At 33.5% G+C, this 135754-nt stretch overlaps 3 protein-coding genes, 2 long non-coding RNA genes and 2 pseudogenes across 7 annotated transcripts; 1 reads left to right on the top strand and 6 right to left on the bottom strand.

Annotated features, from left to right (window-relative positions):
- Positions 1–17744: 17744 nt before the first annotated feature.
- On the bottom strand, positions 17745–23612 carry LOC142633283 (uncharacterized). The gene is made up of 6 exons (XM_075807499.1): positions 23044–23612; positions 22714–22863; positions 22480–22557; positions 20932–20976; positions 18846–19426; positions 17745–18479 (listed from the first exon to the last, which is right to left on the bottom strand). Exons 1-6 carry the CDS (start codon positions 23600–23602, stop codon positions 17838–17840), a joined length of 2055 nt encoding a protein of 684 aa, XP_075663614.1. The 5' UTR covers positions 23603–23612; the 3' UTR covers positions 17745–17837.
- A 7778-nt stretch (positions 23613–31390) lies between these two features.
- On the top strand, positions 31391–33675 carry LOC142633604 (uncharacterized). Its single transcript, XR_012843941.1, has 3 exons — positions 31391–31468; positions 31897–31927; positions 33545–33675. It is a non-coding gene; the product is annotated as an uncharacterized LOC142633604 (long non-coding RNA).
- A 9377-nt stretch (positions 33676–43052) lies between these two features.
- Positions 43053–122143, bottom strand: LOC142636780 (uncharacterized). 3 transcript variants are annotated; one of them, XM_075811078.1, is made up of 6 exons: positions 121565–122143; positions 121279–121437; positions 50658–50723; positions 50529–50576; positions 45001–45581; positions 43053–43951 (listed from the first exon to the last, which is right to left on the bottom strand). In XM_075811078.1, exons 1-6 carry the CDS (start codon positions 122130–122132, stop codon positions 43295–43297), a joined length of 2079 nt encoding a protein of 692 aa, XP_075667193.1. In that variant the 5' UTR covers positions 122133–122143; the 3' UTR covers positions 43053–43294. The 3 variants fall into 3 exon arrangements, with proteins under 3 accessions (XP_075667193.1, XP_075667191.1, XP_075667190.1); XM_075811076.1 differs by lacking the exons at positions 121279–121437; positions 121565–122143 and adding exons at positions 50848–51033; positions 51161–51730; XM_075811075.1 differs by lacking the exons at positions 50529–50576; positions 50658–50723 and adding an exon at positions 120999–121154.
- On the bottom strand, positions 55197–58476 carry LOC142637081 (uncharacterized; annotated as a pseudogene).
- LOC142636781 (uncharacterized) lies at positions 108152–111029 on the bottom strand. Its single transcript, XM_075811079.1, has 2 exons — positions 110209–111029; positions 108152–108962 (listed from the first exon to the last, which is right to left on the bottom strand). The coding sequence occupies exons 1-2, from the start codon at positions 110803–110805 to the stop codon at positions 108306–108308; spliced, it is 1254 nt and encodes a 417-aa protein (XP_075667194.1). The 5' UTR covers positions 110806–111029; the 3' UTR covers positions 108152–108305.
- On the bottom strand, positions 114934–120056 carry LOC142636782 (uncharacterized). The gene is made up of 2 exons (XR_012844387.1): positions 119687–120056; positions 114934–115429 (listed from the first exon to the last, which is right to left on the bottom strand). It is a non-coding gene; the product is annotated as an uncharacterized LOC142636782 (long non-coding RNA).
- Positions 122144–125631: 3488 nt separating the features above from the next.
- On the bottom strand, positions 125632–133243 carry LOC142633864 (uncharacterized; annotated as a pseudogene).
- Positions 133244–135754: the final 2511 nt, after the last annotated feature.

Raw genomic sequence — 135754 nt, 5'->3', positions numbered from 1 at the left:
GGGAAAGGTGGTTATCAGCTTTTCATTGGCGTCAGCTTTCTTTTTGGTCCTCCTCCAACTTGAGGTCAATATTTGCATAATATAACAATATTACAAACTAACCAACAATTAGGTATCAATTGTGAAAAATATATGGATTTTATAGCTAAAATTTCATTAAGAAAAAATGAACCGTGTGATCAAATCTGAGTGAATGTTGAAAATGATGAGTTTTTTTATTTTTTGTTGAGAAGAAGAATGATGAGGTTGTTTATGGTTTAATTATTTGGTTTATTAAATAGTATTAGTGTCTATAATGGTCTTTTTTCTTTTTTTTTTGAGAGGGTTAGTCTATAATGGTCTTGTTGAGTATGTATCATTCTGTCAATGTGTTACACTGTTACCTAATCTTCCTGTGGGTTGGTGGGCGCGTGAAAATCAACGCAAAAAAGTATATTCGGATAATCTGCTCCCAAAGGTGCTATTGTTTTTTTTTTTTTGCTGAATGCTATTGGATCAGTCTTAACCAGTGCCGCTCAAAACTTCAAATTAAGATTTAAGAGACCCATAATATGAGCAAATCAGTGGGTATGGTTCTTGCCTATCTACTCCCTAAAACGACATTGTGTTTTGTGATACTGAATAGGGTAAACTTTCAATATTTTTACTTTTTATTTTGATTGAAAGTTTAAAGAAAAATTATTCAACGCTCGTTGAGGTTGTATTAGGAATTTAGGATCCACATAATTTATTTGTCCATTTATTAATGAACCTACCAGCATTTGTAATGGTGTTGTATTATATGTGGAACAAATCAAAATTTCTAGGTAGTCATTGCGCCTTGATAGTGAGATGAAGTGATGGCCTCGCCACTCCTCAGCTTGCTGTTGTCAAGTTTGTGGGGTACATACATGCTAACACTTGGGCTTGGATATATTTCTAAAAGTGATAATCTAATCAATCCCGTTAATAGGCATATAGGCAGCCCGGTATTGTCAAACATTGCAATCCTGATGCATGGGATTGCTCTTTACATATAACCCAAGGGCCTGGAGTCTTGGACAAACCCACAATTGCCAACCCGGTTGAAGGGGTTGCTCTTTATATATATAACCCAAGGGCCTGTAGACAAACCAACAATAGCCAACCCGCACCCAGCCTTAGCAATTCCACTCAAATTCAACCACTTGGCCCAATAAAATTGGAAGAAAAGGAAAAACATCTACTTGGCTTATTAGGAAGGCAAGATGGAGATAGAAAGGAAAGGGGTTGATAAGTGATAACATTAATTGCATGCATCCCGTGGCTTCAAGGGAACTGAAAGTTGACCTTATGCCAATTGATTCAAAACTTCTTTTCTTATCTTCCTCCTTTATTCTGATTCTAAAATCTAAATGACTATAATGGGTTATGATGTTGTATATTTCCTGGGAAGCATGAGTGCAACCTTTTGGTCGCCGCACCTGTGTTGGACATGTTGGGATGTGATGTGCAGCCTGGACGTGGTTGCACACGCGTCCCAAACAAATTTTTTTTTCTGACTCAACTCGATACATCGGGATGCTGCCCGATATACAGTCTAATACGTCGGGACACAAGTTCAAAATCTGAACAAAAACAACAATGGCATACAAGTTTATCTTGGAGCTGATTAGAGAGAGAGAGAGACACACCAGTAGAAGACTACTAGATCTAGAAATACCAAAGAGAGAGAACTAAAAATAAAATATGTGGGAATATTGGGATTTGGTAGAGCCAAGACTTAAGAGAAAAAGGAGGATAAGAGAGCACGTAAGAGAGAATAATTTTTTCTTTTTTTCTTTTTTAAACCACAGTTTTCAGCCCAATCCGAAATTACTTTTGGGCAATTTACTAGTTAATTATAAGTGAAAATAATAATATATTATTAGGTGAATTCCATTATATTTATGAGTAACGTTACCGCCACAAAGTATTTTATAATAATTTTACAAATCATTGATATAACCAACTTTTTTTATAATAATTTTATAATACTTGAACCCTAGCCCTTGCCTCTTACATCCCACACCCCACAAGTACTTATACTTGTGGAGTGACCATCGCATCAAGGATATGCGATGGTGATATAACCAACTTTTTATTGGTGTTCATTTAGGTCCATCATTAATATCACTTTTTCACTTATCAATAATCATTCACCACATTAGCAATTTGTAAAAAAGTTTATATCTCTAAAATTACTCTATATTTATTTAGATATAGGCATAGTTGACTTTATGGAGGCAGGCATCCTATGAAGTGTCCAACCGAAAAAGCATTTAATACTGACATTAAGTAATATAAATGGGTTGTTAATAATTAAGGGTTTCAAGAGGCGTTATTTCCAGTATTCTAATTTGAGGGGAATACATGTCAAGGTTGGATATCAATTGCCATCGTTGATCCCATTGCTATCACTGGTATGAAACCAAAATCAAACACGTATGTCTAAATAATTTTCTTTGTACAATTTACCACCAAAAAAAAAAAAATTCTTTGTATATGTTCCTAGCCTAAGCCAATTACTAACGCCAATTAGCCCATGATATTGCACATTTATATTTCAATTTTTTGTTGGCATACAAAATGGGCAATATTTTGGAGTCCATGTTAAAGTTAAATGGCCAAATTGGATCTGTATCCATTTAGGAGTTGATGGGCAAAGTCGGTAAGGGATATGAGATGGACCTAATTGAAGTATTTGAGGGACACGTGATGATCCTAATTACATTATTTTGTGTTGGGAATTGTTGGCTCTCAAATTATTATTTTTTTGGGGGGAAATTTAGATGAAATCAATAGAAATACAAGGAATGGAAGTAGGTTTAGAGGCATGAATGAATTATTTTCCTTAATATGATTTTTGCCCCCCAATTGATTGAGTTTGCTAACAAGTTGCAAGCAAATCATTTACCGAATAAAATTAGGCATGGATTTTTTTTTTTTTAATACAAGATATAATTTCTACTCTAGCCTAATCTAAGTGTATATGTGTGTGAAGCCCCCTTCTGGAGACTTGAATCTCGACCCTTGCCCCTCACACTCCACAAGCATTTATACCTGTGGAGTGACCATCGCACCAAGGGTGTGCGGTGGTAATTAGGCATGGATTATACAAGAAGCAATTTTGAAAAATCTTGTGAGTTTCTTTGTATGGTGTATCAAATCTGTAAATCTATTATATCATTGTCAAAAGTTGTAGATAACTTAATGTGGATGATGAAATAAAACCAACTAATAGTTGCCAATGAGAAAGATTTTTTAAAAGATGAATTATGTTAAGACAAATACTCTAAAATGTTGTCACAACTATTACTACTGATAAAGGATTCATAAGAACCATTTTCCTTGTTTCTTTACAAAATTCTGCATGCATACAACACATTTTCTGCAATTATCCATATTCCATACTTTCTTTACCATTGGAGTAGGCCTAATAGTCTTAATTCTGACTTCGGAGTATTATAACATAGCTAAATTCAAAAACGATTTTTATACTCTCAAAATCTTTTTGGTGGATTGTATTAGAGTTTTGATTGTGGCTACTCTTAACATTTCTCTGCATTAATTTGACTCTAGGCAAGTAAGCCTTTAGAGTTATTCATTTTTATCATGCAATCAATTACTTTAGTTTTTGTTTTGTCAAATTGTCTTAAATGTGGCATAGTTGAATCATTTTAGTAAGCTTTTTCATTGGAATACAGGTTGTCAAAGTCTCTCTCTTGCCATGAACTCTCTTCTTGCAAAGTTTTTCAAGAGTTTGTATTAGGATAGGACTTTATTGTATTCAATAAGTGAGTATGAGTTGAGTGATTTATGACTTCTCTCATATATTCATTTGTTTGTTGTGGTTTTGTCATGAATTGCCAAAGGGGGAGATTGTTAAGACATGTGTGATTCATGTTAGGAACATATGTCATTTAAAATTGACTAATCCTTTGACAAAACGCACTTTACTTGTAATTGGGTAGATCTAGAATGTGTTTAATACTTCAAGGAATAAGAGTTCAAGTTCAAGTGTTAAAGCTATGCAAATTTGTCTAAAAAACAAGTGAAGAAGTGCTCAATTTTAAAACTCGACAGTTAGCTCTACAGATAGCGTCTATCGAGGTTTAAAAGGCTTATTTAGCCCGATACTCTACAGCTGCTCGATAGATAACCTATCTATCGAGATTTATGAAAATTAGTTTTTCAGATCTGATTTCACTTCAATTCGTGTGTACATGTTTAGGTTTTCTTTTCTCACAACCCAAAACATATATAAGGATTATTTTAAGGGCCTTTAAAGGTTGCGCGAGTGTGAAGTAAAGTTTTTTTCATGCAAATTGTGACTGGAGACAGAATTTCCCCTAGTTCATCTTTTTATTGAAAAAGCTACTGCGTTTGTACGCCATTGGGTTTTGTAACCAAGGAACTTTGTGATCTTCATTGTGTTGATGAATTAAAGAATTTTGCAGCCAACATCTTTCTCAAGTTGGTGAGGAAGTCGTGTACTGGGATCCGTGCATCGATTAGTTAGTCACGTACTGGGAGTTGTGCATTGAAAATGAGAGATTGTCACTACAGAACAAATTCAATCGTTGATTATACCTCCTTTATTTGATGGTATTAACTATGCATACTAGAAATACGCATGAGAGCTTTCTTGCAGTCTTTAGATGAAAAGGTATGGCAAGCTATGAAGATAGGCTAGACCAAGCCAAAAGAAGCACTGACCGATTGGAATGATGCTAAAATCAAGGCAGCTAACTGCAACAACAGGGCATTGAATGCTCTATTCAGTGTGGTCACGAATGAGGAGTTTAGGAAAATATCCTCTACTGAAACTGCCAAGGAAGCATGGATCATCCTCTAGACAACCTATGAAGGAACCAATGCTGTCAAGGATTCAAAGTTTTAGAGGCTCACTATAATCTTCGAAGAGATCAAGATGGAGGAGGATGAGTCGTTTGATGAGTTCAATGCTAAGTTCAAGGACATAGTGAACTCAGCCTTTAATATTGGGGAAACCGTTCCCGAACCCAAAATTGTTAGAAAGGTGCTCATATCTCTACCCAAGAGATTTTATGCCAAGATCACTGCAATTGAGAAATCAAAGGACATTGACAAAATTCCAAGGACATTGACAAAATTCCTTTGACAGAGTTGGTTGGCAATTTGCAGACCTATTGAATTAGGTTTGACAAGAATCGAAAAATAGAGTAAGGGTAAGAGCATGGCATTAAAGGCTAAGAGTAGTGACACAGATGAGTCTTTTGACAATGAAGGTTCTAAAATGAAGTCTTACATCATAATGCAATTCAAAAAGTTCATGAAGAATGCCAATGGGAAGGGGTTCGAAAAGGACCATAGGTAATCTAGTTCCTCTCAGTTTAAGAGCTAAGACAAAAGGAAAAAGAATGCTAGGGATAGAGGTCAGTACACTGTTTCCTCAAGACCTAAGTGTTTTTGGTGTCAAGGTTTTGGACACATGAAATAGAGTACCCTATGTATCTCAAGACTATTGGGAAAAGCAAGGCACTTACTGCTATCTTGAGCGACACTGAACTTGAAGATGATTCAAAAAATGAGAATGATGGAATCTTGAATGCCTTCACTGCCACTGTAAATCTTACTAAGGGAATTGTTAAAAATGTGGATGAAGAAGAGGACTTGGTGGAATCTAAGTTTAAAAATATGGATGAACAAGATGATATCCACACAGCCTATGCAAAATTATACAAAGTCTCGGAAAAGTATGAGAAGTTGTATAGGTTGGCCACTAAGAAGCTCAATGATGTGGGGCTTGAATGAGAATAAATCTCCACAAAGTTTGACAAAGCTAATCAGACTATTGGATCACTGAGGTTTGAGAACAATTTCTTGGCTGAGAAGGCCAAGAAGTTTGAGGCAGAGTTATTCCAAGTCAAAACTCAGTTGTAGAGGACTTTAAGTGCAAAACTTGATGAGATGCTTAGCGCCCAAAAATCAGCTTCTGATCGAACTGGTTTAGGGTATGATTTCTCTTCTCTTAATATTGCTTCCTCTAGTACTACTATTTTTGTTTCTCCTGCTCATAATGTTGAATTTGAAAACATTGATGTTAAAACTGTTTTAGCTAGTGAGAACATAGATAAGGGTAAATCTATCTTAGGAGCACCATCTAAACTTGTTAAGAAAGAAACTAAAAGCCCTAAGGATAAGAAGGACGATACTCAAAAGTATAAATAGAAGAAGATCTTTGTCATCATTGTGGAGCAACCGGACATACTCGACCAAATTGCTATAAGTGGTTAGCCACTTAACAGAGTAACAATATGATCTCATCGGGAAACTAGAATCAGTTTCCATCCTCTCTTGCTTCTCTTTGAGATCTACTCAAAACCCTCATGTTCCTTTCGAAATTGAACAGTTTCAACCATTCCTCCTCACCACCGAATCAAGGGTTCGCTAAAAGGAAAAGTTCTTCCAAAGTGTGGAAGGAAAAAGGCTCTAAATGATTTAGTCACTTTTCTCTCTTTCTCTTCTTTTGACTATGCGTTACTTGTGTGTTTTGATTTCTTGTTTTGAGTCAGTTTAGTTTTATGCTTTACTTTGTTTAGCATGTTTCTGTTTGTTTGTTTTCAATTTTGCCTTATTTTGTTTTTCATAAAAATAAAAAATAGAAAAAAATCAGAAAAATACAAAAATAGTGTGTGTTTGTGTACATTGGTACTTGTGTACCTTGGATGACCATTGAAACAAAGTTTTCTAAACTTTGTATCTTTTATAGTTTAGATAAGCATCTATATGCACAACTAAGCAAGTGAGTTTTGTGGCTTGTGTTTGTGATAAGTTAAATTAAGTAATCACTTGTACTTAACACTCGTATCACTCTTTTTGACGGGAATGACTAGAAAATCCTAAAAAAAAGGCATAAATAACCATCTCATCACTGTTGCCTGCCAATCACGATATGACATCTGTATGTTTCGGCATAGCAAAAGTGCAATGTCAAAAGCTTAACATCACTGGGTATTTATTTTCTTCCTCTTATATGCCCATACATAATATGCTTAAAAGAAAAATATGCAAAGAAAAATAAAAATAAAAAGAATCAATATGCTTTATATATGATTACAAGCGTGTCTTCTAGGAGATGTGGGAGTTATAGGATGTACCTCGAAGGTGATAGTCCCCATCAAGCAGTTATGATCATGTGTGAGTTAAATTGATTTTCTCATATCTCAAATCGTCATAATGTGTAGACACTTGTACAATCTTGCGATATTTTTCACACAAAACACGCAATATTCTTTGCTACTTTTGATACATGTGCAGGTACAATATGACTTGGTCATCACAAGAAATACATGTGTTAATATATGCTCACTAAACTGTTTTGACTTGCTTTTAAAATATAAAATTTGTTAGACTTGTTTAGTGTGTGTCTGTGTCTTGGATCTATATGCTTGACATTTTTTTTTAGAGATGATTTTGAGGGTTTAAAATATTATTTAGATGTTTGGTTAAGTAGCATGTTTGATTGCATTTATATATGTGGTTTTCTCTTCTTGAAAAGCTGTTTTTAAGCAATCTTGACAGCTGCTGGACACCTCTCAATAGCTAGGCTATCTATCGAGCCTCTTGATCTTCCTTTCTTGATAGCTGTTATCTCAATTTTGATCCATCGAAGTGTTTGAGAATTTATCTCGATAGCTTCTCGACACCTCTCGATCCATTGAGAAAGTTTCTATATGCTTGATAGATGCTTAATAGCTTCTCGATCCATCTAGGTTTCTTTGCTGTGGACACCTCTCGATAGCTCCTCGATAACTATATCTGTTGAAATTTAAATTTTGACACCTCTTGATCCATCGAGCTTTTATGATTTCTATATATAGCCTTCAACGCGATTTTCTCTTATTTCTCTCCAATCTCTCTCGACAGAAAGTCTCTCTTCTCTCTCCCAGACACTTCCCACTCAACCTCTTCATATTCCCCACTCAATCCTTGATCTTAAGGGTGTTTTCTTCCTCTGGTATGATACTTTTCTCTCATTTTATCATGCATTTCATCTTTTGACCTAACTTTTGGGGTTTTGAAAGATTTTGGGATTTTTCAAAATTAATGAGGTTTTTGCAAAATTCTTTGGATGGGTTTTGTTCAAATGATCTTAAAAAGTTCATGCATTGCATCACATTTGCATTTTAACAATGTTTCGTGTATTTTACATGTGTGTTTACTTTGTTTCAATGATGTGTGTTGGCAGGTTTGGATTGGGCTGAGTCCATGATGTTTTTATTGTTGCATGTCACATGTTCATGCATTTTTCATACATACGTACCTTTCTTTTTCTATCTTTTGATATTAATTGTATTGGTACTTTTTTGCTTGTCTCTCTCTCTCTTGGTTAGTTGCTCTATGTCACCTAAACGAAAATCCATTCCATCCCGGAACCCTCTTCGTTCTGGGGCATCTACTTTTGCATCTACTTCTGATTCGATCCCTTGACACATTCGGTTCCGTGATGAGAAAGCCTGCAAGGACTTCTTGGAGAAATTTTTCTCGACGAGGCATTCATTCAGAACGCCAAGTCATCCTATTGGACTTTTTCGATACTGACCTTCCCACTATCATCTACAGTGGGGGTTGGGAGTCACTTTGTGACGTCCCGGTCACTTGTCCCTCCGTGATCATACAGGAGTTTTACTCCAATATACATAGATTCAACTATTCAGTACCTCTTTTTGTCACTCGCGTTCAAGGTACATGCATAGTAGTTACTCCGGATATTGTATTTGAGGTGCTACATGTCCTGAGGGTGGCGCATTCTGACTATCCTAGTTGTGATTGTCTTAGGACTGTGTCCAAAGACGAGCTCATGTCTCTGTTTTGTGAGACTCCTTCTTATTGGGGTGATCATCAGAACACCTGTTGTTCGCTCTTTACTAAAGGTCTGAGGTTTCTTAACATGGTAATAACATTCGTTTTCCATCCTTTGTCTCACTATAACTCTATCATAGAGCCTCGTGCTTGATTTTTGTTATCTCTCCTAGAGCACCTCACTATAGACTTCCCTTTTCACTTTATCCTCTCCTTCATAGATGTCTATAGGGATACGACGACTTGTAATAAGCTTATTTTTCCTTCAGCTATCATGAGGATCTTTCGCCATTTTTCGGTCTCCTATCTCGAGTCGGACCATTTCTTCATCATGTGTGCCAGATGCGACGACCGTTTGGAGTGAGGCCCAGCTTCGACTGAAGCAGCCACAGACCGAGACGGTGACTCCTCCGACTTCTTCAGCTCCATCCACATCCGCTTCTTCTTCTTCCGCGGATGGTGTGACCTTAGAGGCGATCATAGCGTAGCTTTAGTGCATAGATGCTCACCTTGACATTTTCAGATGAGTTGTGTCAGGTGAACACCCGTGTTGATTGTATTGCACGACAATAGGCTCGCCTTGGTGGCTTCATAGAGTCTCCCTTTCCTTATCTAGAGGCATTTGAGGATGAGGACGATGATGGTGACTCCGATGGTGGTGATGCTGATGAGGATGATGGTGCAAGCTCTTCTGGTGACGAGGAGATGATTGCTTCACGTGACTTACCTTTTGTCATTCGTGACCAAAAGGGGAAATAGTTTTAAGTATGAGAGTAGTCATGTATCTAGGGGGAAAGCAAATGACCTTTTTGTTAGGGGGAGTGTCTATACATTTTTGAGGGATGTAGTGAGAACTTATGTATTTTTTCTTTTCTTTATCTTTTAGATACTTTGTTCTTATACCTTTGGTCTTGTGATCACTTTGTGATAGCAAATCTTGTACTCATTATTGATATATATATTTGAGGTTGTTATTACAGTTTCACTTATCTCTTCATGTGTTGTTTATTTTCTCTCTTTATGTGCATGCTTCTTATTACTTGTATATAATCTTTTATTCATGTTTCATACTAAGATGCCGTGATGAGTTTTGTTTAAGGGTGGGTTTGGATAGAGAGGCCAGCGTCCACGATTTGGGTTTCACGTTTCAGACTTTTTTTTTTCTTGTGCACGGGTTTCAACAGGGGACAAGTGGTACTGTTCACCACTGTGCGGTTACTGTTCACGCACAGTGGCGCACTGTTCATGTACTGTTTCAGCCATTTTTTATTAAAAATGGGACCCACGACACTACTCACACATTTATAAATTATTTTGATACTGTGTTTTTAATTTTTAGCTGTATCCAAACGGACCCTAAGTGTTTCAGAAATATAAATTGTCAAAGTCTCTCTTGCCATGAACTCTCTTCTTGCAAAGTTTTTCAAGAGTTTGTGTTAGAATAAATTTTATCGTATTCAACAAGTGAGAATGAGTTGAGTGATTTATGATTTCTCTCACGTGTTCATTTGTTTGTTGTGATTTTGTCACAGATTGCCAAAGAGGAAGATTGTTAGGACATATGTGATTCATGTTAGGAACATAACATATGTCATTTAAAATTAGCTAATATTTTGACAAAACACACTTTATTTGTAATTGGGTAGATCTAGGATGTGTTTAATACTTCAAGGAACAAGAGTTCAAGTCCAAGTGTTAAAGTCATACAAATCTGTCTAAGAAACAAGTGAAAAGTGCTGGATTTTAAAGCTCGAGAGCTTGCTCGATAGATAGCATCTATTGAGGTTTAAAAGGCTTGTTTAGCCCGATGCTCGATAGCTGCTCAATAGATAATCTATCTATCGAGATTTATGAAAATCATTTTTTTTTAAATTTGATTTCACTCCAATCCTTGTGTACATGTTTAGACTTTCTTTTCTCACAACCCAAAACATATATAAGGATTATTTTAAGGGCCGTCAAATGTTTCGCGAGTGTGAAGCAAAGTTTTGTTCATGCAAATTGTGATCGGAGACAGAATTTTCCCTAGTTCATCTTTCTCTTGAAGAAGCTACTGCGTTTGAACGCCGTTGGGTTTTGTGACCAAGGAGTTTCGTGATCTTCATCGTGTTGATGAACTGAAGAACTTTGTAGCCAACATCTTTCTCAAGTTGGTGAGTAAGTCGCGTACTGGGATCCATGCATCAATTGGTTAGTCACGTACAGGGAGCCGTGCATTGAAAATAAGAGATTGTCACTACTGAACAAGTCCAATTGTATATTGAGATAAGGGTTCAACTGTAGATTGGTATAAGGTACTGAGATTCTTTTACTTGTAACAGTTTGTTGTGATAATTAATAGTGGATTCTTGGGAGTAGTGACCTTAAAATCACCTAGTGGGGTTTTTGCCTTGAAGGTTTTCCTTATTCGTAAACATGTCACCGTGTCAACTTTATTTTCTATTGCATATTAACTTAGTGGGTAATTTGTTTGTGCTACCACGCATTTTAATTGGATTAATTAATTAACTTGACTAATTAATTTGTTAATTCACCACATGGGATCAATACATTCTTGGCCTATCAATCTATGATGTCAATTTTTATTTTAGTATCGGACTATCATGTGATTAGCCTTTGTATTATTTTATCACCAAAGAGTTTGGCTTTACCTTTAAAAATGATCATTATAGAAACATGTGGCAGCGTGATTACTTAACAATTTGGTACAGGTAATCAATACCTTATATGAAATAAGAGAATGAGAATCATGTTTCATACATATCAGTTACTCATTATAACGGAGTGTAGAATCTGTAAAAGAGATTCTCACAACCATTGTATATCTTTGTAGGATTTTCTCCATGATTGGGTGAGGCAAACGGGATGCATTAAACTAGTGTATGAGAGAGATGCTTTCTCAATCAAAAGCAAAATAGAGTAGAATTGCAAGAATCTCTCCTTCATTCAATTCATTTAATCAACCAGAACTTATATAAAGAGAATTCTCTCAAAAAATTAATAAAACATATGCAGTAAAGTGTAATTAATACATGCTTTGTCTCTAAACCACCCACAACCCTCTTTTAATAAATATACCAAAATCATATTTGGACCCCATCTTTCAGTCAACGTAGTCCACCAATTATTATTATTATGTGTTTATCTAAGCAAATGTTAGATCAACTTTAGCCTCAAACCAAACTGCTTTTATGATTAATAATTTCTACTATTTAGATTTTGTTTGCTATTAAACATATGTGCTTTATTTACTATCTAGGCACAAATCATCTATGTCACATAAGGTGATTAAAATTTGTTCATTGCCTCCACTGGCTTGATTAGATTGAGTATTCACTTTAGCATTAGCTCGGAATCTATGTTTACCCTCATCCCAGGCTATCAGCACATCTTGATTCCGTCCTTTTTAAGTTCAACAAGTACACTGGAGCTGACACCCACAAATAATGCACGTGAAGCCAACCCAAGTTTTCTTTTGCCATACCTTTACTATTTTTTATTAGTATGCTACTATAGTCCTATTCAAAAGGCATCATGAACTAGTTACTTTCCATTTTAATCATACTTTCAAATGCATGCCACCTTACAAAACCCTATAGAGGAAATTATTAAGGGTCTACTTAAAACACTATAATCACTTGGCTCAATTAACAATACTAATGTTCCCCATTTGCCTTCCAACCTTCCAACTAACTTTTCTTTTAAATGTTCTAAACACAAGACATAATCATGATTACTGTGACCTACTTGCCAATTGTGCATAAATGATTATGCTTGAACAGGTTTTCCTTCAAAGCTTCCAGTTCATGTCTAAGAATGAAAGCATCCAGGCAATACAACAAGAAGCCCCAGCTTCAACAGAGAGGATGCAGGGCTTTGTGTTGCAGTTGCCGGCTTAGTGTGTCTTCGTCAGAGGAAGCAGAGAGCTCAAATTCCGATAGGTTTGCGTCAATTTCAAGCCTAGCGCACGCCATGGTGCAAGAGAGACTGGATCAAATGATTAGAGAAAGGCAGGAGGCAAGACAAGTGGAAAGAAGAAGGCAAAGCAGTGAAGGGACTAAGTTCATTGTAATGGTAGCCTTGGAAAAGTGCTCTTATGATCCAAGAGAAGATTTTAGAGAGTCCATGGTCGAGATGATCATGACTAATCGCATTCAAGACCCAAAAGATCTTCGTAGCCTCTTGAATTATTATGTTTCAATGAATTCGGATGAGTATCATGGAACTATACTTGAGGTTTTTCATGAGGTTTGCAGCAATTTATTTTTATCTTGTAAATGCCATTGATGAACAATAATGTGAATTTTTAGTGTAAGTCTGGATTAATGAGCATTCATAAAACGAATTGTGGTATGGTTTTGGAGTTTTGTTTTGTCGAAGCACGCTAATAATAATTATAAGAGCTTTTTTTTTTTTTTTGATAATCTGTAATGCATTCATTAAAAAGAAAGGACTGAGGGGCGGTCTACTACCATACAAACAGGCATCCGTCCTAACTCGCTATCAAACTATGATTCAGTAAATCCCATGGTAAGAGGTTATAAAATAGGTACAAGGTCATGTGTCAATTTATACTCATCCAAAGTATGCACACCACGTTTCATTGTAAAGTTTTATCTTAGAAAATATAAGGATATTAGTGTTCGTTTGGCATCCGCCCTTTTCAGTAACTTATTTATTAAATATGAGATAAAGATATAGTTTTTGGTAGAGTATTTGCTAAATGTGTGACAAAAATATAAAATATAGTTTATTTTCAAAAAGCTAATTTTGTTAATTAAAAAAAGAAGAGACAAATAAACAAGAAGTTTTTTTTTTCAAACTAACTACGCTGAGGATAGTAAATCTGTAATTCTGTTTAGCATAGTATATATAGTAGAAACTTGATAAAGTATCTCTCTAAAATGTTTACATTTAAGTGGTGTCTTTTATCTCTCTCTCTCAAAAAATTTTAAAAAAGTGGTGTTTAGTTAAGTACTGAAATCTCTGTTTCTCACCACACAAAAAAAGAAAAGAAAAAGGAAGAAGTGAAATCTTACATATTAGATTTGGAAGGTTGATACCTTACCAACTATCAAATGCTTTCTATGGATGTCTCTACATAGTATTATTCCTATGAAAGCCATTTTTAAAATGAGGGGTATGGGCTGTAACGCCATGTGCAGCATTCACTCGAGCCATGATCTGGAATCAATTATCCATTATTCCTCACCTAAATGCTTGTATTAAGCTGGCCTTTATCCAAACTTGAGGTTTGGTGTTTACTACAAGTGTTACAGCTGAGTTGTGGGCTGTTAGAGATGGTTTAAACTTATGCATTATCCAAACTTGACTAACTCTAATTTGTCTTCTTTGGTCAAATATTTGCGGAGAGCTTTTAAGTAGGATCCCCAAACTGAGGTTAAATATTTCTTCAGAGAAGCTAACAAGTAGGCTAGTGCACTAGCTAGAAGAAGGATTGACTTACGAAAGGGTTTTGTTATCTTTGATTCTCCTCCTTCTAACGTTTTATTGCTTTTGAATTTTGATATTATGGGCATGTACTATGATAAAAACTCTTGTAGTAATTCTAGTTAGGGTCTGTTTGGATAGAACTTATTGTTGAAAATTGAAAAAACTGTAGCAAAATAATTTTTAAATGTATAAAAAACACTGTTCATGCCAAAAATTACTGTTTATTGGCTTAAAATCACTGTTCATGGGCAATGAACAATGACACACGCGTGAAAAAAAAAAAAAAAAAACTCAGACGTGGTCACGCAATCCAAACGCCCTCTTAATTAAAGTTTCTTTTATACCAACAAAATGAAAAAAAAGGCCCACATCATATAATCACGATAAAAGTGGGTATTTAAATAACTAAATATAACATGTATGACATTAAACTCAACAATTTTAGGGTCTGTTTGGAAATGTTATATTAATAACGTTGTTTGTATTTTTTAAAAATACGTGTGGGTGAAAAAGTAATGTGTAAAAATATGTGTAATATTGTTTAAATATTGAAAACTGTTATTCAAAAAACACTACCAAACACTCCCTGAAGCTTTTGAGTTAAATGATATCATTATATGTTATATTAACTCATCATCTAATCTTGTGGCAAGTGACGACCCTCCAATTTCAAACTATTTTTAGCTCATTTAAAACTACTTCAAGTCTATTAAAAAAAACTTTATAAAAAAAATATTTAAAACTACTTCCAATCACCTATTTCAAATTAATCCAAAATTGTATGATGATTTTTTTAAAATGATTGTTTTATTTTTGATATATTTTTGTAAAAACTTCATTTTTTTAAACTTATTTGATAAATTTTAATAAATAAATAAATTAATTGCATCACTAGAACAAATGTTATGTTAGAATGAATATTTTGCATATTGTTTATCAAATATTATATTAGATTGTATTGAGCTTTTGAACGAAAGTTTAGGGTAGATTTAATTATGTTTATTTTTCAATTATATTTGTGTTGAAGCACCTAGTTAATGTTAAAAATTAATTGAATTATTAATTTATTTCTCTGGAGAAACCCCATAATTGTTGGAAATATTCATCTACCGATATGGGCTGTGTGTGTTGCAGGACTAATTAGAAAAACTAGGAACATAATTAACCATGCAATATCTAATCAGCGACTCTATCACCTCTCACATCGGCTTGCATGGGCCAACGAGCCTTGTATTAGGCTCCTTTCTTTAAACCCGAAGATAGAAAAACAAAACAAAAACAAAGAAAAAAAAGCCCTTCCTTCTAGCTTTTATGTTTCAAGTATGTTGCCTTCTCAGATGGAGTACATTTAAAAATAAGGGTCTCTTTGGTAATATTGTTTTAATAACGTTATTTGTATTTTTTGAAAACACGTGTGGGTGAAAAAGTGTGTGAAAATATGTGCGATGTTGTTTAAATATTGAAATTGTTATTCAAAATACACTACCAAACAGCCCTTAAAACTTACAAATTGATGTAATAAAAATATGGTTGATATTAATTAAATAATAAATGAAAATTGAACAAACTTTTTTTTTTTTTTTTGAGAGAGAGAGTTTCAACCTATGACGTCCGCTCCTGATAATAGCTTTTTATCATCAGGCCAAAACACTAATAAGTTGTTAGGAACCTGAAATTACTTGTAATATAGTATAGCTGATTGAATGGCATTGGGAGTAAGTGTGACTGATGTGATGATTAGTGAGCTGTGAGTGCAGTTAGTATGACAGTTAGTTTGTTAGAGCAGTGGGTTGTAATTGGTTAGTTAGTTGGTTTGTAATTGGTTAGTTGGCGGGTGGACTTGAGCTGTGTATAAAGATGAGGAATATTATGAGAAAGGACATGAATGGAATTACCTGAATCCTTTAGTCTAATTCTGTCTCTCATTGCCTCTCTAATTTCTCTGCTGGAGGTAGTTACCCTCGAAGTAACTCTCACTTTCCCAATTCTGCTTTTCCTTTCCTTTCTCTGTTTCTTATTCTTTCCTTCTTCTTTTTCCTGATTTGCCAAACACTTAACATCAGTTTTTGGTATAGATAGGGATTGAATATCAAATCTCTTATTCAACCATCACAGATTTTACTAGTTGAGCTAGCTAAAACTCACATTGGCAACAAAGTTAGTTATAACCTAAAACTACAACTCTAATTAATATATTTTTATTGATTGTGAATTTTGACAAATTCATCGTTGGATCTCACTTTCTTCTAATATCATTTATATTTGCAAAATTTCTATAAGATCAAAAATAAAAAGTTATGTCATCAATCAAAATTTTAAGTTTCAACTAATTACAATTTTATTTTAGGGTGGGTAGGAGGAAAAGAAGGAAATACTATAGAAATGAAGAAGATAAAACCTCTCTACTATCACGGTCAAGTATACTTAATTTTTTATCCTATTAAAAGCATTAACCCATATGTCTTCAAAACGTTGTAAGACCATGTATAGGGTTGATTCCTGCCTAGTGCATTAATGCCTGCCTAGTGCTGGAAGGTTAAAGAAGTTGGTGACTTGATATTAGGGGAGACGATGACCGAAGCCTTGACGAACGGTGGCCTTAACTATTCCGGTCCTTTTTCTTTTCAAATTTTTCAATCAACCCAACCATTGAAAGTTCAAATATACCCTAATGTTTAATTAACTATTGGAAGGGTCATCAAAATATTTGAAGTGACTTAAGGATATAAAACTTTAGGAAACCATTAATCTTAAAATAGAGTAGGCCAACTTCTAAAAATAAATAAGTCTAAAATCCCCATTGTTTTCTTCAAGTTTCTATCTTAACCCAACCAAGAAATTACACACACACACACACACACACACACACACACATATATATATATATTCCAAAAGCCCTCATAAATTATTTAGAGAACCTTGTCAAAATAAAATGTCATACAACTTTCTTTTAATAATAGATTATAGATTAATCAAAATAATGGTTTAGTAAATAATCCCCATAAATTAATCATGTAATCAGGGTTGGGATATTACACTATAAGCATGAGTGAAAGTCCTATATTAAATAATAATAATAGGAGTAAGTGATTAATATAAAATATTTGGAGCTAAACCTATAGGCTTATACATTTTGGATTAAATATTGTTTATATATGTTACATTAATCTCTTAATTAGAGTCTCTTCCAATGTGTTGTTTTCCTTTCAGTGAGGACCTCAATAATGCATGAAACAAAAATATAACATGCAGCACAAAATAGTTTTGAAAAAATTCAAAAAAGAAAAGAAAAAAAGAAGTTATAAGGAAGTTCTTTATCATTAATGAAGCTCACACAATGACGAGAAATATCTAATTTCCCGTTGTTTTATTATATATATATATTGATCAAGCCTATACAGTTATATGGAAATAATGGAATATGACAGTAGACCATCTTTGACATTTTTAGTTCATGATGGGAACTAAATAAACCTCATTACATAATGAAAATCCGAAAGTAAAAAAGTTTATTCTCAAGAGACCCCTCACATTAAATCTCAGTAAGTCTTGCTTTTACAGGTCCTCAAGTAACGAGGCATGAGTTTCTGGGGATTTACCACCATCACTATTTTCTTGAATGAGGTTTGCAAGGCTCTGAGGAATGAAGAATACAACGGGAATTGTGTAAGCGCAAACACAGACACAGGAAAGAATGCAGCGGAATAGATCAGAGTATTAGTCCAAGCTTTCTTTGCAAAATGAATGACGAGAAAAATAGTTGCTCCGAAAGAAATCATGGTCGTTATCACGGATACGAAGAGCAGCGAGAAACCTACCGCCAGCTTCCGCGGGAGAGATTTGCGGAAATCTTCATACTCAAAAGGAGATGAAAGGATCGAGAGGAACGTGACAACAGATGTCAAGGAGAACGCAAGGGCGATAACATCCATGACTGTGAAGAGCTTGAAGGCCACAGTGTTACGTTCACTTTCAAGATCTCCTGGGGGTTGGTAGGCAGCTGCATAAACGAGAGAGGCGACGAGTACAGAGACGGCAGAGCACGATTGAGAAGTCTCCTTAATCCACTTTTGCGCCCTCTTGAGAAGTTCAGCATGTTGATCTTTGAATAACTCGTCTGCAGTATTACCAGCATTGTTACGGTGCATGACATAATGACTGGGAATTATCTCCCGCACCCGCTGTGTGGAGAAGATGTATAAGAATAGACATTATTAGTACTAAACATAGGAAAAAGCTACAGGAATAGGAAACCTCACGTGAAGATTTTAATTATTAAGTGTTGGGTTAAACTTGTTACGCAAGCTATTTTACACAATTTTACATACATATTAAAAAAAAAATTAAATTGTAATTTCAAGTCAAGATTTTAATTGATTTTTGAGATGTCTGTAAACTATGTAAATTTTTTTATGTATGATAAACATGACTCGTGTTGATGGTTTGTACATAAATCGGAAAGTAATTACTAACCAATTTGGGTGTACGAAAACCGATAAAGCTAAATACGAGTGGTGTCAATAGAGTTAGCAAGGTTGCTAGCTTACCTCGAGCCAATTCATCTCCTCTTGCAATTGGAAACAAGGACCAGCTACGTCTCCTTGATAATACTTCATGTCTGCAGCTTGATGCAATAAGGTGTAGCCATTTATATTAATCCTTGAAACTAATCTACAGTTCCTTATCTTTATCATCAGCTCTAAGCGGTCAAAGATTTCTTTCTGTCGGTGAGCGACGGCAACATGCAGTATGTTTTCCTCATCTTTGTCGAGGTGCTCAATTGCCTGAGCGTGCGCTTGAATTATTTTGTCAAATATTTCTACTATGCCTTCGCTAGCTGCAGCAAGCAATGGGGTACGTATCTCATTTAGAGTGAAGTATTTTCTCTCTTTGGGTTTTGTCTCGATTTTGCCATCTCCTGCTACTTCAATTGTGAGTGATACTTTTTCTTTCCCTGTATTAAGTTTTACTCCTTCATCAATGTCACCTAAGGAAATTGTCTTTTCTTCTACTTTGTATTTATGGGTTTCATCCCACGTAGAATCCGCCTCTACCAGCAACTCGGTGAGTCTTGAAGCTAATGCATGCTTTATCTTCATTTCCCAAAGTTCCTTGATAACCTTCGAAACTATATATATATATTTTGTTCATGAGAGAGAGAGAGAGAGAGAGAGAGAGCCACGAAAACTAAAACAATATGGATTAGGACCCTAGTTTTTAGGAAAAGCACATTATGGAGTTCAAGTTTCGTATATTTTTGTATTAATTTAAATATATATGAAAATATGATAATAATTTAATTTAAATAAATGGTGTTTATAATTAATCTAATCCACCAACTTAAAATGAATAAATAAGATTATAGGAATTTTAACTTCATTGTTTCATTTTTAGCTTCTACAAATAGAGTCATGACAAGTGAAAATTTTGTGTAAAACAGAGTCATATATATAGGCACATATATATATATATACACATACATGTGCGTGTGAGAAAGCTTTTATTGATTTCTTCTAAAATTATCATATAAGTTTTTGAAAGTTCACATTTTTCTAAAGAGTTAGAAATTGTAACTCTATTTTCTGGAATGGATTAGGATCCTAGTTTTTTACGAAAATCACATTATGGACTTCAAGTTTTATATATTCATTTTTGGAATAAATGGCCGCAATTTTGCCATGCAGTAATTTAAAAAGATATTAAAATATGTTAATAGAAAAATTAAAAAATTTGTTGGTTTTTACAATCTAATCCATCCATTTAAAATAAATGAATAAGATTTTAGGAATTCTCCATAAAAAAGAAGAAAAAAAAGATTTTAGGAATTTTATAATGGAGTTATCTTAAAAATTCTAAAAAATGCAAATTGTACTGTAAAATGTTTATAGATTGATGTGGCAATTAATGCAATTGGTGAAATTAAAAAAAAAAAAAAGATGAATGTTTTAATTACTTTTTTTAAAAAGATTGAGAAAAAATTAATTTGAAAACTTTATATTGTAAAATTTGTCATATTCTTAGTATCACTCATAAATCTAAAGAATCTTAATCCAAAAAAAATTTCAACTTCATTGCTTCATTTTATCTTCTACAAACAGAGCCATGACAAGTAAAAACTTCGTGTAAAACATGTGTCCCATTTTTCTATATTATAATTATTTTTTCTTAAAAAAAATATTATTCGAGTTACAAATTTTGCAGAAACCAAGTTAGTTTAAACAAATTAGAACTCCCATTTTTTTTTTTAATTAAAACAGCCTAACGTTAGATAATTTTTTTTTTAATCAAATTAGGTTTGATATTTTCTAAAGACAATTAATTAATTAGACTAGTTCTTTTCTATTCTCTAACTTGATGTTATTTATTTATTAATACTTACTGATTAAACACGTATCATATATAAATATTTCTATCGAAACTTTCTATGCATTATATGGGTTAGTTGCTAGATTCAATTACTTAAGGGCTATGTATTAGGTTCCCCAATTAAATTCAGAGACATGATTGCATTGATCAATAAAAAGACAATATTAGCTTCTCCAAAATTCAATGTGTACAATTTATTGGGGAATATAATGTACTGCTCATAAAGAATTGTACTTAATTATATATATAAATAAAATAAGGTCACACCTTCAGCTATGTCCCTCCAGAAGGCATGATATGTGTTGGATATCTCTGCAATTTTACATAAAATACTTGGTCAAAAGCATATTCCAAATGACTAATGTTAGCGAAATTATTATTATTTTTTTATATAGTATTTTTCAAAACTTGTTAAAATGGAAACTCAAGTTACTTTAAATTCACGTGACTCCATGATTAACATAATTTTTATTATGCATTATTCCCAATCATGTCAATAATTATTTAAAAAATGGTGAAAATTCTGTTTCACTAGATGTTGATTTCTTTTTTTTATATTAAATTTTACTCATATTTTGATAGATATAATGGGAGGGTCGATTTGAATTTTTAATTGTCTTCATTGAAAATAATAAGAGGTGTTGATTTAGCAACAAGATCTGGGCACTAACATTGATTTTTAAAAGTATACAAATTAGGAATATGAGCAAGTTTTTGAAGGAAAACTATAACTAGTAAATCACTATATACTAAGAAAGGATAAAGCCTAGAGAATTGACATCCATCTTTTAAGCATTCTAGTTGTGAATCGATCTACATTGCACCCGTTAAATGTTTCCATTTTTTATTTTTAATAGAAACAGGACAAAACTTTCATTGATGTTGCACTCGTGGGTGTAATGCAGAGAATTTGGAATTCAACAAGTGATAATGTTTCTTTTTTGAATGTTTTGGACGATGTTTCGTTACTCTAAAAATAGGGTGTATTCTATTTTCATTTCTTATTTTCTGTGGGACTCGTCAGAGTAAAACTTAATTGGTTTGAATTTGTTTTTGTTTTGATTTTCAATTTCAATACCCAAAAAAATGTGAGAATAAAAAATAATATGAAAAAAAACTTTTTGAATTGGTGGAGTATGGAGTACGAAAGAGGATTTGTATATATATATATATATATACATGCTCGTGCCATGATTAAAAAAAATTATATGTAAATTAAAAAAATACTTTAATATAGGAGTAATTAAAATTGAATAATAAAATAAACAAAAAACAAAAAATACTTAAAGTTATATTTAAAACCAAGATTTTTATTTAAAAATATAATTATATTGATTAAAATAATAATGAAACCCTTTTTTATTTTTTATTTTGGTTAAATTACGATTCTAAATTTCTTGAAATTTTTTAATTGAGTTTTCCTAGAGTAAATTATGTTTGTAATTTTATGTATTTCTTTAGAAAGAGTTATTTGGAGCAAAACGAGTGTAGATTTGTGTTAAAGAAATAACAAGTAGTTAATACAAGTTACAACTACGACTTAACTTTTATTACATAATACATGATAAGTATGACTCATGGTTTTAAAAACCGGATTGGACCAATTAGTTCAACTGGGAACTGAATACTAGTCTGGTCCAATAAAACCAGTAAAAATTGGGAATCGAAGACAAATTCGGTTTTGCATCCGGTCTAATTTTGAAAACCATGGTATGACTACACTAACATGACATGTATGACTATACTAGTGATACCCTAATTGAGTTACTTGTGTGATTAGTAAATATTTGTAGCGAAAATTCCTTCTGTACATACTTTGTGAAAATGTTTTATGATCACAACCATTATCCACGTCATCATTGCTGTCTTTATCCTCCATCTGGCTCGGAAGCCCTGCAATAATAACATGCTTACATTAATTATTATTATTTTATTTTGTTTGTTCTAATGTTCTAAAGCATACTAAGAATATATGCTTAAATGGAGTCGCACATAAAAATATTTCTGCAGTCAAAGAACATGTAATGAAAATATTGGACAACGACATACAATAACAGAGGATTTTCTTCAGAATGCCAATGTGGGATGAACTCCGGAAAGCAGATGGCATTTTCGCTAGCAGGTGAAGACAAGTCAGGTTATTTGTTTCCAATTTTTTTGCAAGTTCCTTCTCTTTTCCTAGTAACCATATAGCGGTATCTGCATATTTCAAGATAGAGCAAAGTTATTTGATTTTTTTTTTCTTGAAAAAAAACAATAAAGCCTGCTATCTATGCAGCAATAAATTTTGTACATATTAAAGTTTATACATTTAGTAGAAAGTAATTGGAAACAGTACTAACGATAATATGTATATGAGACAGTGAGAGAGAGACAGACCAAAGTGTTGGCCAATGACAGCAATATGGAGAATAGACACTTGGTCATCTCTGTGAAAGTGATTACGTAAATTTGAATCCCCAATTTGTTTAGCCAAAAATTTGGCCATTTTTGTCTGACCGAAGGCAGCGGCCCTATATAGAGGGGTTTCACCAAGTTGGGTTCGTTCCTCGAGTAGTTCTTTTAGTCTGCTTCCACGGATTTCGTCTGCACCCGCCTGGAGTTTCTTAGCCAAGAATTCTGCTGTTTCAACTTCGTCAGTCGCGGCCAACTCGTGAAAAGTATTATTACCGTGTTTGTTCTTCTTGTTTAAGGCTTCGAACAAACTAAAGGTGGCTGGAAGTAGCTGAACCAAATGTTGAAGCAGTTCCTTTTCTTCACTGTATGCTGCAATATGAAAGGCAGTGTCCTTATCAATTGTCAAAGGAGAAAGGAGGTGCTCGGGATTATTGTCGAAGAAACGTTTCATGTAGTCCCAGTCTCCCCTCAAGGCAGCCAAATAGGGCTTCTTTAGTCCTGCAAACCTTTCCTCTTTCCCATTCTCTAAATCTCTCGCCATCTCTCTCTATCTCTTAATTAGCTGCGTGGATTAGTTGGGTCTCATATCATCATTGTGACCATGCTCTGTTTTATAGCCTGCTAGCAATTATCATTCTTCTAAGAGACTCTGAAAGAGTATCTACATTTTTTTTGGCTGGAATGGTATCTACTTTGCTTAGTTCATTAATGAAAGTCCGCAAACACTACAAGAATAATATAAAGCCTAGATTGATACACTTCTTCACAAAATAAATGTAAAATTGTAGCAGTGCCAGAAATTTAGGTCAGGGCCAAGATTAAAAGTAAAAAACTAATCTAAAAAAATTAATCAATATTAATAACAAAATAAATAAGCAACTAAATGCTAATATAATTGTCATATAGAATCTAACATAAAATATAAACTTTAATTTGTCTTTTCACACCTAGCTTAATTTATTCAATTGCTCTCAGTAATTTTTTATATTTTGAAACTGCTACATAATTTGTTTAAACTCAATACTCTTGAATATATCTTTTCTATTCTGTTTTGCCATAAGATTTTTTTAATCATTATTAGGTGGGTCCCATTCTCACATGATTTCCCATTTCCTTATAGTAGTAGGATTCCCACATGATTTCCTATGTCCTTATGGCAGTAGGATGAAGTTGTGTGATTCCTATTTCATTTTGCTGTAGATTATTCTTATTTTTTTTCTTTTTCTTTTTTTAAATCATTATTAGGTGGGTCACCCACGTGATTTCCTATAACAGTAGAATATAAAGCCTAGATTGATACACTTTTTCCCCCAAAAAAAAATGTACAATTGTAGCCATTGTTTGGGGATTTTTGTAATGAAAAACTGTAATGATTCTTTCTTGTAATGAAAGAAATGTACTATGTACCTAAATCTAGGATGGCCTTGCCAGTTGGTTCATGTTGTCAACAACACTTTAATATTCGTACTTGAGTTTTTACATGAAGTTTGCACCATATTTTTATCTTGCAAATGTCATCGATTACATTAATGTGAAATTTTAGTGCAAGTCTGGACTGATGAGCATCATTTTAAAGAATTGTAGTATGGTATTGGATTTTTCTTTTGTCAAAGCACTCTTATGTAATAGATCTCCATGATCGTGGGATGTGGGTGCATCCGTCGTAAATCGTTATCAAACAAAGATTCAATAAAACCCATTGTTGGAAGTTATAAAATAGGGAAGATATCTTCTTTCTATTTTTTTTTTTTTTTTGTTGAGAAATAGGGAAGAGGTCATGTGTTAATTACTCAGCCAAAAAAAAAAAGGTTCATCTATCAAAACTTATATTATTCTAAGTATGCACTTGACATTTGATTATAAAGTAAATCTTAGAAAATATGTTAATGTTTTTTATGGGACCCACCTCATATTTACAAGACTTGTCAAACAAGTTCCATTTGGGTTGGGTTAATTGGGTTTGAGTATAAAATGGGATTTCCTAAATGGGTTGTGAATAGATCTGGTCAATTGGGTTACTGGTTAACTTGTATTTTTAAACATGCAATAAAAAAAGATAGAAGATAAAATGATAAAAATAAAATAATAACAATTAAGATGATGATCAAATTATATGTGTCCTACTTTCAATACAATTAAGAATATAGTTTTCTCTCTTTCTTGCGAACCTCCATATCCATTCCTCACTCTTAAACCCTAAAGCCTTCCACTCCTCTTGTGGCGTTGATCGTTGCTCCAACCACCATGTAGTGTGTTTAAGGTTCCAAAATATCTTTTCCTCAATGTTCACCAACCTTAAACCTAGCTCCCACCATCGTTGTATGTTTGATCTGAACCTCTGTCCTCGCACGTGTACGAAGTAGTTAGTTGTTAAGGCAATCATTACTATGAAACTGAAAACTTGTTAATAAGAAGGTTGATTTTTTCTTTTGCGTTGGAATCTCTAGGTAAATGATAGGGTGTTGATCTTTTATAATGTGGATTGGATCTGAATTGTGCAATTTATATACCTAAATTTTCTAGACTCGTATGTAGAATGGATCTCAATTGTGCAATTTGTAGATCTAATTTTTTCTAAAATTTTGTATGATTACTAGTTACTACTTTAGTTTGTGTAATTTTGAGTCTCAATGAATACAGTTTTGGCCAATGAGTTCTGAAGTCAAATGGCATTTCCTTTGCTTGTTTGAAATTTTAAGACATGCTTTTTGCGCATTGAAAATGGAATGTAATATTTGGATGGTACAGTAATATAGGTACTTGGTGTACGTCAAAGGATAAAATTCGGGGTAGCTACTTTGGAAGGGTATCTACTTTGCTTAGTTTATTAATAGAAGTCTGCAAACACTACAAGCATAAAATAAAGGTTGAATTAGGTACTTTTTGTCACACAAAATGTAGAAATGAAAACTTTGTCCCGAGATTTTTGTAATGGAAGATTATTTTAGTTCTTTTCTTTGGATTTGGATTGGGTGGGGAATTGCTAGGGTATTGCACCTAGTGCAATTACTCCATCCTTACAAATTTTTTTCACAACTTTCACTTTTGTACTTTTTTTTCCCACTATTTTAATTCAATGGTTGACATTAAAAGTTGTTTTTTATTTTTTATTTTATTTTTTAACTCTCAGTCTTAGCTATTGAGAGCTATTGCATCATGTTGTACCCAAGTTATTGTACCCAATCTCACTCCCTTTTCTTTTATGAAAGAAATCTAGTACATAAATGTAGGATGGAGAATCGATTCTCTATTTGTTTCATGTTGTCAACAACACTTTAATATTCTCACTTGAGGTTTTGCCTGAGGTTTGCACCATATTTTTATCTTGTAATTGCCATCAAAGAACAATAATGTGAAAATTTTAGTGTAAGTCTGGATTGGTGAGCATCGATCATATGAAGAATTGTGGCATGGTTTTAGATTTTTGTTTTGTGGAAGCAGTCAAAGCACTCTTATGTGATAGATCTTTATGATCATTGGATGTGGGTGCATTTGTAGTAAATCGGTATCAAACTATCATTCAAGTTTGGTAATTTCCCTTTGGATTGGGTTAGGTTAACGAGTTTGGGTCCAATTTTTGCAGACTTACTTGCATATCTAGCTATTTAATATATTTTTAAGTAAAATAGAAACTCAATAAATAATGTGGTTGGCGTATTCAATTAGTTGATTAAGTAGTGAAATCACATTTTGAATTATAATGATAAGAATAAGTGATTATTAAATATAATATAATTGGGCACAAATCGATTTAAGCTTTTGGATTAAGAGAAATGCCTATATCCACAACATTTTTACAACACTTTTACAATAAATCTTAGGTGGTAAGTTGTTACTAGTTCTAATTTGAATTAGAAATTGAAATTACTTTAATGCTCACTAGTAACAATTAATAACAACTTGCCTCATAGTGTTTATTGTGAAAATATTACAAACATAGCATTTCTATTTGGGTTAAATGGTGCAATATATTTTGTGTTAAGTTTTGTATTAATCCAAAATTTCATACTAAAACTTATTATTAATTAACTATATTCTACAATGAAAAAGGTTATCATGTTTAAAAATTAGTTGTTTCGTTTTTAATATATTTTTGCAATAACTTCGTTAGGTATTTATTTAAAACATATAAAAATTAAATGAATTTATTGCATTGTCATAACAAAAATTCTCTTAAGAGGTAAAGAATAATTATATAAAGAGTTTAAAATTTTATTTCCCCCCTTTAAAATGGAGCAATCGAGAATGAAAAATATTCTTACAAGTTTTTTTTTTTTTTTTTGAGAGTTGACAAAAATTTAAAAACAAAATAAGTAGTATTCAAATTCAACATACAAAAGTTTTATAGGTAATTATGTATCTAATTGTGTTTATTTTTAAAAATACTCGAGTTTATGTACTGAGTTAAAGCTAGTTAAGGTCAAATTAAATTGAAATGAATTCATTTCTTTCTTTGGAGGATCCGCATCATTATGTGAAATATTCATCTAGCTTTGATGACATGGACTATGGACTAGAAATTAGAAACAACCACTACAACAAAAGTGGGCTATGGTGACAAAATCTAGTGAGGATAAAAAATTTCGTCACCAAATGATAATATTTAGTGAGGAAAAGAAGAATTCGTCACCAAATTTCATTATCTTCATATATTTTTCATAATTACAAAATTTCAAGGTGATCAAAGATTAATACTTATATCATCAATCAATTGTCTAGATTCAAGTTTTAGTAGTTTAAAATAATTCATAAAATATGAGTTTATAGATCAAATCGTAAATTACATCAAATTGGCATGAAAATTGGCATGCATGTTAAGACTATATAGAACATGTAATCCAATGGTTGGATTTTCAAAATATGAATTCAAAAATAGGTTATCGGGTGGTGTAACATTTTTTAGAGTTACATTAGGTGCAACTCGAACCCAACCATATATTAACTCGATGTGAATTTCAACAAATCTACCGTTAGATTACATTATCTTCACATATTTTTCATGCTTAAAAGATTTCAAGGCGATAAAATATTAATAACCATGTCATCAATCAATTTTCTAGATTAAAGTTTTAGAAGTTTAAAATAATTCATAAAATGAGTTTATAGATCAAATGATAGATTACATTTAATTGGCATGCATGTTAAGACCATAGAGAAAAATGTAATCCAACAGTTGGATTTTCAAAATATGAATTCAAAAATAAGTCATTAGGTGGTGTAACATTTTTTAAAGTCACGTCAGTAGTAACTCGAACCCAACCCTATATTTCTTAATTCGATGTGAATTTCGACAAATTTACCATTAGATTACATTATCATCATATATTTTCTATGCTTAAAAAATTTCAAGATGATAAAATATTGATAGTCATGTCATCAATCAATTGTCTAGATTCAAGTTTTAGTAGTTTAAAATAATGCATAAAAGATGAGTTTATAGATCAAATGATAAATTACATACGATTGGTATGGAAATTGGCATGCATATTAAGAACATATAGAGCATATGATCCAACGGTTGGATTTTCAAATTATGAATTAAATAATAAGTTATTGGGTGGTGTAATATTTTTTAGAGTTACGTCAGGTATAACTCAAACCCAACCCTATATTTCTTAATTCGATGTGAATTTTGACAAATCTACCGTTAGATTACATTATCTTCATATAATTTTCATGCTTAGAAAATTTCAAGGTGATCAGAGATTAATAGTCATGTCATCGATCAATTGTTTAGACTTATGTTTTAGTAGTTTAAAATAACACATAAAAGATAAGTTTATAGATCAAATGAAAAATTACATTTGATTGGCATGAAAATTGGCATGCACATTAAGGCCATATAGAACATATAATCCAATGGTCGGATTTTCAAATTATAAATTAAATAATAAATTATTTGGTGGTGTAACACTTTTTAGAGTTATGTCAGGTGTAACACGAACTCAACCATATATTTCTTAATTCGATGTGAATTTCGACAAATCTACCATTAGATTACATTATCTTCATATATTTTTTATGCTTACAAAATTTCATGGTGATCATAGATTAATAGTCATGTCATCAATCAATTGTCTAGATTCAAGTTTTAATAGTTTAAAATAATTCAAAAAATATGAGTTTATAGATCAAATGGTAAATTACATCAAATTGGCATGAAAATTGACATGAATGTTAAGACCATATAGAACATGTAATCCAACGGTTGAATTTTCAAAATATGAATTCAAAAATAAGTTATTCGGTGGTGGAACATTTTTTAGAGTTACGTCAGGTGTAATTGAACCCAACCATATATTTCTTAATTCGATGTGAATTTTGACAATTCTACCGTTAGATTACATTATCTTCATATATTGTCCATGCTTACAAAATTTCAAGGTGATCAAAGATTAATAGCCATGTCATCAATCAATTGTTTAGATTCAAGTTTTAGTTGTTTAAAATAATGCATAAAATATGAGTTTATAGATCAAATGGTAAATTACATCTGATTGGCATGAAAATTGGCATGCATATTAAGGCCATATATAAAATGTAATCCAACGGTTGGATTTGAAAATTATAAATTAAATAATAAATTATTTGGTGGTGTAACATTTTTTAGAGTTATGTCAGGTATAACTTGAACTCAACCCTATATTTCTTAATTCGATGTGAATTTTGACAAATCTACCGTTAGATTACATTATCTTCATATATTTTTCATGCTTACAAAATTTCAAGATGATCACAGATTAATAGTCATGTCATCAATCAATTGTCTAGATTCAAGTTTTAGTAGTTTAAAATAATTCAAAAAATATGAGTTTATAGATCAAATGGTAAATTACATCAAATTGGCATGAAAATTGACATGCATGTTAAGACCATATAGAACATGTAATCCAACGGTTGGATTTTCAAAATATGAATTCAAAAATAAGTTATTCGGTGGTGGAACATTTTTTAGAGTTACGTCAGGTGTAATTGAACCCAACCATATATTTCTTAATTTGATGTGAATTTTGACAATTCTACCATTAGATTACATTATCTTCATATATTGTCTATGCTTACAAAATTTCAAGGTGATCAAAGATCAATAGCCATGTCATCAATCAATTGTTTAGATTCAAGTTTTAGTAGTTTAAAATAATTCAAAAAATATGAGTTTATAGATCAAATGGTAAATTACATCAAATTGGCATGAAAATTGACATGCATGTTAAGACCATATAGAACATGTAATCCAACGGTTGGATTTTCAAAATATGAATTCAAAAAATAAGTTATTCGGTGGTGGAACATTTTTTAGAGTTACGTCAGGTGTAACTCGAACCCAACCCTATATTCCTAATTCATTGTGAATTTTGATGAGTCTACCGTTAGATTACATTATTTTCAAATATTTTTCATGCTTACAAAATTTCAAGGTAATCAAAGATTAATAGGTATGTCATCAATCAATTATTTGAATTCAAGTTTTTGTAGTTTGAAATAACACATAAAAGATGAGTTACAGATAAAATGGTAAATTACATTCGATTGGCATGAAAATTGGCATGCATATTAAGAACATATAGAACATGTTATCCAACGGTTGGATTTTCAAAATATGCATTAAATAATAATTTATTTGGTGGTGTAACATTTTTTAGAGTTAGATCAGTTGTAACTTGAACCCAACTTTATACTTTTTAATTCAATGTGAATTTTTAAAAATTTACCGTTAGATTATATTATCTTCATATATTTTTCACACTTAGAAAATTTCAAAGTGATTAAGGATTAATAGGCATGTCATCAAGTAATTAATTTTTCTTGAAATGGACAATCACTTGTATAATTGTAATCATAAAAATAAAAAGAATATTTTATATATAATGAATTAATTAATGCTATATAAAAATTAAGTAATTTTTTAAGTTTATTCACTTAATTAATTAAAATTACTATTTTTTTCTAACCATAATTATCACAAAAAGGAAAAGGAAAATAAAAAAAAATTCACATGACTTTTAACATAGAGTAGTATAATATAGTATATAATAATGCTTTTGAGGACAAAGAAGTTGTAATTGTACAATCTACAATGTACAGACCTTAAACTATGTCAAGTAAAACAAAAGCCCTTTCTAAAATAAATAAATAAATAAATAAATAAATAAAACAAATGCTAAAAGTAAAGTCATAGCATGTGGTTCTCGTTTATTCTAAATTAATAACTAAAAAAAAAGGGTGTGGCTCTCATTATTTCGTTGTGTATAGAGCACATAGGTTTTAAAGGTTCAGTTGTTTTGTAACTTTTGATTTGTTTGTCTCTCTCCGTATTTCTGTAGCAGAAGCTCATTTCAAGAAACTCAAGCAATACTGTGGTCATGCTTCGTCGTGGTCTCTTCTCTTCCAAATTCAAATAGAATTGGTATTTTCACAATATTTTTATAACAAATCTTAAGTGGTGGGTTGTTATTGGTTGTTATTGTTAGGGCAAAAAAGTAATTTTAGTGTTACATTAAAATTTAAACTAATAACAATTAACCACTTATAATTTGTTGTAAAATTATGATAAAAATATTGTGGAGATGACATCTCTCAAATTTTTTTATTTCTTTTTGCGCGGTGCCAAATTTTCAGGTGCGTTCTAAAATTTTTTTTCTTTATTTTTTATTTGTGTAAACAAAACACTGATACTCTCTTTCTCCTCCCACATACCAATTTTTATATCTTGTACCCGGCATATATGCCGGGTGTGAGACACAGGGGCGGGCCCCACAGTGTGTGGGGCCCGCCCCTGTGTGAGACACCCGGCATATATGCCGGGTGCAGGATATACCACCTCCCCACATACAGACCCACGCCTCTCAGCCTCCCAAAAAAACCGGTAAGCTCTCTCTCTCATCGATCCTCTCTCTCAGATATGTGATTTTTGTTGGTGGTTGGAAGTGCTGCATTAGATCTTTCAAACTGGGTAACTGTTTTTGTTACTTTGATCATAAGTAGAAATTAATTGGATATTCTGGAATGGATCTGGGTATTTTAAGTTTTTGTTGTTGGCCTTGAAAAATTTAACAAATAAAGCATAAATATTGGGGATTTGCCACTTTTTCGTTGTTTGAATTTTGATGTAGAATCATAGACTGCCTTCTTCTAGGTTAGTCTTTAGTCAAACATTTATGTCAATGAATAGTATAGTAGTATATTCTTTTATTCGTAAGCTTTTTTGGTAACTTGAATGCTTCTAGTTTGTACCACATAGCACTTGTGCATTTTCTTTTAGGAAAATGGGGGTAATTGATGCAATTTTTAGTAACTGGATTTGGGTTTAATGATTTTTATTCATTTCAATCTATCGTTTGTGATGATGGCTAATGGATCCCTTTGCTCATTTAGAATCTGCTAGTGTGTCGTGCTAGTAAATGAGCATGGGGCATATGAAACTTGTACATGAAGAGAATTATTGTCAAAATGCTTGGAGGTTTTGAGGAGTGTGAACGAACTATTATAGATCTAAAACTGTTGTTGGTTAGTTATTTGCTTATTGTGATGGCTGCGATTTTTGTTTATGGCAGTGACTGTGTTTTTTGTGTTAACGGTGGTGACTATGTTTTTTGTTTAATGGTGGTGGTGGGTTTTTTGTTTATGGTGATGATTGAATTTTTTGTTTAATGTTGGTGATGGGTTTTTTGTTTATGGCAGTGGCTGATTTTTTGTGTTAATGATGGTGGCTATGTTTTTTGTTTAATGGTGGTGGTGGGTTTTTTGTTTATGGTAGTGACTGGATTTTTGTGTTAATGGCGGTGATTGTGCTTTCTGTTTAATGGTGGTGGTTGGGTTTTCTGTTTATGGTAGTGGCTGGGTTTTTGTGTTAATAGTGGTGGCTTTGTTTTTTTTTTTATTTTTAAATAGTGGTGGTGGGTTTTTTGTTTATGGTGGTGGTTGAGTTTTTTGTTTATTGTGATGGCTGGGTTTTTTGTTTATGGTAGTGGCTGGGTTTTTGTGTTAATGGTGGTGGCTGAGTTTTTTGTTTAATGGTGGTAGTGAGTTTTTTGTTTATGGTGGTGGTTGTGGTTTTTGTTTAATGGTGGTGGCTAGTATTTTTTTTTTTTTAATAGTGTTGGCTAGATTTTTTATTTGTTGTGGTGATTGGGTTTGTGTTTATGATGGTGGCTGGATTTTTGTTTTGGATTTCTTTTTATTTGTTTTGTTTTAAATTGGGATTTTTCTGCATTCTTTATGATTTCTCCATGGTTTGTAATGTGGGTTGGGTTTTTATTTGATGAGAATGTTGTGGGTCTTCTTTCTTTGATAGTTTGGCTTCATATGATGTTGCATTATGATTATTTTGTCTAGTTTGTTATTGGGTATTCTGTGGACATTTTTTGCATTGTCTTACTAATAATAATCTTTTTTTTTTTTTTTTTGTTATAGTACATCTTATCAGGGATATAGGTTTGCAGTCTAGTTTGCTATTGATGTATTTTCCTTTATGCTTGTGCAGATATGAGATTGGTGGCAAAAAGATAGCTTTTGTGGGACTACTTGAACTCAAATAATTTTCTGTAAAGTTTGGAAGCTAAGACATCATTTGTATATAAATGGTTGTAATTATTTTGTGAACATCTTTATTGCTTTTTTAGATTTTATGGATGTTTTTTTTTATGGATTTGATTAGAAATGAATGAATTTTTTTTTTATATGGATTTGGTTAAAAATGAATAGGTTAATGTAATGACAAGTAAATGTAAAGAATATTAATAAAAAAGTAAAATTGGTGACGATAATTTTCGTCGCCATATCTGACTATAAACATAAATTGGTGATGAAATAATTCGTCACCCGATCTATTGAAAATAAAAATAAAAAAAAACAATTGGTGATGCAAAACTTCGTCACCTAATCTATTGAAATTGGGAAAAAAAATACATTTGGTGACGAAATATTCCGTCACTAAAAATAAGGTTTGGTGACGAAAATATTAGGTGACGAAAAGCTTTCGTCACCTATCATTTTTTATTGGTGACGAAAAAATTTCGTCACCTATCATTTTTTTATTGGTGACGAAACATTTTCGTCACCAATACATTTTGTGATGGAGCTTAGGTGACGAATGTTGTTTCGTCACCATACGTATTCAGTGACGAAATAAGGACATATTATGACGAAATGTTTCGTCACCATAGTCCGCTTTTGTTGTAGTGAACCAAAGAGAATTCACATCAGCTCGTGAAAAAATTCCATCTATTTTAGTATAAAAACTTACTTTTTCAATTTTACATAATTACTTTTCAAAATATCTCACATTAGATTATCTATTTTACATAATAGTACATTAAAATTTTGAATATTAATTATTTTTTTAAAATTGTTTCTTTCTCTTTACATACAATAACTATCATTCGCTCTCTTTCTTTAATCTTGGGATACATAAAGAAAGAATAAAAAATTATATGCAAGGTGAATTGTGTCAGTGTAAATTTACACAATTACTGTAGCAATTTTGCAAACTTACACATTTTTAACTTAACTAAGATAGGTGATTTTAGAAATTAAATATGTAAAATTGATATTTTTTTTCTATTTTGCATTGATTATTGATTAATGCAAATGCCCTTATGTACCAAGCAATATTCAAAATTACTTAAAGTTAGATTAAAACCAAGATTTTTATTTAAAAATATAATAATATTGATTAAAATATTAATAAAACTCTTTTTTAATTTTTTTTTTTGAAAATTTTTGTATTTAGTTTTAGTTAAAGTACTATTCTAAATTTCTTGAAAATTTTTAATTGAGTTTTCCTAGAGTACATTATGTTTGTAATTTTATGCATTTCTTTATAAATAGTTATTTGGAGCAAGACGAGTGTAGATTTGTGTTAAAGAAAGAACAAGTAGTTAATACAAGTTACAACTACAACTTAACTTTGATTACATAATACATGGTGAGTATGACTCATGGTTTTAAAAACCGGATTGGACTGGCCAGTTCAATTAGGAACTGAATACCAGTCTAGTCCGGTAAAACCAGAAAAAATCGGGAACCGGAGGCAAATTCAGTTTTGCCTCCAGTCCGATTTTTAAAACAGTGGTATTCCTACACTAACATGACATGTATGACTATACTAGTGATACCCTAATTGAGTTACTTGTGTGATTAGTAAATATTTGGAGCAAATTCCTTCTATACATACTTCGTGAAAATTTTTTATGATCACGACCATTATCCGTATCATCATCATCATCATCATCATCATCGCTGTCTTCATCCTCCATCTGGCTCGGAAGACTTGCAATAATGACACGCTTACATTAATTATTATTTTTGTATTATGTTTGTTCTAATGTTCTAAAGCATACTAAGAATATATGATTAAATGGAGTCGCACATAAAAATATTTCTGCAGTCAAAGAACATGTAATGAAAATATTGGACGACGACATACAATAACAGAGGATTTTCTTCAGAATGCCAATGTGGAATGAACTCCGGAAAGCAGATGGCATTTTCGCTAGCAGGTGAAGACACGTCAGATTATTTGTTTCCAAACCTTTTGCAAGTTCCTTGTCTTTTCCTAGTAACCATATAGCGTTATCTGCATATTTCAAGATAGAGCAAAGTTATTTGATTTTTTTTTTCTTGAAAAAAACGATAAAGCTTGGTATCTATGCAGCAATAAATTTTGTACATATTAAAGTTTATACATTTAGTAGAAAGTAATTGGAAACAGTACGAATGATAATATGTATATGAGAGAGTAAGAGAGAGACCAAAGTGTTGGCCAATGACAGCAATATGGAGAATAGACACTGGGTCATTTCTGCGAAAGTGATAACTTAAATTTGAATTCCCAATTTTTTTAGCAAGAAATTTGGCCATTTTTGTCTTTCCGAGGGCAGCGGCCCTATATAGAGGGGTTTCACCAAGTTGGTTTCGTTCCTCGAGTAGCTCTTTTAGTCTGCTGCTTCCACAGACTTCGTCTGCACCAGAAGCCGCCTGGAGTTTCTTAACCAAGAATTTTGCTGTGTCAACTCTGTCAGTCATGGCCACCTCGTGAAAAGTATTATTACCGTGTTTGTTCGTCTTGTTTAAGGCTTCGAACAAACTAGAGGATGAGGGTGGTAGTAGCTGAACCAAATGTTGAAGCAGTTCCTTTTCTCCACTGTATGCTGCAATATGAAACGCAGTGTCCTTATCAATTGTCAGAGGAGAACGGAGGTGCTCGGGATTATTGTCGAAGAAACATTTCATGGCGTCCCAGTCTTTCCCTCAAGGCAGCCAAATAGGGCTTCTTTAGCCCTGCAAACCTTTCCTCTTTCCCATTCTCTAAATCTCTCGCCATCTCTCTCTCTCTTAATTAGCTGCGTGGATTAGTTGGGTCTCATATCATCATTGTGACTATGCTCTGTTTTATAGCCTGCTAGCAATTATCATTCTTCTAAGAGACTCTGAAAGAGTATCTACATTTTTTTTGGCTGGAATGGTATCTACTTTGCTTAGTTTATTAATAAAAGTCCGCAAACACTACAAGAATTATATAAAGCCAAGATGATACACTTTTTCACAAAAACAAGTACAATTGTAGCCCTTGTTCGGGAAATCAATTATCATTCTTCCAAGAGACTGTGAAAGACTATCTACTTTTGTTTTTATACTGGAATGGTATCTACTTTGCTTAGTTTATTAGTAAAAGTCCGCAAACACTGCAAGAATAATATAAAGCCTAGAACGATACACTGTCACAAAAAAATGTACAATTGTAACCTTTGTTCGGGGATTTTTGTAATGAAAGACTGTTACAATTCTTTCTTGTAATGAAAGAAATGTACTATGTACCTAAATCTAGGATCGCTTTGCAAGTTGGTACATGTTGTCAATAAAACTTTAATATTCGTACTTGAGTCTTTGCATGAAGTTTGCACCATATTTTTATCTTGCAAATGTCATCGATTACAATAATATGAAATTTTAGTGCAAGTCTGGACTGATGAGCATCATAGTAAAGAATTGTGCTATGGTATTGGATTTTTGTTTTGTTAAAGCACTCTTATGTAATAGATCTCCATGATACTGGGATGTGGGTGCATCCGTTGTAAATCGTTATCAAACTAAGATTCAATAAAACCCATTGTTGGAAGTTATAAAATAGGGAAGATATCTTTTTTTTTTTTTTTTTTTTTTTTTTTGAGAAATAGGGAAGAGGTCATGTGTTAATTACTCTACCAACAATGAGTTCCAGTTAGCTCAACTAGTAAAGTCTTTGATGGTTGTATAAGAGATCTGGTTTTCAATCTCTGCTTACATCAAAAACTGATTGGTGTCTTGGTCTAATGATAAAGAGTTATCATCAGTAGCGGACGCCATAGGTTGAAATTCTCTAAAAAAAAAAAAAAAATTTACTCAGCTAACAAAAAAAATGGGGAAAATTACACTTTGTCCACCTGTGATTTGCTTAGAAAAACACTTTGCCTATCTGTGGTTTAAAAATTGACACTTTACCCACCCGAAGTTAGCTCCGTTTATCTCCTGTTACCCATCTTTGTTAAAAACAGAGGTAAAATTTTATTTTATTACCCTTTTATGTCTTTTTTCTCTCAAAACATAAAAAACTAAAAAACCAAGGGAGAAGAAGATCTAAAAGCTAGGTTTTGTAAAAATTAAAACCTAACTTTTACATCTTCTTTTCATGTATCAACTATTAAATCTAAAAGCAATGCACTTTACCCACTTGAACTTTCTATTGAATTTTCTCTAATTCACAGAATAGGTTAAGGTTAAGATGGAAGTAAAGTGTTAAAATAGAAGATCCAAGGCAATAGCGCTGCATAGCTTCTGCAGTTGCTAAGGCAGCCACATTCTTTCTGCATTCACAGCTGTCTAAATATCACTAAAATGCAACAACATGTATTCTCCATGCCTCGGGCTACCAAAGCATGTATTCAGTAAAAAGAAACAATAAAGAAATGCGAATATGTGGATGCTGATCCCATATGCATCAACATATGGGCCTAAACAACAACATATTGCGCATATGGATGGCTTTATTAAAGATGTAATTAAACGTATAATATTCCAACATAAGCAAGACGGTAAACTAGCTTAAACTCTAGCAAAATAAACAAAAATGGATGGCTTAGTCCAAATTTTGAATTTATCCAAATTAAAACAACTGCAATTCAATTGTTAGGCTGGACGTCATTAAAGCACCCAAAAAAAAGAAAAAGAAAACAGATAAATAATGTGATTGCTCCCATAATTTTGTAGGAAAGGGAGTCAACTATGCTCAAAATTTTATGAGTACAATCAGAAAGAACATAAATTCCCAGTACTTAAGTACCCGAGAAAAGAATCAAGCCTTATCTAGGGGACTCGACTAACTTGCATAGGAGTTGCAATAAACTAAGTAGCTCTTTAGATCAATATTGCACCTAACAATAGGTTAAATTTACCACTGAAATATGTGAACATAATAAAGTTTTGATAAAAAATTGATACATGAAAAAGAAGATGTAAAAGTTAGGTTTTAATTTTTATAAAACCTAGCTTTTAGATTTTCTTTTTCCTTGATTTTTTAGTTTTTTATGTTTTCAGAGGAAAGAGACATAAAAGGGTAACAAAAATACAAATTTACCCATGTTTTTAACAGAAGTGGATAACGGGAGACAAACGGAGCTAACCACAGGCGGGTGAAGTGCCAATTTTTAAACTACAGGTAGGCAAAGTGTTTTTTGAGAAAACCACAGGTGGGTAAAGTGTAATTTCCCAAAAAAAGGGTTCATTTGTCAAAACTTATATTATTCTAAGTATGCACTTGACATTTGATTATAAATTAAGTATTCTTAGAAAATATATTGGTGTTTTTTATGGGACCCACCTCATATTTACAAGACTTGTTAAACAAGTTCCATTTGGGTCAAGTTAATTGGGTTCGAGTAAAAAATGGGATTTCCTAAATGGGTTGTGAATGGATTAGATCAATTAGATTATTGGCAAACTTGTATTTTTAAACATGCAATAAAAAAAGATAGAAGATAAAATGATAAAAATAAAATAATAACAATTAAGATGATGATCAAATTATTTGTGTCCTACTTTCAATACAATTAAGAATATAAAAAAATTAAAAAATTCATAAATTCTATATTTTACACAATTCATAATTCACTAATGATATCATCGCCATAACATAAAAGAAAAATACTAAATGTCATGGATCATATTTTTTTTAGTATAATATATTGTCACCATAAATTATAAATGTTGTGGATCAATGCTAAAAGTTGAATTAGAGTTCGTTTGGATACAGCTAAAAATTGAAAACTGAAAATTGAAACTGAAAAACACTATAGCAAAATAATTTTTTAAGGGGTGAAAAACACTGTTCACGCCTAAAATTATTGTTCATTGACCTAAATTCACTGTTCATGGACAATGAACAGTGATCGTGCGCATCCCAGCAAAAAAAAAAAAAAGGGCTGAAATGCAGACATGTGCGTTTCAGCCCAATTCAAACCCTCTCTTAGAAGCGATTGTACGTAAATGATTGAATTAATTTTTGGTCAAAGTTAGAGAGTGCAATTTGCATTTTTCAATTTTTTAAAAATTTTCTCTCTTTCTTGCGAACCTTTTTTTTTTCTTTTTTTTTCTTTTTTCCTTCCTCCTCTGCCTCCATCTCCATTCATCACTCTCAAAACCTAAGCCTAGCTTCCACTCCTCTAGTGGCATTGATCGTTGCTCCAACCACTATGCAGTGTGTTTAAGGTTCCAAAGAATCTTTTCCTCGATGGTCACCAACCCTAAACCTAGCTCCCACCATCGCTGTATGTTTGATATGAACCTCTGTCCTCGAACGTGTAAAAAGTAGTTAGTTGTTAAGGCAATCATTACTATGAAACTGAAAACTTGTTAATAAGAAGGTTGATTTTTTTCATTTACGTGGGAATCTCTAGGTAAATGATAGGGTGTTGATCTTTTATAATGTGGATTGGATCTGAATTGTGCAATCTATAGACCTAAATTTTCTAGACTCGTATGTAGAATGGATCTCTATTGTGCAATTTGTAGATATAATTTTTCTAAACTTTTGTATGATTACTAGTTACTACTTTAGTTTGTGTAATTTTGAGTCTCAATGAATACAGTTTTGGCCAATGAGCTCTGAAGTAAAATGGCATTTCCTTTGCTTGTTTGAAATTTTAAGACATGCCTTTTGCGCATTGAAAATGGAATGTAATATTTGTATGGTACAGTAATATAGGTACTTGGTGTTAGAGGATAAAATTCGGGGTAGCTACTTTGGAAGGGTATCTACTTTGCTTAGTTTATTAATAGAATTCCGCAAACACTACAAGCATAAAATAAAGGTTGAATTAGATACTCTTTTTCACACAAAATGTAGAAATGAAAACTTTGTCCCGAGATTTTTGTAATGGAAGATTAATATAGTTCTTTTCTTTGGACTTGGTGTTAAAGGATAAAATTCGGGGTAGCTACTTTGGAAGGGTATCTTCTTTGCTTAGTTGCCACATCTTTAAAAGGAAAGAAAATAAATTTTCCTTCTTGTTAATTATTAGCTCTATTTTGAACACCCTAAAAGAAGTGTATTTTAGGAAATTTGACTTAAAAATGATTTAACTACACTTTCTTTTTATACTCTACTAAATTGTGGATGCATATTTAGAATTCTATTCTTAAATGATCACTAAACTAATGAATATCAATACTTATTACATTCCAACTTAATGTATTCCTTGTAATACTTATTCCTATTCCCATATAATAATTATTACAGTGTACCAAATGTATCCTTAAAGTAACTTTAGAAAAAAAATTTCTCATACAAAATTAGAGGAACTGCTGCCAGTGGCCATGAGGACCATGCAGTCAACAGGTCCTTTGAAAAGGATGGAGCCGTGGAGGAGGTGGTAAGATTAGGAATTAAAGAAAGAAGTTGTGGAATTTTGGAAAATGATTTTCAGCGGTAAGTTGTTATTAGTGGGGCAAAAAAGTAAATTTAGTAGTAGGATAAAAATAGAACCAATAACAACTAATCACTTATGATTTTTTTTTGAGAAATTAATTACTTATGATTTGTTGTGAAAATGTTGTGAAGATATTGTGGATGTAGTACTTCTCAAAAAACAATGTGTAGTGGAGGGAAAAAAGTCATTAAGAATATTTATGACATGATAATTAAGGAGTGCCTTTTTCACCTTTAGATATTGCCTTTTAAAATAGATATAACTCTTATAAAATTATATGTATCGTATGTGATTTGAACCAATCTCATATATTGAGAGTTAGGTTCAAGTTATGTCTAATTATTTAACTATAAGTTAAGTATTACAAATGATTGTTGCGCAAAATAGTTTTGACAAAGTTTAAAGTCAAAGCATTATAAGGTTGTTTTAAAATGCTCCTATTTTAAAGTCAAAGCATAATGAGTTGTGGGGGGTTGGCCCCTGGCTATTTTAAAATGCTACTTCCCTCTCCATTTTATTAAAATATAAGTGTCATTAGAGCATCAGCAGTGAGCTTGCAATATGCCAAATGTAAGGTACATTTGGCATTCAAGCCCAAAACACACCCAGCAACTGGAAGTCTAAAACTGAGAAAGACCAATTTTTTTTGGCATAGCGCTATAGTACCATCTTAAGTGCTACAGTACCATCTTAAAGGTGAGATGGTACTGTAGCGCTATGCCAAAACACAATAGTATATTTCAATCCGTTCAAGCCCCTCCCCCTCTCTCTCTCTCTCTCTCTCTCTCTCTCTCTCTCTCTATAGTACCGGGTTTTTGCTCTCTCGTCCCCTCTCTCTCTCGCCATTGTCAAGCTTCTCTCTTTATCTCCGAATCACCAAGCCTCTCTCTTTCTCTCCGAATCACTAAGCCATTGTCACCAAGCCTCTGCTAAATGCCAATTCACTCTCACCCATCTCCAAATCCCTTTACCGATTCACTCATCTCATAAACCCAACATACTAGATACCCATTTAACTTTTCACTCCATAACTCTCTCTTCAAATCGAGATTCTCAAGGGTTCTCAACGGTTTGTGGGTTTGGATTAAGATTTTGTTTGCAAAATCTGAAAACAAAGCTCCATCGGTCTCTCAAGTCAAATTAAAATCAAAATCAAAGCAATTTACTAGGTGGGTTTTGGTCAATGTATTTGATTTTTTGTGTTTGTGTTTCTTTTCTCTTTCTGCAAGAAAAAGGGGATTCAGCTTGTGTTTGTGTTTGGGTTTTGATCAAAGAATTGTTGTTGATGTTTGCAGTGGTGGGATTCAGCTTCATCACGAGGGGTTTTCGCTCTCTGTCGGATTAGCATCTTCAGAAAGTTTGCTCAGGTTCAACTTCAACTACCAAAGTCCCAATTTTATTAGATAATCGGTGTTCTTGTTTACTGATTTTTTCTTCAACAAATTAACATGTATGAAAAGGTTCTATCAATGGTTTTTGTTGTGTTCAACTCTATGGTTTTATTTGATTTCCATTTGTACATGTTGGCTATGTATGGGCTGTGTTTGCAAAATTATTATGCAGAGTAAATTTTGAGTTATATTTGTTGTGTATTCTATTAATATTAGGCTATGTAAAGGGCTAGTATTTCTGTAACAAAAAATTACAGTAGTATATATAGTCGAAATAGATTGATTAGGAGCTGTCAACATATATTGTTTTGATTAGGAGCTGTCAACATATATTGTAGGATGTTGCTAATACGTGAGAAGCTGCCACAGATACAAATAAGAATTGATTTGAGTTTTCAGCATACTTATAATATGTGAAGGCTTCAAACTCTTGTAGATTTGGTTAAGTTTGTATTTCTAATTGTAGTAATCACTTATCACAAAATACTTGAACTTTTGGACTGAAGGCTCTGAACTCTTGTAGGTTAGGTTTGTATTTCTAATTATATAAACAAAACAACAAGTTAACCATAGGGGCAAAATTGATTGTAATTAAATCAAAAATAAAAAGGACCAAATTGATTACTACAAAAATATAGAAATAAAAATAATAATTTGAGGTTTTTTTTTCTTGGTTTCGCTACTGTAAATGAAGTTTCTTTATCACTAATCAAAGCACACACTGTGAAGAGAAATATCTAACTTCTCGTTTTCTTATTACATATAGATTAATGTCAATACAGTGGTAAATTAAGAATTATGATAACAGGTCTTTGACATTTGGTGCATGATGGGAACAAAATGAACACCGCCATATAGTCAAAATCCAAAAGCCTATTCTCATGAGAGTTTATTGAGCTTCTTGGTCCTCAAGTAAGGAGGAAGGAATTTTTGGGGATATACCTCCTCTATCTTCTTGGTAATGGTGTGCAATAATTTGTTGAATGCAGCATACAACGGGAACTGCATAAGCGCAAACATAGAGACAGGAAAAAATGCAGTAGTATAAATCAGAGTTTGAGTCCAAGCTTTCTTTTGAAAATGGAGTAGGAGAAAAATAGTTGCAGCAAAAGAAAGCATGGTCGTTGTCACGGAGAAGAAGAGCAATGTGAAGCCTATTAATAGCTTCCGAGGGAGAGATATGTAGAAATTTTCATACTGAAATGGAGACGAGAGGATGGAGAGGAACATGACAACAGAAGTCAGGGAGCATGCAAGGGAAACAACATCCATGACGGTGAAGAGGACGAAGAATGGAGAGTCGATGAAATTAGGACGGCCTGAAGCGTCGTTACCTCCAGGGACGGTGTAGGCAGCAGCGAAAACTACAGTGGCAACAAGGACAGAAACTGTAGAGCACGATTGAGAGGTCTCCTTTATCCACTTTTGCGCCTGGTGGAGAAGGTCAGCATGTGTATCTTGAAATAACTCGTCTGCAGTCTTACCCTTAAAGTTACGGTGCATGATATAATGGGTGGGAATGATATCCCGCACATGCTGCGTGGAGACAATTAGTCAACAAAAATGAGCTTCATTTTACACTACCGGACTAGCATCATATATATACAACTCTAATAAAATTTTAATAATGAAAATCAAAACGACTAGAATTTATTTGGTACTAATACAATTTCAACAAAAAACAAATAAAATTAATCTTTATTATCTAATTTTATTTTTCATAATTTTCAAATAGTTTTCTAAGTTAAAAAAATACACAAACAAGTGATTTTTGTGTAACCAGATAGCATCATGGCACCCAAAACTCAAGTTTAACATGTTTGATGTTCACAAAAAGTCAAAATTCATAATTAAGACACATGCACACAAGGTTTCACTGTATAATCAGTAATCACATGAACAGATTAAGTGACCAATTTGTTTCTATAGTGTTCCTTGGACCAATTTTTTTATTTTTGATACCAATTTTGCATATAAATAAAATTTGGAGACCCTTCTTTTAATTGTTAGCTCCACCATCACCCGAAAATTTCAAATTACTAATAGTTTGTTTACAAATTGACATCATTTTTTGAAGTGGTTAACGTCTTAAAAATGGATGAACCACTTAAGTTTAACCTATTTAGGTATTTTTTTAACTTAAAAAAAAAGTTAAAGAAAGGGGCCATAAGTATGGGCTAACAACTCATTTTCATTTTTTAGATGTATTTGGGTCAATTTAATTTTTTTAAGGAAATTAGGTGATACTTTTGAAAATCTTAATCCTAAAATTGTAAATATATTTAATAGAAGAAAATGTAATTAAAGATGTGTTTCTCGACTTTTATATATATATATATATATATATATATATATATATATATATATATATATTTGTCTTAAAAAGATACTTTGATTTTTATAGTCTAGGACATGTTGAAAAGAAAAGTTTTTCATTTAGCATTGCGATTATTATGTTTCTATTATTTTATATCTTATATAATAAAACATATATTACTAATAGAGTACGTTGTAGAAAAATTGATTTTGTTCAAATCATGTCTTTTCCAATTATCCAAAATTAATACTCGATAGAGCTAGCTTACCTCAAGCCAACTCAATTCCTCTTGCAATTGGAAAGCAGGACCTGCAGCTTGTTCTTTTGACTCTCTTCCAAAATATTTCTTCCCATTTGCAACATGATGCAATAGGGTGTTGCCATTCTTATCAATCCGTGAAGCCAATCTACATTTCATTATCACTTCCATCTTCTCTACCCGATGAAATATATCCCACTGACGGTGGCCAATGGCCACATGCAATATGTTTTCCTCATCGATACTGATGTACTCAATTACCTGTGGATACGATTCAATCATCTTGTCAAATATTTCTAATATGCCATTGCTGGCTGCTTCAAGCAATGGGTTTTCGTAAGATTTCTGATCAATTCTTTCACTGGGTTGTCCCTTGGATGTGCCTTCTCCTCCCACTTCCTTTGTACCAGATGTTTGACCTTGTTTGTCAGAGGTGTCTACTTTCACTAAGGAAATCGTCTTGTCATCATTATATAATTCACGAGGAATTTCCTTCCACGTATCATCTGCCTCTACTAGCGACTCGGTGAGTTTTGAAGCTGATGAATGCATTCTCTTCATCTTCCAGAGTTTATCGATATCCGGCCATCCTATACAATATACATGATGTATCATATATTCATGAGAGAGAGAGGCCACAATGTTTCTTGACCAAAATAACATCAACTAAATTTTTTATAAATTTTTAAATAGTATCTCTTGTAACAAGTAGACCAAATTATCCATATAATAATTCAACATGTAGATATCACCATGTGAAAGATTGATGAGATTAATTTTGTTTTGATATAGGAGTATAAAATTGAATTATATACCATAAACTTATTGAGTTGTTACATGATTGATTTGATACGCTTTCATACATATTTTCTTTTTCTTTCATACATATTTTACATTCTTAAATACTACTTTATCTATTTTACCAACCCAATTAACAATACATCCAACATTTTAGTTTTTACAAATACAACCTAATAAAATAATATTAAATACCCCATCAACTCATTCTCTCTCTTTCTCTTCTATCTCTCTTTCTTCTTTTTTGTACTTTTATATTTATTTTTATGTTTAGCAACTATGAATAGTAGGTTGTATATATACAACCTTACTATTCATGATTGCTAAAAATTTTTAGCAACTCGCCCCTAGATGATGCTCAATTTGAGCGGGTGGGTTGCTAAAATAGCAACTTGGGGGGTTTTACACCCCCTCAATGCTAATGCTCACGAAGAGTACCAATCAGCACTATGGCTCCTACAACTGCAAGGGAATGAGCATATCGAAGGGATTGAATTGCAGAGGAGAAACTGAGAGATTAGTAATTGATAAAGGAGCAGCAGCGAATATCTTGGAAACGGAGGGAGAAGAAGCTTTGAGAAATGAGCAGGTCTTGGGGTGGCTAATTGGCATTACTGGGTAGGAGAGGCAAAGGGATAAAATAATTGGGGGAGTGTGGTGAATACATATAATTAAATGTTTCAAAGAATTAAAAAATTAATATTGTATTACCAAAGTGGTTATTGTATTTCAGAAAATATGATTTCTCAAAAAAGAAAAAAGCAGAAAATATTGACTTTATGAACCGTGATTTAGTCAAAGAACACAAAACCAGATGTAAATGAATTCATTAGCGCATTAGATAAATTAAACCAACTAAGCAATAAATGGACAAAAAAATAGATGGAAGAACTAAATCAGCAACAAAAAGAAAAAAGAAAAAAGAACTAAATTCTTTCTTTTCTTAAATTAGAAGATCTGAATTAACACAGGAAAAAAAATTGAGGATAAAAATTGTAAGTGCACAATTGCACCTGGACCCAAAAATATACATGGGCTCAGGCCCAATGAGCCTTAAATAATTCAATTTGTAGAGTGTGAGTTCGCAATCTAATTCGATGGTGCTCGAAACTTGATGAACGGGCTAAAATATTATAATATTTATAAACAATGGACAAATAGAGAAAAACGAAACTCCTCGGACGTAGGCCGAGGACCCTTTGTATATTATTTCTCTTTTTTCTTATAAAGGTTACAGCTTCTAGTCCTTCTTAAGTTATTTTCCAAAAGGCCTCCTCTTTTCTCTGCTACCCCCTTTTCCCCTTATACACTTCCTTTCCTTCTCCCTTTATCCACGTGTCACCCAAAATTTTTCTTCTACCACATTCTTGAAATCTTTAAATACTAGCCAGAAGGCTGAACTCCACTGTTCAGGGGTCACTTCCCCATTAATGCGGCTAGGGAGGTAGGTGCAGGGTCTTTAATGTGGAGGCAGCAGCCTTTTCCTGAGATATTTCTCTTACACCGAAATGTCTAGAGGGTATTTGGACTCCTTCTGTAACCTACAGTCTTTCCAGAACTCTGCCCTGATCTTTCTAGTGAACCTCCAAGTAGCCACTGGTTTGTCCGAAGAGTGACTCTTCCTCGGATGAATCCTCGGGCCCTCGGCTTGTGAGCCAACTCATGGTCCTAAAGGCCTTTAGTCAAGAACAAACTAGCGCCCATTGATAAAGCCCAAGGCCCAAATACCCACTTAGGTTCTTTCACTCCCCACAAAAATGAAACTGATTATATCTAAGAAATGAATAATATGGTTTATCCCAATTTAAAATTTAATTGTCAACAATTATCTCGATTTATACCTGTTCACATCAACTGATATAATATTAACTCGCTAACTTCTAAATTTTAATCCTCTTTCTCTCTTTATAGTTTTAAATTGAAGATCACATAAGTGACTACAGAATATCAAAATTTTGTATAATGAACACCCCATCCATATTTAGAATTTAGTATATTCATTCAATAACGATCGGGAGTCATGTAATACTGGGCCCATTATTTTATAGAAATAATAATTTTTTTCTCCTACATAATTAAAGGATAACTCCTAATCTATACTCTAAAGGAGGGAAGACAATTCGTGTTGGTTGATCATGTTCATATCGTATCGGAAAGTTGTGTGAAAGTAGGGATATTTTACTACATGAATGATGAATCTACCCTAATTCGACTAATTTGATAATTGTATCAAAACTCTTCACTACTCACATGACCCTTTTATAGTATGTGGGTTGACACGACACAATGTCCGTGTTTAATAAACACTATGTGTTGGAAACTAATACAATGTCCCAACTTGTTCAACAAATATATTGTATTAGTGAATGACTCGTTTCAACCCATCTAAAGAATATGGGGTTATTACTATTTGCCACTCTAAACTATACCTCAAATTACACTTTGCACAATAAACTTCCGAAATGCATGATTAACGCTTTAAACTATAAATCATGTTATAATTTGCACCTTGTCATTAATTCTACCATTATTTTGGATGGAAATCAAAGTTTAGGGTGCAAAGTGTAATTGAAAGTATAGTTTAGGGTAACAAAATGTAAATTCTATATTTGTTTTTAAGGGATTGAGAATAGGGGCATTATGGTCATTTTACGTGATGCCATCCAAGATAAGAGCATAATTAGGGTGTAAACCGTGCATTTTGAAAGTTTATAGTATAAAGTGTAATTTGGGGTATAATTTAAGGTGATAAAGTGTTTTATACAAGAATATGACACAAAACGGTTAATATGTTTTTATATATTATAAGCATATAAATTATAATAAATAAAAAGAAATATATTTTATACAAATTCTATTTCATAATAACATCAATTAAAGTACTTGTATAATACGACCTACAATTTTTATTTCAAATCAATGAAATTTCACTCAAATTTAGTTATAAAAAATTTAAGAAAGATAAAATTAAATAGGAGATTTTCTTTGTTTTGAGTAAAAAAGTTAGAGACTTTAGATTTTTAACAAATTATTCATTAATATTCTTAAGCATTTGCTTCAGTATTTACAATTCAAACTTATGTTGGATAAAAATAATATTATTGAGTTAAATGACTTCGTGTCAAAACGGTTTAACCCATATTGACATGAATAACGAATTAGATCATTTTGTGATTATTGCTAATAAAGTTGATTTTTAGATTTAGACCCTGAATAAACAATGTTTACCCAGTTTTAAGGTCAAGTTGCTAATTAGATCAATTTTTTTTTGAGAAATTAATTAGATCGATTATGAAAGCCTTAGGTTAAACAAACAAATATACTATCATGCAATTGTTAAAAATTAAATAAGATACGATATGATGACCTAGGAAATCTTACAAAACAACTTATTTCAAAGGAAAAATCCTAAGAGGACTTGGCCTAATCAATCCCAAGGTAATAGTTTCACTATAAGCTAGAGATTTACAATCAAGAATAATAATTCATAGTAAATCTAACTTTAATTACTGAATTGTGCTCTATATCCCACAAACTTCCTTTATAGTGAACTGCTTCAACATGAACCCCCAATCCACACACTTCAAAATCCTATTGAAGCTTTAGATCTCAAGTACACCTGATAGCTGAAAGTTAACAACTTGATTCCATTGGTTCAATGAGTATGTGTGTGATCTAATTTGTAATGGCTTGAAAGAGTAGAAGGTACAAAACCTCTTAGTTCTCAAAGGAGTGGCTCCCAAGTCTTAGAAAGCGTACATTAGGGTTTCACTTAAATACTAAGTGTAGTTGGACTGACTATCAAACCACTTACTAGGCTTAATGAGCTGAAATATAAATTCTAGAAATCGACTTTCGATAGGTTGAAAGTATTAAATTCTGATTCCTTGAATCTGCAGCTTCATGTTCTTGTATGCTGTCTTGGCAGTATCTTAAGTATTGTATAATCATCCCTATAGACACTATGATCTATAACTAGACAGGTTTATGTTCACGTGTTTGCCGATAAATCTATACCCATATATAGTACCTAACATATATCACAAAAAATTGACTTAATATTAATTGTGTTAAAGTGGCTTGCTTGCTCTCCGCCCCAAACCCATTTCTACAAAATATTAACCCACAAAAAATACGAATTGTATTTGTGGATTGTGTTAAATATTATTATTCCTCTCAAGTTCTACTTTTATACCAAAAAAAAAAAGTTTTATCCCGTTGTAGCGAAAATTTTCCAAATAGAGGAAGGGGCCTAAATCCAATCAATGGACTTTATAACAAACACTAGATTTCTCTTCCTTTCATGTTTTAATGAGAATAGTCTCTATTGGTTATAGGTATAGCCGTGTAAGTACGAAATACAAATCATCTGTACCATTTTTTGTATACCACTTTATATTCTATTAACCACACTTTGCTATGTGTATAATTTTTTTTTTCATTTTCAACTCCAATTATTTTATAAGAAAAGTAAAATCAATACATAACAAGTACGTTATTGGTGAGATATAGAGTGATACACAAAAAATAGTATAGGAGATTTACATTTGTAAGTATGTGCAAATAAATATTTTCTTTCTTATTTTTTGTATTTCATTCGATGCAGGATTGACACAAAAGATTTTTATTCTAAAGCTTAAAAAATTAAAAAGGACTTATGAAGTAAATTAAAGTGTATGCAGAACATGTGCCCGGTGAACTGTATATATACCCACAAAGTAAAATAATTAAGGTCGCACCTTTAGCTATGGCCCTCCACATAGCTCTGTATCTTTTAATTAAAATTGCTGCACTTAGAATAAAATACTTGGTTAGAAGCATAATAGCATACAAATGAAGGAATACAAAGAAAGTGGTTATTTGATCACCTGACGGTATTTGAGCTTCATTACCATCATCAGAAAAGTCATCATCCTCGAACTGACTAGGAAGGCCTGTATTAAGAACATATATATGATTAAATTAATTATGTTACTATGTTAGTTCTAAACCATAATATTAAGAATGCTTCCGGCTCTCAAAGTAAATGGAACAACACATAGAACCATAGAAACATACAACAATACAGAAATTTCTTCATTTTGCCCATGTGGGAAATTTTGGAATAACTACTGAAAACATGTGGCATTTTCGCTAGCAGTTGAAGACATGTCAGGCCATTTTGTTCCTTCTTTTTTGCAAGTTCATTTACTTTCCCTACTTTTGCAAGTTCCTTGTCCTTTCCCAGTAGCCATATAGCGGTGTCTGCATTTGAAAGATAGAGCATGTTAAAGCACGCTATTTATATATGTAGAAAAATGATGTGTACTAAAGTTTGTTATTTTAATGTTCAACAATTTGAAAGTAAGACAGTCAGAGAGATCAGAGAGACCAAAGTGTTGGCCTATGACAGCAATATGGAGAATCGACATATCGTCTTTTCCTCTTCGAAAGTGAGAACTTAAATCCCCAACTTTATCCGCCAAATATTTGGCCATTTTTGTCTGACCGTGGGCAACGGCCCTATATATCGGGGTTTCCCCCAGTTTGTTTGCAGCCGTGAGAAGATCTTCTAGTTTGCCTTCTTCTAGTTTGTTTTCAACCAAGAATTTTGCTGTTTCAACTCTGTCAGTCGCGGCCACCTCGTGAAAAGTATTATTACCATGTGTGTTCGTCGTGTATAAGGCTTCGAACAAACTAGAGGAGGGTCGTAGTAACTCAACCAAATGTTGAAGCAGTTCCTTTTCTTTACTGTATGCTGCAATATGAAACGCAGTGTCCTCTTCTGCTGTCATCGGAGAACAGAGTTGCGTGCGATTTTCGTTTTCCTTGAAGAATCTTTTCATGACGTCCCACTGTCTGCCCAAGGCTGCCAGATAAGGCTTCCTTAGACTTGAAATGGTTTGCAATTGTTTCTCTCTTCCTTCCTCCAAATCTCTCTCCATTTCTCGTGGATTAGTTGTGTCTCATACTATCATTGTGACTGCCTTCTGTTTTATAGATCATGGCTATCATACCATGTGCTTCTAAGAAAGTGGAAGGGGAATCAACTTTTTGGCTATTGATGCTCGGTTTGACGGTAAAGTTCGCAAACACTATTAGTATGGTATAAATACTAAATTCGATGCTCTTTTATATATGCATTTCTTTTCCGATTTTTGTAACAGAAGACTGTTACGAATCTTTGTTTGAAAGGTAAAAAACATTTCTCTAGTGTGGATGAAGTCATGTCTCATTCTCTCGTGACTCACGTTTACACTATTTATTAATTAAGTACGCTTCCGCTTGAAGGCTAATTGCATAATGAAGAATGGAGTCTACTTTGGAGCATCGCGAAGAAGGGCCTCCATGCCGCGAGGTCGGAGTTGTCATTAGTAAAATCTGTAAATGACACAACTTAGAAGTTAGAATGATTTTAAAAATAATAGTAGTTATGATATTGTGCATTTTTAAACGAATTATATATTGTGGCTAATTAAAAGTGTAAGACTATTTAAATAGCATTTTTTTTTTAAAAAAAGGGATTGAATGTACGGGTAAGTTCTTTGCTCTCCATGTCTCCCGCAAATCCCAATCTTGATACTTGAGTCTAACTAACGAAGGACGGTCTCATGAAAAAAATAAAAACTTATTACAGGATAAAAACTTTAAAATGTTAATTATAATTTTTTTTTTTGTAAGTACTATTTAATAATGACTTTTTCTTTTCTCTTATTTCTATCACTGAAAAAAATGAGCCACACCCAATAAATTAGGGCAAAGAATATGTTTTGTAAACTAAAAAACAACTCAATTCTTAACAAACTATTGTGAAGAGACTTATAGCTAAAGTGGCATCCCAATGCTCTTCACCTTCAACTTTCAAATTATTAGAAAAAGTAATAATAAAAATAAAAAATAAATCTTAGCTAGGCTATTTGTATTACTATTAGGCTATCCCACCTTTTGCATTTCAACGTGTGGAGCATCACAGTCGAAGCAAGAAAAAAGACCTGATAATTAGTGGAAGGGTATCTACTTTCCTAACTCAAACACTAAAATTTCTAGACAGTAATATGGAATAATATAAAGACTAAAATTTGATGCTCTTTTTCACATAAATTTAAGATTTAAATACACTTTTAGTCCCTACATTTTGATTTTTTTTTTCATTTTAGTCCCTACATTTTATTTTTACCATTTTTAGTTCCTAAACTAATTAACGTGGGACATTTAAGTCCTTGAACTTGAAACACCATTCCGTCAGTTAACTAACAGGAAAAGCTGACGTGGCTGATGTGGGTATTAAAATATTATTAAAAAAAATTATTTGACATTTTTAAAATGCCAAAAAAAAAATTAATTACTCAATTTTAATTAAAAAATAAAAAATAAAACAAACAAAAAAAATTATTTTCTTTCAAACAAAAATTTTACTTTCTTTTAATTAAAATGAATTTTTTTTATTCCAATCCTTATTTATTTTAGAAGAACATATTCATGTTCGTTATGTTCTTCCCTGTATATGATTCATATTCTTACCAAATTAATCCTTATTTTCTTATCATTTTCTTTTCATTTCTTGTACTTTCTTATTACTTTTTTTTCATAAGAACATGTTCATGTTCTTTATGTTCTTCCCTAGAATCAATCTCCAGCAAAAAGCAAACTCTAAACCCAGATCCTAACCAAGCCCCAAACCCATATCCCCGGTAAAGCAAACCTTAGCCTTCAAACCCATAAATTTTCTTGGCAAACAAAAAAAAAAAAAAAAAACCCCATTGGAAAAAAAAAAAAACTCCAAATCACCACCACCGAATCAAAGAACATGAAGATCAAACCCAAGCAAAAGAATAGAAACCCAGCAACCTGCAAAGCACCACCACTATCGAATCAAATCATCCACTACCACATCAGCGAAACCACTCCTAGAAAATACCTTGCAATCCAAAGCCCAAACCAACAACAAACCTAACCAATGATCACCGATCTGACCAACCAACCAACTACTCTTGCAATCTGAAACCCACATGAACAGATCAGACTACCAGTCTCCACCACTGTCACCGATCAGTCCATCAAGCCACTGCAACCCACACCAACGTCAAACCCATTCAACGATCCACCCCCACCGACCATCGAACCAACCACCACTTCGTAACCATTGATCCAAGAGAGAGCTTTAGAGATTTTTCCAAATACACGATTTGAGAGAGACTTTAGAGCTTTAGAAAGATGAAAGAGAGAGGGAGATTTTGGTCTGAGAAAGAGATCTTTAGAGATTTTCGTTTGGGTAAGCAAACCTAGATCTACAATCTCTTTCTTCTCAACCCAGCAACCCATCGACCAGCGGTTGTTGTTGTACACGGCCGTTTTATGGGTTTCGTTGTGTTTGTAAATGTCTTTGTGGGTTTCGTTTTATGGGTTTCGCTGTGTTTGTAATGTCTTTGTGGGTTTCGTTTTATGGGTTTCGTTGTGTTCGTAAATGTCTGTGGGCATGTCTTTGTGTTTGTAAATTTGACTGATTTTATGGGTTTCGTTGCTAAGGAAATACAAGAAAAGAACAAAAAAAATATTGATTTTTTTAAATTTAAAGGTAAGGTTTGCTGGGAAGAAAATGAAGAACATGATTAAAGGGGAAGAACACATGTTCTAGATTCTTCATGTTCTTCCCCAAAAAAAAAGAGAAAAAAAATTAATTTAATTCTTTTCTTTTCTTTTTAAAAAAATAAGAAGGTTAGAAATTGTATTATTATTGATCTGTCAGTTTCCCCGTTAGTTTGGTGAAATGTCCCGCGTTAATTGGTTTAGGGACTAAAAGTGGTAAAAATAAAATGTAGGGACTAAAATGAAAAAAAAGTAAAAATGTAGAGACTAAAAATGTATTTACGCCTAAATTCAATTCAAACTATTATTCTATGGTTTGTAATGAAATATTGTTGTTAAATCTTATTATGGGGATGGATTGGTGAATTAAAGAGCCCACAAGAGATGAGGTGATTGATGTTATGGTGATTCTTGTAGGCGGAGAGAAAATTTTTTGAAGGGGAAAAGGTTAAACATAACAAAATTCTTAAGTAAAAGAATTCATGACCCAAAACAAATATATATTATTATTACTTTTTTGTTTTTTTAAGCTTCTTTGTATTAAGTGCATTGCACTGGTTCTCAACTTGTTATTCAAACTATCCCAACTTTTCCCTTTGTGGGGTTTAAACCACTTAGATGTGAGAAAAAACTAGAGAAGAAAAGAGGTACAGACATTTATTCATGATAGTTTTGAGATACATTATGTCTGAGACACAAACATTTATTACATAGTTTTCTTGGTAGTATTTAACACATTTAAATATAAAATAAAATTAGAGTAGCTCATGTTGTGTCACTTTCATCAATAGGAAAATCCTACGAGCAACAAGTGATTCCAAAACCCTAACATCTTAGCTCTCTCAAATGGACATGGTGTATTGAGGGTTTGGGGAATTAGAGGTTAAAGTGACCCCTTTGGTTTCCCTTGATAAACAGTGACTCTGAGAAATTACTTGCCATGCCTTCTTGAGCAAGTACCTGTAGGTTTTTGATAGTGATTGATAAAGAGGGTTAATGAAAGTGCAAAGACCCCAACTGGAATGAAAGAGACTGCATATAGGATCACTTTTCTCCACCCTTCCCCATTGTGTATCATAAGGAGAACTGTTGCTGCAAATGCTATCTTCATGATGAGGACGGAAAAGAACAACAAAGTTAAGCCGTATGTCAACTTATTAGGAAGAGAATGTCTAAAGTCTGCAAATCGAATTGGTGATGCAGTGATTGTAAGAAATACAACCACTGATGTCAAAGCAAATGAAATTGATATTACGTCTGCCACTGTAAAAACCACAAAAAAAATGGTTGATTGAGGAGGACTGGGGCACTAGTCTGACCATTTGAGCCTTTAGGTATTGTGTAGGCTGCGGCAAAGGCAACAGTAGCAATAAGAACAGCCATAAGTGAACATCCTTCAACAGTGTGCTTTATCCATTCTATGGCTTTTTGCCGGAGTTCTTTATTTGTTTTATCAAATAATCCCTCTGCGGTCAACTTTTGATTGTTGCAGTGATCAAAGAAATGGGATGGCGTAACTTCCTTCACACACTGCATATGACAGCATAAAAAAAAAAGAATGAGATAACTATTTAAATTGAGAGGCAAGGACAAACCTAAATATAAAAGAAAATTATAAAATGACATTTTGGAGACCATGATACTCTTTTGACTTGGTAAAATTCTAGAAGCAAGATCAAAGCCATTAGAGATTCAGAATTGTGCATCAAGTGAACTACAACCACTATGAGAATATGTAGTCTACACTATACAATGTCATAAAGAATAGTGTGGATGTGTTTGTGTTTGAATATGTGGTAGCATGAACACCTAAAGCATATGAGAAAAAAGGGTGCTAGAAGTGTAATACCTCAAACCAAACCAACTCCTCTTGCAATTCAAGTGCAGGGCCTTGCATCTTCTCAGGCACATAATCCTTACTTTTTTCCTAACTGTGTATAGTATGGAATTCCCATCTCCATCAAGTTTTCATACTAGTCTCTTCAATGGTAACTCCTTTTTTTTTTTACAAGCTCCAAAATCTTTAATTGGCGGTACTTGATTGCTATATGCAATATGTTTCACCCTTTCTCATCAATATGCTCAACTGACTAGGGGTACAAGCTTAATATCTGTTCAACAATCTCTACACAGCCTGACTTAGTTGTTAGGAACAAAGGAGTTCTTTTTGCTGCATCTGGATTTTTTGTTCCCCCTTCCTCTACACCAAGAAAACTCATGGGGGTTCCCTCCGCAACTCTCTTCTCTTCTGTAGAACTACCACCGTACTTGTGGAGGGTAGGCATACTCTGGTCTATTCCAGGATAAGTAATCTCCCATGACATATCTCTTTCTATTAGGAAATTGGCAAGCTTCACAGCACATTGATATTTTTGCTTTTGTTTTTCCATTGCTTCTTGCTTGGTGGAACTACAATATAAGATGACTGTTCTTGAAATGGGTCAATATTTGTTGCATATAAAATTAATTGTACCATAAAACAGAATATTACACGAAGTTCATGTAAACTATCTAAGAATATAGCATAATGACTTTGACGAGAGGGAATTATTAAGAAATTTAGTCATAAACTTTTGTTTTTCATTTATTTTTATCTACTACATAATAAGTTCAATTATACTAACCGGAATTGAGTAATCCCTTTTCACCATCACGTTTAAAAGCTCCAGGGTTGCATGATAGAAGCTGAAGGCCAGTCATCCCATCCCCGTCTCGTTCCCCAACTACTTGTCCGAACTTAGTTGCAATGTCCAAGGCCAAATCTGTTTTCAAATTTTATAAAAGGGAAAGATGCCTATAAAATAGATTACTTAAAGATGAAATGAGTGCATAGTTACATGATTTTTATGAATCAAAGAGAACTAACCAAAATGCTGTGCAAGGATCGCAATGTGTAGAATTGTGGTTTTATCTCTCCTCTGGAGGAAGAGTTTCTGATTGGGCTCATCATAGTCAGCAATTTTTTTGGCAAGAAAGTTGAACATGATCTGCTTTCTCTAACACCTTCTTTGCCACATCAATTGAATGTTTGGATATGGCCGCCTCGTGGAGGATAGTGTTTCCAATATGGTTTTGGCGGGTCAGATTATCAAGATGGCGATTAGGTAATTCCTCTAGAAGTCTCAATACCAAGTCATGTTTCTTGGCATAACTGGCCACCTGGAGCACTGTGTCATCGTGTATAGTTAATATGTGCAGTCCGTGCTCATCAACTTCTTCACAAAGTTGTGCCACTATCCTCGTGTCTTCGCTCTGCAATGCTTTGTACAGTTTTTTATTTAATATTTGAGTTCTTGCCTTGGAACAACTTGATTGAGATGTGTTCACTTATGAAGCTGCGAATTTCTCAGTGAATCAACAATTGAAGTGAAAGCAAAGTGATGGAAGAATTTTTTAAGCAATCTAAATTAATAATAATAATAATAATAATAATAATAAAATGTTAACGTGTATAGTGTTATGGGCTTTAGGCCCAACTAGATTACTTGTATAGTACACATTCTTATACTACACTTTTACTTGTACTACACTCCTATGCCTCCTGTATAAAAGAACACATGTATATTCTTTAATTAAGAAATACAATACAATTATTCAGTTTTTCTAACATGGTATCAGAGCCATTACTTTGAATTTTTCTTAACAGTCTTGTCTTTATTGGTGTTATTCTATTCTCAACATCGTTTCTACCATCACAGCAGCCGCCGCAATTTTTCACCGTAGAATGTTTGATGTCTTCTAGTTGTTGTTCTTGGGTTCCGGACCTGCAGCTATCGTCGTTGAGGAGTCCCACACCACACACACCACTGCACTTTTTGTATCCACCATGCATCTTGCTTCGATAAGTATTTGTTAGGTATCAAAGTGATCGTCTCATCCCCCCCTAAGTGACGTCAGGTACAATCTTGTCAAGTATAATCTTGCCTTAGGTAACGTCATCAGTTGACATCAGCGTCCATTCGCCTGCTGATGTCACCTGCCACATCATCATTGACCAAACCGTTGACCAGACGTTGACTTGCATTGACTCAACCGTTGACCAGACTTTGACAGTTGACTTTTCTCCAGGGTTGACTTTTTGCAGTCTAGGTGCTCCTTACCTAGTTTTTCGGTAGATTTCATTTTTATAGTCCATTTTTGCATATTTTTCTTAAAATGAAGAATAAGGACAGGTATTCTTGTTGTTGCAATAATCGTCGCCGACAATCCAACAAACGTTTTTGCAATTTCTACAAATGTTTTGACCACAATATTAAGACTTGCTATCATCGCAACAAATCAGTTGTCTCAATTTCTGCTACTATGTTGTTAACACTGAGAGTGTCCAACCAATGGCTCTCGTCTCTGCATAGTCTAAGTCTTCAGGTCGCACTTTCACCATGTCCACAAATGACCTTAAAAACATCATCGCCAATGTCATTCATATGGTTGGTAATGCATCTTATTCCTTTTCTCTCTCAACTTTATTTGGTATGTCTCCTTCCTCTTGGCTTATGGATTCTGCTTGTTGCAATCACATGACACCTCACTCGTCCTTATTTTCTGAACTTAAACCTGCACCACACCATCTTAATATTCGCACAGCAAATGGTTCCACAATGTCTGGTCATAATATAGGTTTTGTTTCAACCTTCAACCTCTTAATTCCTAAGGTCTTTAATGTTCCTAACCTTTCTTACAATTTGTTTTATGTGGGACAATTAGTTGAGTTAGGTTATCGCATTATATTTGATTATTCTGGTGTATTGTACAGGATCCAAGGACAGGACAGGAGCTTGGAATCGGTCCTAGAGTTAGGCGTATGTTTCCTGTGGACAACCTTCGTCTTCCACTTGTTACTCCTGTTTCTATTGCTGTAGCTGCTACAGTTTCTTCTATTCCTTCTTTTGCACTTTGGCATGATCGATTTGGTAACGCATCTTCTTCACGGGTACAACAATTGGCTTCTAGAGGTTTGTTAGGTTCAATGTCTACAGAAAATTTTGATTGTGTTTCATGTTAGTTAGAAAAACAATCAGCTTTGCCTTTCAATACTAGTGAATTAATATCCACTGATATCTTTGACTTTATTCATTCTGATGTTTGAGGGCCTTCTTTTGTTTCTAGTATTGGTAGATCTTGATATTTTGTTATCTTTGTTGATGATTACTCTCGCTATAGCTAGATTTTTAATATAAAACATCGTTCCGAATTATTGCAAGTATATTCTAATTTTGCAAAAATGGTTGAAACTTGATTTTCCAAACGTATCAAATTTTTTTAATTTGATAATGCTCTTGAGTACATTCAATATGCTTTCCAAGCTTTTTTGCATTCCTATGGCATTATTAATCAACTAACTTGTCCAGGTACCTCTCAGCAAAATGGTAGAGCTGAACGAAAACTTCGTTATATTCTTGACACTATTTGTGCTCTCCTTCTCTCTAGCAAAGTTCGTGCTCCTTTTTGGGGCGAAGCTACTCTTCATGCTGTTCATGCTATTAATTGTATTTCTAGTCTTGTCATCCAAAATCAAACTCCATATGAGCACCTTTTTGGGTCACGTCCAAACTAGCACCACCTTCGCTCCTTCGGTTCGGCTTGTTTCATTCTTCTTCAACCATATGAGCATTACAAACTTGATCCTAGGTCAAGGCTTTGTTGCTTTCTTGGTTATGGTGAAACTCAAAAGGGGTATCGGTGTTATGATCCTGTTTCTCATCATTTTCGTATCTCCCGCAATGTTTTCTTTTGGGAACATTGTCTCTTTGTTTATCTCTTTCACTTCCGTGCTTCTCTATCTTCCTCCTTTGTCTTAGATCTATTTCTAGATGAGGCACATATTCCTTCTGTAGCTACTCCTGACCTTCTTGTGGCTGCTCCCAATTCTCCTGTAGACTTCTCTATCCAACCACTAGATTTCCTTGATCCCTTTCCTAGTTCTACCTTTAATGAACAGGTAGAAGATGAACAGGTCAAAGACGAGCTACCCATCCCTGAGCTTGGGTCCCCTGCTCCTGCTTCGCCTGAAGATCTTGCACAAGTCATTCCACCTCGTCACTCAACTTAGATAAGATCTATTCCTGCACATTTACTTAACTATCATTGTTACACTACCCTTGCTACACTGCACGAGCCTCATACCTATCGTTAGGCTTCCATTAACTCTTTATGGTAGATTGCAATGAAAGAGGAATTTGATGCATTATCTAAAAACCATACTTGGGACTTGGTCACTCTCCCCCTTGGAAAATCTGTGGTTGGTTGTAAGTGGATCTACAAAGACTAAGACTTGCTCTGATGGGCCTATTGAACGCTAAAAAGCTCGTCTTGTTGCCAACGGTTTTACATAAGAGTATGAGATTGATTATGAAGAGACCTTTGCTCCGGTTGCTCGTATCTCATCTGTTTATGCCCTCTTATCTGTTGCTATTGCCAGTAAATAGGACATTTTTCAGATGGATGTCAAAAATGCATTCCTTAATGGGAATTTAAGTGAAGAAGTTTATATGCAATCTCCTTTTGGTCTTTTTATTTAATCAAATAAGGTTTTTCACCTTCGACGTGCACTTTATGGTCTTAAACAAGTTTCACGAGCTTGGTTTGCCAAATTCAGCTCTACCATCTCTTGTTTGGGTTACATGGCCAGTCATTATGATTCTGCCTTATTTCTTCGTCATACTGACAAATGCACTATTTTACTTTTCCTGTATATAGATGATATGATCATAACTGGTGATGACCTCAGTGACAGTCAAGACCTCAAGGATTTTCTTAGTTAGCAGTTTGAGATGAAAGATCTTGGACATCTTAGTTACTTCTTGGGTCTTGAAATCACTCATTCTACAAATAGACTTTACATCACTCAAGCCAAATATGCCTTTGAACTCTTGTCTCGAGCTGGACTCATTGATAGCAAGACTGTTAACACTTTGGCTGAGCTTAATGCGCATCTGACTCTCTCAGGGGGGAAACCATTTTCTAATCCCTCTCTTTACAGACACTTAGTTGGTAGCTTTGTTTATCTCACTGTTACTCGTCCAGACATTTCCTATGATGTTCACCAGGTGAACCAATATTTGTTTGCTCCACGATCAACTCACTATGCTGTTGTTTTGCGCATTCTTCGGTACCTAAAGGATACTTTCTTCCATGGTTTTTTCCACTCTGCTCAGTCTCCTCTTATTCTCCGTGCATTTTCTGATGTTGATTGGGTAGGAGATCCTACTGATCGCAGGTCCTACTGGTTATTGCTTTCTTCTTGGTTCTTCTTTGATTTCTTGATGAAGCAAAAAACAAACTCATGTGACCTACTCCAACACTGAAGCAGAATATCGTGCCCTTGTTGATACCATATCTGAACTTCTTTGGATACGATGGCTTCTCAAAGAATTAGGTGTGTTTACATCCTATGCTACTTCTCTTTATTGTGACAACAAGAGTGTCATTCATATTACTCACAATGATGTCTTCCATAAACGGATTAAACACATCGAGATTGATTGTCATTTTACCCGTTATCATCTTGTCCATGGTGCTCTCAAGCTAATTTTAGTCTCTTCTATAGATCAACTTGCAAATATCTTCACCAAGTCACATCCTAAGGGACGCCTTCGTACTTTAGTTGACAACCTCAAGTTGGTCTCACATCCACCTTGAGTTTGAGGGGGGTTGTTAACGTGTATAGTGTTATGGGCTTTAGGCCCAACTATATTACTTGTATAACACGCATTCTTGTACTACACATTTACTTGTACTGCACTCATATGCCTCCTATATAAAGACACACATGTATATTCTTTAATTGAGAAATACAATATAATCATTCATTATTTCTAATAATAAGAAACTACACAAAAATTTTCATAAGTTGATAAAGTGGTAATTTTCTTTATGTATCAATTATATTTGAAATGACATCACTTTCATGTTAGTCTATCAACAGTTACAAAAATATTATGGAAATAAGGAAAAGAGAATAAGCCATAACTAGTCAAGATAGTGGAGTAAAATGACGGCTCCTTCCTGGAAAAGAAGTTCTCCATGATTGGTTTAAATTTCTTTATTAATCTCTTTGAACATGTAATTAATTTACAATTACAGAACTCTGTTTGTTTTTTAGAAACAGAGGACTCTGTTCTTAAGTTGAAACAGAGTCTGACAGAATGAAAAACAACCTAACAAACTCTTAACGGCTAGTACACGTGGACAACTGAATCTTACAATTACTAATCATATCGTAACACGTACAAAAATATGACTAGTAGGCAAAGCAGTGAGACTGGATCAAATGATTAGAGAAAGGCAGGAGGCAGGACAAGTGGAAAGAAGAAGGCAAAGCAGTGAAGGGACTAAGTTCATTGTAATGGTAGCCTTGGAAAAGTGCTCTTATGATCCAAGAGAAGATTTTAGAGAGTTCGTGGTGGAGATGATCATGACTAATTGCATTCAAGACCCTAAAGATCTTCGTAGCCACTTGAATTATTATGTTTCAATGAATTCGGATGAGTATCATGGAACTATACTTGAGGATTTTCATGAGGCTTGCAGCAATTTATTTTTATCTTGTAAATGCCATTGATGAACAATAATGAGAATTTTTAGTGTAAGTCTGGATCAATGAGCATTCATACAATGGAGTTTTGTTTTGTCAAAGCACACTCATAATAGTCATAAGTCTGGATTAATGAGCATTCATACAACGAATTGTGGTATGGTTTCGGAGTTTTGTTTTGTCAAAGCACACTCATAACAGTTATAAGAGCTTTTTTTTGTTTTTTGTTTTTTTTTGATAATATGTAATGCTTTCAATAAAAAGAAAGGACTGAGGGGCAGTCTACTACCATACAAACAGGCATCCGTCCTATTAAACTATGATTCAGCAAATCCCATGGTAAGAGGTTATAAAATAGGTACAAGGTCATGTGCCAATTTATACTCATCCAAAGTATGCACATGACATTTCATTGTAAAGTTTTTTCTTAGAAAATAGAATGATATTAGTGTCTATTTGGTATCCACTTGCACCGCCTTCGGCAACTTATTTATTAAATATGAGATAAAAGATATAGTTTTTGGTAGCATATTTGCTAAATGTGTAACAAAAAATATATAATATAATTTATTTCCAAAAAGCTAATTTTGTTAATTACAAAAAGAAGAGACAAATAAACAAGAAGTTTTTATTTTTTTTCCAAACTAACTACACTCAGTGTTTATTATTTGAACCACCTAGTATGATTTGTAATTCTGTTTAGCATAGTATATGTAGTAGAAACTTGATAAAGTATCTCACTAAAATGTTTACATTTAAGTGGTGTCTTTTATCTCTCTCTCTCTCTCAAAAAAAAAAAAGAAAAAAAGAAAGGGAAGAAGTGAAATCTTACATTAGATTTGGAAGGTGGATACCTTACCAAAAATCAAATGCTTTCTATGGATGTCTCTACATAGTATTATTCCTATGAATTAAAGCCACTTTTAAAATGAGGGGTATGGGCTGTAACGCCACGTTCAGCATTCACTCGAGCCATCTGGAATCAATTATGCATTGTTCCTCACCTAAATGCTTGTATTAAGTTGGCCTTTAAGTCCTCCCTTATTCCTTGAGGTTTGGTGTTTACTGCATGTGTTACAGCTGAGTTGTGGACTGTTAGAGATGGTTTAAATTTATGCATCCAAACTTGACTAACTCTAATCTGTCTTCTTTGGTCAATATTTTGCGGAGAGCTTTTAAGTAGGATCCCCAAACTAAGGTTAAACATCTCTTAAGAGAAGCTAACAAGTACACTAATGCACTGACTATAAGAAGGATTGACTTAGGACAGGGTTTTGTTATCTTTGATTCTCCTCCTAACGTTTTATTGCTTTTGAATTTTGATATTATAGGCATGTACTATGATAAAAACTCCTGGAGTACTTCTAGTTAAGACAAGAGATTCTTGAAACCCACGGCCCACTTAGAATAGTGGCTAGCTCCGCTCATCTATGACCCAAAATAAAGAATTTGTAGAGAGGGAACAACACAACAAAGTAATGGCCTAGTCTGATGGTTAGACAAAAAAGAAAAGGGCAGAATCTATATATTAGATAAACCAATCCCTTAATACAAGCCTTCCCGACGAGGTTATGGCTACAATTTCAACAATATTATTCACTCCAATTTCTCTCTCTTGTTCATCTCTTTTTCTTTTTCCCCTCCCTTAATTTCTCTGTCTCACATGCAGTCTCCCTTTCTCCTATATATACTCATTTCTTCCTTACATTTCAACCATCCATTTCCCACCTAACTAGTTTTCTCTTTTGACATTTGTCCCTTTCCACAGTTTGTAGAAAGTGGTGGAAAGAAACTGTCTAGCTGTGATTTGCATTGTTCAGGTCACTTCCCCATCAATACAGCTGATAAAGCTGTTTTCCACCATTTAATGTAGCTAAGTAGCTAGATGCAGGGCACTCAATGCGAAGCCTACAAGCTACCCTAAACCAAAAACCTCACTCCTTAGTCCTTGGCTCTCACTTGGCGGGCTGTAAAGTGCACCTGGACTTATCTCTACACCTTTCCGAGCAGCCCTCCTCCTCGGGCTCATGGCCCTCGGCCTTGTCATCCTGCTGTGACCCTTGAGCTTCATCCTCAGTCCTTGGGCCCCCGCACACATTGGCTCTCAAATCTCATCCTCAGTCCTCGGGCCCCCACAATTAGAGTTCCTTTAATTACGCAAAAAATGAAAAAGAAGGCCCACATTAGATAATAACGATAAGAGTGGGTATTTATATGCCTAAATATAATATGATATTAAAATCAATGACTTAAGCTCTTAAGTTAAGTGGTATTCTTATATATGTTATATTTACTCATTATCTAATCTTGCGGTAAGTGTTAACCCTCCAATTTCAAATTGTTTTTAGCTCATTTACAACTTCAAGTCTATTAAAAAAAAAAAAAAACTTTATAAAAAGGGTATTCAAAACTACTTCCAATCACCTATTTCAAATTAATCCAAAATTTTATGATGATTTAAAAAAAAAATTGATTGTTTACTTTTTGATATATTTTTGTAAAAACTTCATTTTTTAAATTTATTCGATATATTTAAAAATACAAAATAAATTAATTGCATCACTTGAACAAATGTTATGTTAGAATGAATATTTTGCATGTTTAACAAATATTATATTAGATTGTATTGAGCTTTTGAACCAAAGTTTAGGGTAGATTTAATTGTGTTTATTTTTCAATTACGTTTGTGTTGAAGCACCAAGTTAATGTTAAAAATTAATTAAATTATTAATTTATTTCTCTGGAGAAACCCCATCATTGTTGGAAATATTCATCTACCGATATGGGCTGTGTGTGTTGTAGCCTTGTAGGACTAGCTAGAAAAACCTAGGAACATAACCACGCAATATCTAATCAGCGATTCTGTCGCCTCTCACATCGGCTGGCATGGACCAACGGGCCTTGTATTAGGCTCCTTTCTTTAAACCCAAAGATAGAAAAACAAATCAAAAACAAAGGAAAAAAAAAAAAGCCTTCTAACTTCTAGCTTTTAAGTTTCAAGTATGTTGCCTTTGCAGATGGAGTAAATTTAAAAATAAAACCTACAAATTGACGTAATAAGAATATGGTTGATATGAATTAAATAATAAATGAAAATTGTAAAAAGTTTGGCAACAAACTTGGTTATAGCTTAAAACTACAACTCTAATCAATATATTTTTATTGGATGTAAATTTTGACAAATCTATCGTTGAATTATATTTTTTTTATTATATCATTCAAGTAGGGGTAATGGGCCTAGGAGTACATGTCTACGTATCTGTTGGGCCAGAGGTCTAATCCGAGGACATTAAGAAGTTCGAGAATGGGAAAATGTCTTCTCAGGATCCGGGTTGGAAAGTAAAAAGATAAAGTCTGTCCAAGATCGTCCAAGAAGATGATCCGAGGAGGAATACTTCCTCGGCGGAGTAAAGCAGAGGTTGGGAGGGGTGGTCTGTCACCCAAAAGCAACTTTTTAGGAGATCCTATTTGTAAGGATGTACATGGTAAGAGTGTAGAACAAGGAAATGCTGTGAAATATCTAAAGGGAAAGCTACTGTCATCACATTGAATACTTTGCAACTAACTCTCTAACCGCATTAATGAAGAAGTGATGCCTAAGTAGCAGTGTTCAATCTTACAGCTATCTTCAAAAGTTTCAGGAAGATGCTGAAAGGACAAGTATCCAGCCTGGCAATCTGATCCATACGTGGATGGTAGAGAGAGGAGAAATGGGAGTATAAAAGGAGGAGGAAAGCCCCAGGATAAGGGTATCGAAGGAGGAAGAAAGAAAACACTGTAGATATAAGAACAGTATTTGTAATCTATCCGTTAGAAAGAGAAATATAAGAAACAACCTCATCGGTTTGAGTTCGAGGACAATTTTTGTTATACAAATTATCTCATTTGTATCATATTGTGATCTAGCTCACAATCTTTGTTATCTAAACTCACTAGAACCTAGATTTCTAACCCACTCTCTGCAAATTCATTGTATTGAGCTTTTTGGGCATATTCCTTTCCTATTTTGGACTTAGGTCCAAATTCCGTCCTTACAATTCATATTTGCAAAATTTCTAGAAGATCAAAAATAAAAAGTTATGTCATCAATCAAAATTTTAAATTTCAATTTAAAAATTTTTATTTTAGGGTGAGCAGGAGGAAAAGAAAGAAATACTATGGAAGTGAAGAGGATAAAGCCTCTTTACTATCATGGTCAACTATACTTAATTTTTTATCCTATTAAAAGCATTAACCCACATGTCTTCAAAAAATTGTAAGACCATGTATAGGGTTGATGCTTGCTTAGTGCTAGAAGGTTAAGAAAGTTGGTGAAGGTAAAGGAAGTTGGTGACTTGATAACAGGGGAGACAACGACCGAAGCCTCAATGAATGGTGACCTTAACTATTATGGTCCTTTTTCTTTTCAAATTTTTCAATCAACCCAACCATTGGAAGTTCAAATATACCCTTATGTTTAATTAACTATTGGAAGGGTTATCAGAGTAATTGAAGTGACTTAAGGAGATAAAACTTTGAAAACCATTGATCTTAAAATAGAGGAGGCCAAATTCTAAAAATAAATAAGTCTAATATCACCATTGTTTTCTTCAAATTTCTATCTTAACCCAACCAAGAAATTACATACATACATATTCCAAAGGCCCTTGTAAATTATTTAGAGAACCTTGTCAAAATAAAATGTCATACAACTTTCTTTTAATAATAGATTATAGATTAATCAAAATAATGGTTTAGCAAATAATCCCCATAAATTAATCATGTAATTAGGGTTGGGATATTACACTATAAGTGCGAGTGAAAGTCCTATATTAAATAATAATGAAAATGGTAATTGATTAATATAAAATAGTTGGAGCTAGACTTATAGGCTTATACCTTTTAGATTAAATGTTGTTCATATATGTTATATTAATCTCTTAATTAGAATTTCTTCCATTGTGCTGTTTCCTCTCAGTGAAGACCTCAACAATGAAACAAAAACATAACATGCAGCACAAAATAGTTTTGACAAAATTCAAAAACAAAGCAAAATGAAGTTATAAGGAAGTTCCTTTATCATTAATGAAACTCACACAATAACGAGAAACATCTAATTTCTCGTTGTTTTATATATATATATATATATATATATATATATATATATATATATATATATATAGATCAAGCCAATACAATGATACGGAAATAATGGAATATGATAATAGACCATCTTTGACATTTTCAGTTCATGATGGGAACTAAATAAACCCCATTAGATAATGAAAATCCAAAAGTGAAAAAGTTTATTCTCAAGAGACCTCTCACATTAAATCTCAATTAGTCTTGCTTTTAGAGGTCCTCAAGTAACGAGGAATGAGTTTCCGGGGATCTACCACCTTCTCTATTTTCTTGAATAGAGTTTGCACTCTTTTATTTATACTGCTGCATTCTTTCCTGTGTCTGTGTGAGCGCAAACACAGACACAGGAAAGAATGCAGCAGTATAAATCAGAGTATTAGTCCAAGCTTTCATTTCAAAACGAATGACAAGAAAAATAGCTGCTCCGAAAGAAATCATGGTCGTTATCACGGATATGAAGAGCAACGAGAAACCTACTGCCAGCTTCCGCGGGAGAGATGTGTGGAAATCATCATACTCGAAAGGAGATGAGAGGATCGAGAGGAACGTGACAACAGATGTCAAGGAGCACGCAAGGGCGGTAACATCCGTGACGGTGAAGAGCTTGATGGCCAGAGTGTTACGTTCACTTTCAAGATCTCCTTAATCTTGAAAGTCGACAAGTACAGAGACGGCAGAGCACGATTGAGAAGTCTCCTTAATCCACCTTTATGCCCTCTTGAGAAGTTCAGCATGTTGCTCTTCGAAAAACTCGTCTGCAGTATCACCAGCATTGTCACGGTGCATGACATAATGAGTGGGAATTATCTTCCGCACCCGCTGTGGGGAGAAGATGTGTAATAATAGACATTATTAGTACTAAACATAGGAAAAGCTACAAGAATAGCAAACCTCACGTGCAAAAATGTTTTTTTATTTTTGTTTTCCGGGTATTCATGAAAAATGATAAAGGTACTAAGTTTTACCATATAAAATTAAAAAATTAATGTGTTAATTAAAGAGATTAGTGGCTTCATCACATTGGATTGTAAAACTTGTAGTACCTACAGCACTACTCATTTTATAATAATGTGAATGGTAACTATTAAGTGTTGGGTTAAACTTGATACATAAACTATTTACACAGTTTTACATACATCTAAAAAATTAAATTAAATTTTGATTTGAAGTTAAGATTTTAATTGATTTTAGGGATGTCTGTAAAACTACACAAAAATATTTATGTATAATAAACACTGCTTGCTTGTACAGGTAGCCATAAATCGGAAAGTAATTACTAACCAATTTGGGTGTACGAAAACCGATAACGCTAAATATGAGGGGGTGTCAATAGAGTTAGCAAGGTTGCTAGCTTACCTTGAGCCATTTCAACTCCTCTTGCGATTGGAAACAAGGACCAGCTTTGTCTCCGTGATAATACTTCATGTCTGCAACTTGATGTAATAAGGTGTAGCCATTTATATTAATCCTTGAAACTAATCTACAGTTCCTTATCACCATCATCTGCTTTAAGAGGTCAAAGATTTCTTTCTGTCAGCGAGCGACGGCCATATGCAGTATGTTTTCCTCATCTTTATCGAGGTGCTCAATTGCCTGAGGCTGCGCTTCAATTATCTTGTCAAATATTTCTACCATGCCTTCGCTAGCCGTAGTAAGCAATGGGGTACGTATCTCATTTAAATTTGGACATTTTAAAGACTCGATTTATAGCCCCAAAATCGAGTCTTTTAGACTCGAGATGCTAGTAAAAAATATAGTTTGTAAACCTTAACTACTAATTATATTGTTTGAAAATTAATGTTATTTTACTATTTTCTCCTACATGATGAGTATGATTCACGGTTTTAAAAAATCGAACTGGACTAGCCAGTTCAACTTAGAACCAAATTCCAATTAGGTCCAATAAAACCAGTAAAAATTGGGTACTAGAGGCAAATCCAATTTTGCCTCTAGTCCGATTTTTAAAACCATGGTATGACTACACTAACATGACATGTATGACTATACTAGTGATACCCTAATTGACTTACTCGTGTGATTAGTAAATATTTGGAGCAAAAATTCCTGCTATACATACTTTGTTAAAAAAATTTATGATCACGGCCATTATCTGCATCATCATCGCTGTCTTTATCCTCTATCTGGCTTGGAAGCCCTGCAATAATAACATGCTTACATTAATTATTATTTTTTTATTATGTTTGTTCTAATGTTCTAAAGCATACTAAGAATATATGCTTAAATGGAGTCGCACATAAAAATATTTCTGCAGTCAAAGGACATGTAATGAAAATATTGGACGACGACATACAATAACAGAGGATTTTCTTCAGAATACCAATGTGGGATGAACTCCGGAAAGCAGATGGCATTTTCGCTAGCAGGTGAAGACTGAAGACACGTCAGGTTATTTGTTTCCAAACCTTTTGCAAGTTCCTTGTCTTTTCCTAGTAACCATATAGCGGTATCTGCATATTTCAAGATAGAGCAAAGTTATTTGATTTTTTTTTTTTCTTGAAAAAATCGATAAAGCATGCTATCAATGCAGCAATAAATTGTGTATGAGAGAGAGAGAGAGAGACCATAGTGTTGGCCAATGACAGCAATATGGAGAATAGACATTCGGTCATTTCTGCGAAAGTGATAACATAAATTTGAATTCCGAATTTTTTTAGCAAAATATTTGGCCATTTTTGTCTGACCGAGGGCAGCGGCCCTGTATAGAGGGGTTTCACCAAATTGGTTTCGTTCCTCGAGTAGCTTTTTTAGTCTGCTTCCACGGACTTCGTCTGCGCCAGAAGCCGCCTGGAGTTTCTTAACCAAGAATTCTGCTGTGTCAACTCTGTTAGTCGTGGCCACCTCGTGAAAAGTATTATTACCGTGTTTGTTCGTCTTGTTTAAGGCTTCGAACAAACTAGAGGATGAGGGTGGTAGTAGCTGAACCAAATGTTGAAGCAGTTCCTTTTTTCCACTGTCTGCAATATGAAACGCAGTGTCCTCATCAATTGTCAAAGGAGAAAGGTGGTGCTTGGGTTTATTGTCGAAGAAACATTTAATATCGTCCCAGTCTTCCCTCAAGGCAGCCAAATAGGGCTCCTTTAGCCCTGCAAACCTTTCCTCTTTCCCATTCCCTAAATCTCTCGCCATCTCTTTCTCTCTCTCTCTCTCAATTAGCTGCGTGGATTTGTTGGGTATCATACCATCATTGTGACTATGCTCTGTTTTATAGCCTGCTATCAATTATCATTCTTCTAAGAGACTCCGGAAGAGTATCTACTTTTTTTCTAGCTGGAATGGTATCTACTTTGCTTTGTTTATTAATAAGAGTCCACAAACACTACAAGAATAATATAAAGCCTAGATTGATACTCTTTTTCACAAAAAAATGTACAGTTGTAGCCTTTGTTCGGGGATTTTTGTAATGAAAATCTGTTACGATTTTTTCTTGTAATGAAAGAAATGTACTATGTACCTAAATCTAGGATCGCTTTGCCAGTTGGTTCATGTTGTCAACAACACTTTAATATTCAACTTGAGTTTTCACATGATGTTTGCACCTTATTTTTATCTTGCAAATGTCATCGATGAACAATAATGTGAAATTTTCGTGCAAAGTCTGGACTGATGAGCATCATAGTAAAGAATAATGGAATGGTATTGGATTTTTGTTTTGTCAAAGCATTCTTATGTAATAGGTCTCCATGATCGTGGGATGTGGGTGCATCAGTCATAAATCGTTATCAAACTATGATTCAATAATACCCATGGTTGGAAGTTATAAAATAGGGAAGGTATCTTTTTTTTGAGAAATAGGGAAGAGGTCATGTGTTAATTACTAGGCCAAAAAAAAAAGTTCACCTGTCAAAACTTATATTATTCTAAGTATGCACTACGCTTGATTATAAAGTAAATCTTAGAAAATATATTAGTGTTTTTTATGGGACCCACCTCATATATATTTACAAGACTTGTAAAACATGTTCCATCCAGGTCATGTTAACTGGGTTCGAGTGAAAAATGAGTTTTGCTAAATGGGTTGTGAATGGATCAGGTCAATTGGGTTATTAGTTAACCTGTTTTTTTAAACATGTAATAATAAAAATAAAAAAAAGGATAGAACATAAAATAATAAAAATAAAACAATAATTGTGAGTGCCCGAGGATCGAAGATGAAGTTAAAGAGTCGTAGTATGGGTGGAGGATGCCGCGGGCCACGGGCCCAAGGAGGAAGGTTGCTCAGGGAGAGGAAGAGATAAGTTAAAAGAACTCTGAGGCGTTCTAAGTGGGAGGGCGGATCTGATGAGAGGGAATCAGAGATCATAGGGGAAGTTTCTAGTTTGGGGTAGCCTGTAGCCTCCTCATTAAATGGTGGGCAACAGCTTTAACAACTGCATTGATGAGGAAGTGACCTAAACAGTGTAAGTCACAGCTAAGCAAACTCATTCTACCACCATCTTCAAATGTAGAAAGAAACAAATGTCATGAGAGGAGGTTGGTTAGGTAAAGATGGATGGTCAAGATGTGAAGTAAGGGAGAGTATATAAGAAAGTTTCCAAAGAGAAGGGGCAGACAAAAAATATCAGAGAGAGAAGAACATTGAGAGAAGAACATGGAGAGAAGAACATGAACAATGTATTTTTGCTGTGTAATTTTGGCCTCCTTGGGCATGCTTGTACTAATACATTGACTTACATATTTTATAAAACGAATTCTTCCTCCTTTATTCTCATCCTCAGGCTAAGCCTTCTCTTGTTGTTTGATTCCCTCTCTTACAAATTTATTGATTTTGGCCTAAGTTGAATTACACAAGCTCACTATTCTAAGTGGGCTTAGGCTGATAGAATTTTCGGTCCTTACAATAATAATTAAGATAATGATCAAATTATTTGTGTCCAACTTTCAATATGTTGGGTTAAGATAGCTTGATTTCGGTTAATTAATTCAATTACCCAAGTCGATTAATTAGGTTAAATTGCATGCAAATCATGGAGGCACCAATAAATCACCAAAAAAACTAATATGCAGTTGAGAATAAATTAATACAATGATTTTTTGACAAATGGAAAAAACATCTCACAAGGCAAAAACTCCACCAGGTGATTCTTAGGTTACCACTCTCAAGAATTCACTAATAAACAATCAAGAAGTTACAAGTATAAGGAATTTTACCAACTATCATGGCCTATCCCAAAATATCATTTTATAGTTGAACATTTGCTCCAATACCCAATTGGACTTGATCTTGTAGTAGCTTTCTTTCTTTTTATGTACAGATCTCCAATCTGTGACTAACCCTTTACATGGATCCTAGTATATGACTAATTCCAGCAATTTAAACGATGTTGTTGGCTACAAATTTTTTTACTTCATCAACAATGAAGATCTGGAAGCACTTGGTTACAAAACCTTATGGCATACAAACGCAATAACTTCTCACTGAGAAAATAAGTCTCTTGGTCTCTATATTCGTGTGTAATGGCTTTTAAAATAAGTCTTATATATGTTTAGAGTTGTGAGAAAAGAAACCTTAAACAAATACATAAGCTTGGGCCAAAATTTAGAACTAGAAAACTAAAAATCGTAGTTTTCGAAAGATTGAGCTTTAGTTGAGCTATTTATCAAGCTACACATTAAGTTTCGATAGTAGGCATCTGTTGAGACTTAATGAAAAGTTTTTCTTCATTTTTTTTTGGACCAATCTTCATGGCTTTCAATGCAAACACTTGATATGCTTTGAACAATATATTTCTTGATGTATTAAACCCATTTTAGATCTACCCAATTACAAGTAAAATGCACTTTGTCAAAGGATTAGTCAATTACATAAAATATGACCCTACACACTATAGCTAGTGTCATTAAACGAGCTTGTAATGGCACTGAATTTCCTTCATTTTAACTCTGCCATGAAGGTTGCTATACAGCCGAGCTCCCTCTCTGGAATCCAAACGGGATTTCCTTCTCCTTACTTCTCTTGCTTTTTCTCTCCCTAATGTTTCCAACTTGCTATAGATTGGGGTACATAATATCTGCCCTACTCCCTTGGTCGATCATAACTCACTACAAATAAACTACTGTTGAATATTTTCTAAATTTATATATAATAAAAAATATCATGAATTTTTATACTTTTAATTTTTGTTGTTTAAATAAATAAATTACTAATTGTTTGTGTTTGTGTTTAGTGGGAGAATAGCTTGCCCTCATCTTGAGCGGGTATGGTTGGAGCAGAGAGGCTTGCAACGGGCACTCTATTGGCATATTGAAGCACGTGTCGTTTTGGATCTTCAAGAACTTCCCATTTCTGTAAGCAACTAACTCCAGCCCCAACCATCTTTTATTCTTAAACCAACCAACCAACCAAAAATTTACTTACTATCATTAAATCATTTCTGTAATTCTGAGAGAGAAAAAGAGAGATTTATTTTTATTTTAAAATGTTTCAGGCTAATCATTGTGAACTCCACTTTTCCATGGTTTATGGAGATTTTAAGAAGTTTGAAGGCAAATGGTCCTTAAAATCTGGGGCAGCAAGGTACATTTTATTTACTTTACTTGAATCCTGACTGACGTAAGAAAAATATTTTATAACTTCATGAATAAACTAGATGTGGGAAATCAAGTCTTAGAATACTTGCTACTTTCTTTGAAGTTGGTAACAGCATTGATTATGTTCCTGTACCATCTTGGTCAAAAGTATGTGAGCAATTGAACATCGATAGGGAAAAAATTGTTTTTCTTTTGTGTTTTGCATGGAATTTTGGGATAAAAATTTTAGTGGTGAATTGTTATTAGTGGGGCAAAAAAGTAATTTTAGTAGTAGAATAAAAATAGAACTAATAACAAATAATCACCTATGGTTTTTTTTTTTTTTTGAGGAATTAATCACCTATGATTCGTTGTGAAAATATTGTAGAAGTAGCATTTTTCAATACACAATATGTAGTGGAGGGAAAAAAGTCATTAATTTTAGAATATTTATGACATGATAATTAAGGAGTGTCCTTTTCACCTTTAGATATTTCCTTTTAAAATAGATGTAACTCTTGTAAAGTTACACATATCACATGTGACTTGAACCAATCTAATATGTTGGGAAATTTAGACCCCGATTGATAGAATTAACAAGTTTTAAACTCAAGTTGTTAATTAGATTTATTATGCATAAAACTTGTAAAAACAAACAAACATCAATATCATGTCAAAACTAAGTGCAGTGGAAAAATAAATAAGACAAGATATGATGACCTAGGAAAACCAATGAACCAACCAGTTTCACAGTAAAAAACCTGGGGGGAAACCTTCTCGAAAAGAAATTCACTATAGTAAAGAGAAGTTTTAGATCTAGTACAAAACTTTTGTCCCTAAACTCTACAATCCCCGTAGATGAACTCACAGCAGAAACCTTCTACCGCTTCAGAACCTCTAAACTTTTCAATATATGAACGCCACCCTTTGATGCATGGATCCCAGTACGTGACTAACTCCTTTGCACGAATCCCAATACGTGACTCACTCACCAATTTGAGAAAGAAGAATGTTGGTTGCAAAGTTCTTCACTTCATCAATAATGAAGATTAAGGAGTACTTAGTTACAAAACCCTAAGGCGCAAAGACGCAGTAACTTTTTTTTGAGAGAATAAGGCTTTGATCACCTTTTTGCATATGTTCTCCTTGTAATCTTTTATGTAACGGCCTCTAAAATATGCCTTATATATGTCTAGGGTTGTGAGAAAAGAAACCCTACACAAATACAAAAGCCTGGCCCAAAAATCAGATCTGAAAAATTTTGATTTCCGTAACCTCGATAGATAGCATCTGTCGAGCAGCTGTCCACCAGGTTTCCAGCAGCTATCCGTAGGTGTCCAACATCTATCCAGCTTTAGTAAACACCTTTTCTTCACTTATTTCTTGGTCCAGTCATCATGGCTTTAATACTAGACTTGAACAACATGTTTTTTGAAGTATTAAACACATCCTAGATCAATCCAAATACAAGTAAAGTACGTTTTGTCAAAGGATTAGCCAATTACATAAAATATGTCCTTAACAATCTCCCCCTTTAGCAATCTGTGATAAAACCACAACCAACAAATGAACATATGAGAGAAGTCATAAATCACTCAACTCATATTCATATGTTGAATACAATAAAATCTATCCTAACACAAATTCTTGAAAAACTTTGCAAGAAGAGAGTTCATGGCATGGAAGACTTTGACAACTTGTATTTTTGAAACATTTTAAACAAAACTCATCAAGGCATCTTAGTGTGAGACAGAAATAATAGATTGCATATAAATAAAGAAACATGTGTATAAAGAGAGAAAATAAACAACACATGTAGAGGTAGGTGAAGACAACATACATCATCACATATATATATCAAAGATAAGCATAATGTATATAAACATGGTCAATGGTCACAAGACCTAAGGTACAAGAACAAGGAGGTAAACACTCCTTCTAACAAGATGAAACACATCTCCCCCTTACAAGGTCATGTATTTCTCCCCCTAACTTGTAGAATCTTAAAGAAAGAAACCACAAATTCTCCAATTTCTCCTCCCTTTTTGTCACAATTGACAGAGGATACAGGAAGCTATAAAGCTTTACCCGAGAAATATAAAGATGATCAAGGATGATCAAAGGGGCACAAAGAATCCATAAAAATGCATGAATGTAATGAAACAATATGCTATGGATAACAAGATAAAATAAACATGGAAAACATGGAAAAAAAATGCATGTAGAGGATCTCGATGGTTCGAGAGGTATTGAGAAGCTATCGAGCATACCTCGATGGATCAAACAGCTATCGAGAGGACAGAAACTTTCTCGATCGACCCATCTAGCTATCGAGAGGTGTCGAGATTGCGATAAGATGCAACAGAAGAGCTCCATAGATAAGCCAGGTATCGAGAAGTGTCGAGAAGGTATTGAGATGGCTTAAAAACAGTTTTTTAAAAAGGGAAAAACACAGATATGAATGCAATCAAATATGCAACTCAGCCAATGATCCAACCAACATATTAACCTCTCAAAACATCTCCTAATGAACAAAGAATTAAGCATTTAGCTCCCAAAAACACACACACACACACACACACACACACACAACAAGTTTAACCAAATTTATATTTCAAAAACAAGTTAAGACAGTTTAGTGAGCATACATCAACACATGTAAACCTTGTGATGGCTAAATCATATTGTACCTACACATGTATCAAGAGTAGCAAAGAATATTGCGTGTTGTGTGTGTAAAACATCGCAAGATTGTATAAGTGTCTCTATGTTATGACGATTTGAGATATGAGAAAATCACTTTAACTCACACACAATCATAACTGTTTGATGGGGACTATCACCTTCGAGGTACATACTATAACTCCCACATCTCCTAGATAACACGTTTGCTATTTAAAGCATTTTTGTTCTTTTTACTTTTATTTTCTTTGCATATTTTATTTTTATTAAGAAAATCATGCATGGGTATACAAAGGAAAGAAAAGAAATACCCAATTATGTTAAGCCTTTTGACATTGCACTATTGCTATGCCGAAGCATACATATGTCATATCATGATTGACGGGTAACAGTGGTGAGATGGTTATTTATGCTTTTCTCTTAGGATTTTCTAGTCCTACCCGTCAAAAAGAGTGATACGAGTGTTAAGTTCAAGAGATCACTTAACCTTACTCATCACAAATAAAGAGCTACAAAGCTCACTTGTTTAGTTGTGCATAAGAATGCTCATCTAAGGTACAAGAGATACAAAGTTTAGAAAACTCTGTTTCAATGGCCATTTTAAGGTTCACAAGAACCGATGTACACAAACACACACTGTTTTTGTATTTTTCAATTTTTCCTTTTTTTTTATCAAAAAAAATAAAATAAAAACTGAAAGTAAGCAAACAAAAACATGTTAAACAAAGTAAAGAAATGCATAAAAGAAAAATGAATATGCATGAAAGAAAGAAAGGAAAAAAATGCAAATGCATGAAAACATGATTCCAAAAGCAGATAAGAAATCAAGCAAAGAGAGTCCTACTATAGATAGAAGAAATTAAAGCAGAGGACAAACAGAAAAGACAATTAAGTCTTAGGTTCCTTTCTCACCCACACAGCACGAGTTTTTGGCCGTGAAGATGAAAATGCACGTGTCCTAGTATGTCTACTAAAGGACATAGAAGAATTAAGATTCTCCTGAAATTGAGTTAAAAAGCTCAAGGCTTTTAATAACTCTCCAAAAAAAGGTGTAGGTCCTTGAAAGGAAACCTGTAACCGTTTGGACACTTGCTTTTAAAGATACAACTTAAAGCAATTAGAACGAATGTGTCTAGAAACACGACAATGGTGACAAACATGAGGTCTAACAAAGGATTTAGAATTAGCCAAAAGAGTTTTGGATTTCATAACTTTATTATCTTTCTCGGATTGAGGCTCAATGACAGTCCTTGATCCAGAAGTCGTGGAAGAGGAGGGGTCGGAGGAGACAGCATATCCTAAGCCAATCTTATCAGAACTAGGCTTTTGAGCACTCAAGACCTCTTCAAGCTTTGCACTAGACATCCTCTCTATTTGAGTTCTAGCTTGACTAAGCTCAACCTCAAGATTCTTGACCTTCTCTTCTAATGAGGTGTTCTCCACAATGAGAGTCTTAACTAACTTTGTAGTTTCATCCAGTTTGACTAACATATCAGCCTTTTCAATTTTTACCTCATTAAGCTCTTTTCTACAAAGATGAGAAGTCTTTTCAGATTTTATGAATTCAGTGCATAGCTTATCATAGGCTTCCTGAAGTCTCATCTTCTTGGATACTTCAAAAGAATCATCATTGTCACTAGCACTCTCTACAATCACCCTATCAGTTGAGGCAGTAAAGGCCATAACGTGACTACATTCATCCATATACTCATCAGAAGATTCATTCTCAGTGTCACTCCAAGTAGCAACCAACTCTTTATCTTCTGACTTCTTGGCCTTTTCCCTCATAAGGTAGTTTGGGCACTCTATCCTCATATGACCAAAACCCTTGCACTCATGGCATTGGATGGGGGGTTTCTCATTCTTACCCTTCCTAAAGGAGTTAGATTTCCTAGGAGTTTTGCCCTTATCCTTTTTCCTTAACTGAAGAAGCTTGATAATCTCATCAGTTATGAAGGTTAGATCCTCATCCTCATTTTCATCTTCAAAGTCCTCTATATATTCCTCTATACCCTTAAGAGCCAAGTTTTTACTCTTTTCACTTTTTCCTATTAAGCCTAATCCCATCTCATAGGTTTGGAGGTTCCATACAAGCTCAGTCAAAGGAATTTGATCAATATCCTTTACTTCTTCAATGGTAGTGATCTTAGCATGGAATCTTTCAGGTAAGGATCTAAGAATTTTCCTAACAATTTTGGATTCTACTATAGACTCTTAAAGGTTGAAGACAGAATTCACAATATCCTTGAGTTTAGCATAAAACTCATCAATGGTCTCATCCTCCTCTATCCTTATTTCTTCAAAACTACTAGTGAGTCTTTGAAACTTTACAGTCTTTACAGCCATGGTACCTTCATAGGTGGTCTCAAGAATGATCCATGCTTCCTTGACAACTTCCGTGGATGAAATTTTCTTGAATTTCTCATTGGTCACCCTACAAAACAAAGCATTCAAGGCCCTACTGTTGAAATTTGCCGCTATGATTGTTGTATCATCCCAATCCACCAGCGATTTCTTTGGCTTAATCCAGCCAACTTCAACAGCTTGCCATACCTGTTCACCTAGAGCCTGCAAAAACACTTTCATACGGACTTTCTAGTATGCATAGTTAGTGCCATTAAATAAAGGAAGAATCAAAAGAGATTGTCCACGATCTATGACAACGAGGGTCAAGGATCACACTCAAGAAATTAATCCAATCAGAGTGTACCCGCTCTGATACCACTTGTTGGGAAATTTAGACCCCGGTTGATAGAATTAACAAGTTTTAAACCTAAGTTGTTAATTAGATTTATTATGCATAAAACTTGTTAAAACAAAAAAACATCAATATCATGTCAAAACTAAGTGCAGCGGAAAAATAAATAAGACAAAATATGATGATCTAGGAAAACCAATGAAACCAACCAGTTTCACAGTAAGAAACCTAGGGGGAAACCTTTCCGAAAAGCAATTCACTATAGTAAAGAGAAGTTTCAGATCTAGTACAAAACCTTTGTCCTTAGACTCTACAATCCCCGTAGATGAACTCACAGCAGAAACCTTTTACCACTTTAGAACCTCTGAACTCTTCAATATATGAACGCCACCCTTTAATGCACGGATCCCAGTACGTGACTAATTCTTTTGCACAAATCCCAGTACGTGACTCACTCACCAACTTGAAAAAGAAAAATGTTGGTTGCAAAGTTCTTCACTTCATCAACAATGAAGATCAAGAAGTACTTGGTTACAAAACCCTAAGGCGCAAAGACGCAGTAGCTTCTTTTTGAGAGAATAAGGCTTCAGTCACCTTTTGCATATGTTCTCCTTGTATTCTCTTATGTGACGGCCTTTAAAATATGCTTTATATATGTTTAGGGTTGTGAGAAAAGAAACCCTACACAAATACAAAAGTCTGGCCCAAAAATCAGATCTAAAAATTCTGATTTCCATAACCTTGATAGACAGCCTCGATAGATAGCATCTGTCGAGCAGCTGTCGAGCAGCTATCCACTAGGTGTCCAGCAGCTATCCATAGGTGTCCAGCAACTATCCAGCTTTAGTAAACACCTTTTCTTTACTTGTTTCTTGGTCAAATCTTCATGACTTTAATATTAGACTTGAACAACATGTTATTTGAAGTATTAAACACATCCTAGATCAATCCAAATACAAGTAAAGTACGTTTTGTCAAAGGATTAGCCAATTACATAAAATATGTCCTTAACATAATATATAAAGGGTTAGATTCAAGCTATATCTAATGTAACTAAGGTATATATCATAAATGATTGTTGCACAAATTAATTTTGACAAAGTTTACAGTCAAAGCATAATGAGGTTAGAAATCTGGCGGGTTGGCCCCTGGCAATTTTAAAATGCTCCTTCCTTCTCTATTATTTGAGATATATATATATATATATATATATATATTTTTTTTTCAACTAGGCATATTCATTTAAAGTACTATTTTTTTTACACATAGCTCATTAACTTTAAGAGTATTTAAAGTATATATGTTTCCAAAAATATATAAACAGTTTTATTTAATAAAAAAATATTTTTTGAGTGTCAAAAATAAATTATTTTTTGTTTTATATATAGAGTTTGGGATATAGGAATGCATCGTTTTTTTTTTTCATTAAAAGAAAAGATACCATGATTTTTATGGTAAAAATTTGGCAAAAATGCAATTTGCACTTGTTAACTTTATCCAAAAATCAGTTTAATTCTTCAAGTGTGAAGTTATCCATTTTGGACAAAATTTCGGTACAATACCTTAGGTGTTGTTTCATAAGTTCCCATTTTAAAATTCAGCCATGTGGCTACTTAACTAAAAAATACACTTCCATCTCATAAGAAAAAATTCACATGACAAAATCTTAAGAGGAGAATCTAAAGAATAACATTTAAGTACTGTACCTAAGTCTTGCTCATTCATTTTAGTCCTATAACTTTACCTCAAAATTATTTTAGTCTTTTAAGTTGGAAAATTGTCATTTTAGTTTAATAACTATATATTAAAATCATTTTAATCATTCAAATTGGTTGTTTTGAGTATTTTTGGGCAAATTTACTGGAATATCTGAGTTTTTAAAGGATTAAGATAATTTTTAGGCAAAGTTATAGGACTTAAATGACTAACTTCAAATTTAAAGGATTAAAATGAGTTTTGGGCAAAGTTACTGAATTAAAAATAACTAACTTCAAAGTTAAAGGACTAAAATAACTTTTGTGCAAAATTAAAGAGTGTAAATGGAATTTTTGCCCAAAAGTTTTGTACAAGCTCTACGTTGTCATCTATAAGCGGAAGAATATTTTTTTTTCATTTAGTATTCTTATTATTATATTTATCTTGAAATATATAAAACATACTCGATAAAATTTTCTTATATATGAAAAAATAATAAATATAATAAACCATGTGAAAAGACATGTTTTAAGTGTAAATTATACATTAGTTTTTTTTTTTTTTTGAGAAACTAAATTATACATTCGTATGTGTCATTTGTGGAGTTTAAAAATTAATAATATAGTTAGCTTGACTCCCTAAAAAATTGTTTTAGCTCCGCACCACTTTCTAGAACTAGAAAGAAGTTCCTATTATCACAAATCAAGCACACACAATCATGAGAAAAATCCAATTTCTTGTTGTCTTATTACATATATATTAATCATGCCAATACAATGATATGGAATATGATTACAGATTTCTGACATTTATGATGGGAACAAAATGAACACCATCACATAATTAAAATCCGAAAGGGAAAAGAAAACATGCCTATCCTCAAGAGAGCTTATTTCTTGTAGCAGGCTAACTGGTAGGTTATAGAGACCCTCTCACATTAATTCTTAATAAACTTGCGCTTATTGGTCCTCAAGTAATGAGGAGGGGATTTCTGGGGATTTGCTTTCATCATTATTTTCTTTATAAGAGTGTGCAAGGTTTTGCTGAATGCAGCATACAACGGGAACTGCATAAGCGCAAACATAGATACAGGAAGGAACGCAGCCGTGTAAATCACCGTATTAGTCCAAGCTTTCTTCTGAAAATGAAGGAGGAGATAAGAGTTGCTGCAAAAGAAACCATGGTCGTTGTCACGGAGAAGAAGAGCAACGTGAAGCCTATTACCAGCTTCCGAGGGAGAGCTGTGCGGAAATTTTCATACTCAAACGGAGATGAGAGGATCGAGAGGAACATGACGACAGAAGTCAAGGAGCACGCAAGGGAGACAATGTCCATGACTGTGAAGAGCATGAAGAACGGAGAGTCGATAAAATTTGGACGGCCTGAAGGATCGTTACCTCTTTGGGACGGTGTAGGCAGCAGCGAAACTTACAGTGGCGACAAGGACAGCAACTGCAGAGCAGGATTGAGAGGTCTCCTTATCTTTTGCGCAAACTTGAGTTGTTCATATGTGTGGTCTGGAATATCTCGTCTGCAGTCATATTATTATTGTTGCGCTGTATTTCATAATGGGAGGGAATTATCTTTCGCACACGCTGCGTGGGCGCAATCAGTGAACAAGAATGCGTTCTTCATTCTACACTACCAAACATAGGGAAAGGTACACGTCATAAAAAACTTTTTAATATGCGTTCCTATTTGTACTCTCCCAGGAATACTTGTAAGCTGTGATTGTTATATCATTTATCTCACTTTTTAGGTTTCACTTTACACTTAATTAATTATAATTTGTTATATATATATTTTTTAATTTTTTATAAAATAAAATAAAAAATTTAAAATGTAAAAAAAAAAAATCAAACACAACTAAATTATTAGCACTATTTTCCTTTTAAAAAAATCAAATATTGCAAATGGTTTTTCCATAATTTACCAATCAAATAAAAATAATATTTATTTTTCCATAATAAAAATAAGCGTTTCAAAGTTTTTTTTTTTTTTTTGATAAACTGTAATGCATTCAATAAAAAGAAAGGACTGAGGGGCAGTCTACTACCATACAAATAGGCATCCGTCCTATCAAACTACGATTCAGTAAATCTCATGGTAAGAGGTTATAAAATAGGTACAAGGTCATGTCTCAATTTATACTCATCCAAAGTATGCACATGACATTTCATTGGAAAGTTTTTTTCTTAGAAAATAGTTTTTGGTAGAAAATAGTTTTTGGTATCTGCCCCCTACGGAAACTTATTTATTAAATATGAGAGAAAAGATATAGTTTTTAGTAGCGTATTTGCTAAATGTGTGACAAAAATATAAAATATAGTTTATTTTCAAAAAGCTAATTTTGTTAATTAAAAAAAGAAGAGACAAATAAACAAGAATTTTTTTCTTTTTTTTCCAAACTACCTACGCTCAGTATTTTTCATTTGAACCACCTAGTATGATCTGTAATTCTGTTTAGCATAGTATATATAGTAGAAACTTGATAAAGTATCTCACTAAAATGTTTACATTTAAGTGGTGTCTTTTATCTCTCTCTCTCTCAAAAAGAAAAAAAAGAAAAAGAAAAAAAAAGGGTGTTTAATTAAGTACTGAAATCTATGTTTCTCACCAAAAAAAAAAAAAAAAAAGAAAAAGAAAAAGAAAAGGAATAAGTGAAATCTTACATTAGATTTGGAAGGTGGATACCTTACCAAAAATCAAATGCTTTCTATGGATGTCTCTACATAGTATTATTCCTATGCAAGCCATTTTAAAATGAGGGGTATGGGCTGTAACGCCACGTGCAGCATTCACTCGAGCCATCTGGAATCAATTATCCATTGTTCCTCACCTAAATGCTTGTATTAAGCTGGCCTTTAAGTTCTCCCTTATTCCTTGAGGTTTGGTGTTTACTGCATGTGTTACAGCTGAGTTGTGGACTGTTAGAGATGGTTTAAATTTATGCATCCAAACTTGACTAACTCTAATCTGTCTTCTTTGGTCAATATTTGCGGAGAGCTTTTAAGTAGGATCTCCAAACTGAGGTTAAACATCTCTTTAGAGAAGCAAACAAGTACACTAATGCACTATGATTTGACTTACGACAGGGTTTTGTTATCTTTGATTCTCCTCCTTCTAACGTTTTATTGCTTTTGAATTTTGATATCATGGGCATGTACTATGATAAAAACTCCTGGAGTAATTCTAGTTAATTAAAATTCCTTTTATTACCCAAAAAATGAAAAAAGAAATGCCCACATCAGATAATAACGATAAAAGTGGGTATTTAAATAACTAAATATAACATGTATGACACTAAACCCAATGACCTAAGCTTTTGAGTTAAATGGTATATTTATAAGTTATATTAACTCATCATCTAATCTTGTGGTAAGTGTTGACCCTCCAATTTCAAACTATTTTGAGCTCATCTAAAACTACTTCAAGTCTATTAAAAAAAACTTTATAAAAAAAGTATTTAAAACTACTTCCAATCACCTATTTCAAATTAGCCCAAAATTGTATTATGATTTTTTTTTAAAAATGATTGTTTTCTTTTTGACATATTTTTGTAAAAACTTCATTTTTTTAATCTTACTTGGTAAATTTAAAAATACAAAACAAATTAATTGCATCACCAGAACAAATGTTATGTTAGAATGAATATTTTGCATGTTTATCAAATAGTATTATATTAGATTGTATTGAGCTTTTGAACGAAAGTTTAGGGTAGATTTAATTGTGTTTATTTTTCAATTACGTTTGTGTTGAAGCACCTAGTTAGTGTTAAAAATTAATTAAATTATTAAGTTATTTCTCTGGAGAAACCCCATCATTAATTGTTGGAAATATTCATCTACCGATATGGGCTGTGTGTGTTGTAGGACTAGCTAGAAAAACCTAGGAACATAATCACACAATATCTAATCAGTGATTCTGTCACCTCTCACATCGGCTGGCATGGGCTGACGGGCCTTGTATTAGGCTCCTTTCTTTTAACCCAAAGACAGAAAAACAAAACAAAAACAAAGAAAAAAAAAAAAAGCCCTTCTAACTTCTAGCTTTTATGCTTCATGTTGCCTTCGCAGATGGAGTAAATTTAAAAATAAAACTTACAAATTGATGTAATAAAAATATGGTTGATATAATTAAATAATAAATAAAAATAGAAAAATTTTTAGCAACAAACTTGGTTATAGCATAAAAATATAACTCTAATTAATATTTTTTTATTAGATGTGAATTTTCAAATTGATGTAATAAAAATATGGTTGATATAATTAAATAATAAATAAAAATAAAAAAAATTTTAGCAACAAACTTGGTTATAGCCTAAAACTATAACTCTAATTAATATTTTTTTATTAGATGTGAATTTTGACAAATCCATCGTTGGATCTCATTTTCTTCTTATATCATCTATATTTGAGAAATTTTTAGAAGATCAAAAATAAAAGTTATGCCACCAATCAAAATTTTAAATTTCAATTAATTACAATTTTTAATTTTTTTATTATTTTAGGGCGCACAGGAGAAAAAGAAGGAAATACTATAGAAGTGAAGAGGATAAAACCTCTCTACTATCACGGTCAACTATACTTAATTCTTTATCCTATAAAAGCCATGAACCCACATGTCTTCAAAAGTTGTAAGGCCATGTATAGGTTTGATGCTTGTCTAGTGCGTTGATGCCTGCCTAGTGCTGGAAGGTTAAGGATGTTGGTGACTTGATAATAGGGGAGATGATGGCTGAAGCCTTGATGAACGGTGGCCTTAACTATTCCGGTCATTTTCTTTTCAAATTTTTCAATCAACCCAACCATTGGAAGTTCAAATATACCCTTATGTTTAATTAACTATTGGAAGGGTCATCAAAATATTTGAAGTGAGTTAAGGATATAAAACTTTAGGAAAACATTAATCTTAAAACAGAGGAGGCCAACTTCTAAAAAAAATAAGTCTAAAATCCCAATTGCTTTCTTCAAATTTCTATCTTAACCCAACCAAGAAATTACACACACACACACACAATATATATATTCCAAAAGCCCTCATAAATTATTTAGAGGACCTTGTCAAAATAAAATGTCATACAACTTTCATTTAATAATAGATTATAGATTAATCAGAATAATGGTTTAGTAAATAATCCCCATAAATTAATCATGTAATTAGGGTTGGGATATTACACTATGAGCGTGAATGAAAGTCTTATATGAAATAATAACGACAGGAGTAAGTGATTAATATAAAATAGTTGGAGCTAAACTTATAAGCTTATACCTTTTGAGTTAAATATTGTTTATATATGTTATATTAATTTCTTAATTAGAGTCTCTTTCAATGTGTTGTTTTCCTCCCAGTGAGGACCTCAATTATGCATGAAACAAAAATATAACATGCAGCACAAAATGATTTTGACAAAATTCAAAAACAAAACAAAATGAAGTTATAAGGAAGTTCCATTATCATTAATGAAGCTCACACAATGACGAGAAATATCTAATTTCTCGTTGTTTTATTATATATATATTGATCAAGCAAATACAATGATATGGAAATAATGGAATATCATAATAGACCATCTTTGACATTTTTATTCATGATGGGAACTAAATAAACCCCATTACATAATGAAAATCCAAAAGTAAAAATCTCAACAAGTCTTGCTTTTAGAGGTCCTCAAGTAACGAGGAATGAGTTTCTGGGGATTTACCACCTTCACTATCCTCTTGAATAGAGTCCGCAAGGTTGTGATGAATGCAGAATACAACGGGAACTGTGTAAGCGCAAACACACACACAGGAAAGAATGCAGCAGTATAAATTAGAGTATTAGTCCAAACTTTCTTTTCAAAACGAATGACGAGAAAAATAGCCGTTCCGAAAGAAATCATGGTCCTTATCACGGATATGAAGAGCAACGAGAAACCTACTGCCAGCTTCCGCGGGAGAGATGTGCGGAAATCGCCATACTCGAAACGAGATGAGAGGATCGAGAGGAACGTGACAAGAGATGTCAACGAGCACGCAAGGGCGGTAACATCCATGACGGTGAAGAGCTTGATGGCCACAATGTCATGTTCATTTTCAAGAACTCCTGGGGGTGGTACGCAGCTGAATAAACAAGAGAGGCGACAAGTGCAGAGACGGTAGAGCACGATTGAGAAGTCCCTTAATCCAGGATTGCGCCCTCTCGAGAAGTTCAGCATGTTGCTCTTTGAAAAACTCGTCTGCAGCATTACCAGCATTGTTACGGTGCATGACATAATGAGTGGGAATTATCTTCCGCACCCGCTGTGTGGAGAAGATGTAGAAGAATAGACATTATTAGTACTAAACATGGGAAAAAGCTACAAGAATAGCAAACCTCACGCGAAGATTTTAATTATTAAGTGTTTGGTTAAACTTGTTACGCAAGCTATTTTACACAATTTTACATAAATTTTCAAAAATAAATTAAATTGTAATTTCAAGTTGAGATTTTAATTAGTTTTTGAGATGTCTTTAAAATTATGCAAAAATTTTAATGTAAGATAAACATGACTCGTGTTGATTGTTTGTACAGATAGTCATAAATCGGAAAGTAATTACTAACCAATCTGGGTGTACGAAAACAAATAAAGCTAAATACGAGGGGTGTCAATAGAGTTAGCAAGGTTGCTAGCTTACCTCGAGCCATTTCAACTCCTTTTGCAATTGGAAACAAGGACCAGCTTCGTCTCCTTTATAATACTTCATGTCTGCAACTTGATGCAATAAGGTGTAGCCATTCATATTAATCCTTGAAACTAATCTACAGTCCCTTATCACCATCATCTCCTTTAAGCGGTCAAAGATTTCTTTCTGTCGGTGAGCAATGGCCACATGCAGTATGTTTTCCTCATCTTTATCGAGGTGCTCAATTGCCTGAGGGTGCGCTTCAATTATCTTGTCAAATATTTCTACTATGCCTTCGCTAGCTGCAGTAAGCAATGGGGTACGTATCTCATTTAGAGTGCAACGATATTTTCTCTCATTGGGTTTTGTCTGGATTTTGCCATCTCCTGCTACTTCAATTGTGAGTGATACTTTTTTTTTTTTTTTCCCTTTATTAAGTTTTACTCCTTCATCAATGTCACCTAAGGAAATTGTCTTGTCTTCTACTGTGTCTTTGTGAGTTTCAGCCCACGTAGAATCCGCCTTTACCAGCAACACGGTGAGTCTTGCAGCTAATGCATGCTTTATCTTCATTGTCCAAAGTTCCTTAATAACCTTCGATACTATATAATATATATATTGTTCATGAGAGAGAGAGAGAGCTACGAAACTAGACCAAAACAGTATGGATTAGGACCCTAGTTTTTAGGAAAAGCACATTATGGAGTTCAAGTTTCGTATATTTATGTATTAATTTAAATATATATGAAAATATGATAATAATTTTATTTAAATAAATCGTGTTTACAATTAATCTAATCCACCAATTTAAAATGAATGAATAAGATTATAGGAATTCTAACTTCATTGTTTCATTTTAGCTTTTACAAATAGAGTCATGACAAGTAAAAAATGTGTGTAAAACATATATATATAGAGAGAGAGAGAGAGAGAGAGAGAGAGAGAGAGAGAGACATATATCCATACATGTGTGTGAGAAAACCTTTATTGATTTCTTCTAAAATTATTATATAAGTTTTTGAAAGTTCACATTTTTCTATAGAGTTAGAAATTGTAACTATATTTTCTGGAATGGATTAGGATCCTAGTTTTTACAAAAATCACATTATAGACTTCAAGTTTTATATATTCATTTTTGGAATAAATGGCAGCAATTTTGCCATGTAGTAATTTAAAAGGATATTAAAATATGTTAATGAAAAAATCCAAAAATTTGTTGGTGTTTACAATCTAATCCACCCATTTAAAATAAATGAATAAGATTTTAGGAATTCTCCATAAAAAAGAAAAAAAAAAGATTTTAGGAATTTTATAATGGAGTTATCTTAAAAATTCTAAAAAAATGCAAACTGTACTATAAAATGTTTATAGATTGATGTGGCAATTAATGCAATTGGTGAAATTAAAAAAAAATGAATGTTTTAATTACTTTTTATAAAAAGATTGGGAACAAATTAATTTGAAAACTTTATATTGAAAAATTTGTCATATTCTTAGTATCACTCATAAATCTAAATAATCTTAATCCAAAAACAATTTCAACTTCATTGCTTCATTTTATCTTCTACAAACAGAGTAATGACAAGTGAAAATTTCGTGTAAAACATGTGTCCCATTTTTCTATTTGATAATTATTTTTACTTAAAAAAAAGGATTATTCGAGTTACAAATTTTGCAGAAACCAAGTTAGTTTAAACAAATTAGAACTCCCTCTTTTTTTTATAATTAAAACAATCTAACATTAAATAATTTTTTTATCAAATTAGGTTTGATATTTTCTAAAGACAATTAATTAATTAGACGAGTTCTTTTCTATTCTCTAACTTGATGTTATTTATTTTTTAATACTTACTGATTAAACATGTATCATATATAAATATTTCTGTCAAAACTTTTTATGCATTACATGGGTTAGTTGCTAGATACAATTACTTAAGGGCTATATATTAGGTTCTCCAATTAAATTCAAAGACATGATTACATTGACCAACAAAAAGACAATATTATCTTTCCCAAAATGCAATGGAGAATATATTGCACTGCACCTAAAGAATTGTATACAGTTATTTATATAAGTAAAATAAGGTCACACCTTCAGCTATGTCCCTCCACAAGGCACGATATGTGTTGGATGTCTCTGCAGTTTTACATAAAATATTTGGTCAAAAGCATATTTCAAATAAATAATGTTAGGGAAATTAATTTTTTTTTATATAGTTTTTTTTCAAAACTTGTTAAAATGGAAACTCAAGTTACTTTAAATTCACGTGACTCCATGATTAACATAATTTTTATTATGCATTATTCCCAATCGGGTCAATAATTATTTAAAAAATGGTGAAAAAATTTTGTTTCACTAGATATTGATTTTTTTATTATTTAATTTTACTCATATTTTGATAAACATAATGGGGAGAGCGGATTTGAATCTTAAATTGTTTTTATTGAAAATAATAAAAGGTGTTGATTTAGCAGCAAGATCTGGGCACTAACATTGATTTTTAAAAGTATACAAATCAGGAATATGAGCAAGTTTTTGAGGGAAAACTATAACTAGTAAATCACTATATACTAAGAATGGATAAAGCCTAGAGAATGAAAATCCATCTTTTAAGCATTCTAGTTTTGAATCGACCTACATTGCACCCGTTAATGTTTCCATTTTTTATCTTTAATAGAAACAGGACAAAACTTTCATTGATGTTGCGCCCGTGGGTGTAATACAGAGAATTTGGAATTCAACAAGGGATAATGTTTCTTTTTTGAATGTTTTAGACAATGTTTCGTTACTCTGAAAATAGGGTGTATTCTATTTTCATTTCTTATTTTCAGTGGGACTACTATGGAGTGCGAAAGTGGATTTGAATTTATATATATTAGTATGTACTATATATATGCTCGTGCTATGATTAAAAAAAAATTATAGGTAAATTAAAAAAATACTATAATATAGGAGTAATTAAAATTGAATAATAAAATAAACAAAAAACATTAAAAAAAAAATTACTTAAAGTTATATCTAAAACCAAGATTTTTATTTAAAAATATAATAATATTGATTAAAATAATAATGAAACCCTTTTTATTTTTATTTTTGAAAATTTTTGTATTTAGTTTTAGTTAAAGTATTATTCTAAATTTCTTGAAATTTTTTAATTGAGTTTTCCTAGAGTAAATTATGTTTGTAATTTTATGCATTTCTTTATAAACAGTTATTTGGAGCAAGACAAGTGTAGATTTGTGTTAAAGAAATAACAAGTAGTTAATACAAGTTATAACTACGACTTAACTTTTATTAGATAATACATGATGAGTATGATTCACGGTTTTAAAAATCGGACTGGACCAACCAATTCAACTGGGAACTGAATACCAATCCGGTTCGATAAAACCAGTAAAAATCAAGAACCGGAGGTAAATCCGGTTTTGCCTCCAGTCTGGTTTTTAAAACCATAGTATGACTACACTAACATGACATGTATGACTATACTAGTGATACCCGGATTGAGTTACTCATGTGATTAGTAAATATTTGAAGCAAAAATTCCTTCTATACATACTTTGTGAAAATTTTTTATGATCACTACCATTATCCGTATCATCATCATCATCGCTGTCCTCATCCTCCATCTGGCTCGGAAGACCTGCAATAATAACACGCTTACATTAATTATTATTTTTCTATTATGTTTGTTCTAATGTTCTAAAGCATACTAAGAATATATGATTAAATGGAGTCGCACATAAAAATATTTCTGCAGTCAAAGAACATGTAATGAAAATATTGGACGACGACATACAATAACAGAGGATTTTCTTCAGAATGCCAATGTGGGATGAACTCCGGAAAGCAGATGGCATTTTCGCTAGCAGGTGTAGACACGTCAGGTTATTTGTTTCCAAACCTTTTGCAAGTTCCTTGTCTTTTCCTAGTAACCATATAGCGGTATCTGCATATTTCAAGATAGAGCAAAGTTATTTGATTTTTTTTCTTGAAAAAAACGATAAAGCTTGGTATCTATGCAGCAATAAATTTTGTACATATTAAAGTTTATACATTTAGTAGAAAGTAATTGGAAACAGTACTAAAGATAATATGTATATGAGAGAGTGAGAGAGAGACCAAAGTGTTGGCCAATGACAGCAATATGGAGAATAGACACTGGGTCATTTCTGCGAAAGCGATAACTTAAATTTGAATCCCCAATTTTTTTAGCAACAAAATTTGGCCATTTTTGTCCGACTGAGGGCAGCGGCCCTATATAGAGGGGTTTCACCAAGTTGGTTTCGTTCCTCGAGTAGCTCTTTTAGTCTGCTGCTTCCGCAGACTTCGTCTGCACCAGAAGCCGCCTGGAGTTTCTTAACCAAGAATTCTGCTGTTTCAACTCCGTCAGTCGTGGCCACCTCGTGAAAAGTATTATTACCGTGTTTGTTCGTCTTGTTTAAGGCTTCGAACAAACTAGAGGGTGAGGGTGGTAGTAGCTGAACCAAATGTTGAAGCAGTTCCTTTCTTTCACTGTATGCTGCAATATGAAACGCAGTGTCCTTATCAATTGTCAGAGGAGAAAGGACGCGCCCGGGATTATTGTCGAAGAAACGTTTCATGTCGTCCCAGTCTCTCCTCAAGGCAGCCAAATAGGGCTTCTTTAGCCCTGCAAACCTTTCCTCTTTCCCATTCTCTAAATCTCCCGCCATATCTCTCTCTCTTAATTAGCTGCGTGGATTAGTTGGGTCTCATATCATCATAGTGACCATGCTCTGTTTTATAGCCTGCTAGCAATTATCATTCTTCTAAGAGACTCTGAAAGAGTATCTACATTTTTTTTTGGCTGGAATGGTATCTCCTTTGCTTAGTTTATTAATAAAAGTCCGCAAACACTACAAGAATTATATAAAGCCAAGATTGATACACTTTTTCACAAAAACAAGTACAATTATAGCCCTTGTTCGGGAAATCAATTATCATCCTTCCAAGAGACTGTGAAAGACTATCTACTTTTTTTTTTTTACTGGAATGGTATCTACTTTGCTTAGTTTATTAGTAAAAGTCCGCAAACACTGCAACAATAATATAAAGCCTAGAACGATACACTTTCACAAAATAAATGTACAATTGTAACCTTTGTTCGGGGATTTTTGTAATGAAAGACTGTTACAATTCTTTCTTGTAATGAAAGAGATGTACTATGTACCTAAATCTAGGATCGCTTTGCAAGTTGGTACATGTTGTTAATAAAACTTTAATATTCGTACTTGAGTCTTTGCATGAAGTTTGCACCATATTTTTATCTTGCAAATGTCATCGATTACAATAATATGAAATTTTAGTTCAAGTCTGGACTGATGACCATCATAGTAAAGAATTGTGGTATGGTATTGGATTTTTGTTTTGTTAAAGCACTCTTATGTAATAGATCTCCATGATCCTAGGATGTGGGTGCATCCGTCGTAAATCGTTATCAAACTAAGATTCAATAAAACCCATTGTTGGAAGTTATAAAATAGGGAAGATATCTTTTTCCTTTTTTTTTTTTTGGTTGAGAAATAGGGAAGAGGTCATGTGTTAATTACTCTACCAACAGTGAGTTCCAGTTAGCTCAACTGGTAAAGTCTTTGATGTATAAGAGATCTGGGGTTCAATCTCTAGTTACATCAAAAACTGATTGGTGTCTTGATTTGATGATAAAGAGCTATCATCAGGAGCGGACGCTATAGGTTGAAACTCTCTAAAAAAAAAAAATTTACTCAGCCAACAAAAAAAAGGGGAAAATTACACTTTTTGTCTACTTGTGGTTTGCCCTGAAAAACACTTTACCTACCTGTGATTTAAAAATTGACACTTTATTCACCCGAAATTAGCTCCGTTTGTCTCCTATTACCCACTTTTGTTAAAAACAGAGGTAAAATTTTATTTTATTACTCTTTTATGTCTTTCTTCTCTCAAAACATAAAACACTAAAAAACCAAGGGAGAAGAAGATCTAAAAGCTAGGTTTTGTAAAAATTAAAACCTAACTTTTACATCTTCTTTTCATGTATCAACTATTAAATCTAAAAGCAATACACTTTACCCACCTGAACTTTCTATTGAATTTTCTCTAATTCACAGAATAGGTTAAGGTTAAGATGGAAGTAAAATGTTAAAATAGAAGATCCAAGGCAGTAGCGCTGCATAGCTTCTGCAGTTGATAAGGCAGCCACATTCTTTCTGCATTCACAGCTGTCTAAATATCACTAAAATGCAACAACATGTATTCTCCATGCCTCGGGCTACCAAAGCATGTATTCGGTAAAAAGAAACAATAAAGAAATGCGAATATGTGGATGTTGATCCCATATGCATCAACATATGGGCCTAAACAGCAACATATTGCGCATATGGACGGCTTTATTGAAGATGTAATTAAATGTGTAATATTCCAACATAAGCAAGACGGTAAACTAGCTTAAAAACTCTAGAAAAATAAACAAAAATGGATGGCTTAGTCCAACTTTTGAATTTATCCAAATTAAAACAATTGCAATTCAATTGTTAGGCTGGACGTCATTAAAGCACCCAAAAAAAAGAAAAAGAAAACAGATAAATACTGCGATTGCTCCCATAATTTTGTAGGAAAGGGAGTCAACTATGCTCAAAATTTTATGAGTACAATCAAAAAGAACATAAATTCCCAGTACTTAAGTACCCGAGAAAAGAATCAAGCCTTATCTAGGGGACTCGACTAACTTGCATAGGAGTTGCAATAAACTAAGTAGCTCTTTAGATCAATATTGCACCTAACAATAGGTTAAATTTACCACTGAAATATGTGAACATAATAAAGTTTTGATAAAAAATTGATACATGAAAAGAAGATGTAAAAGTTAGGTTTCAATTTTTATAAAACCTAGCTTTTAGATCTTCTTTTTCCTTAATTTTTTAGTTTTTTATGTTTTCAGATGAGAGAGACATAAAAGGGTAACAAAAATACAAATTTACCCATGTTTTTAACAGAAGTGGATAACGGGAGACAAACGGAGCTAACCACAAGCGGGTGAAGTGCTAATTTTTAAACTACAGGTAGGCAAAGTGTTTTTTGAGAAAACCACAGGTGGGTAAAGTGTAATTTCCCAAAAAAAATGGTTCATTTTTCAAAACTTATATTATTCTAAGTATGCACTTTACATTTGATTATAAAGTAAATATTCTTAGAAAATATATTAGTGTTTTTTATGGGACCCACCTCATATTTACAAGACTTGTCAAACAAGTTCCATATGGGTCGGGTTATTTGGGTTCGAGTAAAAAATGGGATTTCCTAAATGGGTTGTGAATGGATTAGATCAATTAGATTATTGGCAAACTTGTATTTTTTAAACATGCAATAAAAAAAGATTGAAGATAAAATGATAAAAATAAAATAATAACAATTAAGACGATGATCAAATTATTTGTGTCCTACTTTCAATACAATTAAGAATATAAAAAATTAAATAATTCATAAATTCTAAATTTTACACAATTCATAATTCTAATGATATCATCGCCATAACATAAAAGAAAAATACTAAATGTCATGGATCATATTTTTTTTAGTATAATATATTGTCACCATAAATTATAAATTTTGTGGATCAATGCTAAAAGTTGAATTAGGGTCCGTTTGGATAAAGCTAAAAACTGAAAACTGAAAACGAAAAACACTGTAGCAAAATAATTTTTTAAGGTATGAAAAATACTGTTCACGCTTAAAATTACTGTTCATTGGCCTAAATTCACTGTTCATGGCCAATGAACAGTGAATGGTGCGCGTCCCAGCAAAAAAAAAAAAAAAAAGGGGCTGAAACGCAAACATGTGCGTTTCAGCCCAATCCAAACCCTCTCTTAGAAGCGATTGTACGTAAATGATTGAATTGATTTTTGGTCAAAGGTAAAGAGTGCAATTTGCATTTTTGAATTAAAAAAAAATTTCTCTCTTTCTTGCGAACTTTTTTTTTTTTTTTTCCTTCCTCCTCTACCTCCATCTCCGTTCCTCACTCTCAAAACCTAAGCCTAGCTTCCACTCCTCTAGTGGCGTTGATCGTTGCTCCAACCACTATGCAGTGTGTTTAAGGTTCCAAAGAATCTTTTCCTCGATGGTCACCAACCCTAAACCTAGCTCCCACCAACGCTGTATGTTTGATATGAACCTCTGTCCTCGAACGTGTAAGAAGTAGTTAGTTGTTAAGGCAATCATTACTATGAAACTGAAAACTTGTTAATAAGAAGGTTGATTTTTTTCATTTACGTGGGAATCTCTAGGTAAATGATAGGGTGTTGATCTTTTATAATGTGGATTGGATCTGAATTGTGCAATTTATAGACCTAAATTTTCTAGACTTGTATGTAGAATGGATCTCTATTGTGCAATTTGTAGATATAATTTTTCTAAAATTTTGTATGATTACTAGTTACTACTTTAGTTTGTGTAATTTTGAGTCTCAATGAATACAGTTTTGGCCAATGAGCTCTGAAGTAAAATGGCATTTCCTTTGCTTGTTTGAAATTTTAAGACATGCCTTTTGCGCATTGAACATGGAATGTAATATTTGTATGGTACAGTAATATAGGTACTTGGTGTTAGAGGATAAAATTCGGGGTAGCTACTTTGGAAGGGTATCTACTTTGCTTAGTTTATTAATAGAATTCCGCAAACACGACAAGCATAAAATAAAGGTTGAATTAGATACTCTTTTTCACACAAAATGTAGAAATGAAAACTTTGTCCTGAGATTTTTGTAATGGAAGATTAATATAGTTCTTTTCTTTGGACTTGGTGTTAAAGGATAAAATTCGGGGTAGCTACTTTGGAAGGGTATCTTCTTTGCTTAGTTGCCGCATCATCAAAAGGAAAGAAAATAAATTTTCCTTCTTGTTAATTATTAGCTCTATTTTGAACACCCTAAAATACATTTATTTTAGGAAATTTGACTTAAAAATGATTTAATTACACCTTCTTTTTATACTCTACTAAATTGTGGATGCATATTCAGAATTCTATTCTTAAATGATCACCAAACTAATGAATATCAATACTTATTACATTCCAACTTAATGTATTCCTTGTAATACTTATTCTTATTATAATGTAATAATTATTATAGTGTACCAAATGTATCCTTAAAGTAACTTTAGAAAAAAAAATTTCTCATACAAAATGAGAGGAGCCGTTGCCAGTGGCCATGAGGACCATGCAGTCAACAGGTCCTTTGAAAAGGATGGAGCCGTGGAGGAGGTGGTAAGATTAGGAATTAAAGAAAGAAGTTGTGGAATTTTGGAAAATGATTTTCAGCAGTAAGTTGTTATTAGTGGGGCAAAAAAGTAAATTTAGTAGTAGGATAAAAATAGAACCAATAACAACTGATCACTTATGATTTTTTTTTTTTGAGAAATTAATCACCTATGATTTGTTGTGAAAATATTGTGAAGATATTGTGGATGTAGTACTTTTCAAAAAACAATGTGTAGTGGAGGGAAAAAAGTCATTAATTTTAGAATATTAATGATATGATAATTAAGGAGTGCCTTTTTCACCTTTAGATATTGCCTTTTAAAATAGATATAACTCTTATAAAATTACACGTATCGTTTGTGATTTGAACCAATCTCATACATTGAGAGTTAGGTTCAAGTTATGTCTAATTATTTAACTATAAGTTAAGTATTACAAATGATTGTTGCGCAAAATAGTTTTGACAAAGTTTAAAGTCAAAGCATTATGAGGTTATTTTAAAATGCTCCTATTTTGAAGTCAAAGCATAATGAGTTGTGGGGGGTTGGCCCCTGGCTATTTTAAAATGCTACTTCCCTCTCCATTTTATTAAAATATAAAAAATGTCATTAGAGCATCAACAATGGGCTTGCAATATGCCAAATGTAAGGTACATTTGGCATTCAAGCCCAAAACACACCCAGAAACTGGAAGTCTAAAACTGAGAAAGGCTAATTTTTTTTGGCATAGCGCTACAGTACCATCTCAAAGGTGTACATTTGGCATTCAAGCCCAAAACACACCCAGCAACTAGAAGTCTAAAACTGAGAAAGGCTAATTTTTTTTGGCATAGCGCTACAGTACCATCTCAAAGGTGAGATGGTACTGTAGTGCTATGCCAAAACACAATAGTATATTTCAATCCGTTCAAGCCCCTCCCTCTCTCTCTCTCTCTCTCTCTCTCTCTCTCTCTCTCTCTAGTACCAGGTTTTTGCTCTCTCGTCCCCTCTCTCTCTCTCGCCATTGTCAAGCTTCTCTCTTTATCTCCGAATCACCAAGCCTTTCTCTTTCTCTCCGAATCACCAAGCCTCTGCCAAATGCCGATTCACCCTCACCCATCTCCAAATCCCTTTACCGATTCACTCATCTCATAAACCCAACACACTAGATACCCATTTAACTTTTCACTCCATCACTCTCTCTTCAAATTGAGATTCTCAAGGGTTCTCAAGGGTTTGTGGGTTTGGATTAAGATTTTGTTTGCAAAATCTCAAAACAAAGCTCCATCGATCTCTCAAGTCAAATCAAAATCAAAATCAAAGCAATTTACTAGGTGGGTTTTGATCAATGTATTCGATTTTTTGTGTTTGTGTTTCTTTTCTCTTTCTGCAAGAAAAAGGGGGATTCATCTCGTGTTTGTGTTTGGGTTTTGATCAAAGAATTGTTGTTGATGTTTGCAGAGGTGCGATTCAGCTTCATCACGAGGGGTTTTCGCTCTCTGTCAGATAAGCATCTTCAGAAAGTTTGCTCAGGTTCAACTTCAATTACCAAAATCCCAATTTTATTAGATAATTGATGTTCTTGTTTACTGATTTTTTCTTCAACAAATTAACATGTATGAAAAGGTTCTATCAGTGGTTTTTGTTGTGTTCAACTCTATGGTTTTATTTGATTTCCATTTGTACAAGTTGGCTATGTATGGGCTATGTTTGCAAAATTATTATGCAGAGTAAATTTTGAGTTATATTTGCTACTGTATTCTATTAATATTTGGCTGTGTAAAGGGCTAGTATTTCTGTAACAAAAAATTACAGTAGTATATATAGTCGAAATAGATTGATTAGGAGCTGTTAACATATATTGTTTTGATTAGGAGTTGTCAACATATATTGTAGGATGTTACTAATACGTGAGAAGCTGCCACAAATACAAATAAGAATTGATTTAAGTTTTCAGCATAATTATAATATGTGAAGGCTCCGAACTCTTGTAGATTTGGTTAAGTTTGTATTTCTAATTGTAGTAATCACTTATCACAAAATACTTGAACTTTTGGACTGAAGGCTCTAAACTCTTGTAGATTTGGTTAAGTTTGTATTTCTAATTGTAGTAATCACTTATCATAAATACTTGAACTCTTGGACTTTGTGAGTTGGCTCTAATTGACTTCATACACTAATTATTTTAAGTTCCCTATTTAAAATGGATGGATACACAAGAAGACAACACGATATGCTAATATCTTACAAATGGATTCTAATTTTATGGCACCATTTTTAAGTGGGTCTCAAAATACTTCAATCCCCATCCAAAAGTCTTTTCCGATTGTTGAAATTGTCACCTCTAATCCAACAAAACGTGGTGGCAACTTCAGTGTAGATGAGGACAACCTCCTCATTCTGCATGGCTTAACATTAGCATGGATGCCGTGCAAGGTACTAACTGAAGGGTTGAAAAATTTTGGGAGAAAATTTGGCAATACTTTTGCAAGAACAATACTTACAGAACCACATGTTCTGATTCCTCCCTCCAAAGTCGATGGGGAAATATTAATAGGGAGACAAGTAGATTTGCTGGGTTCATGGCTAAAGTTGAAGCCCAAAATAAAAGTGGTGGGACTAAGGAGGACAACGTATAAATTATATTGCAGTGATGTCACAATATTAATTTTTGAATAGTTTCAAGACACAAATTATTTTATTTTATTTTTTTAATTTAGTTGAAAGATGCAAAGGAGCTATATAAAGCTTCACCAGCTCCTACAACTGGCAAAAAAACAACTTTTGCATTTGAACATTGTTGGGTTGTGTTGAAAAACCAACCAAAGTGGAGTATGCCTAAGGAAAGATCAAAAGGGCTCTCTCAAACTCCAAGTTCAATTGATCAAGTTGGTAGTAATGATGATGACACAATGGTGCTAGAGAGACATATTGGCAGAAAAGCCGAAAAGGCTAAGCGAAAGAGAACAAATGATGATAAGGGTTTTGAGGATTATTTGACGAAAAAATTGCACTATATTCAGGAATCACATGAACAAGATAAAGAGGCTCTTCGCATCAACGCGGACAAGGTTCGAGTGGATGCGCAAAGAGCTGATATTGAAAAGGAAAGGCTTCATCTTGAAACAATTAGGGAGGCGCAAATAGTTGATATTGAAAAGGAAATGCTTCGTCTTGAAACTATTAGGGAGAAGGGAAGAGTAATGACCATGGATACAAGTGGCATGAATGAAAAAGAAAGGCTTTATTTTGAAAATCTCAAGGATGAAATCCTTGCAAGACAACATTTAGAGTAAATAGTTGGGTTTAACCCAAGGAGATGATGTCTTGTCGTAACCTTATTTTGGTAGTATATTATTTTAGGGTTGGGGTTTGGCATATGTAGATGATATTTTGTTTCAACCTTATTTTGGTAGTGACTTATTTTAAATGTAGGTTTGGAACATGTAGATGATGTATTGTTCCAACTTGATCAATTGGCAGTAGGTTGTGCTACTTATGTGATCACATCATTTTTGCTTATATGAAAAACTTATGTCCTTTCTATGTTTGATGATGTATTTTTGCTTATAATAAGATTGATTAACTAAACTAGATGGTCAAAATTAATAGAAAGTGACAACTGTTTTATTGAATACAAATGTTTGATTGTAGTCTATCTTTTTAATGTATCATGTCATAGCGAGCAACTTCACTTGCAGTTCAATGGACTTCCCACGTGAAGTAGGTCAAGAAATGTATAAGAATTCCAATAAATTTTTGAAAATCTTGAGTCTATATTGTATGCTCAAATTGTGGTGTTCAAAATCTTGCAATTCATTTTCGCTTAATATTCTTCTGATTATATACAAGATGAATCATAAATATACATGCGATTCCAACTTCTTAAACATCATACATGCATACTATATGTACAGTGGGCTGCTTTCATAGTCTTAGTCTTAGAAAGAAGTAGCTAATGCATACTGACTTGGGATCATATATTCAAATCCCTAGTACGGAAATCAGACCCATTGCATATGCTTTATTCCCACTACATGTAAATATCATAAGCTATTTAAGGATAAACTTTCACATTGAATGAACTCTCGTTGAGGCTGTTAGATGTGATAAAGCCAAATTGTTTGCCTGTTTTATTTGCCATGTAGAAAGAGGAGGCAGTTATTGTTATATTGCAAGTATCCTTCCCTATCTAAAGGATGCGTGATTGCATCCTTTCATGTGGGTACAATCATCCCCTGGTTGTTCCCTGAAACCTCCTAGTTTATGGTCCTATGTATTACTTGTTTTAGATAGAGGATTGTGATAGATTGAGCTGCAAGTTGAAAGGGAGTGGCATCTTTAATGTTTGTCCTTACTACAATGCATAATGAAGTAATGATCCACTTGTGCGTGTATACTGACTTGGTTTGTGTGTAATCCTATTGCATACTGACCTGGCCGGCTTGGGTGTGATCCTAAGCAATGTGATCTCTTTTAACCTTATTTCAACTAATGTCATTATAATAAACTGCATCACCTGTCAAATACACATTTATCTTTGGTATCTAGTCTTACTCTATGATAGGGGCTGGATTCGATCACAAAACTAGATAATAGAGAACTATATGCTTTATTTCTTACCAATCTTTACCAGGGGACTTTTTGCTTTGACAAATTTTAAGCTTTGTTTATCGAGTAATATATCTACTTGTTCCCTTTCCATAATGTAATCTCTGCTTGCTTTGCAATAATAGTGATAATTTCCTAACACTGTTGTCTTCAAGGTTGTCTCTATAGGTAGCTCTCTTTTTCACAAATTGCTTTTTGACAACTCAGACAAGGATGAGATAATGAGGCGAGTTCTTAAGACTTTAACATCACAACGTAAACATTGTTGGTATATCTAACATGATCGTTTGGTAGGCCATAAAAGACTTTATCTCGACTACTTTATCAACACACCAGTATATCCTCCTAATTTATTTTGGAGGAGATTTTGGATGAGTTAGTCTCTTTTTCTCCGTATTCAATCTAAGGTAGAAACTTATGAACCTTATTTTATCCAAAAGAGAGATAATGCCCAAAGACTTGGTTTATCTTCTCTTCAAAAGATAACAGCTGCACTTAGGATGCTTGTGACTAGAGTGGCAGCTGATTTTATGGATGAGTATATGCAGATTGGAGAATCCACTGCAATAGAAAGTTTGAAAAAATTTGTTAAAGTGGTTGCTGATATTTTTTCCAAGGAATACTTGAGGTCTCTAAACAATGAAGACATTGCTAGAATTTTAGCCAATGGGGAAAGAAGTGGATTTCCAGGGATGTTAGGGAGCATTGATCGCATGCATTGAAAATGGAAAAATTGTCCGACTGCATGGAAATGTCAGTACTCTAGTCACATTCATGAGCCAACCATTGTTTTGAAAGCAGTGACATCATTTGATCTTTGGATATGGCATGCATTTTTTGGGTTACTTAGGTCAAATAATGACATTAATATATTAGAATGATCTCCTATATTTTCTAAGCTCGAACAAGGACGTGCTCCTGCAGTTAATTACTCAATCAATGACCATGAGTATACAATGAGATACTACCTTGCCAATGACATATATTCGAAGTGGTCAATATTTGTTAAAACAATTCTATCTCCCAAAGGACAAAAACAAAAATTATTTGCAAAAGCCCAAGAGGCGAATAGAAAGGATATAGAGCATGCATTTGGAGTGCTTCAAGCAAGATTCGCAATTGTGCGTGGACCTGCAAGATTTTTCTATAGTGAAACGCTCCAAGACATCATGAAAGCATGCGTAATTCTTCATAACATGATCATTAAGGATGAGCAAGATGTAAATGAAGCGGTGGAATTAGATTATGAGCAAATTGATGACAATCCTACTATACAATTGTCATGAGAGCACACAAATGAATTTACAGAGTTCATTGAAACCCATCAATGTATTCAAGACCATGAAATTCATTCTCAACTCCAAGTAGACCTCATTGAACATTTATGGCAATTAGAAGGGGAGTTGTAGGAACTTAAGTGTGTGAGTTATGCATGTGGGGTTTTATTGTAATTTGATATATGTACGAGCCTTCTAAAGACAACATTGATAGTTATGTATGTGGGTTGTATGTGGATTGTATCTATATAAATGTATGTGGATTTTTAAAGTTAGTAGGTTGGGTACATTGATATTTGGCAGGTTGCATGTATATATATGTGTGTGGATTTTAAAAATTGGCAGGTTGAATACATTGATATTTGGCAAGTTGCATGTATATATATGTGTGTGGATTTTTTAAATTGGCAGGTTGAGTACATTGATATTAGGCAGGTTGCATATATATGTATGTATGTGGATTTTTAAAGTTAGCAAGTTTGAGTAAATTGATATTTAGCAAGTTCTTTCTCAAAAAAAAAAAAAAAAAAATGTCAGGTTCTATATATGTGTGTGTGTGTGTGTGTGTGTGTGTGTGTGTGTGCGCGCGCGCGTGTGTGAATCATTAAAATTGGCAGGTTGAATACATTAATATTTGACAAGATGCATTTATACATATGTATGTGGATTTTACATTGATATTTGGTAGGTTTGATGGAATATATATGTATGTGGATTTTTAAGGGTGGCAAGTTTGAGTACATTGATATTTGTCAGGTTCTTTCTAAAAAAAAAAAAAAAAATGCCAAGTTGTTGTTGGAAAGAAATTGAAAAAAAAATTGGTAGGTTGTTCAAAATTGACCGTTGGAATAGTTGAATTTGAAAAAAAAAATGGCTGTTGGAAAGAAATAATAAAGAAAGATTAAAAATTAATATTTTAATAAAATGGTAAAATAATAGGGTTTTGAAATGTTGTGTGTATTATAAAATAATAGGATTCAGATCCTCTAGAGTTCCTAGGGTACTCTACCAGTAGATTTGATAAAATCCTAACCACTCTTTAATGATTTAATGGTTTAGATTCTGCCATGTCAGCATTTCATTAATAATATTCTTAGCCACACATCCATGTCATATCCAAATCAACAAAAACACTTATTTGGCATTTAAATAATTCCATGTCAGTATTTATTTATTTATTTTAAAAAGCCATAAAACAATATTAGTTTTTTTTTTTGAGCAAAAACAATATTAGTTTTAAAAAAACAAAAAATAGTTTAATTCCTTCGCAGCAACCACAAATAAATCAGCCATCAGGTCTATATGGAACTTTTCTTCTTTGTGACTCTCCACCTCAATTGCAATTGAATTCCTTCATAGCAATTACGAATAAATCAGCGCCAACACTTCTTGAAATAAAGGATAAACAGAGAGCTTCCCAATTCGTACGAAACTCCACCATTTTTAGCTGCAGATCCCGTGTTCTTCTCCGACGTTTCCATTTTTAGTGACTGATCCATCTCTGCCTTAGTTGTAGTCGAAATGGTGGACTGTTCAGGCCGGTGAAAATAGTCGGGTTTTCATCATCGTACTTCACTGGTCTTGGCTTTTTCCTCCTCGGCGCTGTTGCTTCCAATCAAACACCAATTTTTATCAGTCAATCACGCCCAAATGAATAAGAAACGCAAAAACAAAACTGTAAAGGCTTAAACTACGCACCTACTGTGGATATAGGAGTGACTGAGGAGCTAGAATTTTGAGGTTAAAGAGAAGAAGAGTGAGGTAGTGTTGAGGTTGAGTTGGAGATCGGCGAAGAGACTCTGGATTTAGCAATATCAATGGCTTTTTAAACTAATTTTAGTTTTTTTAAAAAAAAAAAAAAATAATACAAGTATTGTTTTATGGCTTTTAAAAAAAAAAAAAATTTTAAAATGCTGACATGGAATTATTTAAATGGCAAATGAATTTTTTTTGGCTAACATGGATATGGCATGGTTGTGTAGCTAATGATACGGTAAGATCAATTATTTATTTTTTAATTGCAAAGTTTGCCAACAAAGTACTCCATTTGCTGTTTAAGTATTTTCTATTTGTGGGTTGACAACGGAAACTAAAATAAAGATGATTTTATGTTTTCAAGGATTGAGGCAAACGTAAAAGCAATTTATGGACCAAAATAAGATTAGGCCCAAAATGTAAGAACCAAAAGTTTATTTTTGCCTTTTCATTAATGTCACATCAGATTGTAAAGTTTATATAATAAAATTTATAATATTTTTTATATCACTCATTAAATTTTATTTTGAAACTACGCATTGTATGTGAATTTAATTATAAACTCTAATGTATCCTAAGTTTTGCCAATCATCATTCATTATTGAAATTATGATGTACTATAATAAAAAATAAAAAAAATAACGCACCACCCACCACCCACCACACATTATCTCATTCAGGGGTGTGCATGGGTTGAATTGGGGTGGTTTGGGTCAAAAAATTCTCTCAACTCAACCTATCACATGGGTTCAACCGAACTGAACCCACCCCACATCGATCGGATTGGGTCAGGTTGAACATTTTTTTTAATTACTATTATTATTAAATTGAGTAGAAAAAGATATATCCAATTTGCCATTTGAGTTGATAAACAAAATATAGATGAAATAAGATTGTTGGGGTTTGAGAGGTAATTGAGTTTAATATAAGAAGAGCCGAATAGGAGAAAAATTAAAAAAAAATTATTAATTATATAATATATTTTTAAATATATATAATTTAAATTTTAAACATATAGGTGGATCGGGTAGGGTTAAGCAAGTTTGTGATTGTTATGAAGCGAACCCAACCCACTATAAACAAAATTCTCATAATCTAACCCACCAACCCCTAAAAATTGACCAAACTCGACAGATTGGGTTGGATCAGGTCAATTTTGACAGATTGGTGAATTGCCTGCACACACACACACACACACACACACACACTCTCTCTCTCTCTCTCTCTCTCTCTCTCTCTCTCTCTCTCTCTCTCTCTCTCTCTCTCCTTCAAATTGTTAGAGGCAGATTTGGTGCAGTGTTGCCGAATTGACTTTTTGGTGTGCCACTACTTTTCGGTCTTTGAAATTTCACTGTCTCTACCTCTACCTCTGCCTTTTCATTGGCCATAAGGAAATCACATTGTCTTTTACTTTAAGACTGGATGCCCACGTAGAATCTGTCTTTACTAGCAACTCAGTGGGTTCTAAAGCAGATATTTGATTTGTCTTCATCTTCTAGAGTTCATCGATAGTCCGAAATTCTATACATTGTACATGATATACATGCACGAGTCAGGGGCATAGGAATGAATTGATTTTTTTTTAATGTAAAAAAAAAAAGAGTAATAACTAGTGGACACTCACTAGTACAAGTACAAATTTTCTGAATCATTTTTTGTATATCATTTTATGTTCCACCAACTATTACTTACCATGTGTATGGTTAGTTTTCATTTTAAACGTCAGTTATTTTATTAGGAAAGTAAAATCAAAATATGACAAGTATTGATTAGTGAAATATAAAGTGGTACACAAAAAGTGGTACAGAAAATTCATATTCACAAATTAAGTACACCCATTCACTTTTTTGCAGAAACCACTATTTCCACTTAAAAGTCATGATTTCAAGTCCATCAAATCACCACTTTAATACAAAAAAAGCAAATGTATGTACTTTGTGGGGAATTCTAGCATTTTGCCCTTAATTTCTAAAAAATTTAGCAATATGCCCCTATTTCGAAACTATATAGGGATATGCCTCTGTTTCGATACTCGATTACCTTAAAATCGAGTTTTAATGAAATACTCGATTCGTAAAAAATCAAGTTATGCCCCATCAAACTTAAAAAAAAAAAAAAAAAAGCATGGAACTTGAGTTTATGGAGCTCGAGTTCCAAAACGCCACTATAGGGCTCCCTGAAGTATGGGGCGATCACACTCATAAAAAAAAATTTGTAGGAAAACGCCGCTATAGAGCTTTAAAACGTCACTATAGGGCATAAAAACGCTACTATAGGGCTCCCTGAACTTGGTATGTGATCACACTTATAAAAAAAAATTTGCAGGAAAACGCCGCTATAGGGCATAAAAACACCACTATAGAACTCCCTGAACTGGTATGGGGCGATCACATTTGCAGAAAAACGCCACTATAGTGTTCTAAAACGTCACTATAGGGCTTAAAAACGGCACTATAGGGCTCCCTTATGGGGCAATGATGCTAAAACAAAATTTGCATGGAACTCGATTTTCTAGAACTCGAGTTCCATGCAATTTTTTTTATTTTATTTTTTATTTTTTAAGTTTGATCAGGCATAACTCGATTTTCTACGAATCGAGTATTTAATTGAAACTCGATTTTAAGGTAATCGAGTATTAAAACAGGGGCACGCCCTTATATAGTTTGCAAACAGGAGCATATTGCCAAAATTTTTAAAAATTAAGGGTAAAATGGCAGAATCTCCATACTTTGTGTACAAACTTGAGTGTGAAATACACATGTAACACACCACTCAAAAGAAAAGATACCAGAATTTTTATGGTTAAAAGTTTTGAATATGTTCCATTTTGTTATCCATATATAAACAAAACAACAAGTTAACCATAGGAACAAAATTGATTGTAATTAAATTAAAAATAAAAAGGACCAAATTGATTACTACAAAAATATAGAAATAAAAATAATAATTTGAGGGGTTTTTTTTTTCTTTGGTTCCGCTACTGTAAATGAAGTTTCTTTATCACTAATCAATGCACACACTGTGAAGAGAAATATCTAACTTCTCGTTTCTTATTACATATAGATTAATGTCAATACAGTGGTAAATTAAGAATTATGATAACAGGTCTTTGACATTTGGTGCATGATGGGAACAAAATGAACACCGCCATGTAGTCAAAATCCAAAAGCCTATTCTCATGAGAGTTTATTGAGCTCCTTGGTCCTCAAGTAAGGAGGAAGGAATTTTTCGGGATATACCTCCTTTATCTTCTCGGTAATGGTGTGCAATAATTTGTTGAATGCAGCATACAACGGGAACTGCATAAGCGCAAACATAGAGACAGGAAAAAATGCAGTAGTATAAATCAGAGTTTTAGTCCAAGCTTTCTTTTGAAAATGGAGTAGGAGAAAAATAGTTGCTGCAAAAGAAAGCATGGTCGTTGTCACGGAGAAGAAGAGCAATGTGAAGCCTATTAATAGCTTCCGAGGGAGAGATATGCAGAAATTTTCATACTCAAATGGAGACGAGAGGATGGAGAGGAACATGACAACAGAAGTCAAGGAGCATGCAAGGGAAACAACATCCATGATGGTGAAGAGGACGAAGAATGGGGAGTCGATGAAATTAGGACGGCCTGAAGCGTCGTTACCTCCAGGGACGGTGTAGGCAGCAGCGAAAACTACAGTGGCAACAAGGACAGAAACTGCAGAGCACGATTGAGAGGTCTCCTTTATCCACTTTTGCGCCAGCTCGAGAAGGTCAGCATGTGTATCTTGAAATAACTCGTCTGCAGTCTTACCATTTTTGTTGCAGTGCATGATATAATGGGAGGGAATTATATTCCGCACATGCTGCGTGGAGACAATTAGTCAACAAAAATGAGCTTCATTCTACACTACCAAACTAGCATCATATATATACAACTCTAATAAAATTTTAATAATGAAAATCAAAACGACTAGAATTTATTTGGTACTAATACAATTTCAACAAAAAAACAAAATAATTGTATCCAAATTATTCGCTTCTCCCTTTTTGAAAAAAAAATCAAGTTACTGACTTTTCCATTATTTACAAGCCAAATAAAATTAATGTTTATTATCTAATTTTATATTCCATAATTTTCAAATAGTTTTCTAAGTTAAAAAAATGCACAAACAAGTCATTTTTGTGTAACTAGATAGCATCATGGCACCCAAATCTCAAGTTTAACATGTTTGATGTTCACAAAAAGTCAAAATTCTTAATTAAGACACATGCACACAAGGTTTCACTGTATAATCAGTAATCATATGAATAGATTAAGTGACAAATTTGTTTCTATAGTGTTCCTTGGACCAATTTTATATTTTTGATACCAATTTTTCATATAAATAAAATTTGGAGACTCTTTTTTTAATTGTTAGCCCCACCATCACCCGAAAATCTCTTCCTTTATTTTTTTATACAAGATAGAATTTTTACTCTAGCTTAATTTAAGTATATATGTGTGTGAAGCTCCTTCTTAGAGACTTGAACTCCGAAAATTTCAAATTACTAATAGTTTGTTCACAAATTAACATCATTTTTTGAAGTGGTTAACGTCTTAAAAATGGATGAACCACTTAAGTTTAACCTATTTAGGTATTTTTTAACTTTTTTTTAAAAAAAAAGTTAAAGAAAGGGGCCATAAGTATGGGCTAACAACTCATTTTTATTTTTTAGATGTTTTTTGGGTCAATTTAATATTTTTTGAGGAAATTAGGTGATACTTTTGAAAATCTTAACCCTAAAATTGTAAATATATTTAATAAAAGAAAAGGTAATTAAAGATGTGTTTCTCGACTTATTTATATATATATATATATATATATATATATATATATATATATATATATATATATATATATTTGTCTTATAAAGATACTATGATTTTTATAGTTTAGGCCATGTTCTATGGAGAAAAAAAAAGTTTTTCATTTAGCATTGTGATTATTATATTTCTATTATTTTATATAATAAAACATATATTACTAAGAGCGTCGTAGAAAAATTGATTTTGTTCAAATCATGTCTTTTCCAATTATCCAAAATTAATACTCGATAGAGCTAGCTTACCTTAAGCCACCTCAATTCCTCTTGCAATTGGAAAGCAGGACCTGCAGCTTGTTCTCTTGACTCTCTTCCATAATATGTCTTCCCTTCTGCAACATGATGCAATAGGGTGCTGCCATTCTCATCGATCAGTGAAGCCAATCTACATTTCATTATCACTTCCATCTTCTTCACCCGACGAAATATATCCCTCTGACGGTGGCCAATGGCCACATGCAACATGGTTTCCTCATCGTTACTGATGTACTCAATTACCTGTGGATACGATTTAATCATCTCGTCAAATATTTCTACTATGCCATTGCTGGCTGCTATATGCAATGGGTGGTAAGATTTCTGATGATTTGTTTCACTGGTTTGCCCCTTGGATGTGCCTTCTCCTCCCACTTGCTTTGTACCAGATGTTTGACCTTGTTCACGAACAAGGTCAAACATCCGTTGACAATGATAGAGGAGATCGCTATCTTTGTCAACAGAGGTGTCTACTTTCTCTTTCTCTAAGGAAATCGTCTTGTCTTCAATTAATTCATAAGGAAAATCCTTCCACGTATAATCTGCTTCTACTAGCGACTTGGTGAGTTCTAAAGCTGATGAATGCATTCTCTTTATCTTCCAGAGTTTATCGATAGCCCGACATCCTATACAATATACATGATGTATCGTATATGCATGAGAGAGAGAGAGGCCACTATGTACCTTGACCAAAATAACATCAACTTAACTTTTTTTTTTTTCTTTTTTTTTTTTTTTATAAATTTTTTTAGATAGTACTTCTTGTAACAAGTAGACCAAATTATCCATAAAATAATTCAACATTTATATATCACCAAGCGAAAGATTGATGAGATTAATTTTGTTTTGGTATAGGAGTATAAAATTGAATTATATACCAAAAACTTATTGAGTTGTTACGTGATTAATTTGATATGCTTTCATACATATTATCTTTTTCTTTTCCTTCAAAAAAGAGTGATGACTATTCTCAACCAAAAAAAAAAAAAAAATGATGAAAAACAATAATGAAATTTTGATAACTATTCATTTTCCTTCAATCTCCTCAGCTTTTTCTAGATAGATGCTACTGTACCCATGAAAATGTTCAATGACAGGAGCTACGGCCCTCATGTGAGAGTAAAGATTAAGAGCACTAGCAATGGGATGTAAAAAAGTACATATTTTACATCCTCAAACACTATTTTATCTATTTTATCAACCCATCAAGTATTACATTTAACATCCTAGTTTTTATTTTTACATATAACTTAATAAAATAATATAAACTACCCTATCAACTCATTCTCTCTCTTCTTTTTTGTACTTTCATGTACTTTTATATTTATTTTATGTTTATCAATTATGAATAGTAGGCTGTATATATACAACCTTACTATTTATGGTTGCTAAAAAATTTTAGCAACTCACCCCGGATGAAGCTCAATTTGAGTGGATGGGTTGCTAAAATAGCAACTTGGGAGGTTTAATACCCTTAATGCTAATGCTCACGAAGAGTACCAATTAGCGCTATAGCTCCTACAACTGCAAGGGAATGAGAATATCGAAGGGATTGAATTGCAAAGGAGAAACTGAGAGATTAGTAATTGATAAGGAGCAGCAGCGAATATCTTGGAAACGGAGGGAGAAGAAGCTTTGAGAAATGAGCAGGTCTTGGGGTGGCTAATTGGCATTACTGGGTAGGAGAGGCAAAGGGATAAAAAAAATTGGGGGAGTGTGGTGAATACATATAATTAAATGTATCAAAAAATAAAAAAAACTAATATTGTATTACAAAAGTGGATAACTAAAGCAGAAAATATTGACCATATGTAGCCATGATTTAGTCAAAGAACACAATGCCAGATGTAAATGAATTCATTAGTGCATTAGATAAATTAAATCAACTAAGCAATAAATGGACAAAAAATTAGATGGAAGAACTAATTCTTTCTTTTGTTAAATTCGAAGGTTTGAATTAACACAGAAAAAATTTTGAGGATAAAAATGAAACTGATTATAATTAAGAAACGAATAATATGGTTTATCCCAAATTAAAATTCAATTGTCAACAATTACCTCAATTTATACCTGTTCGCATCAACTGATATAATATTAACTTGATAACTTGTAAATTTTAATCCTCTTTTTCTCTTTATAGTTTTAAATTGAAGATCACATAAGTGACTACAGAATATCAAAATTTTTTTTAATGAACACCCCATCCATATTTAGAATTTTGTATATTCCTTCAATAAATGATCGGGAGTCATATAATGCTGTGCCCATTATTTTAGAGAAATAATCATTTTTTTCCTCCGACATAATTAAAGGATAACTCCTAATCTATATTCTAAAGGAAGGAAGACAATTTGTGTTGGCCGATCATGTTCATATCGTATCGGAAAGTTGTGTCAAAGTAGGGATATTTTACTACATGAATTTACCCTAATTCGACTCATTTGATAATTGTATCAAAACTCTTCACTACTCACATGATCCTTTTATAGTATGTGGGTTGACACAACATGGCCTCTGTGTTTAATAAACACTGTGTTGGAAATTGATACAACATCCCAACCTGTTTAACAAATATATTGTATTAGTGAATGACTCGTTTCAACCCATCTAAAGAATATGAGGCTAATTACACTTTGCCGCTCTAAACTATTCCTCAAATTACACTTTGCATCATAAACTTCCGAAATGCATGATTAACACTTTAAACTATAAATCATATTACACTTTTCACCTCATTGTCAATTCCACCATTATCTTAAATGGAAAATCAAAGTTTAGGATGCAAAGTATAATTGAAAGTTTAGTTTAGAGTAACAAAATGTAATTTTGTATTTGTTTTTAAGAGATTGAGAATAGAAGCAATTTGGTCTTTTTACATGATGCCGTCCAAGATAAGCATAATTAACGGCGGGATGCAAAGTGTAACATAGGTTATAGTTTAAGCTGTAAATGGTGCATTTTGAAAGTTTATAATACAAAGTGTAATTTGGGATATAATTTAGCGTGATAAAGTGTAATTTACCCAAGAATATGACACAAAATGTTTAATATGTTTTTATATATTGTAAGCATATAAATAATAATAATTATAAATATATGTATATTTTACGTAAAATTCTATTTCATAATAACGTCAATTAAAGTACTTGTATAATACGACCTAATTTTTTTTTTATTTTAACTCAATGAAATCCCACTCAAATTTAGTTATAAACAATTTAAGAAAGATAAAATTAAAAAAGAGAGTTTCTTTGTTTTGAGTAAAAACGCTAGATACTTAAGAGTTTTAACAAATTATTCATTGATATTTTTAACCATTTGCTTCTATATTTAAGATTCAAATTTATGGTGGATAAAAATAATATTTATTGAGTTAAATGTGACTTTGTGTCAAAATGGTTTAACCCATATTGACATGAATAATGATTTAGATCATTTTGTGTCTATTGCTCATAAAGTTGATTTTTAGATTTAGACGCTTGAATAAATAGTGTTTAACCAGTTTTAAGGTCAAGTTGTTAATTAGATCAATTATGAAAGTCTTAGGTTAAACAAACAAATATACATATCATGCAAGTGTTGAAAACTAAATAAGACATGATATGATGCCCTAGAATACCTTATAAAACAACTTATTTCAAAGGAAAAAACCTAGGGGGACTTGGCCTAATCAATCTTGAGGTAACAGTTTCACTATAAGTTGGAGATTTACAATCAAGAATAACAATTCATAGTAAATCTAACTTCAATTACCAAACTGTGCTCTAAATCTTACAAACTTCCTTTATAGTGAACTGCTTCAACATGAATCCCTAATCCATGCACTTCAAAATCCTATTGAAGCTTTAGATTTCCAGTACACTTGATAACTGAAAGTTAGCAACTTGATTCCAACGGTTCAATGAGTATGTGTGTGATCTCTACTAATGGCTTGAAAGAGTAGAAGGTACAAAACTTCTTAGTTCTCAAAACAGTGGCTCACAAGTCTTAGAAAACGTACATTAAGGTTTCACTTAAATACTAAGTGTAGTTGGACTGAAACTCAAATCACTTATTGAACTTAATGAGCTTAAATATAAATTCTAGAAATCGACTTTCGATAGGTCGAAACTATTAAATTCTGATTCTTTGAATCTGCAGCTTCATGTTCTTATACGCTGTCTTGGCAATATCTTGAGTATTGTATAATCATTCCTACAGACACTATGATTAATATCTAGATAGGTTTATGTTCACCTGCTTGTTGATAAATCTATACACATTTATAATACCTAACATAGGTCAACAAAAAATTGACTTATATATTAATTGTGTTAAAGTGGCTTGCTTGCTCTCTGCCCCAAACCCATTTCTACAAACTATTAACCCACAAAAAAAATACGAATTGTATTTGCGGATTGTGTTAAATATTATTATTCCTCTCAAGTTCTACTTTTATACTAAAAAATAAAATTATCCCGTTGTAGCGAAAATTTTCCCAATAGAGGAAGGGGCCTAAATCCAGTCAATGGACTTTATAGTAAGAAACTAGATTTCTCTTCATTTCTTGTTTTAATAAGAATAATATCTATTGGTTACTAGTATAGCCATGTAAGTATGGACTACAAATTATTTGTACCATTTTTTGTATACAACTCTATATTTCACTAATGTCTAATCACACTTTGCTGTGTATAAACTTTTTCCATTTTCAATTCAAGTTATTTTATAAAGGAAATAAAATCAATACATAACAAATACATTATTAGTGGAACATAGAGTTATACACAAAAAATGGTATAGGAGATTTTTTTTTTATACAAGATAGAATTCTACTCTAGCCTAATTTACACTACAAAAAAAAGGTTCTATAGCCGATTTTTTAAAACGTGGCTATAGCTCCAAAAAATGTGGCTATAGGACCATTTGGTCTATAGCCGCATTTTTTTAGGCCGCGTTTTTAAGCATGGCCTAAAATGCGTAACTATAAGCCTATGGCCACGTGTTTTTAAAACGCGGCCATAGTTGTGGGCTAAAGCCGCGTTTTAAAAACGCGGCTTTAGGCCAAAACTATAGCCGCGTTTTAAAAACGCAGCTTCGGCCCATCACTATGGCCGCGTTTTGAACGCAGCTATAACCCTTGAATACTTCACAACAGCTTGCTTTACACCCTCATCCCTCTTCCGCTTTTTGGCAACTTGCTTCTCTAGCTGTTGTTCAGCTTCTCTCTTGCCTTCAAGAAGATCAAAAACACAGAATTTCAAAACCTCAGTACAAGACACCACAAGAAACCAAGTACAAAATACTATAAATAAATAAATAATGTAAAAAAAAAATACACCAAGACAAAACAAACAAAACAAGAACTCAAGCTATATGTATTTATCTACCATGGGCTTAAGGTTTCAACGGTGGCCTGAGTCTAGCACCAAAAACCAAAAAATAAATCATGTTTAGAATCATCATAACATTAAAATAAAAATAAAAAAGGAAATCACATCCTAAACACAGTTTTATTGATTTAAATAAACAAGAGTGCACACACCTGTATAGGTTGGTTGGTAGGGGTGCGGGTATGGGATTATGAAATAAGGGAAAAAAGAAGGGCAAGATGACCTAAATGGCTAAGTGATGCCTTTGACCTCTGACTTTATCCAGGGCAGGATTGAGATCACATCCCCACATCAAATAATCAGCCCACCAACCAGATAGCAGGGAGGGTGTGGGGTTATGGGTATCTAATTCACCCATTAAAAGGCTATTCCAAAGTACAAGTAGCAATAAGTTAGTTAGTAGTTAGTTAAAAGAAAATATTATATACCATATGCACTAGATTGATAGGTTATATCATTACTAGACTCTTTTGATAAGTAATAAAAGTTATATTAAAGAAAAGCACGGACCTCCCAATTTAAAAGAGGTATACTAAGAAGGACATATCTTTACTAGATTCTAGATCCTTCTAGGTAATATCATCTTAATTGCTTCCTGCTTTCCCCCAAGGCTAAGCACACTTGAACTCGATCTCTCCTTGAGCTTCCACTTCTACGTCAAGCATCATAACTACAATCTCTTGACTTTGTAAATTTTTCTTTTAAGAAAGGTACAATTCTTTTACCAGCACTACCATTTATTCAAACTTAGCCTTACCGACAACAAAACACGTGCCAAATAACACTTTAATAAAAATAAATACTCTACGAAAGTAAAAATAAAATAAAATAAAAATTGAAAAGCATTGGAGTTTGAATTTGCATACACTTAGGTTTAATTTGATTGATCTAATTAAATTAGATTGGAATACAAACAGCTACGAAATTCAATGAAACAATCAACAGAAATCAACCAATTTGCCCTAATTTTCAGCTCAAATAAAAATACACCTACCTAAGAGACTAAATAACTACAATAACAAGTTAGATGTATTAATTCCCCAGGGATAGGAGCAACAAAATCCAATCAATGCACTTGTTCTTCCAAAGTCATCCACTTTACATTGGAGTAAGAGATCTGCTCATTTTTCTTATTGATAAGAATTGAGATGGGCATCAACTAACAACCTTGATACAACTTTAGAGATCTTTCACCTTTAATAAAATTCCCAAGGTCAGCAAGGGCAAATTAATGTTGACCAATGAATGAGGAAAACTTCTTGACTACAAGAAGGTCTATTATGTAGATAAATTTTAAAATAATAAACACTTTCATTTATTAATAAATTGAAGGGATTTGAAAGATTATATGCCACACCAGTGCAGCCCAAGCTGCAACACAATGCAGCACATGGTGCCTTAGCTGCCACACCAGTACACCCCAAGCTGCAACACAAATGTATAAGTGATACTTGAAAGATGACCTACATGAGCAAACTGAAAAAAAGAATTCCAACTACATAGTTTAGGATAATTATAAACTAATTGGCCATTGCCTAATTGGCCTAGTGGAAGGGTTGGCACTGAAAGCAGCCCCCAAATCCTCAAGTTTTCTCCCTTTCTTGACCTCCAAATCTAAAATCCTACGCTTTTTCTGCACCATTAACTCCATCTGTTCAGAATTTGCTATCCAAATCTGTCAGCTCAGATTTGGATCCTTTCCCATTTTTCCTAGCTAGATCATTTAATGAAATTAGTCATCAAACTAAAGTTAACACAATAGTTTTTATTTGTTTAAAGATAAAGAAAATTTATTCAATTGACAAGAACCTCTAGTACAAGTAAATTTATTCAATACAGAGGAACCTCTAGTACACAGGACTTGCACCCAAAGCTTACCTAAAATCAGTAATAAATAATTTTTAGGTTGAAATTAAACTTCATAATAGATCTGAGGGAAAAAGAAGATGAAAAAATATCTGCAAAAAATACACATCTAATGAAGCAGAATCCTCTTCCATCTTAGACCATTCAAACTTGTCACTAGTGTTCATGACACAATTAATTGAAAGCTCCAAAATGCTTTTTCTACAACCATGTTTGGATAACAGAAAAGATTGACTTGGTGAACATATATACATAAGTAAAACACATTTACCTATAAAAAAAAGGGTGGTATCTTGCACTGCAACAACACATCTTTCAAATGGACATGAATTCCATTATATATAATCCAAAAATCAGAATGCACATTCCAATGGGATATTAAGTTCCACCACCTACCACTACCCCACATGATGGCACAATGCACATTCCAATGTCCCACCACCTACCCCACTAATAGTCATCTCACTATACCCATTTTGAATACTCGTCAGATGCAATCTTTGATCATTGAAGAACCTTCTTTGTCCACACGTGATAGCACGACTCATATTTGGTAACTCTAGACAAACAAGTAACAGCCATACAATTAATTGGCCATAAAAGACATCTCTGATTTCTCTCTTAGATAAAGTTCAACAATAGATAAGATCATAAAGCCAGCTTCCTGCAAGTTTCCATAGATGACTAGATGTGGAACAGTGGAATAGATAGTGCAGAGAATTCAAATATATGCCAAAAGCCACAACATAATCTTAAACTAGGAGAAAACAACTTAAAGTATAATGTACTATTACAAACACACAAAGCACAAATATGAAATATGGAAATACAAGACAAAAACAGTTAAGTAGTTCATGCAACTAGGATCTAATTAATTTGCAATACCTATTCACTAAATAATTTGATGATAATACTAGTGGCAACCTGCCAAAATTCGATGAACTTACCTTTTCATAGCGTAAACCTTTAGCCTTGGAGTCATCAGCTGACCAAAGAAAGACACCATGAAGTACTAAAGCTTACCAAACCTTACCACCATTATAATTAGAGCTTTGGGTTTTGAAGTAGTTAAGAAATTGAGGCACATAGGTTCCCTTATCAAATGCATAAAACTAGAAGTTGACATAGTCTATTTGCTAGCTAGACCAGTTGTTCTCTTGTTTCTAAAGCCACGTATAGGATAGGCAAACACAACACTTTGTCATCCAAATAAAGGGAAAAACTCATTGTAAATTTCATTCTACCTACTATTGTGTGATTTGTAAGACCTAATTTTTAATACCATACCATATACTCTAGAACAGATTTGTTGAGTCTAAATTTTTTTTTTTGATAAGTAATAGATGTATATTGAAGAAAACTGCCTTATGCAGAAAAACAAAAGGCAGAGGGAAAAACAAAGAGCACTTAACCCTTCTTCTTGGTAGTTCTAATTCCACTTTTAGAACCCAAATTTAAGCAGTTAATGAAAAATGTTTCTCAGTGCCTTTTCACTGTAACTCCACTAATTTGTTATTTTAAGAGTGTCAGCCATAGAATTCAACCTCTGATGGTCAAAATTAGACTCCTTGTATATTACATATTTTGTGCGTGTGTATGAGAAAGATAGAGAGAGTAAATTTTACTTTCTCCATTAAAAGTTTGAATGATTAGACACAGTTAATATCTACGAATGAAGACTTTGGCTTAACAAATCAACCAACCCACCAGCCATGTAAGCAACTAGCCATAAAACATAAAAAGTACAATCAGCCATGTAAGCAAAACCTCTTGGATTCTCAACCCTTCTAATCCATAAGACTAACAGCATCCACCATCCACAACATGCAGAGAAAATTGTTAAAACACACATTAATCAAACTACGCATTTCCCACACCCCAAAAAACAAAAACAAAAATCAAAATATCAATCACAAAATCTCATAATAAATCACATCAGAACCATCCAAATTTCTCATCCAAATACCTAAATAAACCCCATACGTACTATCACACCCAATACAAAATCTCAATCAAAGGCACTGTCTTTAAGGTTTACAAACCAAATCGACCAAAAACAAAAGTGATTGGCACAAATATTAGGGATGGATAGGACAATTAAAACCCAACCACTACTCCTTAAACATATCCCACTTGACAAACTTAACTGACCCATTTGCTTAAGAAACTAAAGAATCAATGATCAATCACCAAAATACAGAAGAAATTTAAAAAAAAAAAAAGAAACATACCTGGGTACCCGAGATTCAGAAGAGGAAGCACCAGAAGCAAGCTTGTCTGCACCTTCAGTGGTGCTGGAACAGAATACGCTCGTGGAGAATCCCTCAGGGGAGCGAGACTCTGATCGAAAAATCCCTTTTGGAGGTTGAATCCTCCTTCTCAAGCTGGGAACTGAAGGAGTAAAGAACCCAGATGCATTGGCCATTCATGGAAAAAAAAAAACAAAAATTAATAAATAAAAATTAAACATCGATAAGAACAAAAAATAAAAGAGATTTACAAAGAGAGACGTGGAAACCCTAAATCGAAACCCTAAACCTAAAATCGAAACTCTAAACCAAAAATTGAAACCCTAAAACAAAAACCAAAACAATCAATTTAAAAAACTTACTGTTAGTTAGTGTCTTCAGTGAGATTGAAAGTTGGAGAGAGAGAGGGATAGACCCAAGGTAGCGTCGGTGATGGAGGACTGGGCTTTGTCGGCGCCGGTGTGTAGGATCGGTGGTGGAGATTGTTGGGAGTCACTTAGGGTTCGAAGGGCTTAGTCAGGGAGTTTTCCTTTTTTTGGCAAAAATAACTTTGTGCCTAAGGGTTTTTTTTTTTCGTATATATAGTCGGTGCTGTAGCCCCGTTTACATAAACGCAGCTTCAGAGGTGACCATGGCCGCGTTTTTCAATAAACGCGGCTTTAGGATAGACTTATAGCCGTGTTTTATGAACGCGGCTTCAGGACATTTTTATTTTAAAAAAAAAAAAAAATTTCAGATGGGTCTGAAGCCGCGTTTTTAAAACGCGGCTTCAACCCATTCCAGAAAAACGCGGCCATTGGTCCAAAAAACGCGGCTACAGAGTTGGACTTGGGCTGCGTTTGTCACACGCGGCCATAATATAGGTTCTGTGGGTGCGTTTTTTAGAAACGCGGCCCAAGTAGGGTCTTAGGCCGCGTTTTTACAAATGCGGCTGAAAAAAACGCGGCCTAAGGCCCGCGTGTTTTGTAGTGTTAAGTGTATATGTGTGTAAAACTCATTCTTAGAAACTTGAACCCCGGCCTTTGCCCCTCATACCTCATAAGCACTTATACTTGTGGAGTGACCATTGCACTAAAAGTATGCGGTAGTAAGGGATTTGTATTTGTAAGTATTTGCAAATAAATATTTTCTATCTTATTTTTTGTATTTCATTCGATGCAGGATTGACACAAAAGATTTTTATTCTAAAGCTTAAAAAATTAATAAGGACTCATGAAGCAAATTAAAGTGTACGCGGAACATGTGCCCGGTGAACTGTATATATACCCACAAAGTATAATAATTAAGGTCGCACCTTTAGCTATGGCCATCCACATAGCTCTGTATCCTTTAATTAAAATTGCTGCACTTTGAAGGAATACAAAGAAAGTGTTTATTTGATCACTTAAAGGTATTTGAGCTTCATTACCATCGTCAGAAACGTCATCATCCTCGAACTGACGAGGAAGGCCTGTACTAAGAACATATATATAATTAAATTAATTATGTTACTATGTTAGTTCTAAACCATAATATAAAGAATGCTTCCGGCGCTCAAAGTAAATGGAACAACACATAGAACCATAGATACATACAATAATAGAGGAATTTCTTCAGTTTGTTCATGTGGGAAAATTCCGAATAACTTCTGAAAACATGTGGCATTTTCGCTAGCAGGTGAAGACATGTCAGGCCATTTTGTTCCTTCTTTTTTGCAAGTCCCTTGTCATTTCTCAGTAGCCATATAGCGGTGTCTGCATTTGAAAGATAGAGCATGTTAAAGCATGCTATTTATATACGTAGAAAAATTATGTGTACTAAAGTTTGTTATTTAAATGTTCAACAATTTGAAAGTAAGACAGTAAGAGAGATCAGAGAGACCAAAGTGTTGGCCTATGACAGCAATATGGAGAATCGACATATCGTCTTTTCTTCGAAAGTGAGAACTTAAATCCCCAACTTCAGTCGCCAAATGATTGGCCATTTTTGTCTGACCGTGGGCAACGGCCCTATATATCGGAGTTTCACCCAGATTGTTTTGAGCCTTGAGAAGATCTTCTAGTTTGCCTTCGTCTGGTCTACGAACCTCTTGGAGTTTCTTAACCAAGAATTCTGCTGTTTGAACTCTGTCAGTCGCGGCCACCTCGTGAAAAATATTATTACCATGTGTGTTCTTCTTGTTTAAGGCTGCGAACAACTTAGAGGCTGGTAGTAACTTAACCAAATGTTGAAGCAGGTCCTTTTCTTCACTGTATGCTGCAATATGAAACGCAGTGTCCTCTTCTACTGTCATCTGAGAATAGAGTTGCTCGCGATTTTCGTTTTTCTCGAAGAATCTTTTCATGACGTCCCACTGTCCGTTCAAGGCTGCCAGATAAGGCTCCCCTAGACCTAGCCTTGAAATGGTTTTCCATTTTTCCTCTTTTCCTTCCTCCAAATCTCTCTCCATTTCTGGTGGATTAGTTGTACGTGTTTCATACTGTCATTGTGACTGCCCTTCTGTTTTATAGATCATGGCTATCATATCATGTGCTTCTAAGCAAGTGGAAGGGGAATCTACGTTTTGGCTATTATCGGTTTGACGGTAAAGTTCGCGAACACTAGTATGGTATAAATACTAAATTCGATGCTCTTTTATATATGCATTTCTTTTCCGATTTTTGTAACAGAAGACTCTTACGAATCTTTGTTTGTAAGGTAAAAAACATTTCTCTAGTGTGAATGAAGTCATGTCCCATTCTCTCGTGACTCACGTTTACACTATTAATTAATTATGTACGCTTTTGCATAGTGAAGAATGGAGTCTATTTTGGAGCATCGCGAAGAAGGGCCTTCATGTCGCGAGGTAGGAGTTGTCATTAGTAAAATCTGTAAATAAGGCAAAACAGCACAAGTAGTCAATGACTTTCAAATGACACAACTTAGAAGTTAGAATGATTAAGATCCATACAGCTTGACAGAAAAATAAAGATTTTAAAAACAATAATAATTATGATATTGTACATTTTTAAACGAATTATATATTGTGGCTAATTAAAAGTGTAAGACTATTTAAATAGCATTTTTTTTAAAGGGATTGAATGTACATGTAAGTTCTTTGCTCTCCATGTCTCCCGCAAATCCCAATCTTGATACTTGAGTCTAACTAACGAAGGACGGTCTCATGAAAAAAAATAATAACTTATTACAGGATAAAAACTTTAAAATGTTAATTATAATTTATTTTTTGTAAGTACTATTTAATAATGACTTTTTCTTTTCTCTTATTTCTATCACTGAAAAAAATGAGCCACACCCTATAAATTAGGGCAGAGAATATGTTTTGTAAACTAAAAAATAACTCAATTCTTAACAAACTATTGTCAAGAGACTTATAGCTAAATTGGCATCCCAATGCTCTTCACCTTCAACTTTCAAATTATTAGAAAAAGTAATAATAAAAAATAAAAAATAAATCTTAGCTAGGCTATTTGTATTACTATTAGGCTATCCCACTTTTTGCATTTCAACTTGTGGAGCATCACAGTAGAAGCAAGAAAAAAGACCTGATAATTAGTGGAAGGGTATCTCTACTTTCCTGACTCAAACACTAAAGTTTTTAGACAGTATTATGGAATAATATAAAGACTAAAATTCGATGATCTTTTCCGCATAAATTCAAGACTTAAATGTACTTTTAGTTCCTATATTTTGACTTTTTTTCATGTTAATACTTACATTTTATTTTTATCAGTTTTAGTCTCTAAACCAATTAACGTGAGACATTTATATCCTTGAAGCACCATTCCGTCAGTCAACTAACAAGAAAAGTTGACGTGTCTTTTAGTCTCTAAACCAATTAACACGGGACATTTAAGTCTTTAAAGCACCATTCCGCCAGTCAATTAACAAGAAAAACTGACATGGCTGATGTGGGTGTTAAAATATTATTAAAAAATTATTTGACATTTTTAAATGCCAAAATTAAAAAAAATTAATTACTCAATTTTAATTAAAAAATAATAAAAAAAACAAAAAAAATTATTTTCTTTCAAACAAAAATTTTACTTTCTTTTAATTAAAATGAATTTTTTTTATTCCATTCTTTTTTCCAGAAGAACATATTCATGTTCTTTATGTTCTTCCCCGTATATGATTCATATTCTTACTAAATTAATCCTTATTTTCTTATCATTTTCTTTTCCTTTCTTATTTTTTTTTTTTTTTCAGAAGAACATGTTCATGTTCTTTGTGTTCTTCCCTAGTGTTCTTCCCTAGAATCAACCTCCAGCAAAAAAACAAACCCTAAACCCAGATCCTAACCAAACCCCAAACCCATATCCCAAGTAAAGCAAACCTTAGCCTTCAAACCCATAAATTTTCTTGGCAAACAAACACAAAAAAAAAAAAAACCCAAATCACCACCACCGAATCAAAGAACATGAAGATCAAACCTAAGCAAAAGAATAGAAGCCCAACAACCTGCAAAGCACCACCACCAAATCAAATCATCCACTACCACATCAACGAAACCACTCCCAGAAAATACCTTGCAATCCAAAGCCCAAACCAACAACAAACCTAACCAATGATCACCGATCTGACCGACCAACCAACTACTCCTACAATCTGAAACCTACATGAACAGATCAAATCACCAGTCACCACCATTGTCACCGATCAGTCCATCAAGCCACTGCAACCCACACCAACGTCAAACCCATCCAACGATCCACCCCTACTGACCACCGAACCAACCACCACTTCACAACCATTGATCCGAGAGAGAGCTTTAGAGATTTTCCAAATACACGATCTGAGAGAGAGAGAGACTTTAGAGCTTTAGAGCTTTAGAAAGATGAAAGAGGTAGGGAGATTTTGGTCCGAGAAAGAGATCTTTAGAGATTTTCATTTGGGTAAGCAAACCCAAATCTACGATCTCTTTCTTCTCAACCCAGCAAACCCATCGACCAGTGGTTGTTGTTGTTGTTGTTGTTGTTGTTGTTGTTGTTGTTGTATGCAGTCGTTTTATGGGTTTCATTGTGTTTGTAAATGTCTTTGTGGGTTGAGTTTTATGGGTTTCTTTGTGTTTGTAAATGTCTGTGGGCATGTCTTTGTGTTTGTAAATCTGATTGATTTTATGGGTTTCGTTGCTAAGGAAATACAAAAAAAGAGAAAAAATATATATTGATTTTTTAAATTTCTGTGCAAGGTTTGCTGGGAAGAAAATGAAGAACATGATTAAAGGGGAAGAACACATGTTCTAGATTCTTCATGTTCTTCCCCAAAAAAGAGAAACAAAATTAATTTAATTCTTTTCTTTTCTTTTTTAAAAAATAAGAAGGTTAGAAATTTTATTATTATTTTATTGATCCGTCAGTTTCCTCGTTAGTTTGGTGATGGAATGGTGCTTCAAAGACTTAAATGTTACACATTAATTGGTTTAGAGACTAAAAGTGGTAAAAATAAAATGTTGGAACTAAAATGAAAAAAGTAAAAATGTAGGGACTAAAAGTGCATTTACGCCTAAATTCAATTCAAACTATTATTCTACGGTTTGCAATAAAATATTGTTGTTAAATCTTATTATGGGGATGGATTGGTGAATTAAAGAGCCCACGAGAGATGAGGTGATTGATGTTATGGTGATTCTTGCAGGTGGAGAGAGAATTTTTCGAAGGGGAAAAGGTTAAACATAACAAAATTCTTAAGTAAAAGAATTCATGACCCAAAACAAATATATATTATTATTACTTTTTTTTAAGCTTCTTTGTATTAAGTGCATTGCACTGGTTCTCAACTTGTTATTCAAACTATCCCAACTTTTCCCTTTGTGGGGTTTAAACCACTTAGATGTGAGCAAAAACTAGAGAAGAAAAGGGGTACAGATATTTATTCAATACAGTTTTGAGATACATTATGTTTGATACACAAACATTTATTACATAGTTTTCTTGGTAACATTCAACACATTTAAAAATAAAATAAGATTAGAGTAGCTCATGTTGTGTCACTTTCATCAATAGGAAAATCCTATGAGCAACAAGTGATTCCAAAAGCCTAACATCTTAGCCCTCTCAAACGGACATGGTGTATTGAGGGTTTGGGGAATTAGAGGTTAAAGTGACCCCTTTGGTTTCCCTAGATAAATAGTGACTCTGAGAAATTACTTGCCATGCCTTCTTGAGCAAGTACCTATAGGTTTTTGCTTGTGATCGATAGAGAGGACAATATGAAAGTGCAAAGAGCCCAACTGGAATGAATGAGACAGCATATAGGATCACTTTTCTCCACCCTTCCCCATTGTGTATCATAAGGAGAACTGTTGCTGCAAATGCTATCATCATGATGAGGACAGAGAAGAACAACAAAGTTAAGCCGTATGTCAACTTATTAGGAAGAGAATGTCTAAAGTCTGCAAATCGAAATGGTGATGTGGTGATTGCAAGAAATACAACCACTGATGCAAAGCAAATGAAATTGATATTGCGTCTGCCACTGTAAAAACCACAAAAAATGGTTATTGAGGAGGACTGGGGCACCAGTCTGACCATTTGAGCCTCCAGGTATTGTATAGGCTGCAGCAAAGGCAACAGTAGCAATGAGAACAGCCACAAGTGAACATCCTTCAGCAGTGCGTTTTATCCATTCTATGGCTTTTTGCCGGAGTTCTTTATTTGTTTTATCAAATAATCCCTCTGCAGTCAACTTTTGATTGTTACGGTGATCAAAGAAATGGGATGACGTAACTTCCTTCACACGCTGCATATGACAGCATAAAAAAAAGAATGGGATAACTATTTAAATTGAGAGGCAAGGACAAACCTAAATATAAAATAAAATTATAAAATGAAATTTTGGAGACCATGATACTCTTTTGACTTTGGTAAAATTCTAGAGGCAAGATCAAAGCCATTAGAGATTCAGAATTGTGCATTAAGTGAACTTCAACCACTGTGAGAATATGTAGTCTACACTCTACAATGTCATAAAGAATAGTGTGGATGTGTTTGTGTTTGAGTATGTGGTAGCATGAACACCTAAAGCATATGAGAAAAAAGGGTGCTAGAAGTGTAATACCTCAAACCAAACCAACTCTTCTTGCAATTCAAGTGCAGGGCCTTGCATCTTCTCAGGCACATAATCCTTATTTTTTTCCCAAATGTGTGTAGTATGGAATTCCCATCTTCATCAATTTTTCGTACTAGTCTCTTCATTGGTAACTCCATGTTTTTTACAATATCGAAAATCTTTAATTGGCGGTACTTGATTGCTATATGCAATATGTTTCGCCCTTTCTCATCAATATGCTCAACTGACTGGGGGTACAAGCTTAAAATTTGTTCAACAATCTCAACACAGCCTGACTTAGTTGCTAGGAACAAAGGAATTTTTATTGCTGCATCTGTATTTTTTGTTGCCCCTTCCTCTGCACCATGAAAACTCATGGGGATTCCCTCCGCAACTCTCTTCTCTACTGTAGAACTACCACCGTACCTGTGGAGGGTAGGCTTACTCTGGTCTGTGTTAGCATAAGTAGTCTCCCATGACGTATCTCTTTCTATTAGGAAATTGGCAAGCTTCACAGCACATTGATATTTTTGCTTCTGTTTTTCCATTGCTTCTTGCTTGGTGGAACTACAATATAAGATGACTGTTCTTGAAATGGGTCAGTATTTGTTGCATATAAAATTAATTGTACCATAAAACAGAATATTACACGAAGTTCATGTAAACTATCTAAGAATATAGCATAATGACTTTTACGAGAGGGAATTATTTAGAAATTTAGTCATAAACTTTTGTTTTTCATTTATTTTCATCTACTACATAATAAGTTCAATTATACTAACCAGAATTGAGTAATCCCTTTTCACCATCACGTTGAAAAGCTCCAGGGTTGCATGATAGAAGCTGAAGGCCAGTCATCCCATCCCCGTCTCGTTCGTCAACTAATTGTCCGAACTTAGTTGCAATGTCCAAGGCCAAATCTGTTTTCAAATTTTATAAAAGGGAAAGAAGCCAATAAAATAGATTAATTAAAGATGAAATGAGTGCATAGTTACATGATTTTTACGAATCAAAGAGAACTATATCAGAGTATAAATGAAGCTAATAGAATTAGTAGCAAGAGCAGAGGAGAAGCTAGCAAGATCAGAGGCCATAACAGTGATCACAGTGCAGACACATCAATAGCAGAGCATAGACAAAACGACAACAATGAGAAGTAGTTTCTATACGGCATGTAGTTTAGTGTAGTTAGATATTTACTTAAGTGACAACACGTGTGATAGGTTGTTAATTCTGTTTTGGTTAGTTATTTTGCTTTCACACTTGTACAGATTAGTATAAATATAGCTTCTGTAATCACTCTTAATTTCAATGAGAATATTCAGTTTCTAATTCTCTGTTTTGTGATATGGTATCAGAGCAAATTCCCAAATTCCTGTAGGGTTTTGTTTTGTTCCTTTTCAGTTTTCTTTTCCAATTTTCCCGAGAAAATCTCTCTGTTTCTTGAGAAAATTGTGCTTCTTGAGAAAATTTTCCTTCGTGTCTGTGAGAGATTTCTTCTTTGTTTGCCAATTATGGTTTCCGCTGAAAATACAAATGGTTCTACAGATGCTTCAACGTCTGTGACTCAATCTCCTTCCACACAAGATTCTCCAATGGACGACCCTCTGTTTTTGCATCATGCAGAAAATCCAAGTACGGTTCTTGTCACACGACCTTTGATAGGTGGAGAAAATTATGCGGCTTGGGCTCGTGCGGTGAGAAAAGCTTTACTCACCAAGAACAAATTAGGGTTTATTGATGGGACTCGACTCTCTCATCACCATTGGTATCTACTCCTTCGAATGTGCAAGCTTGGATAAGGTGTGACAACATGGTTGGCACATGGCTAACCAATTCGGTCTCACCAAAGTTACAAGCAAGCATCATTTATGAACACTTGCTTTGGAAATTTGGAATGACTTGAAGAATCGTTTTGCTCGGACTAATGGACCTAGAATCTTCAATCTTCAAAAGGACATTGCGAGCTTCACCAAGGTGAGATGTCTACATTGCGATTTCTTTACTCAATTGAAGGTGTTTTGGGATCAATTGCAAAACCTTAGTCCATTTCCTTCATGTACTTGTGGTAAATGTGTTTGCAATATTAATAAGAGGCTTGCTGATCTACAAGTGAGAGAGTCTGTGATAAAATTTTTAATGGGATTGAATGATTCTTTCTCCCAAGTTCGATCTCAAGTCTTGCTTATGGATCCTATCCCATCTCTTAGTAAGGTGTACTCCTTGTTAATTCAAGAAGAGACACAAAGATCAGTACCTAATGCCTCTGTTGCTAAGGTTGATTCCACTGCTCTAGCTGCTAAATTGTTCAATGAACATCTTGGTCCAAATCTTGGTAATTCTGGTGGCAAAGGGAAAGAGACCAACTTGTACTTTACGTGGCAAGATTGGTCATACAGTAGATAAGTGTTATAAAAAGCATGGTTTTCCACACAGGTTCAAGTTCAAGAACGGACCTCTATGGCTCATCAAGTTTCTTCGGATGTATTGTCCACAGCTTCCCAGCATCACGAGTACGTTTTACACTCTGAACAATGCCGGCGGCTTCTTGCTTTGTTTGGGGCTTCCAATTCATCTCTTGTAGCAACTTCAGCTTCACCCAAGGAGAGTCCAATGGCAAATGTAGCATCATCTTCTGCATCTATTGGTGTTCCAATGTCAGGTATTGACTTATCTCATAGTGTTTTCTCAGCCCAAGTAGTGAATAGAAGGGCTTATGACAAACAAACTTGGGTGCTAGATACTGGAGCTACTGACCATTTTGTTTGTTCAATGGATATGTTGACCTCAGTCTTGCTACCATGCAGTCTTTGGTTCACTTGCCCAATGGGGAATCAGCTCAAGTTACTCACATTGGAACTGTTGTTCTTTCTTCTTCACTTACCCTTTATAATGTTCTTTGTGTCCCATCTTTTAGTTTTAACTTGCTATCTGTTAGCTCACTTACACTTTCTCAGCCTTATTGTCTTGTTTTCCTCTCCACTTATTGTTTTATTCAGGACCTTTTATCTTGGAAAACGATTGGGGTGGGCAAGGCTGTTGATGGGTTGTACTTGTTGCAATGTGATACTCTCCACATCTCTTCTTCTTCACTTGAGACTACTTAATCAATCACGGGAGTTTCATCTTGCTACTAATCCTCCTTTCTCTGCTGACCAGCACGCACTCCAAGTTCCTCTTCTTCTCATCTTTGGCATGCAAGATTAGGTCATCCTTCTGATCTCAAGCTTAGACTTTTAGGTCCTCATATACCTTCTTTACAGTCTCCTTGTAATAAGACTTGTCAAGTTTGTCCTATGGCCAAACTTAAAAGATTACCTTTTCCTTTTAATAATAACATTAGTACTTGTGCTTTTGATTTGGTTCATATGGATGTGTGGGGTCCTTATTACATTTCCCACTCTAGATGGTTTCAAATATTTCTTAACAATTGTTGATGATGCAACCCGTGCAACTTGGTTATTCTTAATGAAATCTAAATCGATGTCGAGATCCTTGTTTCAATCTTTTTACACTATGGTTGTTACTCGATTTGGCCACAACATCAAATCCATTAGAACCGATAATGCCAAAGAGTTTGTCATGCTGATTTCTTCAATTCTCATGGTATTATACATCAACGCTGTTGTGTTTATACTCCAGCAACGGAATTACGATGGTGGAGAAAACACCAACACCTTCTTTCCATTGCAAGGGCATTGCAAATTCAATCACAAGTACCTCTCCCGGTTACGGGGTGATTGTGTTTTTCTTTGCATACCTTATAAATAGACTTCCCTCTCCCTTATTGCATGACAAAACGCCTTTTGAACTTTTGTTTCATAAGACACCAGATTATGATCACCTCAAAGTTTTTGGCTGCCTATGCTTTGCTTCTACTATTGTCCACTCTAGGACCAAATTCTCACCAAGGGCAAGAAGATGTGTTTTCTTGGTTATCCTTGTAATGTCAAGGGTTATAAACTTTTTGATCTTGACACTCATTTCTTGTCTTTATCTCAAGGGATGTAGTGTTTCATGAATTTGTTTTCCCTTATGCCTCTTCATCAAATAATTCACTTCCTGCCATTCCTTTGCCCTTGCCTTGTGTTCCCTTCCTTCCTTCCTTGCATGATGATCCTTTTCTATCCGGTCCTTCTACCCCTATTGTTTCTTCGATTCTATCATTCAAGTCCATCACACTCTTGATGATGATTTCCTTGATGACCTACCGAAGCACCTCTGAACCTATTGCGGACCCTTTTCCTCTTAGAAGATCTTCTAGGTACGTTAAAAGACCCTCTTATGCGGGAGTTCCATTGCAATCAAGATTCTTTTGTGATACGCCTATGCATTCATCTCATTCAGGGTACTTCTCATCCCATTTAAGTTTCTCATGTTTCTTATCACCACCTCTCTCCTTCATATAAGACCTTTTGTTGTGCTATTTCCTCTCTAGTTGAACCCCAATTTTACTACCAAGGCACGAACCCCGAATGGCAAGCTGCCATGGCTGCTGAAATAGCAGCTCTTGAGGCCAATAATACTTGGACTTTGACCCCTTTACCTGCTGGTAAGAAGCCCATTGGCTGCAAATGGGTCTATAAAATCAAATATAAAGCTGATGGTTCAGTAGAGAGATACAAGGCTAGATTGGTGGCTAAGGGCTTCACTCAAAAGGAGGGTGTTGATTACTTTGAGACTTTTTCTCCAGTAGCTAAAATGGTGTCTGTCAAGGTTCTTCTTGCAGTGGCTGCCATCAAAGGTTGGTTTTTGAGTCAACTAGATGTGAATAATGCCTTCCTCCATGGGGATTTGGATGAGGAAGTGTATATGGCTCTTCCACAGGGGTTTCACAGCCAGGGGGAGGTAGTTTGTAAGCTAAACAAATCTTTGTATGGGCTTAAGCAAGCCTCTAGGCAGTGGTTTGCCAAATTTTCAAATACTTTGCTTCAGCTTGGTTTCATTCGGTCAAGGCTGATTACTCATTGTTTACCAGAAGACATGGTGACATTTTTATGGTTCTTTTGGTCTATGTAGATGATGTGTTAATAGCTTGCAATGACAAAGCTGAAGTAGACAGGTTTAAGGTCATGTTGGATGAGAAGTTTAAGCTTAAGGACTTGGGTGACTTGAAATATTTTCTTGGCTTGGAGGTTGCCAGGTCAGACAAAGGAATTGCCCTTTGTCAAAGGAAGTATACCCTTGAATTACTAAATGATGCTGGACTGCTTGGCTGTAAGTGTGCTAAAACACCCATGGAGCATAGTCTGAAGTTAAGCAGGTTTGAAGGAGAAGAGCTCAAGGATCCTAGTCATTACAGAAGACTTGTGGGCAGACTCTTGTACTTAACTATTACAAGACCTGATGTAACCTTTGCTGTCCACAGACTCAGTCAATTCATGGCCAAGCCTAGAAGACCTCATCTGGATGCAGCATATAGGGTGTTGCAGTATTTGAAAGGAGAACCAGGCAAAGGTCTTATGTTCTCTTCTAGTACGATTTACATTTAAAAGGATTTGCGGATGCGAGATTGGGCTGCATGTCACGATACTAGGAGATCAAGTGACGCTATAGCATCTTCATTGGTGACTCTTTAGTGTCTTGGAAGTCCAAGAAGCAATCTACGGTTTCAAGGTCTTCACGAGAAGCGAGTACGGGTCCATGTTTGTAGCAACGTGTGAAATAGTGTGGATCTTATATTTCCTTAAGGACATAGGAGTGAATCATGACAAAGAAGCCTTGCTATTACGTGACGGTCAAGCTGCACTTCACATTGGATCTAATCCGGTTTTCATGAGCGAACAAAACACATAGAGATAGGCTGCCATGTGGTGAGGGACAAGGTCTTAGAGAAGGTGATTAAGTTGAATCATGTTAGGACTAATTATCAATTGGCTGACTTGCTTACCAAAGCCTTAAGTTTCAATCAATTCTCAAGTCTCATTTGCAAAATGGGAATGCTTAACATTCATACACCGAGTGCTCTTGAGGGGGGAGTATCGGAGTATAAATGAAGCTAATAGAATTAGTAGCAAGAGCGAGAGGAGAAGCTAGCAAGATCGAGAGGCCATAACGGTGATCACGGTCTGAGGACACATCAATAGCAGAGCATAGACAAAACGACAACAATGAGAAGTAGTTTCTATACGGCATGTAGTTTAGTGTAGTTAGATATTTACTTAAGTGACAACACGTGTGATAGGTTGTTAATTCTGTTTTGGTTAGTTATTTTGCTTTCACACTTGTACAGATTAGTATAAATATAGCTTCTGTAATCACTCTTAATTTCAATGAGAATATTCAGTTTCTAATTCTCTGTTTTGTGATAAACTAACCAAAATGTTGTGCAAGGATCGCAATGTGTAGAATATTGGTTTTATCTTTCCTCTGGAGGAAGAGTTTCTGATTGGGCTCATCATAATCAGCAATTTTTTTGGCAAGAAAGTTGAACATGATCTTCTCGCCGTAATGGACTGATCGAAACAGCGCCGTCTCTCCCTCATTCTTGGTGACCAAGAATGATCGAAAGTGGATTTTTTTTTTTATGTACCAATTATATTTGAAAAATCACCACTTTAATAAGGAAAAGAAAATAAGCCATAACTAGTCAAGATAGCGGAGTAAAATAACAGCTCCATACTGGACAAGAAGTACTCCATGATTGGCTTAAAATCCTTTATTAATCTCTTTGAACATGTAATTAATTTACAATTACAGAACTCTCTTTGTTTTTTCGAAACAGAGGACTCTGTTCTTAAGTTGAAACAGAGTCAGACAGAATGAAAAAACCACCTAACAAACTCTTAACGGGTAGTGCACGTGGATAACTGAATCTTACAATAACCAATCATTTCACAACACCTAAAAAATATGACTAGTAGTTTATAAATACATTAGCCTAAGCTACTGTCGTATCTTGAGCTTTCATCTTCAACGGAACAAACAAAAATGCAACACACACAAAGACTTCTTACTACTACACAATATGATGGGCTACTTGAGATGCTATGTTCATTCGTTGGAGGCAGAGCAAGCGTATGGCCTAAGAAAATTTTATGACAAAAAAATTTTAAATTGTTGTCTAATATTTTTATAATAAGTTATGCTAGAAACATCGTAAATTTAACTACATAAAATTTTATAAACTAGTACATCACTAATCATTAAAAAAAAAAAATCATACATTTATTAATTAAGTTGTTACAGTTTACCAATCACAATCATTACCATAACCGTTTGTAAACATTTTATAATAAAATTTGTAGTTGATTTATTTTTTTTCTCACTCCTCCAAAATACCATACCAATAGAAGTACTTGAATATTTTATATATAATTATTTATATGATATTAACCTTAGTTTAACAAAAAATAATGGGGAAGACATTTCCCGTCTATGTTTGGGGTAAACGATTTCCTCCTATATCTTTGAAACCAACCAATTTCTCCCTCTATATTTGAGAAATGAGCAAATATTTCCAATATGTTACTTTTTCAGTTAAATTAATAAAATTACAATGATTACAAATGCAATCTAAAATACTCCGAAGTTCACTTCAAGATATATAATTTTAAATATTCAACACAAGTAATACTTGTGAACTTATCTCAAACTCTCTAATTAACATGTATATCTTCTAATCTAAGTAATTATAGTGGAATCCACAATTTCAGACGAAGCAATAGTATAGTGAGTAGTGACGAATACAAATTTTACAACAATATAAACCCAACTGGCACTTTTCCATCAAAAACTTTTATAAGTATCAAGACAATATACCTTAGTTTGTGTGACTGCTAGTTGAGAGGAATGTGGCTTCATTAGACAACAAAAACGGACAGTCATAAACTATTAAACTTTTATGAAACGTACGATCACTCACTAGTTTGAATATCACAATCCCCCCTTTTTTTGGGGGATGAAAGCTCACTTCTGAAAAAGAAAAAAAATATATAAAACATTAAAGAGTGGAGAACAAAAGTGTGTTGTGTTAGAATATATCACAAAATCACAGTAAAACATGGTTCCAACTTCCAATAATATGCTATATATTCTATCATCTAAGATACTGATCAATTACAATGCTCGACAGATTACGGCTTTAAACAGGAGCGCTATTTGCAATATTTAATGGATTTTGTAGGTATAATTTTTCTTGAGAAGAATCTTGTAGGTATAATTGATCACTTCTTGTCATTTATTATTATTATTATTATTATTATTATTATTAATCTTAGTTAAGACTTAAGATTTAATTAAGAGGTACGAAGTTTGATATCCTAAATTAAGTAATAAATATCTACGAGTCAAAGAAATGAATTAGTCCTTTTACATGTTGGGAAAATGTGAGGTTATATCACATGACATCAATTTAATAACGGATGCTATATTTTAAATTTTAGTAATTCATTAATTAGTAGAGTATAGAAATAATTATAATATTAGCAAAATTATCAACAAAGTAATGCTAGAGATACAGCATTTTTTACAAAAAATTTTACAAACTGCTGATATATTGATTAGTGATTATTGATAAATGAAAAAGTGATGTTAATAATGAGTCTAGATATGAAAACCAATAACAAGTTAGTCACATCAACAGTTTGTAAAAATGGTATAAAATAGTTTGTAACTGTAGTATTACTCTAATCAACAACAACAAGATAATTAATAAGAGTAACTTTAATAACAGTAGTAATGAGCAATGAAACATAATATTAATAATGATAATAATGATGATAATAAGAGACAATAATAAAACAAGGTTGCCAAGGGTTTACCATTTTTCTTTCCCTTTGTGAGCTCTATGGATTAGTTGTGTTTGATAACATCATCCCGATTGTCTTTGTATTATAGACCTAGACATCTAAGGGAGAATGAAAGGTATCTACTTTGCTTAACCGATTGATAAAGCGTAAAACCACTAAAGCCTAATATATTAAGAATAAATAAGATGTTCTTAGGTACGGAAAATGTATGTTTTAACCTTGATTCTTTTTTTTTTTTTTTTTTTGAGAAATTTTAAGCTTGATTCTAGCT

This window comes from Castanea sativa, chromosome 5 (assembly GCF_040712315.1).
Source record: "Castanea sativa cultivar Marrone di Chiusa Pesio chromosome 5, ASM4071231v1".
Classification (NCBI taxonomy): domain Eukaryota; kingdom Viridiplantae; phylum Streptophyta; class Magnoliopsida; order Fagales; family Fagaceae; genus Castanea; species Castanea sativa.
This window is presented reverse-complemented; position numbering and strand designations above follow the sequence as displayed.

Excerpts from the sequence above, each read along its gene's own strand:
- LOC142636781 (XM_075811079.1), bottom strand. The coding sequence starts at position 110,805 with ATGCATTCATCAGCTTTAGAACTCACCAAGTCGCTAGTAGAAGCAGAT. Across the intron at positions 108,963-110,208 it reads AGGAATTGAGGTGGCTTAAG|CATGTGCGGAATATAATTCC; the intron begins GTAAGCTAGCTC and ends GTCTCCACGCAG.
- LOC142636780 (XM_075811075.1), bottom strand. The coding sequence starts at position 122,132 with ATGGAGAGAGATTTGGAGGAAGGAAAAGAGGAAAAATGGAAAACCATT. Across the intron at positions 121,155-121,278 it reads GAAGAAATTCCTCTATTATT|GCCTTCCTCGTCAGTTCGAG; the intron begins GTATGTATCTAT and ends TTCTTAGTACAG. Across the intron at positions 45,582-120,998 it reads GTGGATGGCCATAGCTAAAG|GATGGCCGGATATCGATAAA; the intron begins GTGCGACCTTAA and ends TATATTGTATAG.
- LOC142633283 (XM_075807499.1), bottom strand. The coding sequence starts at position 23,602 with ATGGCGAGAGATTTAGAGAATGGGAAAGAGGAAAGGTTTGCAGGACTA. Across the intron at positions 20,977-22,479 it reads TCATAAAACATTTTCACAAA|AGATATCCAACACATATCAT; the intron begins GTATGTACAGAA and ends GTAAAATTGCAG. Across the intron at positions 19,427-20,931 it reads CTGGAGGGACATAGCTGAAG|TTTCGAAGGTTATCAAGGAA; the intron begins GTGTGACCTTAT and ends ATATATATATAG.